The 144,179-nt window shown below is 36.8% G+C and overlaps 3 protein-coding genes and 1 pseudogene across 4 annotated transcripts; 1 reads left to right on the forward strand and 3 right to left on the reverse strand.

Moving 5' to 3' along the window:
* Positions 1-24,935: 24,935 nt before the first annotated feature.
* GCSAML (germinal center associated signaling and motility like) lies at positions 24,936-69,396 on the reverse strand. 2 transcript variants are annotated; one of them, XM_049648414.1, is made up of 5 exons: positions 69,215-69,396; positions 61,516-61,575; positions 55,534-55,583; positions 26,655-26,683; positions 24,936-25,780 (listed from the first exon to the last, which is right to left on the reverse strand). In XM_049648414.1, the coding sequence occupies exons 1-5, from the start codon at positions 69,241-69,243 to the stop codon at positions 25,538-25,540; spliced, it is 411 nt and encodes a 136-aa protein (XP_049504371.1). In that variant the 5' UTR covers positions 69,244-69,396; the 3' UTR covers positions 24,936-25,537. The 2 variants fall into 2 exon arrangements, with proteins under 2 accessions (XP_049504371.1, XP_049504372.1); XM_049648415.1 differs by lacking the exon at positions 61,516-61,575 and having other exon boundaries at positions 24,937-25,780.
* Positions 28,091-29,849, reverse strand: LOC125934761 (40S ribosomal protein SA-like; annotated as a pseudogene).
* A 17,980-nt stretch (positions 69,397-87,376) lies between the features above and the next one.
* On the forward strand, positions 87,377-88,734 carry LOC125935101 (olfactory receptor 2C3). Its single transcript, XM_049648807.1, has one exon. It carries the CDS (start codon positions 87,754-87,756, stop codon positions 88,732-88,734), a length of 981 nt encoding a protein of 326 aa, XP_049504764.1. The 5' UTR covers positions 87,377-87,753.
* A 29,372-nt stretch (positions 88,735-118,106) lies between these two features.
* Positions 118,107-119,054, reverse strand: LOC125935102 (putative olfactory receptor 2W6). Its single transcript, XM_049648808.1, has one exon. It carries the CDS (start codon positions 119,052-119,054, stop codon positions 118,107-118,109), a length of 948 nt encoding a protein of 315 aa, XP_049504765.1.
* Between the last annotated feature and the right edge of the window lie 25,125 nt (positions 119,055-144,179).

Genomic DNA, 144,179 nt, shown 5'->3' on the forward strand with positions numbered 1-144,179 from the left:
AATAACAGAAAACTTTATTCAATTATGTATTTGTTATTAAAAAAAATCCATGAACAGTTGCTTTACTTTCCATAGAGCTTCTTATCTAAGATCTATGGACACATACACATGAAGAGAAAAAAGAGCGATTAATACTGACATTTTTTTACCTGAGGTGAAAAGGCAGACATCAGGAAAGACAGAATAAATCTACTCCTGAAAGGATTATACTCTCCTTTGTCTCTAAAATGAGAGTATAAAGAAGTAACAAAGAGGAATATGGAGTATGTTTACTTGGCCAAGGTCACTGGGGCAAAGAACCCTAAGGAAGCAATTAAGACTTGTGCTCACTAGTGTATAGTTAGTCAGGAATCACTTAGGGAAAAGGATGGCTATAGGGCAGATATTTCTGTCAGTCAAATCTTGCTACTTAGCAAGGAATTACGTGCAGTTTTCAGAATCCAAATAAGAGGAATAAATGGTATGAGGCATTACCTACATTTGGAATCTCTAACATTTTCCAAACCTCTGTTCAAAATGCATCTTCTAAGGACACAGTTTTAACTGCTATAATAACCCCATCCCTCTAAATAAAATGAGAAATGTAAAATGTCTTACTGGAATGTCTGGTGTAGGTAACATCATTGAAATAGGCTTACAAAAGTATTTAAGTTCGGTATGAACTATTATGCAAGCTTAATCACAACACTCAGACTAACAAGCATAAATAATCCCAAACAACATGAGTATATAACTTTGGGGCAAAAACCAAGTTGGAAGATGATGAGAGTGTCACACATGATTCCCCTGTCTGTGAAAAAGACATCAATTTAGAAGAAAAACATATGAGCAATTCTAGGAATGCACATGTACATGCACATACATATGTATACATGAGGCTGGGCTCCATGTCACTTTCTGACAAGATCTTCACAGACATTTTCCACTTGTTCAAAGACATACCACCTTGAGAGTCCCTGTTTTCTAAAACTTTTCATGCTCAGACTCCTGGAAGTACTCACTGACTGCAGATTATTTTATCTATGTAGTCACAAACTCTCTCAGAGCCAAGGATCGGCATGTGTTTTTTCTTTCCCAAGTTTAGAACTTGTTTAGAATTATTTTCCTTTTCTTTTTAAATTTTGTTGCGTTGTGACCAGACAACTGTTGTGGGGTAAGTGCTTGTGTTTTAAAAGGTGTTATTATCAGGACGCCTGGGTAGTTCAGTCAGTTAAGCATCTGACTCTTGGTTTTGGCTCTGGTCATGACCTCATGATTTGTGATTTGAGCCTAGGATTGGACTCTGCTCTGACAGCACAGAGCCTACTTGGGAGTTTCTTTCTCTCTCTGCTCCTCCCCTGCTTGTGCTCTTTCTCTCTCTCAAAATAATCATTTTATAAAAGTTTTATTATCAATTATTATCATCATTATTATTTTAGTATTTATTTTTATCAACATTATTATATATAAGGCTAATGCCAGTTTATTTAAACCTAAAAACCAGATAATTGTGTCCCGTCCAAGAAGGTTATGTTGGAAGACACTGAATTGAATTCCTCCACACACACCAAACCTACACCTATATGGAAAGCAATTCCTCTTGAAGAAAAACTGAGGACTAACTGAACAGCTTCTGTACAACAAAAGAAAGAGAGACCACACAGAGAATAACAAGAAAGATCGAGACAATAATACAAGGAACCCTCACTCCTGATGCTGCAAACTTTAAATCTTTTTTTTTAATGTTTCTTTATTTTTGAGAGAGAGTGAGAGAGTGTGAGCAAGGGAGGGGCAGAGAGAGGGAGACACAGGATCTGAAGCAGGTTACAGGCTCCGGGCTGTCAGCACAGAGCCCAATTTGGGGCTCGAACTCACAAACCACGAGGTCATGACCTGAGGTCATACGTTTAACTGTCTGAGCCACCCAGGTGCCCCTGATGCTGCAAATTTTATAGGGAAGGATGGTACTGAGGGACTATGAGCCAATTCATCTTCTCTGGGGTACATAAAAAAGTACCACAGTTTAAAACAGCAACTAGTATATAAAAGATCTAGCCTTAGAACTCCACCAAATAGCAAAGGAGCTGCTGGAACTCTCCATATTGAAGGGCTAATGAGCATCATGGTTTGTTTTCCTCATTCACCTTGATACTGGAGAAAAGACAGGGTTCTAGGTGTTATGACTCATCTGTCACCTCAGCAAGGTCCATGCCCTTGCCCCATACTAGTCCCAGATGCCCTGAGGCACATTAAAAAAAAAAGCTGTAGTTTAAAGTGCAACTAGAATAAAAATAAATCAGCCCTAGAACTTTACTAAGTGGTGAAGTTGCTGCTGGAACTCTTCTGTTGGTCAGAGGACCTGAAAGCACCACGGTTTCCATTCCTCATCCACCTTGATAGTGCAGATGGATACTGGGTTCCAGGCACCATATCCAGCCGGCTGCCTCAACAAGCCCTGGGCACCTCACCCAAGATGAACCCCAGACACCATGGGGCACACAGAAAAAACTGTAAAAGAACAGTTGTACAAGAACAACTAGACTATAAAAGAGCCAGCCCTAGAATTCCTCCAAACAGTGGAGGAACTACTGGAACACCCTCTGTGTTGAAGTTTTGGTGAGTAATATGGTTTACCTTCCCTCTCCAACCTCAGAGCATGGATAAAGCAAGTTTGGATGCCAAAGCTGGCCCGCTGCCCACTAAGCTCCTACCCGTAGCCCACACCAACACTACCCATCCTACCAAGGTGTCCCTAGCACTGCGCACACTGGGTTGCCTCTGGTCAGCACTCACTACAGCTTCAGCCAAGGCGGTGATGTGGCCCTGGGGCAAAGCACCCTGGAACACTCCAGGCCCACACCATTTTGGTTCCAGACAGTTTGCTAGGGCATTTCCTGAAGCAGAGTGCTTCAGATCTCACTGGCCCAACAAGGCAACCCATAGATGGAGTGATCTATGAGCCCTCAGTTCATACTTGCCTTAGTTCCAGCCTCCCCACCAGGCCACCCCCTGCTCTAAGCACCCTAGACCATCTGCCCACACCCTGATTCAGCCCCAGCCACCCCAGGAGGACACCCTTCATATGGAGTGCTCTAGGACACTGAGGAGCCCATCCATCTTCAGCCCCAATAATCCCACCAGGACACACCCTGCACTGAGCACCTCGGGACACCCCAGCTTGCAACCACTTCAGCTATAGCTGTACTCCCATAGCACCCTCTGCACAGAGAGGGCCGGGACCACCCTAACCCATGCTCACTTCAGCTATAGCTGTCCTGCCAGTGTGCACCCTATGCAGAGTGATAGGGTGGAATCACTGGCCTGAGCTCTATCTCAGCTACAGCCCCACAACCAGGGGGCCATCTGCACAGAGAGCCCCAGGTCACCCTAGTTTACCCCTACATTGGCTTCAGCAGTCTTGCCAGGTGACTTCTGTGCAGAGAATACAGGGGCTGCCCCAGCCTGCACCCACTCAGACTACATCCTACCTGTGCATACTGTGCACAGAAAGCCTCAAGATGCCCTGGCTTATCCCCACACCAGTTTCAGCTGTCCTGCAAGGGTGTAATCTGCAAGGAGAGCCCCAGGATCTACCCCAGCCCATGCTCACTTCAGGTTTGGCTATTCCACCATGGCCACCCCAGCACAGAGTGCCCCAGGATCCCTGCCCATGCCAGACACAGATCCAGATAATCAGCTAGTCACTAGACTCGCACTGTATATACAGATAAAATCCTACAAAAGACTATTTTTTTCCACTGTAGGAGAAATAGCTGTTTCATATAATTCATAGAAACAAACCCAAAAGTTAAGCAAAATAAGGATATGGGAGTATAAGCTCCAAACAAAAGAATAAGACAAAACCCAGAAAAATAACTGAATGAAACAGAGAAAAGCAATATGCCTGATAGAGTTTAAAGTAATGATCCTAAAAATGCTCACTGGACTAGAGAGAAAAGTGGGACAACTCAGTGAGAACTTCAAAAAGATAGAAAAAAAAATTTAAATCAAAGTTGAAGAATATAATAACTGAAATAAAAAAAAATATACTAGAAGGAGTCAACAGTAGATTAGTGAATACATAAAAACAGATCAGTGATCTGGAAGATAGGATAATGGAAAACACCTAAGCAGAATGAAAAGCAGAACAAAGAATTTTTAAAAATGAGAATAGGTTAAGGAATATTTTGGACAACATCAAGCAAAGAAGCAGTCACATTGTAAGTGCTCCACAAAAATAAGAGAGAGAGAAAGAGGCGGAAAATTTATTTAAAGAAATAATAGCTGAAAACAACTAAATGGGGCAAGGGAACAGAAATCCAGGTCCAGGAATCACAGAATTCAAACTAAGATGAACCCAGAAGGTTCTCACCATAGCACATAATAATAGTGAAAAATTAAAGGTGAAGAGAGAATTTTAAAAGCAGGATGAGAGAAGCAACTGGTATCAAGGAAACACCATTATCAGTTCATTTTCATCAGAAAGTTTATAGACCAGAAGGGAGGGAATGGCCATAATATATTCAAAATTCTGTAAGGAAAAACCTACAACTAAGAATACTTTACCCTGTAGATTATTATTCTGATATTTATTTATCTTGAGAGAGAGAGAGAAAGATCGTGAGCTGGGGAGGGGCAGAGAAAGAGGGAAAGAAAGAACTGTGAGAAGGCTCTGTGCCATCAGAGCAGAGCCCAATGCAAGACTCAATCTCACAAACCATGAGATCATGACCTGAGCATGATTTTCTGCTTAGAAGATCTGTCCATTGATGTAAGGGGTGTGTTAATATCCCTACTAGTATTGTTTACCATTAATTTCTCTATTTACATTAATACTTGCTTTATATATTTAGGTACCTCAATGTTGGGTGCATAGATATTTACAATTTTTATACCCTCTTTTTGGATTGATCCCTTTATCATTATATAATGTCCTTCTTTGTGTCTTGTCACAGTCTTTGTTTTCAGGTCTATTTTGTCTAAGTATTCCCACCCCAGGTTTTTTTTTTCTTTTTTTCTTTTTTTCTTTTTCTTTTTCTTTTTTTTTTAATCACTTCTATTTATGAGGCATATGTATTTTTTCTCCTTTCACTTTCAGGCTATCTTAGTCTGGTTTGTTTATTATAGGTGGCATATAGTTGAGTTCCACCACCTTATATCTTTTTTTTTAACTTTTTTTTTAATGTTTATTTATTTTTGAGATACAGAGACAGAGTGTGAGTGGGGAAGGGTCAGAGAGAGAGAGAAAGACACAGAATCTGAAGAGGCTCCAGGCTCTGAGCTGTCAGCACAGGGCTCAACGCCAGGCTCGAACTCACAAGCCCTGAGATCATGACCTGAGCCGAAGTCGGACGCCTAACCAACTGAGCCACCCAGACACCTCACTATATATTTTGATTGGAGAATTTAGATCATTTACATTTAATAGTTCTGTATGTATTGCCATTTTATTAATTGTTTTCTGATTGTCTTTGTAGTTCTTTCCTGCTCCTTTCTTCCCTTGCTCTCTTTTTTTTTGGTGATTAGTGAGTTTTTCAGCTGTTGTGCTTGGGTTTATTTCTTCTTATTTTTTGTATATCTATTATAGGGTTTGAGTCTGTGGTTACTATGAATTCCATATGCAGGATCCTAAGTATATAACAGTTTACATTATTCATGGTCATTTAAATTTGAACACATTCTAAAATAACTTCTTTTTTACTCCCCTTTTCATGTTTATAAATATGTTGTTAAATTCTACATTTTTATTTATAAAAACCCGGCCGGGCTGCCCTGCCCCCCATCCATGTTAACCCAAGTCCGCGTGCAGACCCCAGCTCCGTGGCTGCCCCTGGGAGCCTCCTGATAGCACAGCCTCATCTGCACCCTTCACTGAGGCCCTGGAGACAGCAGCTCCTGGAGCGCGGCCCTGCACAGGATCCCTGGGGGCGCCCGCGGATCTGGCGGTGGGGTACTGGGGTTCTCCCCCGAGACTTGCCCTAGGCACCCTAGGGACGGTGAGCAGGAGGAGCAGACGTGTCCCCTCTGCAGCTCGGGGCCCCCGCCTGAGCTGTAACTGACCAGTGTCTAGAACGAGTTGGAGGCGAGAGAAACGACTTAAGAGACCAGAGGCTCCGCGTCTGGATATTCACACTGTTTACTTACTGCGATCTCTGCCTGGACTCGGCCATCCTTCTCAGAAAGGCGGTTGGAGAGCGCATAACCACAGGACATTGACAGGGCAGCCGCGCCCCCTAGAGGGCACTGTGCGGGCTTCCAACATGTTGAGAAAACCTCACAAGTTGGTGCACGCTGTTAAGGGGTTAATCACAGAAACAGCGAAGCATAGGAGTAGCCGGGGAACAAATTAGAGCAATGGAACATGGTTTCTCCTACCACACTGGGAAACCCTATAAAAATAGGTAACACCTGTCATAAACTACGGGACGGGAACTTAAAAATGAGATGCTCTCCCTGGGAGCCTTTTGGAACAAGGAATCAAAAGGCTTTCTTGAAAGTGCCTCCACTTTGATCTAGCTATTCCTTTTTTGTGTGTTAATCCTTAAGTTTCTGACAATCAAGAAGAGGAGTAGTAAATTAAAGGATTACACAGAAGCATTGGTTATCATAGCAAAATTAAGAAAAATATTCAATTGTTTAAACACACTAATAACATCCATATAATGGACTACTATGCAATTATTAAAAATGATACTGTGAAAGAATACAACCAATGGATCAATAGACAAATCACAAAGGGTACAAAAAAATACATGGAGGGGTGCCTGGGTGGGTACCTCAGTGGGTTGAGCATCCGTCTGAATCTTGATTGCAGCTCAGATCACGATCTCATGATTTGTGGGATGGAGCCCATCCAGCTGGCTGGCTCTGTGCTGACAGTGTGGAGCCTGCTTGGGATTCTCTCTCTCTCCCTCTCTCTCTGTCCCTCCCCGGCTTGTGTGTACATGTGCTTGTGTTCTATCTTAAAATAAATAAATAAACTTTAAAATATACATAAAGACAAATGAAAATGAAAACACAAAATCCAAAATTTTGGAGAGGCAATAAAAGCAATTCTAAGATAAAAATACATAGCTACACAGGCACACCTTAACAAACAAAACACTCTCAAGCATTTAACTTCACACCTAAAGGAACTAGAAAAAGAATAATACACAAAGCCCAAGGTTATATTAGTTCCAGGAGTACAATACAATGATTCAACAATTCTACACATTACTGAGGGATCCTCAAGGTAAGTGCACTCTCAATCCCCGTCACCTATTTCACACATTTCCCGCCCCCTCTTCCCCACTGGCAACTGCCAGTTTGTTCTCTATATGTAAGAGTCTGGTTTATTTGTTTGTTTGTTTCATTTTTATCTGTTCATTTGTTTGTTTAAGTTCCAAATATGTTTGAAATCATATGGAAAATTCTAATGTTTTACAAATCATGAAGAATCAACAGTCACTGTCTTCCTGCAACTGAAGTCAAGCTTATTCTGTACACCATAGGACAGGCCAATAAGTCAAGAGGCACAATGTTGGGGTGAGAAAATGACTTTATTAGGAAGTCCAGCAAACTAGGAAGATGGCATACTATTTTCCTAAAGAACCATTTTCCTGTGGCATGAAATTTGAGCTTTTGTGTTAGCAAAAGGGGTATGCAGGAGGGGGCTCGAATCAAAAGATGACTGACATTTGCAAACATCCAAGGAAAGATATGTAACTTCTCGAATCAAAAGATGACTGACATTTGCAAACATCCAAGGAAAGATATGTAACTTCTCAGTCCATGGTCAGTTGATCTTTGCATACAGAAATCTTGTCATGTCATTTCTGCAAATCTTAAACATAATATACTCATTTCTGTACATACTTTCTTTTTTCCTCAGGTGAAGAAGTAGTTTTCAGGTAAAAGCAGTTTTTGCAAATCTTAGCTGTAAGCAAAATTTCTTTAATTATTAACATGCCAACATGCAGGGCTAAGCAGAAGTTTCTAAGCTATAGCTCACAGCTGTAAGGGAAATAGAAGCAACATGGTGTCAGACATGCTGTTTTTTGGTTTTTTTTTTCTGTTACAATCCCATTATATAAGCTGCTTTGTAACAATATATTACTGACCTTCATTCTGTGTTTTAATTTGAGTGATCCTGGCTTGCCGACCTCAAAGGGCCATGGACCTGGGGCGGCGAAGGAACTGAGAAAAAGAGAGGACAGTATAGCGAGGCACAGGGGACCCCGAGCTAACAGCCCGAGGTACCGAAGTTTATTGTACATCTTCTTACATACGTTTTCAGGAAAAACAGATCAGCAATGATTAACAGCAGAAGCTTAGGAAAGCATGTCAACAATGTACATCTGATTCAGCTATCCTACTTATCTTGAGTACCAGAGCAGTCTTGCAGATACATATGATCTGATAAGAATCTTTATGATAGAAGCAAAGACAAAGAAGGGAGTGAATGTTCTGTACTATATACAGTTGGCTTCCTTTGAGCAGAACATCCCTATCTGTCTACTAAAGAACAAACTGCATTTTCCAAGGGCAATTCACTCAAGTCCTTTCAGGTTATTTTTAACCTTTTAACCTTATCTCGAGTTTTCTCAGAGATCTCAGAGGCTGAATGAATATGCGCCTATGGTCATTGTGATGTTCTGTTTCCCACACTGGCATGTGAAATTTTTGATGTGTTCACAATAAAATTTTACTAATTACAATTTTTTTATTCATTGGTTTTACCTCAGCTATTCCTGAACTTTTGACAATTTCATTGAAATACATTTCACATCAAAAGAAAAATTATAAGAAAATATTTAACTATAGTCATGGTATGCATTGAGAAGTAATTAATATTGGAATATCCTAATGTCTGTGACTTAATTTTAAATGCTTCAAAAAACTAAAGTTAATTGATGAATAACTTTTCAGTCTCCAAAGAACCAGAACCAATAAGATCAACAGATCTTTATCTATCATCTATCATATTTATCTATCATCGATAATCTATTCTCCATTTATCTATCTACAGAGAGAGATAAAGGAATTGGCTCACACAATTGTAGCAACTGGTGTGTCTGAAATCCCTAAGATAGGTCTGCAGGCTGGAGATTCAGGTAAAAGCTAAAGGTGAAGTCTTGACCCTAAATTCTACAAGATAGCAGTCTGAGGGTTTGGTGGGGTTTCCATGTTGCAGTTTTAGAGAAAATTCCTTCTTTCTTGGGTGATATCACTTTTTATTCTATTAAGACTTTTAACTGAATGGTGAGCCCCACCTTCATTATAAACCATTATCTGCTTTACTCAAAGTCTACTTATTTAAATGTTAATCAGATATAAAATTATTTAGTAGCAAGATCCATACTGCTGTTTTGCCAAACATCTAGGCACCATAGCCTAGAGAAATAAACACATAAAATCAACCATCACAACCCACCTCCTGTCTATGTGGAATTCATACACATCTCTCTAACCAATACTAAATATCTAAATAAAGAAACTAATAGGCAGGGGCGCCTGGGTGGCGCAGTCGGTTAAGCGTCCGACTTCAGCCAGGTCACGATCTCGCGGTCCGTGAGTTCGAGCCCCGCGTCAGGCTCTGGGCTGATGGCTCGGAGCCTGGAGCCTGTTTCCGATTCTGTGTCTCCCTCTCTCTCTGCCCCTCCCCCGTTCATGCTCTGTCTCTCTCTGTCCCAAAAATAAATAAAAAACGTTAAAAAAAAAAATTAAAAAAAAAAAAAAAAGAAACTAATAGGCAAAATGGGTGAGGGTGGTCAAAAGCTAAAAATTTCCACTTGTATAGTAGGAATTTACCCAAATGATGCAAAAATATAATTCAAAGAGATACATACACTCCAATGTTTATAGCAGCATTATCAAAAATAGCCAAATTATGGAAAGAGTCCACATGTCCATCCACTGATGCATGGATAAAGAAGATGTGGTTATATACCTACAATGGAATATTACTCAGTCATAAGTGCCATTTGCAATGACATGGATGGAGCTAGAGAGTATTATGTTAAGCGAAATAAGTCAGAGAAAGACAAATACCAGATGGTTTCACTCATGTGTGGAATTTAAGAAACAAACAAACAACAACAACAACAAAAAAGGAACACGGGAGGGGAAGGGGAAGAGAGGAAAACCAAGAAACAGACTCAACTATAGAAAACAAACTGATGGTTACCAGAAGAGAGGTGAATGGGAGAATGAGTTAATTTGATGATGGGGATTAAGGAGGGAAATCTTTGTGACAACCACACAGTGTTGTATGCAAGTGTTGACTCAGTAAATTGTACACCTGAAATTGATGTTATGCTGCGTATTCACTAACTGGAATTTAAATAAAAACTTGAAAAGAAAAAAAATCCAGTTATGAGATTTAAAAAATATCTTAGGGATGTAATATTAAGCATGACTTTGGTTAGTGAGACTTTATTGCATATTTGAAAGTTACTAAGAGAGTAAATCTTTGTTTTTAATGTTTGTTTAAAAAATAGAGTGTGGAGGGCTGGGATCAGAGAGAGAGGGAGACAGAGAATCCCAATAAGGCTCCTCCACTCTGTCAGTGCAGGGCCTGATGTGGGGCCTGAATTCATGAACAATGAGATCTTGACCCGAGCCAAAATCAAAAGTTGCATGTTTAACCGACTCACTCATCCAGGTGCCTTTAACAAAGTAAATCTTAAAAGTTTTCATCACAAGACAAAAAAAAAAAAAAATTAACTATCCTTGGGAATTTAACTATCTATGATGGATGTTAACTATATTTACTGTGATAATTGTTTTTCAGTATATACATATATCTAATTATGTTGTACATCTAAAGCTAATACAATGCAATATGTAAACTATATCTCAAATTAAAAAAAAAAAACTTAAAAACTAAAGAGTAAAAAACTCTCAGAGATTATCAGACTGGATTAGAAAAAAAAAGAATCTAGGGGTGCCTGGGTGGCTCAGTGGGTTAAGCATCTGACTTCAACTCTAGTCATGATCTCACAGTGCATGAGTTCGTGCCCCGGGTTAGGCTGTGTGCTGACAGCTCAGATCCTGGAGCCTGCTTTGGATTCTGTGTGTGTGTGTGTGTCTCTCTCTTCCCCTCCCCTATTCTCATTCTGTCTCTCTCTCCCCCTCTCAAAACTAAATATTTTTTAAAAATTAAGAAAAATGAAAAATGAAAACAATAATCTAACTATATGCTTTTTGAAAGAGATGTCTAAAACATAAGGACACATAAAAATTGAGAGGAAGGGGCACCCAGGTGGCTCAGTCAGGTAAACATCTGACTTCAGCTCAGGTCATGATATCATGGTCCGTGAGTTCGAGCCCCATGTTGGGATATGTGCTGACAGTTCAGCCTGGAGACTGCTTCAGATTCTGTGTCTCCCTCTCTCTCTCTGCCCCTCCCCTGCTCTCTGTCTCTCTCTGTCTCTCACTTTCTCTTTGAAAAATAAACATTTTTTTTTAATTGAGAGGAAAATATTAGAAAGAGATAGGGGCACCTGCGTGGCTCAGTTGGTTAAGCGTCAGACATTGGCTCAGGTCCTGATCCCACAGTTTGTGGGTTCGAGCCCCACATCCGGCTCTGTGCTGACAGCTCAGAGCCTGGGGCCTGCTTCGGGTTCTATCTCCTTCTCTCTCTGACCCTCCCCTGCTTGCACTCTCTCTCTGTCTCTCTCTCTCTTTCTCTGTCTCTCTCAAAAATAAACATTAAATTTTTTTAAAGAAAAAGACAAATATGGCAAATATTAACCAAAATCAAACTGATGTGACTTTATTAATGGTATAAAAATAGACTTTAAGGGATTCCTCAATTAAAGAGGGTTACAATGACATACAATAACTCTAAAATTTTCATCCAGCTAAATAACATCTTTCAAAATATATAACTAAATTTGGTATAGTACAAGTGGAAATTGACAAGCTTATTGTCATAATGAGAGATTATGAACACATTTCTCAGTAATTGGCAAATATAAAGAAAAAACAATAAATGTATAGAAGATTTGAACAACATAGCTAACCATATTTACTTAATGGAAGTATAGAGAACAAAACTAAAGCACTTTATTTTTTAGTTCAATATGGAATAATTTTTAAAATTGTCCACTATTACACCATAAAACAAATCCCAACAAATTTCAAAGAATTAGACATCTTTATCCAACAATGATTAATTAGAAATTAATAATAAAAAATTAAAATAGTAAAAAAGATAAAAGAAAAGTTTTTGTTAGAAATTGAAAATGTGCTATTAGAGAACTCAGTCAAAAAGAGATTGTAATGAAAAATAGAAAATATTGAAAACTGAACAATAATAGACATTCTGTATCTTAAAATGCATGGAAAACAGTTAAACCTCACTTTAAAATTTTTAACTTTAAATATTAGAATTATAAAAGAAGAAAAAAATAATTTATGAATAACGAATATTAGGAAATTAGTAAAAGAACAATTAAACAAAATTATACTTTTGCTTATTTTTTTTCCTGAAATTCACTCTCAGTTCACATGGCTGCAGCTGATATTTAGAATTACCTTATTTTACTACACATTACATATTCCCTTTGCCTTCAGCAAGTACCTCAGCTGGTTGAGGTTCTTTACTTTCATTCCTGAAATTTGTGGGCCATTTGTAGTTCTACCTAAATTGGGTTGTTGTAGTTTTCCATTGACTTTAATCATATGGCATGTTAGTATTAAGGAGACACCTAAGGAATCTCCTGGATTCTAGACATATTTTTCCTTACCTCCACTCTGGAGTAGCAGACCAATTTCCCATTGGTAGTCAGGATAACTACCCCAGCCAGCACCAGTAATTCCCTTCTCTGCCTGTTGATCCAGACATATGAGACTAAAGTGGTTAAATGGTAATCTTACCTACCAGTTCATTGAAAATATTGTTGTTTCTCCTGGTCAAAGCATTCCTTATTTTGGAATCTCTAACCCAGAAGAGCATAAGTTTTTGAAGATAGGAAGCAAAAATGTTGCCAGTGGGTCACTGGAGGTAATAGTGAGTGGTGTCACCTCCATTTACACTTTTGTGTATGGAACTGTGGGATCTGGGACTGTGAATCCTGGTTATGCAAGAAACAATACCATATACTAGACACTGATTTAAAGCATGTACAATCTCCTGGAGAACCTTTCCTCAAAACTGAAAGGTACTGCCACCTAACTGGCACTGTAATCGAATCTTCAAAAGACATTCTCAATTTTTTATCAATCCAACTACTTCAGGAAAGTAGGGAACATGGCTAGTGAATTCCATTATCATGGGCCCACCGCTACACTTCTTTCTCTATGCAGTAAGTTTCTTGATTAGAGGCAATGCTGTGTAGAATATCATGATGGTGGATAAGGCATACTATAAGTCCACAGATGTATATTGGGCAGAAGAATCGCATGCAAGAAAAATTGATATCCAAAGTGTGAATTCCAGTAATGACAAAACACTTTCCCTTCCATGATGGAAATGGTCCAATGTAATCAACCTGCCACCAGATAGCTGGATGATTACCTTTGAAATTATACCATATTAGACTCTCACCGTTGGTCTGTTGCTGGCAGACTGCACTCAGCAGTGACCATAAAGCGGTAGACCTTCATAACTGGAAGTCTGTGTTGCTGAGTACATGCATAACCTCCATCCTTTCCATCACGGCCACTTTGCATGAGCCCCTAGGACAATGGCAGGGTGGTCGGGAAAATAGGCTGAATGGTGTCCACAGAACAGGTTATCCTATCCACTTGGTAATTAAAATCCTCCTCTGCTGAGGTCACACTTTGCTGAGCACTCATTTGGAACATAAATATCTTCACATTTTTAGGCTTTTCACATAGGTCTATCCATATACCTTTTCCCTGACCTCTTTGTCACCAATTTTCCAATCATGTCCTTTCAAAGTCCCTAACAATGCAGGCAAACCATTGGCCACAGTCCATAAATTGTAATACAATAGCACATCTGAACATTTGTCTTTCCAAGCAAAGTGCACTACTCAAAGTTCTGCCCACAGGAAGGATTTCTCTTCACCGTTGCCCTTCAGGGATATTCCAGACAGGGGCTATAGTCCTGGAGCTGTCCACTTTGGGGTAATACCCACATATTATGCATAACTATCTGTAAACTAGTCTAAGTTCTTTCCTTCTCTGTCACCTGGTTATAATGAAGTCCCCATGCTGCAATAGGTACAGGTTGAGAGAGAGAAGAGCCTATGGCATGAGTGGGGACCATGGGCATGTGAGCTACTTCATGTAATCTACTTTGGCCTTCAGGGCATGCTTGGCTCAAACTCATATATACCACTTCCATTTGATGATTGAGTGCTGTTATGTATGAGCAAATTAATGGCTTGGTGGGTCAGATTACACCCAGTTCATAGTGCACAGCTCAGTTTGCAAGGGAATTTGGTGACCCATGGTTAAGTCTTCAGTCTCTACCAAGGCTCATAACAGTCAAAGAGGGCTGTTTCTGAAAAAAAGAATAGCTCTCCACAAAGAATGGGATTTGTTCCAAAATTCTACAGGTTTGCACTATGATTCACCACTGGGTCTGCTGAATCATATTGTCCAAGTGGCAAAGAAGCTTGTGCAGTAGCCTGGACCTATTTCACATATTTCTTTTATTCTGGGTCCCACTCAAAATCAGCAGGTTTTTAGGTTACTCTTTACTTTTTTAAGTTTTTATTTAAATTCCAGTTAGGTAGCATACAATGTAATATTAGTTTCAGGTGTACAATATAGTGATTCAACACTTACATACATCACCCTGTGCATATCACAAGTGCACTCCTTAATCCCCATCATCCATTTAGCCCATTCCCCCACCCACCTCCCCTCTGGGAACCATCAGTTTGTCCTCTATAGTTAAGAGTCTGTTTCTTGGTTTCCCTCTCTCTTGATGATTGAGTGCTGTTATGTATGAAGTGTGTAGCCACTCTTCTTTATCCATTCATCAGTTGTCAGGTTACTCTTTATATGGGTCAGAGCATCACACGCAAATAAATAATATGTTGTCTGAAAAATCCCAAAAGGCCCCCAAGTGTTGTGAATCATTTTTTTGCTTAAAAGAGGGTCACATGCAGTTATTTATCCTTTACCTTACAAGGGATATCTCAACATGCCCCACACTACTGGACCCCTAGAAATTTCACTGGGCTAAATGATCTCTGAATTTTAGTTGGATTTATTCTCACCCTACTGCTCAGCACATAAATGACTTAACAATAAGTCTAAAAATAACAATAAGTCTGTAAAATCATCAGAACCCAGAGGAGAGGCATGAAACAGACTTCCCCTTATCAGCCCAAGAAAAATCCAACCCTCTGACACTTTGATCTCACACTTTAATCTCAGACTTTCCAGTCTTTAGAATTGTGAGAAAATTAATTTCTGTTGTTTAGGTCATCTAGTCTGTGGAACTAGCAAACAAATACACCTGATTATCCAAGTATATTTATAATAGCTTTATTCATACTGTCAAATATCCATCAGCAAATGATTATATTAATAAATCATGGTATAATCATCGAGTAATATACTACTGAAAAAATATATTGACTACTAATGTAAGATTTAAAAAATGGATGAATCTCAAAAGCATGATGAATGCAAGATGCCTTACGCATTAAAAAAATACTGAAAGGGAAAATTTCTATGAATCTCCAGCACAAACAAACATAATGTATAGTTATACTATGCAGATCATAGGTTGCCAGGACTGGAAATATTGACTGAAAAAAGAGCACGATAGAGTACAAATGCTCTATCTCCTGATAGGAAAGTGATTACTGGGTGAATACCTTTGGAAAAATTCTTATAACTCTGTCCTTAAGGTGGTTACATTTTGTTGTATACAATTATAGTTCAGGAAATTTTACTTAAAATATAAATTATAAAGTTCCAAATATTTAGATGTATAAAAAATTAACGATGAGAAAACAGCTTATGGATTAAGAAACACTTTTACAACAATAGTTCTTTGCTTTTGCAGCTGCATAAAATAGGAATTTTTTTTTTAATTCTGCTTTGATGAGAAACTGAATCTCAGAAAGATCAATTGGTTTATCCATGACTTATGGTTAAAGAACAGGTCATATTTAAGCATTTCAATTTTAATGTTCTTTCTACTAAACAAGACTATTCATTAATCGATTACCTGACCCTTCTGTAATACCACACCTTTTTGTTTTATTGATGGCTTCCTTTTCTGTGCATAACATATTTATTTGGATACAGTCTCAAAGAGTAAAAATTTGTATAAAACATCTAAGTTAGTTATGTCTATCAATTGATGTTTGTCAATGACCAAAAGTGATGTCTATCAACTGATGTTTGTCAATGACCAAAAGGTCAATATGTCATAATTGTATAGAAAAACGAATCCTAAATGTTTTGTCAGTTTTAAAAAGTTGACATTTTATTTGTTTATATTTATTTATTTATTTATTTATTTTTAATAATTTATTGTCACATTACCTAACATTCAGTGTATACAGTGTAATCTTGGCATTGGGAGTAAATTCCCATGATTCATTACTTACATACAAAAGTAGCCATAGTAATAAAGGTAAAAATAGAGGTATTATTTACCAATTTGCATGAATTTTATTTTTATTACTGAAGTAAATTAATATACAGTGTTTTATTAGTTTCAGGTGCACAGTAAAATGATTCAACAATTCTATATATTTCTCAGTATTCATCAAGGTAAGTGTACTCATAACTCCCTTTATCTTTTTCACCCATCCACCCCACCCACCTCTTCTCTAGTAACCACCAGTTTGTTCTCTGCATTTAAGAGTCCATTTTCCTTTGCTTCTTTTTTCTTGGTTTGCTCATTTGATCTATTTCTTAAATTCTGAATGAGTGAGACTACATGGTACTTGTCTTTCCCTCTCTAACTTATTTCACTTAGCATTATATCCTCTTTTCTGTTGTTGAAAATGGCAAGATCTCATTCATTATTATGGCTGAGTAATCTCCCATTGTTTATATTTAACATGACTTTTCTATCCATTATCTACTCTCCAGTATCTATGCGTGGACAGTTAGGTTGCTTCCATATCTTGATCATATATCATATATATTCTACAGTAAATATACAGATGTATATATCTCTGTGAATTAGTCTTTTTTTATCCTTTGGATAAATACCCAGTCATGGAATCACTGGATCATATCATAATCTTATTTTGAATGTTTTCAGGAAACTCCATAGTGTTTTTCCAAGGTGGCTGCAGCAGTTTGCACTTAAATCAACAGTCCATGAAAGTTCTTCTTTCTCCATATTCTTGCCAGCACTACTTATTGTCTTTTTGATTTAGTCATTTTTACAAGTGTGAGGTAGTATCTCATTGTGATTTTGATTTTCATTCCCTGGATGATTAGGGATGTCAGGCATCTTTTTATGTATCTGTTGACCATATTTATGTCTTCTTTGGAAAAATATCTTTTCAGGTCATCTGCCTATTTTAATTGGATTATTTGGGGTTTTTAGGTGTTAAGTTGTATAAGTTCTTTATATATTTGTGATATTAACCCCTTATTGAAAATATCATTTGCAAAAATGTTTCTCTTATTCTGTATGCTGCCTTTTTGTTTTGTTGATGGTTTCCTTTACTGTACATAAGATATTTATTTTGATAGAGTCCCAAAGTTTAACTCGGCTTTTATTTCCCTTGTCTAAAGAGGCATATCTAGATAAATAGTTCTACAGCTTATGTCAAAGAAATTACTGCCAACAATTTCTTCTAGGATTCTTATGGTTTTCAGGTCTCTGAATATATGTATGTAGGTCTTTAATCCATCTGAGGTTTATTTTTTATGTATGGTATAAGAATGTAGCTTTTAAGTTTTCCCACACCACTTATTGAAGAGACTATATTATCTGCATTACAAATTGTTGCCTCCTTTGCCCTAGATTAATTGACCATATATATGTGGGTTTATGTCTGGACTCTGTATTCTGCACCATGGATCCATGTGTCTATTTTTGTGCCAGTACTCTACTGTTTTTATTACTACTGCTTTGAAGTATATTTTGAAATCTGGGATTGCAGTACCTCCAGCTCTATTCTTCTTTCTCAAGAATGCTTTGGCTATTCAGGTTCTTTTGTGGTCCCATACAAATTTTAGATATTTGTCCTAGCTCTGTGAAAAATGCTATTGGTATTTGGATAGAGATTCCCTTACATCTGTAGACTGCTTTGGGTAGTATACACATTCTAACAATATTGGTTCTTCCAATCCATAAGCATGGTGTATCTTTCCATTTGCTTGTGTTGTCTTCAATTTCTTTCAGCAGTGTTTTATAGTTTTGAGAGTTGAAGTCTTTCACCTGCTGGGTAAGTTTATTCCTAGGTGTTTTATTCTTTTTGGTGCAATTGTAAATGAGAGTGTTTTCTTAATTTCTCTGCTATTTCACTATTAGTATATAGAAATGCAACCTATTTCTTTATGTTAATTTTTATCTTGTGGATTTGCTGAATTCATTTATCAGTTCTAATATTTTTTGGTGGAGTCTTTAGGATTTTCTATGTATAATAGCATGTCATCTACAAAAAAGTGACAGTTTTACTTATTCCTTATCAATTTAGATGGGTTTTATTTTTTTGTCTTGTCTGATAACTGGGGCTAGGACTTCCAATAATATGTTGAATAAAAATGGGGAGAGTGGACATTCTTTTCTTGTCTCTGATCCTAAAGTATCTTAGCTATCAGTTTTCCACCACTGAATATAATGTTAGCTATGGGTTTTTCACATATGGCCTTTATCACATTGAGTTATGTTCCCTCTAAACCTACCCTTTTGAGAGTTTTTTAAATCATGAATGGAGGCTCAATTTTGTCAAATGCTTTTTTGTGTCTATTGAAATGATCATATTGGTTTTATCTTTTCTCTTGTCAATGTTACGTGTCACATTGATTGATTTGCAAATATTGAACCACCAAATATTGAACCAGTTTCATCCCTAAAAAAATCCCGCTTGATCATGGTGAATGATTTTTTAATGCATTGTTGGATTCTTTTTGGTAATATTTTGGGCAGTTTTGCATCTATGTTCATCAGGGATTTTGGCCTGAAATTTGGCCTGATGTTTTCTTTGTTTGCAGTGTCTTCATCTGGTTTTGATATCAGGGTGATGCTAGCTTCATAGAATGAATTTGGAATCTCTCCTATTTTTTTAAATAGTTTGAGAAGCATATTTATTCATTCTTCTTTAAATGTTTGGTAGAATTAACTTGTGAAGTCAACTATTCTTGAACTTCTCTTTGTTGGGAGTTTTTTTTTTTTTAATGTTTGTTTGTTTTTGAGTGAGAGAGACAGAGACAGAGACAGAATGTGAGGGGGGGAGGGCAGAGAGAGAAGGAGACACAGAATCTGAAACAGGCTCCAGGCTCTGTGCTTCTGTCAGCACAGAACCCGACACTGGGCTTGAACTCATGAACCACAAGATCATGACCTAAGCCGAAGTCAGACACTTAACCGACTGAGCCACCCAGGGATCCCTGTTTTTGGGGAGTTTTTATTATTATTATTACTGACTCAACTTTATTTCTAGTAACCAGTCTGTTCGAATATTCTATTTATTCCCGAATCAGTTTTGAAAGGTGACATATTTATTGGAATTTATCTATTTCTTTAGGTTGTCCAACTTGTTGGCAAACACTTTTTCATAATATTCTCTTATAATCCTTTGTATTTCTGTTGTTTTTTTTTTGTTTTTATAATGTTTATTCAAATTTCAGTTAGTTAACATACAGTGTGATATTAGTTTCAGTTTGTGTTGGTTTTTATTTCTGCTCTTTTATTTCTGATTTTATTTATTTGACTCACTTCTCTTTTTTTGTTGATGAATGTGATTAAAAGTTTATCAATTTTGGTTTTTTGTTGTTGATCTTTTCAAAGAACCAGCTCCTGGTTTCATTCTTGTGTTCTATTTTTTTTCTCGATTTTATACATTTCTGATTTAATTTTTATTATTTAATTTTTGTTTCTGCTGGCTTTGGATTTTGTTCTTCTTTTTCTAGGTCCCTTATGTGTCAGATTAAGTTGTTTACTTCATGTTTTTCTTGCTTCTTGAGGTAGGTCTATATTGCTAAAAAATATCCCTTTTAGAACAGCTGTTGTTACATCCTAAAGATTTTGAACCATTGTATTTTCAATTTCATTTGTCTCCATGGCATTTTTTTTCATTCCCTTTTGATTTCTTGGTTGACTCATTTATTGTTTAGTAGCATGTAATTTAGCCTAAAGGTATTTTATAATTTTCCCAGATATATATCTGGGATTGATTTCTAGTTCCATACCATTCTAGTCAGAAAAGGTGTATGATATGATTTCTATCTTTTTTAATGTATTAAGACTTGTCTTGTGGCCTAAAATGTGATCTATTCTGAAGAATGTTCTATGTGTACTTGAAAGTAATGTGTAACCCACTGTTCTAAATGCAGTGTTTTGAATATATGTTAGATCCATCTGGTCCAATGTGTCATTCAAAGCCAGTTTCATTGTTTTTCTGTCTGGATAATCTATCCATTGATGTAAGTGTGTTTTTAAAAAGTCCTTTGCTATTATTGTATTTCTGTCATTTTGCCCTTTATTTCTGTTTTATATATTTAGGTGTTTTCCATGTTTGGTGCATATATATTTATAATTTTTATATCCTTAGGTTACTTCCTTTATCATTATATAGAGTTATTCTTAGTCTCTTATTCCATTCTGTTTTAAAGTATATTTTGTCCAATATAAGTATTGCTACCCCAGGTTTCCTTTTGCTTCCATTTACATTAGTAAATATTTCTCTATCCCCTCACTTTCAATCTGCAGGTATCTTTAGGTCTGAAGTGAGTCTCTCTTGTAGGCAGTCTTGCTTTTTTAACCATTCAGCCTCTCTCTCTGCCATACAGTGTTATATTAGTTTCAGGTGTATAATATAGAGATTCAGTAATTCTATACATTATTCAGTGCTCATCATGATAAGTATACTCTTAATCCCCTTCACTTATTTCACCCATCCCCCATCCACTTCCCCTCTAGTAGCCATCAGTTTGTTCTCTCTACGTAGGAGACTGTTTTTGGTTTGTCTCTTTTTTTCTTTATTTTGTTTCTTAAATTTCACATATGAATGAAATCATATGGTATTTGTCTTTCTCTGATTGACCTATTCACTAAGCATTACACTTTCTAGATCTATCAATGTTGTTGCAAATTGCAAGATTTCATTCTTTTCTTGTATTAGTTTTATATATATATATATATATATATATTATATATAACATATATATACATAATACACCATATATCTAGTCTCACTATATATGTTACTATATATATAGTATTACCATATATATTATACATATATAATACACTATATATATAGTATTTCTATATATATTACTATATCTATAGTATTACTATTTCTATATCTATATCTATATCTATATCTATCTATATCTATATCTATGTCTATATCTATATCTATTCAAATTAGAGTCTTTGTATTCTTTAGGTAAATATCCAGTAGTGGAGTTACTGGATTATATGGTATTTCTATTTTTAATTATCTGAAGAATGTCTATACTGTTTTTCAGTGGCTGCACCAATTTGCATTCCCACCAACAATGCACAAGAGTTCCTTTTTCTCCACATCCTTGCCAATATGTGTTTCTTGTGCATGTGTGTGTGCGTGTGTGTGTGTGTGTATGTTTCTTTTAGCCATTTCGACAGGTGTGAGGAAATATCTTATCATGGTTTCAATTTCAATTTCCCAGAGATGAATGATTTTGAGCATCTTTTTATATGTCTGTTGGAAATCTGGATGTCTTCTCAGGAGAAATATTTGTTCATGTCTCTGCCAAATACCCTATGTCTTTTGATTGGAGCATTTAGTTTCTTTAGATTTAAAGTAATTATTGATTGGTATGTACTTATTGTAATTTTATTTCTCACTTTGTGGTTGTTTTTGTAATTCTTGTGTGTTCCTTTCATTTTGTCTTACTATTTTCACTATTTCTTTAGTGGAATGCTTTAAAATCCTTTAAAATTTTTGTCTATCTGTTATAGGTTTTTTAATTGTGTTTACCATTAGCTTCACATATAACATCTTATTAATATAGTAGTCTACATTATCACTAAAGTTTGAACCCATTTTAAAAGCACTAGATTTTTACTCCACTCTGCACATTTTATGTATATTATGTCATAGTTTACATTCTTTATTTTGTGCATCCCTTGGCTGATTTTTGAATTTATAATTTATTTTACTGCTTTTGTGTTTTAACCACCATGCTGATTTTATAATGATTAATCTACTACCTTTTTATATGTTTGCATTACCTTTTAAAGGTTTTCCTTTTACAATGTTCTTTCTCCTGATTATGGTCTTTTCTTTCCACTCAAATAATTCCCTATCATATTTTTTGTAAGGCTGGTTAAATGATAATAAACTCCTTTAACTCTTGTTTATCTGGGAAATTTTATAACCCCTTCTATTCTGAATAGTGATTTTGCTGGATTATCTTGGCTTCAGGATTTTTTTTAATCTTTTGAGGGCTTTGAATATATCATGCTTCCTTCTTTTGGCTTGTAAAGTTTTTGTTAAAAGATCAGTTGATATAGGTCACCTGGTGGCTGAGTCGGTTAACTGTCCAAGTCTTGGTTTTGACTCAGGTCATGATGTCATGATTTGTGAGGTCAAGCCCCTGCATTGGACTCTGTGCTGACAGTGTGGAGCCTGTTTTACATTCTCTCTCTCCTTCTCTCTCTGCCCCTCCCTTGCTTACTTTCTGTCTCTCTCTATCTCAGAATAAATAAATAAATTAATTAATTAATTAAACTAAAAGAAAATTTTTTAAAAGATCAGCTGATAGCTTTATGGGATTTCCCTTGTATATAACTTTTCTCTTCTCTACTGCTTTTAAAGTTCTTTTATCACTACTTTTTACCATTTTATTTGTTATGTGTCTTGGTGTACATTTCCTGGGGTTGATTTTTCGGGGGTTCTCTGTGCCTCCTGGATGTGGCTGTTTTCTTCCCCAGATTAGGGAAATTTTCAGCTATTATTTCTTTAAACAAATGTTTTGCCCCCATCTCTCTGTCTTCTCTTTCTGATATCTTTATAATGCAAATGATATTAGGTTTGATAATGTCACCTAATTCCCTTAACCTATTCTTATATTTTTTATATTTTTTTCTCTTTGCTGTTTAGCTTCATTACTTTCCATTACCCTGTCTTCCAGATCATTGATGTGCTCTTCTGCTCCCTCTAATATGCTATTGATTCCCTTTACTGTATGTTTTATTTCAGTTATTGAGATCTTCATCTCTGGTTCTTTTTTATATTTTCTCTCTCTTTGTTGAAGGTCTCACTGAGATTTTCTTCTTTCCTCAAGTCCAGTGAGTATCTTTATGACCATTACTTTGAATTTTCTAACAGGCATATTGCCTATTTGTTTTATTTTGCTCTTTTGCTGTGGCATTGTGCTATTCTTTTATTTGAAACATATCCCTCTGTCTCCTCATTGTGTCTGACTGTCTGTATTTGTTTCTATGTATTAAGAAAGTCATCTATGTTCCTGATCTTGAAAGTAGTGCTTTATGAAGAAGAGTCCTATGGTGCCTTGTAGCACAATATCTCTTATTCACCAGAACCAAGCACTTCAGGTGCATCTTCCACGTCAGTTGTATGTTCCCAACTCTTGCAGCTGAGCCATGTTTGTTTTCAGTCCAGTTGTCTGCAGTGACCCATTTTGCCTGTTATATGCACACTAAGCTGGGTTTGGTTCTAGTTCTGTTAATGGGCTTGTCTCCAGTTGCCATGGGCTTGTAGTTGGCAGTGTCAGTAGTCAGAGCTGATGCCTCCCTCAGCCTATTTGCTGGGACTGCTGTCACAGTGAATGCAGGGCACTTTCACTATGCTGCCTCCTGAGAGACTTTTGTTGTTGGGATGATCTGACCATCAGACCAGATGATTACTCTAAATCCATCTATTGAGACTTCAGTCACACCAACTTGAAAGGTGCTCTCCCTGTTTTGCCCCCTGAAAAGCTTTCATTGGTGGGCGAGATCAGTTAGACTAGATGCCTGCCCCCAGTTCATCCACTTGGGTTGAAATTGCACTGATCAGTCAAGCACTTCTCTGTGCTGCCAGCTATAGGATTCAGTTGCTGGGACTGCTGGTACACTGGTCTGATTATCTTCTCTTCTCCCCAGGGCAGGAGTCACTTCCAAGTGGTACTAGTCCCTGTTGGGATTGCTTCCAGGGTGTGTTGGGGCTTGAGGCACTTTGGAGGGAGGCCTACAGAGTGGGGTGGGTTAGAGGGTGTAGATCTGCAGGGAAATGTGTGGGTGAAGTGCATGGAATTAGCAATGTGGAAGACATTCCTGCAAATATTGTCTGGTTATTTAGAAAATGGTGACCACCAGTATTTTTATTCTTGGTGAAGCCTTTTAATGATACCTGCCCCTCCAATACATGTTCTGAGATTAGTAAATAAATCTCTTGTACACTCTAGGCACTTTTCAAACTGCTGCTTCTATGCTGCATCTCAGCAGGGTTCGCTCTTATGTTGTCTCCTTAAGGGTGGGCACTCAGTTTCCTATTGCCCTCCAGCTGTCCTAGAGCTAAACCCACTGATTTTTAAAGTACCTGGAGTTAAGGCCCACTGACTATATAAACCCACTTGTTTCCAAAGGCAACAAGTATTTGTTTCCCAACTATGTATCTTCCTTTTCTACCTTTTTCAATATGGCCTCCTCTTTATGATTAACTATGGAATATCTGTTCTCCCAGTCTTCAGGACCTTTTCAGAGTTGGTTGCATTGATGTGTCTGTTATCTCAATGTCTCTGTGGGGCGAAGTGATCTCAGGATCTTCCTAGGCCTGCCATCTTCCCAGAATCCAATATACTGAATTTTAAGACAAAACTCTTCACCTTCCTTCAGCAGAAGTAGCTAGTCATAGATTAAATTAATTAGTATGTTGTGAGCAAAGCTATATGCACAAACCTTATATTTGTTTTTTACTAATCTTTGAATCTTGATTTACCATTGGAGGAAAATACAATAAGCAACTAAATTTGATACATTTATTCTTTTATAATGACTCCCAGCTTCTCCTCTCAGAAAGGTCAATATCAAAACCTATGGATTTTTGAACTGTGACCTCAGTCACAGTTGGAAGCAAAAACTTCCAATATGTGAAAAAAGTCAAAATTTAAGTAAAAATCAGGTTAACAAATGGTCTGGTCTTATATTGTAAAAGTTTATTGAGTAGATTATACCTCAAAAATGAAATAGATTATGAGTGGAAATTTTGTCATTTGAAATTTGTAGAGCAGTGTTGGAATTGGATGTTAGGTCATATATTGAGGGATGTTCAATGCCCTAGGAAGATTCCACCATTTCCATGTCTTCAAACCTTACAAAGAAATGTAGAATACTCTATAACCTTATGTCAATTTATATGGCTTAACCAAAACCACAAAGATGTCATGTTTCAGAGATGCAGAAACACTCCTTTGGAGGCTACTAGTTTGTATCATCTTTTTTAGTGGAAGCATGAGATTTCTAGTGGGGAAGCACAAGTTCATAATCATGGTCAGCGGTACAGGAAGAAGGCCTAGTAGCACAAGTCATCCTGAGAAGAGCATATTCTGTTTCGGGCCCATTTCTAAATGGCTTCACTGTCTTTGTGGTGGAGTCGATATTCTCATAACCATCATCGTTGGAGCTCAGGGAGGGCCTCCGATAGGAACCGTGACTAATGACAGTGTAGCACACTTCCTCAGAACCACTGCCATTCTCATGTTCCTGCCAAGCACAGAAAAATAAAAATAATAATAAATAAAGGATCCAGGATCATCTATCAAATTTGCGCTCAACATCTGCCCTTTGTTTCTTCTTGTCTGATGGTGATCTTACATTAGGTATCCAAACTACTACTCATTATGCTTTCATTTCACTTCAAATATTAAAAGGGAAAAGAAGGATACTATTATCCTTCTGAATATTTTTTTAAAAAAGTAATGATATACATTAAGTCACAAATATTCAGACATAATATATGCAATAATTATATGTCAATAAGTAGTCAAACTACATAAAAAATAAAGTGTCATAAGATAAAATACGATTAAAATTTTGACCTTAAATACATTTTTGTTGCATAGACCATGAAAAAAAATGGAAAACATTAAAATACTGCATTATAATTAAATCAATAAAATGCTTGTGATATAGTATTAAAAGGAATAAACATTCTTTATGTGTCTATTAACCACCATGTGGTCCACCATGTTTGTAAATATAAATGCTAATTCCTGGGTTTAAACATTAGAAGGCAATATGAAAAGCTGAAAAGAATTAATGTTTTTAGTGGTCAAATTATAAGTGTAAATTGACTTAATTTTATTTTTGTTACAGTAGTTTTGAAAATTAAAATGATAAGCTTCAGTAGAATTAGGACAACAATAAGGACAACAACAAACTTGCCAATCATTTAAATCAGTTAAAATATATATATTTTTTAATTTTACAATTTTTGCATTAAAAATATAAGGAAAATTATTTAAAACATAAACTGCTTTACAAGCTCATTCAGAAATTATCAGAAGGACCTATAGCTACCCTTAAATGAAGTCATCTGTATTTTGACATTTATCACACAAGTTAATATTTTTATTACCTGATTAGAGGCAGATAAAACTTCTTTGCCTAAAGGATAAAAACAAAAATTGACATTTTTGGACTATCACAAGTTAGGGGGAAAAGGTTTTCAATACAGTGATCTAACTGCAAAGAAGCCCATCATCTAATCATGTGACATTATCTCATGTTGTTATGGAGGTTCTCAGACCTGAATGACAAGATCAAGAAAGAATATATGTTCAGGAAGCATTAATACTATGTTTTTGTGTAAGTGACATGCACCATATTTGCTGAATAAATGTGGATTTTGGAATTGGGTAATAAAATTTTCTCCACAAACATGCCATAAAAATAAAGTATGGGAAGTTCAAAGAAAAAAAAATTATATATGAAATTTAGGATATAAATTTGATTAAAGTATCACAGGGAAATCATATGTATTTTTTTAATTTTGTAAAGTTTACTAACTTTTGAGAAAGGGAGAGACAGAGTGCAAGCAGGGGAGGAGCAAAGAGAGAGCAGGAGACAAAGAATCTGAAGCAGACTCCAGACTCTGAGCTGTCAGCACAGAGTCTGATGTAGGGCTTGAACTTGCAAACTGCGAGATAATTACCTGAGCCACAGTCGGATGCTTAACCGACTGAGCCACCCAGACACCCCATATAATTTTTAAAGATAAGCAATCATAGAGACAGATACTCAAATAACAAGATTAACTATTTCAAATTAAATACAAATATATTCAAGCTAATTATATCTGTCAATGATGAAGTAGTTTGTATTTTTGTTGTTAAGATTAGATTCACAAGTACCATTTTTTAGATACTTATATATTCACTTGTTCATGTCAATTTTTAAGAGTTTATTTTGGTTTTTCATTTCCTTGCCTCAGGAGACATATCTAGAAAGAACTTGCTACAGACAATGCCAGAGAGGTTACAAAACTAAAAAGGTAACCTACAAAATGATAGAAGATATTTACAAATGACATATTTGATAAGGTTTTATACCTAAAACATATTAAGAACTTATAAAACTCAATACCCAAAAAACATAATCCAATTACAAAATGGGCAGAAGACTTGAATAGACATTTTTCCAAAGAAGACATCCAGATGACCAACAGACACATGAAAATATGCTTAACATCACTCATTATCAGGTTAATACAAATTAAAACCATGTTGATACCACCTCATACCTGTCAGAATGGCTAAAATTAACAACACACAAAACAACAGGTGTTGGTGAGGATGTGGAAAAAGGGGAACCTTCTTGCACTGTTGGTGGGGATGCAAACTGGTGCAACTGTAGAAAACAGTACGGAGGTTCTCCAAAAAGTTATAGTGTTTGTTTTAAAGTATAAATTGTCCAATATAAGTATTGCTACTCTGGCTTTCTTTTGACATACATTTGCATGATAAATGTTTCTCTAGCCCTTCACTTTCAGTCTTTTGGAAGAGCAACTTAAAATCACTCAATGGCTGTTCCTACCCATTCAGCAGCCTGAACAGTGGGATCTGCAGACTAGTTTTCAGTGGCAAGCTGAGTACTCCAATCTTCAGTAGGGAACTGCTGAATAGGCCCAGAGGGCACCTGCATGCCTTCAGGGCAGTCTGTGACTTCAGGATGAGTGAACTCAGGAGGTGAAAAAGTACATTCACCTGGAAATTGCTCCTTGATCACAGTCTTTTCAGCAGAGGTGTGCTCTTTCTTTTCAGGATCTCTGTAGAAGTAGAGATCAGGTATGATATCCCATAAGTGTTCACAGGCTATGATATCATTCATTCAAACAACTTCCTGGGCAAGCATCCACCAGATCAGACCCATTTAGTGAGCTCCCTATTGTTGCACAAGATGGCAATGTCCACATAGTGCAGAGGAGAGTCTGTGTTACACAGAGCGATGGTAGGCAGGTTAACATAAGATGCCTCTGTGAGATCTGGTTGTCAGCCCTGGGATCAGTAGCCATCAGAGGTCTTGGTTCCCAGAAGACCTCCTGGATCTAGTTAGTGAAATTTCCAAAAATGAAATAGCCAGCAATAAGTGTGGCTCCAGTAGCATCAACACACTGCAGCCCAGCTCACTGGCCAGTACTCCTGGATGGGATAACACTGACATCAGCCAGGTTTTCAATGGCAACACAGGCACAAGCTGCCAGCAGAAGCTTCTCTCAGGTTCTCTTCAGATCTTTGACGTAGATGCCATTAATTTTTCTTTTGTAGATGTACTGTTCCATTTGGAAGTCAAGGTTGGTGCTACCTATATGGGTTCCTGCCACAAGGAATTTGAGGACATCCTCCTCATTCATTTGCAGGACATCAAGTCTCTGGATTTTTCCCTTTAAGTTATGACTAGAATGCAATATCATATGAATCCCTCCCTGGGTAGCATGGAAAGGGATGGGTCTTTATTTTTTTAATCCATTCTGACACTTTATGTGTTTTGAGTGAAATATGTAGTCCATTTACATTTAAAATAATTATTGATCGATATGTATTTATTGCCATTTTATTACTTATTTTGTCCTTGTTTCTGGAGATTTTCTCTGATCCTTGCTTGTCTTTCTATGCTTTCCTGATTTTCTTTAATGGTATATTTGGATTTTTTCTCTTTATTGTTTGCATGTTTACTACTGGTTCTTATTATATGGTTACTATTACATTTGTATACAAACTCTTCTTCAAATTGAAATCTATATTAAGTTGATAGTCATTCAAGTTTCAACCCATTTTTCCCCTTCCTTCCCCTGTTTTATGTTATCATATTTTATAACCTTTTTTTTTAGTGTGAGTTCCTTGACCAAATTTTATAGAAATATTCATTTTTACTACTTTTCTGTTTCATGTGTTTACACTGTCACTTGAGATCTCTCCTTTCCACTTAAAGAGTCCTCTTTAGACTCAGCGGGACAAAATTTCAGAGGCAGCTGGGAAGATGGCAGCGTAGGAGGGCGCTGGGCCCACCGCGCGTCCCGCTGATCACTTAGATTCCACTTACACCTGCCTAAATAACCCAGAAAACCGCCAGAAGACTAGCAGAACAGAGTCCACAGAGCCAAGCGCAGATGAGAGGCCCACAGAAGAAGGCCCCTCCCGAAGCGGATCTCCGAAGGAAAAGCGAGCTGAGCCTGCCCCTCCCGCTTGTGCACCTAGCTGATCCACCCCAGGTAATAAGCCAGATCCCCAGCACCACAAGCCTGGCAGTGTGCAAGTAGCCCAGATGGGTCACACAACCCCACAGTGAATCCCGCCTCTAGGAGAGGGGAAGAGAAAGCACACACCAATCTGACTGTGGCCCCAGCCGTGGGCTGGGGGCAGACATCAGGCCTGACTGTGGCCCCACCCACCATCGCAAGTTATTCAAGACAGCACAGGGGAAGTGCCCGTCAGTTCCACACCACTCCAGGGACAATCCAAAATGACCAAACTGAAGAATTCCCCTCAAAAAACGTCCAGGAAACAACAACAGGTAACGAACTGATCAAAAATGATTTAAACAATATAACAGAAAGTGAATTTAGAATAATAGTCATAAAATTAATCGCTGGGCTTGAAAACAGTATAAAGGACAGCAGAGAATCTATTGCTACAGAGATCCAGGGAATAAGGAACAGCCAGGAGGAGCTAAAAAATGCTATTTATGAGCTGCAAAATAAAATGGAGACAACCAAGGCTCGGATTGAAGAGGCAGAGGAGAGAATAGGTGAACTAGAAGATAAAATTATGGAAAAAGAAGAAGCTGAGAAAAAGAGAGATAAAATCCAGGAGTATGAGGGTAAAATTAGATAACTAAGTGATGCACTAAAGAGAAATAATCTGCGCATAATTGGTATTCCAGAGGAGGAAGAGAGAGGGAAAGGTGCTGAAGGTGTACTTGAAGAAATCATAGCTGAGAACTTCCCTGATCTGGGGAAGGAAAAAGGCATTGAAATCCAAGAGGCACAGAGAACTGCCTTCAGACATAACTTGAATCGATCTTCTGCACAACATATCATAGTGAAACTGGCAAAATACAAGGATAAAGAGACAATTCTGAAAGCAGCTAGAGATAAACGTGCTCTAACATATAAAGGGAGACCTATAAGACTCGTGACTGATCTCTCTACTGAAACTTGGCAGGCCAGAAAGGAATGGCAGGAGATCTTCAATGTAATGAACAGAAAAAGTATGCAGCCGAGAATCCTTTATCCAGCAAGTCTGTCATTTAGAATAGAAGGAGAGATAAAGGTCTTCCCACACAAACAAAAACTGAAGGAATTTGTCACCACGAAACCAGCCCTACAAGAGATCCTAAGGGGGATCCTGTGAGACAAAGTACCAGAGACATCGCTACAAGCATGAAAACTATGGACATCACAATGACCCTAAACCCATATCTTTCTATAATAACACTGAATGTAAATGGATAAATGTGCCAACCAAAAGACATAGGGTATCAGAATGGATAAAAAACCAAAACCCATCTATTTGCTGTCTACAAGAGACTCATTTTAGACCTGAGGACACCTTCAGATCGAGAGTGAGGGGATGGAGAACTATTTGTCATGCTACTGGAAGTCAAAAGAAAGCTGGAGTAGCCATACTTATATCAGACAAACTAGACTTTAAATTAAAGGCTGTAACAAGAGATGAAGAAGGACATTATAGAATAATCACAGGGTCTATCCATCAGGAAGAGCTAACAATTATAAACGTCTATGCACCAAATACAGGAGCCCCCAAATATATAAAACATTACTCGTGAACATAACCAACCTTACTGATAAGAATGTAGTAATTGCAGGGGACTTGAACACCCCATTTACAGAAATGGATAGATCATCAAGACACATGGTCAATAAAGAAACAAGGGCCCTGAATGATACATTGGATCAGATGGACTTGACAGATATATTTAGAACTCTGCATCCCAAAGCAACAGAATATACTTTCTTCTTGAGTGCACATGGAATATTCTCCAAGATAGATCATATACTGGGTCACAAAACAGCCCTTCATAAGTTTACAAGAATTGAAATCATACCATGCATACTTTCAGACCACAATGCTATGAAGCTTGAAATCAACCACAGGAAAAAGTCTGGAAAACCTCCAAAAGCATGGAGGTTAAAGAACACCCTACTAAAGAATGAGTGGGTCAACCAGGCAATTAGACAAGAAATTAAAAAATGTATGCAAACAAACGAAAAAGAAAATACAACAATCCAAAAGCTTTGGGATGCAGCGAAGGCAGTCCTGAGAGGAAAATACATTGCAATCCAGGCCTATCTCCAGAAACAAGAAAAATCCAAAATACAAAATCTAACAGCACACCCAAAGGAAATAGAAGCAGAAGAGCAAAGACAGCCTAAACCCAGCAGAAGAAGAGAAATAAGAAAGATCAGAGCAGAAATAAACAATATCGAATCTAAAAAAAACTGTAGAGCAGATCAACGAAACCAAGAGTTATTTTTTTTTTAAACATAAACAAAATTTTTAACCCTCTAGCCAGGCTTCTCAAAAAGAAAAGGGAGGGGCGCCTGGGTGGCGCAGTCGGTTAAGCGTCCGACTTCAGCCAGGTCACGATCTCGCGGTCCGTGAGTTCGAGCCCCGCGTCAGGCTCTGGGCTGATGGCTCGGAGCCTGGAGCCTGTTTCCGATTCTGTGTCTCCCTCTCTCTCTGCCCCTCCCCCGTTCATGCTATGTCTCTCTCTGTCCCAAAAATAAATAAAAAGTTGAAAAAAAAAAATTAAAAAAAAAAAAAAAAAAAAAGAAAAGGGAGATGACCCAAATAGATAAAATCATGAATGAAAATAGAATTATTACAACCAATCCCTCAGAGATACAAGCAATTATCAGGAATACTATGAAAAATTATATGCCAACAAACTGGACAACCTGGAAGATATGGACAAATTCCTAAACACCCACACTCTTCCAAAACTCAATCAGGAGGAAATAGAAAGCTTGAACAGACCCATAACCAGCAAAGAAATTGAATCAATCATCAAACATCTCCCAACAAATAAGAGTCCACGGCCAGATGGCTTCCCAGGGGAGTTCTACCAGACGTTTAAAGCAGAGATAATACCTATCCTTCTCAAGCTATTCCAAGAAATAGAAAGGGAAGGAAAACTTCCAGACTCATTCTATGAAGCCAGTATTACTTTGATTCCTAAACCAGACAGAGACCCAGTAACAAAAGAGAAGTACAGGCCAATATCCCTGATGAAGATGGATGCAAAAAATCTCCATAAGATACTAGCAAATCAAATTCAACAGCTTATACAAAGAATTATTCACCATGATCAAGTGGGATTCATTCCTGGGATGCAGGGCTGGTTCAACATTCGCAAATCAATCAACGTGATACATCACATTAATAAAAGAAAAGAGAAGAACCATATGATCCTGTCAATCGATGCAGAAAAGGCATTTGACAAAATTCAGCACCCTTTCTTTTTTTTAAAAAAAATTTTGTAACGTTTATTTTTGAGACAGAGAGAGACCGAGCATGAATGGGGGAGGGTCAGAGAGAGAGGGAGACACAGAATGTGAAACAGGCTCCAGGCTCTGAGCAGTCAGCACAGAACCTGACGCAGGGCTCGAACTCATGGACCGCGAGATCGTGACCTGAGCCGAAGTCGGACGTTCAACCGACTGAGCCACCCAGGCGCCCCATAGCACCCTTTCTTAATAAAAACCCTCGAGAAACTCAGGATAGAAGGAACATACTTAGAGATCATAAAAGGCATTTATGAAAACCCCACAGCTAACATCATCCTCAATGGGGAAAAACTGAGAGCTTTTTCCCTGAGATCAGGAACACGACAGGAATGCTCACTCTCACCACTGTTGTTTAACATAGTGTTGGAAGTTCTAGCATCAGCAATCAGACAACAAAAGGAAATCAAAGGCATCAAAATTGGCAAGCATGAAGTCAAGCTTTCACTTTTTGCAGATGACATGATATTATACATGGAAAATCCAATAGACTCCACCAAAAGTCTGCTAGAACTGATACGTGAATTCAGCAAAGTCGCAGGATACAAAATCAATGTACAGAAATCAGTTGCATTCTTATACACTAATAATGAAGCAACAGAAAGACAAATAAAGAAACTGATCCCATTCACAATTGCACCAAGAAGCATAAAATACTTAGGAATAAATCTAACCAAAGATGTAAAAGATCTGTATGCTGAAAACTATAGAAAGCTTATGAAAGAAGTTGAAGAAGATATAAAGAAATGGAAAAACATTCCATGCTCATGGATTGGAAGAATAAATATTGTGAAAATATCAATACTACCAAAAGCTATCTACACATTCAATGCAATCTCAATGAAAATTGCACCAGCATTCTTCTCGAAACTAGAAGAAGAAATCCTAAAATTCATATGGAACCACAAAAGGCCCCGAATAGCCAAAGTAATTTTGAAGAAGAAGACCAAAGCAGGAGGCATCACAATCCCAGACTTTAGCCTCTACTACAAAGCTGTCATCATCAAGACAGCATGGTATTGGCACAAAAACAGACACATAGACCAATGGAATAGAATAGAAACCCCAGAACTAGACCCACAAACGTATGGCCAACTAATCTTTGACAAAGCAGGAGAGAGCATCCAGTTGAAAAAAGACAGTCTCTTTAACAAATGGTGCTGGGAGAACTGGACAGCAACATGCAGAAGATTGAAACTAGACCACTTTCTCACACCATTCACAAAAATAAACTCAAAATGGATAAAGATCCTGAATGTGAGACAGGAAACCATCAAAACCCTACAGGGGAAAGCAGGAAAAGACCTCTCTGACCTCAGCCATAGCAATTTCTTACTTGACACATCCCCAAAGGCAAGGGAATTAAAAGCAAAAATGAACTACTTGGACCTTATGAAGATAAAAAGCTTATGCACAGCAAAGGAAACAACCAACAAAACTAAAAGGCAACCAGCAGAATGGGAAAAGATATTTGCAAATGACATATCAGACAAAGGGCTAGTATCCAAAATCTATAAAGAGCTCACCAAACTCCACACCTGAAAAACAAATAACCCAGTGAAGAAATGGGCAGAAAACATGAATAGACACTTCTCTAAAGAAGACATCCGGATGGCCAACAGGCACATGAAAAGATGCTCAACGTCACTCCTCATCAGGGAAATATAAATCAAAACCACACTCAGATATCACCTCACGCCAGTCAGAGTGGCCAAAATGAACAAATCAGGAGACTATAGATGCTGGAGAGGATGTGGAGAAACGGGAACCCTCTTGCACTGTTGCTGGGAATGCAAACTGGTGCAGCCACTCTGGAAAACAGTGTGGAGGTTCCTCAGAAAATTAAAAATAGACCTACCCTATGACCCAGCAGTAGCACTGCTAGGAATTTACCCAAGGGATACAGGAGTACTGATGCATAGGGGCACTTGTACCCAATGTTTATAGCAGCACTCTCAACAATAGCCAAATTATGGAAAGAGCCTAAATGTCCATCAACTGATGAATGGATAAAGAAATTGTGATTTATATACACAATGGAGTACTATGTGGCAATGAGAAAGAATGAAATATGGCCCTTTGTAGCAACGTGGATGGAACTGGAAAGTGTAATGCTAAGTGAAATAAGCCATACAGAGAAAGACAGATACCATATATTTTCACTCTTATGTGGATTCTGAGAAACTTAACAGAAACCCATGGGGGAGGGAAAGGGAAAAAAAGGAGGTTAGAGTGGGAGACAGCCAAAGCATAAGAGACTCTTAAAAACTGAGAACAAACTGAGGGTTGATGGGGGGTGGGAGGGAGGGGAGGGTGGGTGATCGGTATTGAGGAGGGCACCTTTTGGGATGAGCACTGGGTGTTGTATGGAAACCAATTTGACAATAAACTGCATGTATTGAAAAAAAACAAAATTTCAGTTTAAAAACAAAAAAAAGAGTCCTCTTTAATATTTCTTGCAAGGCTGGTTCAATGGTCACAAACTCCTCTCATGTTTTTGTGTCCTGTAAACGCATTATCACTCCTTCTATTCTGAAAGACAGTCCTGGTGGACAAAGTATTCTTGGATGCAGATTTTTCCATTTATCATGTTTTATATAGCATGCCACTCCCTCTGGCCTACCAAGTTTCTGTTAAGAAATCTCCACCTAGCGTTATGGCCCTCCATGTAAGTTAAGAACTTCTTTTGTCTTGCTGCTTTTATGATTTTCTCTTTATTGCTCTATTTTGCAAATGTATTTACAATGTCTTGGTGTTGGTTGGCATTTATTGATTTTGAAGGGAGTTCTCTGTGTCTCCTGGCTCTGGATGTCTGTTTCCTTCCCCAGATGAGGGAAGGTTTCAGCCATTATTTCTTCAAGTAAATTTTTTATGCCCCTTTCTCTCTTTTCTTCTTTTAGAACTACTATGATATGAATGTTATTATATTTGATGGAGTCACTGGGTTCCCTAAATGTATTCTCCTTTTGCATAATTCTTCCTTCTGTCTTTGTTCAGCTTCATCGCATTCCATTACTTTGTCTCACAGACCATTAATTCATTCCTCTGACTCTTCTACCCTTCTGCTCCTTGCATCAACTGCGTTTTTAATCTTGTTTATTTCATCCTTCATATCTGATTATTGTTTTTTGTTTTGTCCCTGTGGTAAGGGTCTCACTGTTGTCTTCTATTCTTTTCTCAAGCCCAGTGAGTATCTATATGATCATTGCCTTGAATTCTATATCAGGCATGTTACTTATATACGTTTCACTTAGATCTCTGGCCAAGGCCTTATGTCGTTCTTTCATTTGGGATAAATTCCTCTGTCTTCACATTTTGTCTAAGACTCTGACTTCTTTTGTGTGTTAGAAAAGCCACTTATGTCTCTTATTCCTGAAAGTAATGGCCTTGTGAAAAAGAAGTTAGGTAGTGGCTAGCACCTCAGGGAGTGTGTTGTGTGTGCTGTGTGTGCTCTGCTCTTGTCTTCTGGCTGCTCCATCCTTCATGACAGTCATCTGTAGAGGCTCTCCTTGCCTGCAGTCATCAGTATTTTGTCCCTAGTCAGAATGTGGTGAGTTTTAACTAGGTGTGCTTTGATCTGCTTGTGTAATGAAACTTGACACCAGTACCACTGGAAGTGAGGCCCTGCAGAACTCTCTTGTTTTCTTGGGAAACATGGTGTGGGAAGGGGTTTTAGCTGGTTTTCTGGGGAAGTCCCATGCTGGGAGTGAGGCAAATGTGACTGAAAAGAGCAGGTCACCAGATCACAGTTCCGTTGGTCTTGGTGTAAGCAAATTATCCATTGTCTACACTATGCTGTTTTTTGCAGGTGATCTGTGCTTATGCTGAGGTGTGCAGGTGATGGAAATGGCACTGGCCAGATCCTTTGTTCCCAGAGAAGTGTCTCCATGAAAGCTGCCTCTCAGGGATGCATTCTGAGAAGACCAAATAATCTCCCACCCGTGTGCCCCAACTCCTTCAGATCATTGTTTCCATGCTGCCTACTCCCAGGTTGTCAGCCCAGCCTGCTGCCATTTAAAATTCCAACTTTTAGGCCCTACTGGTTGCAAGAACTCACAAAATTCAGGTGCTCTCATTTTCTAAGCCAATGGTTTTGGGGAAATGTTCTCCTTGTGCATTCCTCTGTTTGCTAATCTCTCTCCCATCCTTCTCTGCAACCATGGCTACCTCCCTTAAACAGCACCCGTGATCTTTTTCTCCCCTAAACTACATTTCTGCACTTCCTCCCTTCTTCATTGTGGTTTCTTCTCTCCCTTTCATTGTTGAGTTTGTTCTGTCACTCTTGCCCTCCATTTGTGGGGTATTTAGGATAATTTGCTTATCTAGTCATGTTTGTGGAATGAGGGAAGACTAGATTCCTCCTACTAGATTCCCCCACTGCCATTTTCCTGCTCCCCACAACTAGTATTTTTTAAATTAGCAATATAGAATGAGGGAAGTCACAGAGTACTAAATATGGAAAAAATCCCAATTTATAAGAGGAATATTGAGTAATTCTTAAATTTACAACTTAATTGACTTGATGGTGACCCATAAAATCTTTGTATATATTAAATAAATTTAACAGTTTCTGCAAAACAACAATATGTTAATAATTTCTCATAGCTCACTATTTTTCATAAATAAAAAGTCATGTTCAATGCACTGATTTCATGTATGGAATAACATATATGTATGTATATACGTACATATACATATATATGTGTGTATATATATATATATATATATAAAACTTTATAAATGTATTCATATACAGTTATTTAATTAAACAAAATATCAACCTTAATACTGTTTTATTATCATGAACTGAAGGAATTACATGGCCTTAATACAATTCAATTATACCATTAACAAAAATTTGAAGAACCAACTATCCATATAAAGGGGATGAGAAAATCAGACTACTGGGTGAAGTAGTTGTCATTATTGGTGCTGAAGATGTTAAAATTTCCAGGAACAAGCATATTTAGTCTCAGGTTAAAAACATGGAACATGCCATGACTGCCCTAAAGGCCAGTTGAATTAAGATTCAGAGTAGATTTCTTATTTAAAGTTAGGGTATTGATTAGAAAAGAATATGACTCTTAAAGTCAGAATGATAATATCTGGGAGAATTTGAGAATTTCTGATGACTACAATTACCCTGAATCCCAACCTCCAAGGCTTTTGTCAGATGAGGCACTCCTTCTGTTACTGGATAATGAGGTTCTTCATACTGAAAACCTTGAAGACATCATCTTGTGAGAAAAAGTCAAAAATTATTCCTTACCAAAAGCACTTCAATGTATTTATCCTCAAAATGAAAATCAGACCCAACATGTCTTTGAAATGGGGTAGATTGTAATAGCAAGGTATTATGCTAAGAAAACACCAAATCAAGAAAACAAAAGTGTCAATTCAGCATCATGGTTTTGTTATTGAATGAATTCCTAGATTTTGAGGAAAGCATATGTATTTTATATGACTAAATGAATGTCTTCATATCAGTGCACTTACCAGAGGGTCTGGACTTAATACTGCAACTCAGAGATTTAAAAGCACTTCTAATCATTAATTAGAATGGATGCCTAGAAATTGATCTCAGCAATGGCAAAATTAACAAAATTAGCTCCAGTGTTTCATGTTGTATTAGTCTCCTTTTGCTGCTATAACCAATTACCACAAACCTGATGGTTAAAACAATACATGTTAATTATCTTAAAATACTGGAGATCAGAATTACAAAATGAGTCTCACATCAAGGAATTGATATGGCTGAACTCATTTGTGCAGACTCTAGGGGAGTTACATTCTTTGTCTTTTCTAACTTCTAGAAGGTGGCCTCAGTCCTTGGATAATAGGTCCCCTTTTTTCAATGCCTGTGATATAAAACCAGCATTGGCTGTTTGAATTTTACTCCTACTGCATTATTCTGACACTGTTTCTGCTGTTCCTCTCTTACACCATTTAAAGACCTTTGTGTTTACACTGGCCTCACCTGGATAAACCAGGATAGTCTCAGATGAAAATATGACACCACATACCCAAAATGTGGAGAGGAGAGGAGTGAAGAATGGATCCAAAGTTAAATAACCATCAACTTAATAAGACTGCTACATGCAGAAGTTGTTATATACAAACCTAATATTAACCACAAATCAAAAACTAGTAAAAAATACAAAGAATAAGGAAAAAGAAATTTAAATGTAACACTAAAGAAAATCAGCAAACTATAGGAGAACAAGAATGTAACAAAGAAAATATTCAGAAACAACCACAAAACAAGTAATAAAATGGCAATAAATATGTATCTACCAATAACCACATTGAATGTAAATGAACTAAATGGTCCAATCAAAAGGCCAAAAGGATTTTAAAAAAAGACAATACTCATCTATATACTGCCTACAAGAGACTCATTTGAGAACTAAAGATATTCGGGGCACCTGGGTGGCTCAGTCAGTTAAGCAGCTGACTTTAGCTCAGGTCATGATCTCACGGTTCATGGGTTTGAGCCCCACATAGGGCTCTGTGCTGATAGCTCAGAGCCTGGAGCCTGCTTCAGATTCTGTGTCTCCTTCTCTTTCTACCCCTCCCCTACTGGTGCTCTGTCTCTCTTTGTCTCTCAAAAATAAATAAAACTCTTTAAAAATTAAAAAAAAGAAATAAAGATACTTGCTAATTGAAAGGGAGTGGGAGAAACATCTATTATGCAAATGGATGTCAAAAGAAAGTTAGAGTACTATACTTATATTGTACAAAATAAGCTTTAAAATAAGTAATAAGAGAAAAAAGGACACTATATAATAATAACAGGGACAATCTAGCATGAAGAACTAACAATTGTAAATATTTATGCACATAGCATAGGTGCTCCCAAATCCATAAAACAGTTAATAAGAAACATAAAACAATAAATTGATAATAATACAATAGCAACAGGGGACTTTCACACCCCACTGCATCAATGAACATGTTGTCTAAATGAAAATCAACAAAGAAACAATGGTTTTGAACAGCACGCTGGACAGATGGACTTGACAGTTATATTCAGAACATTCCATCCTAAAACAACAGAATACACATTTTTTTCAAGTGCAGATGACATTCTCCAGAATATATCACATATTAGGCCAAAAAACAAACCTCAACAAATTGAAAAAGATTGAAATCATACGATGCAACTTTTCTGACCACAACACTATGAAACTAGAAGTCAACCAAAAGAAAAAATCTGGACAGAACACATATATATGGAGGTTAAATGATATGCTACTAAATAATGAATGGATTAACCAAGAAATCAAAGAAGAAATTTTAAAAAAGTACATGGAAAAGGGTGAAAATGAAAGCACAACTGTCAAAAACCTTTTGGATACAGCAAAAGTGGTCATAAGAGAGAATTTAGAGCAATGCAGATCTACCTCAAGAAGCAAGAAAATTTTCAAATCAACAGCCTAATCTTACACCCAAAGGAGCTAGAAAAAGAACAACAAGTGAAACCTAAAGCCAGAAGAGGAGGAAATAATAAAGATTAGAGCAGAAATAAATGATACAGAAACAATGAAAAAAGCAGGTCAATGAAACTAGAAGCTGTTCTTAGAAAAAAATAGTAAATTTGATAAGCCTGTGGTCAGACTACTCAGAAGAAAAGATAAAGGACTCAAATAAATAAAATCACAAATGAGAGAGCAAAAATAAGAAAAATCACAGAATAACAATTATAAGAGAATATTATAAAAAACTATCAGCCAGCAAACGGGACAACCTAGTAGAAATGGAAAAAATTCCTAGAAACATATAAATTACCAAAATTGAAACAGAAAGAAAGAGTAAACCTGAAAAGATGAATTACCAGCAAAGTAATTCAAACAGTAATCAAAAACCTCCCAACAAACAAAAGTCCAGGGCCAGGTGATTTCATAGGCAATTTCTACCAAACATTTAAAGAGAGTTAGTATCTATTCTTCTCAAACTAAAATAGAAAAGGAATGAAAACTTCTAAATTTCTATGAACCTAGAATTACACTACTTGCAAAACCAGATAGACTCCACTAAAAAAAGAAAACTACAGGCCAATATCTCTGATGATGAACACAGATGCAAAAATCTTTGACAACATAGTATCAAACAATTTCAACAAAACATGAAAAAGGTAAGAGAAAGGATAACAGCCATATGATAATTTCAATACATCCAGAGAAAGCATTTGACAAACTACAACATCCATTCATGAAAAAAAAAAATTAACAAAGTAGCTTTAGAAAGAACACACTTCAACACAATAAAAGCCTTATTTAAAAAACCAACAGCTATCATCATTTGTAATGAATGAAAACCGAGAGCTTTTCCCTTAAGGCCAAGAATAAGACAAGGATATCCACTCTCACCTCTTTTATTCAATATAGTAATGGAGGCCCTAGCCACCACAATCAGACATACATACATACATACATACATGGCATGTGATCAGTAAGGAAGAAGTAAAAACTTTCACTGTCTTCAGATGACATGATGCCCTATATAGAAAACTTGAAAGGCTCATCCAAAAAACTGCTAGGACTGATGAACAAATTCAGTAATATCACAGGATGCAAAACCCCTGTACAGAAATCTGTTGCATTTCTATAATCAATAATGAAGCTGCAGAAAAAGAAATTAAGGAATCAATCCCATTTAGAATTGCACTGAAAATAATAAGATACTTAGGAATAGACCTAACCAAAGAGGTAAAAGACCTGTACTCTTAAACTATAAAACACTAGTGAAAGAAATTGAAAAGAACACAAAGAAATGGAAAGACATTCTATGCTAGTGGATTGGAAGAACAAATATTGTTCAAATGTCTATACTACCCAAAGCAATCTATCAAGGTAATCCTTATCAAAATACTAACATTTTTCACAGAACTGTAATGAACAATTTTAAAATTTGTATGAAGCCATAAAAGAACCTGAATATCCACAGCAATTTTGAAAAAGAAAAGCAAAGCTGGAGGCAACACAATCTGGACTTCAAGTTATATCACAGAGCTATAGTAATGCAAACAATATGGTACTGGCACAAAAATAGACACATAGATCAATGGAACAAAATAGAAAACCCAGAAATAAGTCCACAATTATGTGGTCAATTATTTTCACAAAATCAGGAAATAATATCCAATGAGAAAAAGACAGTATCTTCAACAAATGGTGTTGGGAAACTGGACAGTAACATTAAAAAAAAAAAAAGAAACTGTACTGCTTTCTTATACCGTACACAAAAATAAATTCAAAATGGGGATGAAAGACCTAAATGTGAGACCCAAAGCCATAAAAATCCTAGGGAATAGGAGAAAATATTTGCAAATGACTTAACCAGTGAAGGATTAGTATCCAAAATATATAATGAACTTATAAAATTCAGCACCCAAAAAACAAATAATCCAATTAAAAATGAGCAGAAGGCATGAACAGACATTTCTCCAAAGAAGACATCCAGATGGCCAAAAAGACACATGAAAAGATGCTCATCATGACTTATCATTAGGGAAATGTAAATCAAAACTCCAATTAGATACCACCTTGCCATTGTCAGAATAGCTAAAATTAACAACACAAGAAACAACAGGTGTTGGGGAGGTTGTGGAGAAAGGGGAACCCTCTTACAGTGTTGGTGGGAATGCAAACTGGCACAGCCACTCTGGAAAACTGTATGGTGGTTTCTGAAAAAGTTAAAAGTAGAACTACCCTATGATCCAGCAATCCCACTACTGGGTATTTACCCAAAGATTGCAAAAACACCAGTTCAAATGAATACATGCATCCCAATGTTTATAGCAATATTACCTACAATAGCCAAAACATGGAAGCAGTCAAGTGTCCATCAACTGATGAATGGATAAAGAACATGTGGTATATATATGATTTCACTCATACGTGAAATTAAAAAAATATGATGAACGTAGGGGTTTTGGAAAAAAGATTCAAATCAGCAAACAGACTCTTAACTATAGAGGACAAATTGAGAGTCGCTGGAGGGGAAGTGGGTAGCAGGATGGGTTCTATGGGTGATGGTTATTAAGGAGGGCACTTGAAATGAGAACTGGGTGTTATACGTAAGTGATGAATCACTAAATTTTACACCTGAAACTAATATTACATTGTATGTTAACTAAATGGAATTAAAATAAAAAACTAAAAAGAAAAAAAATCCAGGATACTCTCCCCATTTTAAGATTCTTAATTATATCCTCAAAAATCCCTTTTTTTCATATTAAAGAAAAAATAATTCAGATTTAAATTGGATATCTTTGGGGCCTTAATTCTGCCTACCATACATGTATTCCTTAGTATTGAAAAAAACAAAAATATCTCAAGATTTGGGACTATATAAACATTAAAGTAAATATATACATATATATTTAATGTTTATTTATTTTTTAGAGAGAGAGACAGACAGACAGAACACGAGCAGGGGAGGGGCAGAGAGAGGGGGAGACACAGAATCCAAAGCAGGCTCCAGTTTCTGAGCTGTCAACACAGAGCCCAACATGGGGCTCCAACTCACAAGCTGTGAGATCATGACCTGTGCCGAAGTCGGATGTTTAACTGACTGAGCCACCCGGGAGCCCCTTAAAGAAAATATATTAATGTAACCTGCTCATCCATCCCCCACATTTCATAAAATAGCACAAAAAAAATCTTTTTCCCAAGTCCCTTATACCATGAGCATTATATTGCTTTCTGAAACACAAAATTAACTCGCTGTTTGTTTCTTTTTTAGGAAGTCTGGTAGTCCTATTATTTGTGAGATGTTAGTGAACTGCAATGTCTTTTCTGCAGTTCAACCCAATATTTATGACCGAACCGCAAAAGTTGGTTCCATGAATGATTGAAGGTAACAAACTCTCCAAAATATGAAAACCTGGTTTTAGTTTTATCACCTGGTTTTGTTTGGAAGTAGAGAGGATAACAATGGTATTGAAATATGAGACACAAGTGGTCCACAGCACGCACAGCAAAGAGTTTCTTAAAGTTAACTTGCAGTTCCCCAAGTGGAAAAGGCCAGCATAAACACTTCAACAGGCCATTATGGAAAGAATGAGGAGTATAAAGATTGAGCTATAAACTTATTGCTTCTGAAGCACATAAACAGAGATCATGAGACAATCATTTGTAATTCAAGACCAAATAAATTTGGCCAAAAGGCCAAATGAAATTGCTTTGAAAGGATCTCCTTCGTACCTTAGCCCACTAGTCAGAGTAAAGGAGAAAATATTTTCTTCCCTGTACTTGTTTCAGAATGAGTGGAAAGGATTCATAAACACATCCTGTGAATTTCGCCACACCATGAAAACATAGGTAAAATAGTTATGTTAACAATGGGCAGCAGCATCACATTGTTTCTCCTGTTCTCCGGTGACCTGGTCCAAATGGAATGTAAACAAACTAATCAACAGCAGTGTATCTTCCCTAAGGAAATCAGGAAAAGATATAAAGGTGGTGATTTTTTTTAAGTTTTTATTTAATTTCCAGGTAGTTAACATACAGTGTAATATTAGTTGCAGGTGTACAATACAGTGAATCAACAATTCCATGCAAGAGGTGCTCATCAAAAGTACACTCATAAATCCCCAACTTCCCCATTTAATTTCCCTTTTTGGACATTTTCACAAATTCAATGAAATGGCAAGTTCAATCACATTTACTACTTCAATTGAGGTCTGTTTACTTGAGTAAAGTAATACAATGACAGACATCTAACATGCATTTTATTTTACGTGGAGGGACATCAGCACAGCTACATTAGTGTACTTCCGGGCTCTATCAATTTCTGTCTTTTGGTGAAAATATGCTTTGCAGAAATATTGATCATTTCATATATCCACAGGACATAATATTGGTCTACTACATGGAGAACATAAAGCTAAGTGTAGGTGAACAGGAAGGGTCAGGTACCCTAGGTTACTTTAAATGCATGTCTAAGGAAAATGAAAGAGCCAGCATCTCAGTGAATTTTCTGAATTATTTCAGGGTAAACCCATCCAAATCATTTTGCATCTGTTTGCTGTCAAAACAGCACAGTATTTTGTGAGTCTCTTTGATTTTGAGTAAGCCATATACCACTTTAAATTGGACCCAGAAAGAGATTCTCCTGTGGTAGAGGACTAATACAAAATTTGATTTCATAAAACTATTAATGAAATGAATGAGCACTAGCAAAACTGATTAATTAAAAAACAGATGGAAAGCACACACACATGCATCCACACACGGAAACATTAGAAATGAGCAAGAAGCACCACTATAGACCCTGTAAACATTAAATACATACAGAGATATAATAACAATTGTAAGATTTAAGACTTTAAAATTTTAATTGAAAGAGACCAATTTAATGAGAAATGGAACTTGTAAGGCTGACAAGATGTAACAAAAAATAAGAATAGTCTGTAATCACAGAAGCATTTTTATCTGTATGCAAAGAAGTTTTTAAATAAATGTCATCACCCTAGATAGCTTCACCAGAAAATTCTACCAAAGACTGCAAGAAGAAAGATTAATCAGACACAAATCTTCATGAAAGTAGAAAAAAATCCAAGGCTGGATTACTGAAGGACACCAGAATTTTAGGTGTCCCCAAGAAAGGGCGGTGTCAGGTAGCATAAAGGTTACTGTGACCTAAGAGAGTGTAGAGGTCAGAGAAATGGAGGAAGGAATGATGTTAAGAGGGAGATGTTGAGCAATGTTTGTAAGTGCTCGAGATAAGATAATTGAAACTAACATTGACAATTGTCCTTTAGACTCTGTAGTTACATTTTGGCAGAGGCATTCATATTTTTTTAAACAAAACACACAGTTAGACATATATTTTATACCATACTTTAATACAATCATTTACATAGACATACAATCAATATAATTGTCATATAAGACAATTTTATGTGTAATGCACTATGATGCTTTTCAAAATATGTTATTCTATTTATGGCTGTGATGAGGTTTAGTGAAATACATTTATTTCATAGCCCATAAAATGTGCTCAATGAAACAGTAGTACCACAAGCATGTCACCATGAGCTGAGAGGTGATTAAGAAATGCAAAGTTTCAAATGATGAGGCTACACAATTTTTTTAACACACTTGGTTGTAAAATGAGAAGACAGTTGAAGAATAGCTATAAGAAGTGAGTTTGTTTCAGCTATGCCTGTCCCACAAACATATTGTTGTTCATAACTGTTTATTCTGAGAAGTTAACATGATTACTGCACCTGGATACTATATCAAAAAAGTGAAGACTAGCCCAAAACAAAAAAGAAAAGGAAAATAAAAAAGAAACACATAACACAAGCTCATATTCAAAATGGTCCTATTTAAAACACCTATACATAAATTAAAATCAGCAGGATTTAGGTTAATTACTTCCCATAGAAGTTTATAAAGTATATAACTATATTTATAAATAAATATATATACATATATATTTATTTATAAAGTATAAATAAATCATATAAAATAGTTTAATTTTGCTTTTGTTTCCCTTGTCAGATAAAACATCTCTTTAAAAAAAAAATGTGTATATGACCAATGTCAAAGGAGTGACTGCCTGTGTTTTCTTGTTTCTGTGTTTTATGGTTCCAGGTCTCACATTTCGGTCTTTCATTCATTTGAGCTGTGTGTGTGTGTGTGTGTGTGTGTGTATGGTGTAAAGAAGTGGTCCAATTTCATTCTCTCACATGTTGCTGTCCAGTTTTCCCAACGTCATTTGTTAAAAAGACTTTTTCCAATTACATATTCTTGCTGCTTTATCATAGATTAATTGACTGTGTAAGTGTGGATTTATTACTGGGGTCTTTATTCTGTTCCATTGATCTATGTGTCTATTTTTATGCCAGTACTATACTGTTTTGATTACTACAGCTTTGTAGTATAACTTAGAATCTGACATTGTAATATTTCTGGTTTTGTTCTTTTTCAAAATTGCTTTGGCTATTCAGGGTCTTTCTTGGTTCCATACAAATTTTGTTATTTGTTCTAGTTTTGTGGAAACTTTGGCATTTTGATGAGGATTTCCTTAAATCTGTAGATTGTTTTGGGTAATGTGTACCTTTTAACAATACTGGTTCTCACAATCCATAAACATGGAATATCCTTTCCATTTATTTGTTATTTTCAATTTATTCCCTCAATGTTTTATGGTTTTCAGAGTCCAGGTTTTTAACCTCCTTGGTTCAGTTTATTCTAAGATATATTATTCTCTTTAGTGCAAATGTAAATGGTATTGTTCTTTTTCTTTAATTTCTCTTTCTTCTACTTCATTATTAGTGCATAGAAATGCAGCAGATTTCTGTATACTAATTTTGAATTTTGCAAATTTACAGAATTCATTTATCAGTTCTACTAGTTTTTGATGGAGTCTTCAGGGTTTTCTATATATAGTGTCACATTATCTGCAAACGAAAGTTTTACGTATTCCTCGTCAATTTGGATGTCTTTTATTTCTTTCTCTTGTTTGATTATTGTGGCTAGTACTTCCAGTACTATGTTGAATCAAAGAGTTAGGAGTAACTACACCAAAACTTTTTGCAAAAAAAAACAAAAGTTTTTGCAAAGGTAGCCATCAGCAAAACAAAAAGGAAACCAATTCAATAGGACAAGACATTTGCAAATGATGTACCTATATATAAAAATTTAATATCCAAAATGTGTAAAGAACTTACACAAATCAACACCAAAAACAATCAATTACAAAAATGGACAAAGGAACTGAATAGATATTTGTGCAGAAAGCACATACAGATAACCAATAGACACATGAGAAGATGCTCAACATCACTCATCATAGGAGAATACAAACCAAAACTAAATGAGGTATCACTTCACACCAGTCAGAATGGTTAAAATTAAAAGCACGGGAAACAACAGGTGTTGATGACAATGTGGGGAAAAAGGAACACTTTTACACTATTGGTGGGAATGCAAACTGGCACAGTGACTCTGGAAAATAGTATGGATGTTCCTCAAAAAGTTAAAAATAGAACTACCTTATAACCCAGTAATCACACTACTGGTCATTTACCCAAAAATACAAAAACAATTTCAAAGGGATACATGTATTCCTATGTTTATAGCAGCATTATTTACTATAGCTAAGTTATGGAAGCACCCAAGCAACATATATACATATAATATGTATATATGTGCAATAGAATATTATTCTATTTTATTTTATTCTATAGAATATTATTCATATATATGTATATATATGCAATAGAATATTATTCAGTAGTAAAACAAGAATGAAATTTTGCCATTTGCAATGACATGAATGAAACTAGAGAGTATTATGCTAAGAAAATAAGTCAGTCAGAGAAAGGCAAATGTCATATGACTTCACTCATACGTGGAATTTAACAAAACTAGTGAACTAAGGAACAAAAAAGGAGAGAGAGGAGAGAGAGAGGCAAACCAAGAAACATTGTTAACTATAAAGAATAAACTGATGGTTACCAGAGGGGTGGTGGATGAAAGGATGAATGAAGCAGGTGATGGTTATTAAGAAATATACTTGTGAGGGGATATGCTTGCCCCAAATGGCAGAGACAGGGGGATCCATCTGTCCCATGTCCCTCAAACAAAGAAGTGTAGAAGCCAAAGGACTTTGAACACCAGAGCCTGGGAGGAAAAGAGACTGAATCTACTAGGAAGAAAAGGGGAAAACTAGAGAAAAGATAGGTGGGTGATTGTGAACTGCAGGAGATAAAAAAGGTTGCATGGGCGTAGAGGGGAGGGAACCCTTTCTGCAGAGAAACAAAGGGAAGAGAAAGAGCGGATAGGGAATCGTCGAACCATATCTAGACAGGAGAAAGACCTTGGACTGAGACTGAGAGGGATCTGATCTCTAACTGCGGGGATTTTCTTCGGACTGGGGCCAGCTCTGTGCTCACGCACCTGGGGAAGTGGGGAGCCAGGCCTGGATGAGGTTGTAGGTCAGAAACTCAGTCCACAGCTGAAGAAAGTGGTTCGCTCCCTGAGGGCTGCATGATAGCACAGAACCTGCCTGCATCTGCCACCTCTAGGTGCAGTGGTTGGGCAGAGGGCTCAGTCTGCAGGAGGATAAGGCCGCCATTTCTCTGCAGTGTTGTGGGAAAAGACAAAGCCTACCTGTGTCTGCCACCCTGGGGGCTGGTGGCGGTGAGGGCTGTGGCTCAGTCCACAGGGATGCAGTCCTCCCTGACATGCGGCTGCACAGACAAAGCCAGCTGAGACCACATATCGCCACACAGAGAGGCACTTCCCCAGTGCCAGAGCACAGAGTGGGATGTTGAATCCTAGCCAAGCACAGGGTCAGGGGAATTGGTGGAGTGAGAAGGCCTCCCCCGTCTGCACCCACTGGCACAGTGAGAATGATTCAGTGTCTACTGGGTCTGGCTCCATGGAAAAGAGACTGGGAAATCACCATTCCCCCCACCCCACCACCACCACCATCAAGGAAGGGCCTCAGGGGTCACTCCCTGGGCCCATAGTGGAGGTGGGTCCAGAAAACATCAAACCATGCCCCCTTGTACTGAGTAACTGCATATCCACCAGAGTGGCACAGACCCTACAGACAGTTACTACCTACAAGTGATGCAGCATTACCTGGATTAACACTAGGGCTATTCCAAGGAACAAATCAAAGCACACCTGGGGGGGTACAAAATATTACTAAGAATAGGGTAATAAAATAACCAAAGTCACAAAAACAGAGAGCAAGTAACAATCCCCAAAAAACACCTCTTGAAGGGCCAGGCCATGGACAGTCTATGGCCCTCTTTTAATATGAAAGTGCTTGCAGGTGTAGAGGACACAAGCTTTTAAAATGCATAAGGGAAAGAAAAATAGCCAAAATGATGAAATGGAAGAATCCTCCTCAAAAGAAACTCCTGGAAGTAGTGGCAGCTAACGAATACATAAAAAACGATTTAAGCAATATAATGGAATAAGAATTTGGAATAACAGTCATAAAATTAATTGCTGGGCTTGAAAAAAGCATAGAAGACAGCAGAGAATCTATTGCTACAGAGATCAAGGACTAAAAAATAGTCATGATGAATTAAAAAATGCTATAAATTAGGTGCAAAATAAAATGGAGGCGGCCACAGCGGGATTGAAGATGCAGAGGACAGAATAGGTTAATTAGAAGATAAAACTATGGAAAAAGAAGAAGCTGAGAAAAAGAGATTAAAAAATCCAGGAGTATGAGGGGAGCATTAGAGAACTAAGTGATGCAATAAAAGGGAACAATATTCATGTCATAGGAATTCCAGGAGAAGAGAGAGACAAAGGGGCTGAAGGCATATTTTAAAAAAATCATAGCTGTGAACTTCCCTGATCTGGGGAAGTAAAAAGGCAGTGAAATCCAAGAGGAACAGAGAACTCCCTTCAGACTTGAATTGATCTTCTGCACGACATATCATAGTGAAACTGGCAAAATACAAGGATAAAGAGAGAATTCTGAAGGCACCTAGGGATAAACATGATCTAACTTATAAAGGGAGACCCATAAGAGTAGTGGCAGACCTATCTAATGAAACTTGGCAGGCCAGAAAGGAATGGCAGGAAATCTTCAATGTGATGAACAGAAAAAATATGCAGCCAAGAATCCTTTATCCAGCAAGTCTGTCATTTAGAATAGAAGGACAGATAAAGGTCTTCCCAAACAAACAATAACTGAAGGAATTCATCACCACTAAACCAGCCCTACAAGAGATCCTAAGGGGGATTCTGTGAGTGAAATGTTGCAAGGACCACAAAGTACCAGAGACATCACTACAAGCATGAAACCTACAGACATCACAATGACTCTATCCATATCTTTCAATAATAACACCAAATGTAAATGCACTAAATGCTCCAACCAAAAGACATAGAGTATCAGAATGGATAAAAAAACAAGACTCATTTAATTGCTGTCTACAAGAGACTCATTTTAGACCTGAGGACACCTTCAGATTGAAAGTGAGGGGATGGAGAACTATCTACCATGCCTCTGGAAGTTCAAAGAAAGCTGCAGTAGCCATACTTATATCAGACAAACTAGACTTTAAATTAAAGGCTGTAACAAGAGATGAAGAAGGGCACTATGTAATAATTACAGGGTCTATCCATCAGGAATAGCGAACAATTATAAATGTCTATGCGCTGAATACAGGAGCCTGCAAATATATAAACAAATAATCACAAACAAACCAACCTTATTGATAAGAATGTGGCAATTGCAGGGGACTTTAATACTCCACTTACAGTAATGGATACATCATCTTGACATGGGATCAATAAAGAAACAAGGCCCATAAATGATACATTGGATCATATGGACATGACAGATATATGTAGAACTCTGCACTCCAAAGCAACAGAATACACTTTCTTCTCCAGTACACATGAAACATTCTGCAAGATATATTCATACTGGGTCACAAAACAGCCCTTCATAAGTATATAAGAATTGAGATCGTACCATGCACACTTTCAGACAACAATGCTATGAAACTTGAAATCAACCACAGGAAAAAGTCTGGAAAACCTCCAAAAGCATGGAGGTTAAAGAACACCCTACTAAAGAATAAATGGGTCAACCAGGCAATAAGGGAAGAAATTAAACAATATATGGAAACAAATGAAAATCAAAATATAGCAATTTAAATGCTTTCGGATGCAGCGAAGGCAGTCCTGAGAGGAGAATACACTGCAATCCAGGCCTATCTCCAGAAACAAGAAAAATCCCAAATACAAAATCTAACAGCACACCTAAAGGAAATACAAGCAGAACAGCAAAGATACACCAAACCCAGCAGAAGAAGAGAAATAATGAAGATCAGAGCAGAAGTAAACAATATAGAATCTAAAAAAAAAACTTGTAGAACAGATCAATGAAACCAAAAGGTGTTTTTTTGAAAAAAGATAAATAAATAAAAGATAAACCTCTAGCCAGGTTTCTCAAAAAGAAAAGGGAGATGACACAAATAGATAAAATCATGAATGAAAATGAAATTATTACAACCAATCCCTCAGAAATAAAAGCAATTATCAGGGAATACTATGAAAAATTACATGGCAACAAACTGGACAACCTGGAAGAAATGAACAAATTCCTAAGCACCCACACACTTCCAAAACTCAAACAGGAGGAAATAAAAAACTTGACTAGAGCCATAACCAGCGAACAAATTGAATCAGTTATCAAAAATCTCCCAATAAGACTCCAGGACCAGACGGCTTCCCTGGGGAATTGTACCAGACATTTAAAGTAGATATATTGCCTATCTTTCTCAAGCTGTTCCAAAACATACAAAGGGAAGGAAACCTTCCAGACGTATTCTATGAAGCTAGAATTACTTTGATTCCCAAACTAGCGACCCAGCCAAAAAAGGGAACTACAGGCCAATATCCCTGATGAATATGGATGCAAAAATTCTCAATAAGATGCTAGCAAATCGAATTGAACAGCATATAAAAAGAATTATTCACCATGATCAAGTGGGATTCATTCCTGGGATGCAGGGATGGTTCAACATTCACAAATCAATCAACGAGATACATCACATTAATAAAAGAAAAGATAAGAACCATATGATCCTGTCAATCGATGCAGAAAAGGCCTTTAACAAAATTCACCACCCTTTCCTAATAAAAGCCTTTCAGAAAGTCGGGATAGAAGGAACATACTTAAAGATCATAAAAGCCATTTATGAAAAGCCCACAGCTAATATCATCCTCAATGGGGAGAAACTGAGAGTTTTTTCCCTGAGATCAGGAACACAACAGAGATGCCCACTCTCACCGCCGTTGTTTAACATAGTGTTGGAAGTTCTAGCATCAGCAATCAGACAACAAAAGGAAATCAAAGGCATCAAAATTGGCAAGGATGAAGTCAAGCTTTCACTTTTTGCAGATGAGATATTATACATGGAAAATCCAATAGACTCCACCAAAAGTCTGCTAGAACTGATACATGAATTCAGCAAAGTTGCAGGATACAAAATCAATGTACAGAAATCAGTTTCATCCTTATACAGTAACAATGAAGCAACAGAAAGACAAATAAAGAAACTGATCCCATTCACAATTGCACCAAGAAGCATAAAATACTTAGGAATAAATCTAACCAAAGATGTAAAAGATCTGTATGCTGAAAACTATAGAAAGCTTATGAAAGAAGTTGAAGAAGATATAAAGAAATGGAAAGACATTCCATGCTCATGGATTGGAAGAATAAATATTGTCAAAATGTCAATACTACCCAAAGCTATCTACACATTCAATGCAATCCCAATCAAAATTGCACCAGCATTCTTCTCGAAACTTGAACAAGCAATCCTAAAAATCATATGGAACCACAAAAGGCCCCGAATAGCCAAAGTAATTTTGAAGAAGAAGACCAAAGCAGGAGGCATCACAATCCCAGATTTTAGCCTCGACTACAAAGCTGTCATCATCAAGACAGCATGGTATTGGCACAAAAACAGACACATAGACCAATGGAATAGAATAGAAACCCCAGAACTAGACCCACAAACGTATGGCCAACTAATCTTTGACAAAGCAGGAGAGAGCATCCAGTTGAAAAAAGACAGTCTCTTTAACAAATGGTGCTGGGAGAACTGGACAGCAACATGCAGAAGATTGAAACTAGACCACTTTCTCACACCATTCACAAAAACAAACTCAAAATGGATGAAGGACCTGAATGTGAGACAGGAAACCATCAAAACTCTAGAGGAGAAAGCAGGAAAAGACCTCTCTGACCTCAGCCGTAGCAATCTCTTACTAGACACATCCCCAAAGACAAGGGAATTAAAAGGAAAAATTAACTACTGGGACCTTATGAAGATAAAAAGCTTATGCACAGCAAAGGAAACAACCAACAAAACTAAAAGGCAACCAACGGAATGGGAAAAGATATTTGCAAATGACATATCAGACAAAGGGCTAGTATCCAAAATCTATAAAGAGCTCACCAAACTCCACACCCAAAAAACAAATAACGCAGTGAAGAAATGGGCAGAAAACATGAATAGACACTTCTCTAAAGAAGACATCCAGATGGCCAACAGGCACACGAAAAGATGCTCAACGTCGCTCCTCATCAGGGAAATACAAATCAAAACCACACTCAGATATCACCTCATGCCAGTCAGAGTGGCCAAAATGAACAAATCAGGAGACTATAGATGCTGGAGAGGATGTGGAGAAACGGGAACCCTCTTGCACTGTTGCTGGGAATGCAAATTGGTGCAGCCACTCTGGAAAACAGTGTGGAGGTTCCTCAGAAAATTAAAAATAGACCTACCCTATGACCCAGCAGTAGCACTGCTAGGAATTTACCCAAGGGATACAGGAGTACTGATGCATAGGGGCACTTGTACCCAATGTTTATAGCAGCACTCTCAACAATAGCCAAATTATGGAAAGAGCCTAAATGTCCATCAACTGATGAATGGATAAAGAAATTGTGGTTTATATAACAATGGAGTACTACGTGGCAATGAGAAAGAATGAAATATGGCCCTTTGTAGCAACGTGGATGGAACTGGAGATTGTGATGCTAAGTGAAATAAGCCATACAGAGAAAGACAGATACCATATGTTTTCACTCTTATGTGGATCCTGAGAAACTTAACAGAAGACCATTGGGGAAGGGTAGTGGAAAAAAAAATTTACAGACAGGGAAGGAGGCAAACAATAAGAGACTCTTAAAAACTGAGAATAAACTGAAGGTTGGCGGGGCGGTGGGAGGGAGGGGTAAGTGGGTGATGGACATTGAAGAAGGCACCTGTTGGGATGAGCACTGGGTTTTGTATGGAAGCCAATTTGGCAATAAGTTTCATATTTTGTTTTAAAAAAGTAACTTGTCATGATGAGCACTGGGTAATGTATAGAATTGTTGAATCACTATATTGTACACCTGAAACTAATATACCACTGTATGTTAAATATACTAGAATTTTCAAAAAAACCTAATAAATTAAAAAAAATGTACAATTCACAAGAAAAAAAAAGAAATTCAGGCTACCCGAGAAAAACTTAAATATTTCTAATAGGGCAGATAGCTAAGAATCTGGTTTTTTTTTTTTTCCTGTATGTTACATATCATTTGGTCAACAGTCTTTGGATTATTAGATTTTTAACAAGGTAAATAAATTATATCTTTAATAAAAAAATGACTACAAAAGTGTAAAAAAAGTAAAAATCTAAGGAAAACAATATAAATAAAACAAAATAAATCATAAATAAAGCATTACTGTCATACAAAAAGTAGTAAGATCAGTTTTATTAGGCAAAATAATAATAATAATAATAATAATAATAATAGTGACACCAAGCAGCGCTTCCTTCAATCCTGTCTAACATAGTATCAGAACCACTTTAGGTGTTTAAACTTACAACTTCCCTTGTATGAAAAATATCATGAAGCAATGACTTACTTTTCTTATCTTGAACTGGATTTTCTCTCTCAAATGTAGCCATTTCCTGCCTACAAAGGAAAGAGATAATAACATGATACACTCCAGTTATCTGAAGCTGAAAACACACTTGAAGGAAATGTTTCACTGCTCTTAACATAAAGTCATTGGTAGATTTAGAATTCAAGTGTTAATTGAAATTAAATCCTGCTTACTTTGTTTCTGAAAAACCATGAAATAGAGCTGATAGCACTGTGAGAGTTGATGGTTATGTTAATTAAGTTGATGAGGGGGGTTCTTTTCACAAGGTATACATAAATCACATTTGCTTTAAGTATTTTAAAATTTTGTCAATTTTAACTCAATGAAGCAGGAAAGAAAAACCCAAAGTCTAGCAAAAAAAATAAGAAGCAGAGAATAAAACTCCATATTTTATGAAACTTAAAGAATTACTAGACCATCATACTAGGTATAATATCATATGTATGTGGAACATATGTGCAATATAGTGAAAGTTGGAACAATTTGAGGGAGAATATTGAAAGGCAATTTATTTCTCTGTTGTTCTTAATGAGGGAGGTAAATAAGGTAAAAAAAAAAAAAAAAGGGAAGGTAAATAAGCAGGTCCAAAAAATTCAGAACACAAATTTACAATGACCTAAATTAATAAGTGCAGACTGGTGATGAGAGAAATAGAGATTATCTCTACAGTGACACGATTCCACACCAGAACAGGGAGTGAGTGGCTAAAAGGAGATTGAGTACCAACACATGGTCTACTATTTCTCTGTTTCCCAGTCTCATAAACTTGAGGGAAAATGTAGACAAAGAATTTGTAATGACCTGCCCACCTCAAAGAGGGCAATATACACAGAACAGAGATGTGCCCATTGCAGAGGAAGAATTTTTGGTGAGGAGGCAGTCGGAGACAACATACCAAAAGCAAAGCCGGAATCTTAGCTTATTTCTCCTTTGTATCTTCCCTAAAGAAATACACAAAGGTACACACACACCATGTTATCTCATCTACTTCCATTCAAAACACTAAGCACAAAGTTGCAAACATGAATTAGATAAAATAATAATAATAATAATAATAATAAAAAGAAAGCAGAAAATATATTAAAGGCAGATAGATGTAATATGTTAATTATTATTAAAAATAATAAATGGATAAAGTAAGTGGCTAGCATAAAGCAGGAAAACAATTGAAAGAAACGATAAAATATTTAGAGAGATTAAAACAGCACTAAAAGCATCAATATGTAAAATCAATTATTTCTAAAACAAGCCAGCAGCATATGCTTGAAATAAACATTAACTTGTAGAAAATGAGAATGTAGTATGGTTAGAGAAAGGAAAATAAAACATAAAGAGATGATGTCATACATACAGAATAGTTAATCTTGGAGATGAGAACCACATAAATGAAACAAAACCATTCAAAGATACAAGATACCTGAAATAAAGACTTCAGCCTGAAAATTGATTTTATGGAGAACAAACACAAATCACATGGAATATTGAGATATGCAATAGATTCTGCACTTCAAGAATAATGATAAATTCTAAAACATCCATGAGGAAAACATTGTGAAACTACTTCATCAGTGAGGTGAGTTTAAGGTAGCCCAAACTTCCATCTGAAGGCAAGCCCACAAAATGGTGAGGAAAATAGGATTACAAGAATCCTATGACTCTCCAATAAATGAAAATGGGTATTGTCAAATATATTAGTATTGAGGGGATATAAAACCTATGAATTCTTTAGGAAAAAAGAACAAGTCAGAAGATAACTGTAAAACCACATTTCAATTTTATAAAATGCAAAGTCGTGTTATAAAGAAGTTGTTGAATGATGAATCTAACCTGTGCAGCCAGCTCTGTGGTTGAAGGTCTGGCCATAATTCATCTAACTTGAGTTTTGTCCTTATAAGAAGAGGCAATTTGGACACAGATAGTCATAGAGCAAAGATGATGATATGAAGACACAGGGAAAAGATAGGGATATAAGCCAAAGTGAGAGGCCTGAGAAGAGACTCACTCCCTAGCACTTTGATCTTGGATTTGAGGCATCAAGAATTGTGACAAAATGTATTTCTGTTGAATTTCCCAGTTTGTGGAACTTCATCATGGTAGCCCAAGCAAAACGAATGCAGCCTAATATGTGGAAATTAGTTCAGACAATATTAAGTGTTAATACATACTCACTTTTATCCTCTTTGTTTCCTGCAAGGGAGTTGCCTGTTATTCCCCAACCTACCTTGACCCTTCCACCACATGGGTCTACACACACATTACAAGATAAAGACAATAAACTGCTCTCATTTCAGAACAAAGATGGACAGGATATGACATAGATAAAGACAAAACCACAAATACCTACAAATGTGATGAACTATTACTTACCAAAATAGAATCAATATGAAGCAAAGAAAAAAAAATGAACACGAACTGAAACAAAGTAGTAGTAGATTAATTTCTCTCAGACAGCAAGAAAAAATCAAGAAAAATAAAAACAGAGAATATCTGAAATACATAATTAATCAAGTTTCCTGGGGCACCTGGGTGGCTCAGTTGGTTAAGCGCTACCTTCAGCTTAGGTCAAGATCTCGTAGTCTGTGAGTTCAAGCCCCGCATCGGGTTCTGGGGCTGACAGCTCAGAGCCTAGAGCCTTCTTCAGGTTCTGTGTCCCTTTCTCTCTCTGTCCCTCTCCTGCTTGCTCTCTCTCTCTCTCTCAAATGAATAAACATTAAAAAAAAATTAAACATCAAGTTTTCCTAATAGATAAATTTCAAAAAGTATGACCCTTAAAAAACCCGTCATTGTAATTTTCAAAGTCTATGGGGCATAATAAACAAAATGCTAACTAATACTTATCAAATGCTGGTTCCACTCAGGCATTGTACTAATGTATGAATGTTAATTTTTAAAATGTTACCTTTACAATATAAAGTTACAGTATTTTTAATTTTAAAATTATTTTCCATATGAAGAAACCACAATTTAAAGAATATAAGTAACTTGTTTCAATGTTGAGGCACAATAGATAGTAAAGAACTTTGATAAAATCCACAAGCAGAAATAACATTACAATGCAATAAAATCAGAACTTATTATCAAAAATAGAAAACAAATTTGGAATTAAAAACAACTCATATTCAAGAAAACATAAAAAGCAAAGTAACAAAATGTTGGAAAATAATATTTCCTTTAGCAACACATGGGATACATATAGATAAAATATTATTTAGAGAAAAATTTATATTCATGCATGTCCAATTTTTAAATAAGAAAAAAAAATAGAAAACACAAAATTTAAGTTTTGAATTCTAAGCAATTAGAAGAGCAACAGTGAAAAAATAAGGAAAGCAAAAATAAAAACCTCATAATGATAAAAGCAATGATACTGTGACATCTTGAGAAAAAAAGCAAAACAGAAATCAGATCAGTGGTTGCCAGGGGTTGCTGGTGAGGGGAAAAGTGATAAAAATATTCCATATCTTAATTGAGATGACATGAATGTATGTTTTTCTAAACTTATCACACAATTTACCTAACAGTGTGAACTTTATGGTACTATAGCTCTATAAAACTATATTTTAAAAAACTAAGTGACTTGAAAGAGCTCATACTATCCTTAAACATATGTTTAAAATAATGAATTAAATGATAATATTCTAGTGAAAATAAGATAACCAAAACTGACTCAGGAAGATGCACAGAACATAACATCATTCAAAGAACATCATCTTATCAAACTAGCCAAAAATGAAACTGAATTTAATTCTAGCCCACTTAAGTCTTATGTTATATATATGATTACAATTGACTTGGGTAGTCAAAACAATTGAAATCTTCCTCACCAAGCTGACTGGTTAAAATTCTGAATCCTATTCATAAAATTTGCAGTCACTCTGGAAAATGGTTTGGAGGTTCCTCTAAAAGTTCAAAATAGAACTACACTGATGATCCAGCAATCACACTACTAGGTATTTACCCAAAGGATACAAAAACACAAATTCAAATGGATATATGCACCCTGATGTTTATAGCAGCATTATCTACAATAGCCAAGATATGGAAGCCCAAATATCCATGGAATATTACTCAGGCATAAAAAAAGAATGAAATCTTTTCATCTGCAATGACATGGATGGAGCTAGAGAGTATTATGCTAAGTGAAATAAGTTGATCAGACAAATGTCACATGATCTCACTCATATGTGGAATTTAAGAAACAAAATAGATGAGTAAAGGGTAAAGAGAGAGAGAAAGAAAGGCAAACCAAGAAGCAGACTATTAACTATAGACAGCAAACTGATGGCTACCAGAGGGGAGGTGGGTGGGGGATGAATGAAATAGATGAAGGGGATTAAGTCCCCCCTTAGCATGATAAACACTGAGTAATCTATAGAATATTGAATCAATATATTGTATGCCTGAAACTAATATAACACTCTATGTTAACTAACTGGAATTAAAATAAAACTTCAAAAAAATCGTTTGGATGGGAACACCGTAGAACATTTCATTTTTCTTCATTTAGTTATTGTCTGTTTATAATAAAAACTTGCATGTATTTGAAAATGTCAACACTTCAATTCCTTTAAAAGGGAAAATTAGAAAAGAACAGTAGCATAGATCTCATTTCAGACATGATAAAGCAAAAGCCGAATTTAAATGACTTTGCGTTGTATAGAATGTATTTGTGGCAGCCTGAGAAAAGGATCTTGGTTCAATAACATCACCTCTTCAGCCACACACTATAAAGGGGAGTTCATTACAATGGCGGCATAGCCACCCTACTGTCTCTACCTTTTCCTCTGTGAAAAGAAAGCGTAAATTAAATACTTAGGGAATGGCTAATTACTCCGAACATCATTTCATATCACCAACAAATATGGGCCTTCCCCTCAATCCCTCATTCTTTCACACTTAGAGAAAAAGAAACCATCTCATAGATAAAAACCCAGATGATGAGACGCAATGATTAGGAAAGAGGTTGAATACAAAGATATGAAAATCCCATGGTCAGCAAAGAAGGGAGGGTGTTTCTTTCTATATAAGCTGGGGCAAGTTATCAGTGTGAGATAGCTGTTGTTTTTCCACTTTTTTTTTTTTTTTTTTTTTTTTACTTTGAGTATCTTGTAAAGGTTGGGCAACAGAGAGACAATGGCAAGTCAAGCAGTGGTCAGAGATTCAAAGAGCACATGGACTATAAAAAGCTAAACTAACAAATATAAGATTACCAGTTGATAGAAAGGTTTAATGCAGTACAGGAAATCCATGGGGTGTGGACGCAATGTTCTCACATCATGTACTTAAGGACATTTTTGGGAGAACAGTGTGAGAGTCAAAATTTCCAGGAAGAGATACTTTCAGGCATAAGGACAGAAAATAAAAACCATGAGTGCTAAAAGAGCAGTACTAGTGCACAGTAGGGCATTGACTTCAGGCTGAGCTTGGTGGCTTAAAGAACATTAAATGACAGCAGAATTCCTGGAAGATAATGGCTGAGGATGGGGAGTGGGGAATGAGAGTAGAGAGGCATGCAGGGGTCAATCCTTATAGGATTGTAGTCCCTGGTGAAGAGTTTGTATTTTATTCTGAATACAGTGTAGAACAATTGAAGGGTCTCGAGGAAAAAGCATGATGAGACTTATATTTCCCAAAAATTATTCTAAGTGTGAAGAATAAGTTGGAAGTGTGTCCATTGTAAATAGCCAACCTGAAATAACCATCCTTTATTTCAGTTTTGTTTGTGCATGTACTTTGTATAACCATGAAGAAATGAAACATGTGCACCAATAGCCCATTATTTTTAGGGTCTCCAAATAAACTTCTGCCAAGTCTTAGAGGCAAAGACCAAAGAATTCTATCATTCTGTCCAGCTCTAAGAGGTCTCAAATAAGATGTTAACTTTTGTGAGACAGAGATTCTCAGTCTCTTGTGAGAGAGATAAATCTCAGAGAAAAATACTCTGATATGCTGTGTTCTTACCATTTTCTTTCCACATGTTGGTTTACTTTCTTGTGCTTCTTTTGATTGTTTCTCAGGCAACTAGATGGAAACACATAGAAAAGAAGAGATTCTTATCTCCCTTCAAATGTCTTCACACCCTTTTCTTGCTTTCCTTACCGTTAAAACAAAGTCTGCCTTTTCTTTTTGACAAACTTCTTTGTCCTTTAGAAAGGGCAGGCAGTCACAGATATAGAATGCAGTTCAGAAATTAACCACAAGAGGCCAAGCCTATAATAGGATGAAATGGCTACAGTCTGACCTGTCAGAAGGTGGTGGGAGGGGCCAAGAATAGAGAAAGATCCTAACCACAGAAAGGCTTGACTTCTCTAGGATGACCAGAGGAGACCAGCTTCTCAGGTGCATCCACCCCTGTGGAATACTAGCACTATCAACCTTGGCCATGTGATCCAGAGCAAGATTCTTCAAGCCTTGCTGTTTGGCCATACATATACATACAGAACATTATGATCCTCACCCACCTTCAGAGAAGTTTGTTGTGCGTATTACTCTTGATGTTTTCCCACCAACTATCATCATCCTTATAAGAATCAAGCAAGCACTCAGTGATGGAATTGAGGTGAGAGAAATCAGTGGCTTTCTTGCTTATATAAAAGTGAGATACAGACCCAAGCTTGTGATTCAGTGAATCAAATTTTCTTCTACACCAGTTGTCCAAATCGTATTTCTTTGAATGTTTTCTTTTCCTATATTATCACATCCCAAACATGTGTCTGTTCTCCTGCTTCTATATAGAAGATTGTATGCAAAATATCCCAGACTATAATAGCAAGATCCCCACTCTTGCTTGCCATCAATATTTACAGAAGACTTTTCCTCAGTGTTCATGTTTAAAAGCTCAATATCATCATCATATATGGGCATATTTGACCAGTAAGCAAAGAATAGAATACATATGTATTTGTTAAATACAAAGTAAATCAGATTTTTGGAAGAAGAGTCCTTTGTGGAGATAAGTTCTGACATACAGATTTCTGGATAATATTCACTAACAGTTAAATTTGGATGTAATGATTACCAAATAGCATAGACTGCAAATCAGACAACATTTAATTTTAGTGTCCTATGTGCTCTCTTCTTTTTCCCTAGAGCCTGGTTTTCTCATAATTCCATTTTTCTAAATGGGCCAATGAAGAATCTTATAAAACAATTCTCCTTGAGATTATTAATAGTTCACTGACTTGTCCTTCTAAGACATGTTTGCATTTTAAAGTTAAAAAAAAAAAAACATAAAATCCTTAACATTAGCAGGAACCTAATTGAAATTCCATGTCATTATTACTGAACATAAATGAACACTAAATTCTGCTGTACACTAAGTATTTCTTTAATCAAGCAAAATTTAGATAATGTCAGGCCATAAACATTTGTTGGCTGAATTAAGGAATCATTAAAACTAAAAATTAAAACAATAGACATTAAATTAACCTTAAAATGTATCTTGGTCAAAGTGTTGAGATCAAACGTGATTTTTCCATACTTTCTGTGTTTTTTGACAATTAATTTTTTTTTTACTTCCCAAATATTTGGCATAAGTTTCAAACATTATAACTTCATAAAGGAAATCTAAATACCAAAAAATCAACAATTTTCACTTGATTTCTTTTTTTTTAATTTTTTTAACGTTTATTTATTTTTGAGACAGAGAGAGACAGAGCATGAACAGGGGAGGGGCAGAGAGAGAGGGAGACACAGAATCCGAAGCAGGATCCAGGCTCTGAGCCATCAGCCCAGAGCCCGACGCAGGGCTCGAACTCACAGACTGCAAGATCGTGACCTGAGTTGAAGTCGGACACTTAACCGACTGAGCCACCCAGGTGCCCCTTCACTTGATTTCTTTATGAAGTAAATCGAAAATCAAAAATTAAATATCTAAAAATGTACATATGTCAGGCACTGTAATGTAATAACTAATCCTTATTTTAAAGAAGGAAACAATAAAGAAAATTTCCTGAAATACTCTTAAAATGATATGAAAGCCATAGAAGACAATTTTCAGGATATAAATAAAGGGAAATGTGAAGAAAATGAGCTGTTATCTTGAGCAGATATCTTGAGCAGATATCTCAAGAAGTTGGAAAAAAGAAAGAAGAAATAAGGAAAGTTATGGAAAGAAATGTGGTAGAGAACTAAATATTAGAAAAGGATAAAATTGGCAGGATGAGCAAAAATCTGGCAAAGTCGATTAAGTAAAAAGAAAAGGGGAATTAAACGAACATGAAAACACATTTCAGAGAGTTGCCTGAGTGGCTCAGTCAGTTAAGTATCCGACTCGCTTTCAGTTCAGGTCATGATCACAGGGTCGTGAGATTGGGCCCCACATTCTGTGCTGACAACATGGAACCTGCTTGGGATTCTCTCTCTTCCCCTCTCTCTCTGCCCCTCCTCTGCTTGCTCTCTCGCACTTTAAATAAATAAACAAATAAATAAATAAATAAATAAGTAAATAGAATAAGTGCTACAGAGATAAAAACAAATAGTATGAACTATCACATAATAAACATGATGACTTAAAATAGATATCTCAGAAAAACAAAGTGCAAGGGACACCTGGGTGGCTCAGTTGGTTGAGCGTCCAACTCTTGATTTTGGCTCAGGTCATGATCTCAGAACTTGTGAGTTCAAGCCCTGAGTCAGGCTCTGCTCTGACAGCACAGAGCCTGCTTGGGATGCTCTGTCTCCCTCTCTGTCTGCCCCTCCCTGGTTCATAGTGTCTCTCTCTCTCTCTCTCTCTCTCTCTCTCTCTCTCTCAAAAATAAACATTTTTTTAAAGTCTTTAAGAATTTCACAAGATTATCTCATTATTTTCTATAATTACTGTATGATGTGGTTGTTATTATTACCCTTATATACTATGATCATGAAATAAATAAACAGGCAAATAAATGTGGGTTGCACGGTTGGACATGGAAGATATTTTATTCCAGTAAGCAAAATAAGGTAATTTCTGTCTAGAGCACCCCTTTCACTGGTGATTTTTTTTATTTATCCAGAATATTTTTTTTTTACATTACAAAACAATTTTGTCAATTATATCTTAGTAAAGTTAGGGAAAAAATATGTACCTCCTAAGGAAAGTCTACAAACTGCCTATGGAGTATCCCTCTCCGCCAACTTCAACCTTGGATTTGATCAAGAAGCTAGATATAAACATCAGTTTATAATTACAACTTATAAGAGACATATTTGAAACAACAGCATACAAATGTAACCAATAAAATCCAGATCATTTCTTCAACAGATAAATTCCAAGAGGGATAAACAAGAGTGGAAAAAACCCTAACAGTTCAAAGGAACTTTAGACAGCTATTACTTAAGTGGAATATATGAGTAGTATTTGGATTTTTTTAAGTTTTTATTTTAATTTCAGTTACCTAATATACAGTATTATATTAATTTCAAATTTTCAATATACTAATTCAATGCTTCCATATATTACCTGGTGCTCATCAAAACAAGTGTACTCCTTAATCCCCAACAATGATGTAACCCATCCCCCCACCTGCCTCCCCTCTGGTAGCCATTAGTTTTTCTCTCTATAATTAAGAGGTCATTTCTTGATTTGTCTCTCTCTTATTTTTTTCCATTGGCTCATTTGTTTTGTTTCTTAAATTCCATATATGAGTGAAATCATATAGTATTTGTCTTTCTCTGACTTATTTTGCTTAACATAATACTCTCTAGCTCCATCCATGTCATTGTAAATGGCAAGATTTCATTCTCTTTTGTGGCTAAATAATATTCCATTGTATATACATACCACATCTTTATCCATTCATCAATCCATGGATACTGGGGTTGCCTCTATATCTTGGCTATTGTAAACAATGTTGCTATAAACAAAGGGGTGCATGTATCCCTTTGAATTAGTGTTCCTGTATTATTTGAGTAAATTATTGGTGAGCTTTGGAAAGCACATTAGCATCATTGCTTGGAGGTCATACAATTAGATAAAAAGGGAATAGATAGTTCCCAATAAATTTCACCTTGGAAATCCCTTCTTGCTTTTCCTATAGTACTGGATACATTCCTTGGTTTCTTTGATTCCATATCCCCGTATTCAAAGTAGGGGTATGAATATTGCCAGATCCTAGATTTAGTAGTGAAGATAAAATGAAACAATTCATATAAGCTAGAAAGAACATGGTAGGTGATTAATCAGTGATAGCTGTTTTTTAACTACTTGTTTTCAGGTTCTTGTGCTATATAGTGTATATTTTGTCTCAGTGAATCACTCACAGGAATTATGTAGTTCACAAGGAACATCATTCAATGAACATTTATCCTCTGACTCCTGGAAGTAATCACTGACTGCAGATTATTTTATCTATGCAGTCACAAACTCTCTAAGAGCCAAATATCTGCATGTGTGTTTTCTTCCCCAAGTTTAGAACTTCTTTAGAATTATTTTCCCTTTAGTTTCAAATTTAGTTGCATTATGACCAGACAGCTGGTGTGGAGTTAAGTGCCCGTGTTTCAAACGGTGTTATTATCAGAGTGCCTGCATGGCTCAGTCAATTAAGTGTCCAACTCTTGATTTTGGTTCAGGTCATGATCTCATGGTTTGTGACACTGAGCCCCACACTGGGCTCTGTTCTGACAGCATGGAGCCTGCTTGGAATACTCTCTCCCTTTTTCTCTGCTCCCCACTGCTCTTTATCTCCCTCCCCCACTCTTTCTCTCAAAATAAATAAACATTAAAAAATAAAATTTAAAAATCAATGCAAAAAGGGACACGACTAAAAATGGAAAACTCCTTTTAATCTCAGTATTCTGAAGCAGATCATCTTTCTGGAATGAGAATTATACATGCTTCTTCATAACAGCCAAAAGAAAAAAAAATATAGAAAGCCTACTTTCCATAGAGCATAAGCACAAGTTTCAGGGATTTTTCAGGTTTTAAAGGCACTGTCATTGTAATCAGAGGATCCATAATCTAAAAGACTTGTATATGTATAATCATGACACTAGGTAGAATGTGGTTAGCGTCATAAATGCACATAAACCATTTACAAGTCACAAAAAAGTGAAAGGATAATTTCTGGCAGAGATAAGTAAGATGTAGCATTTGGCCAGGGCATTGAAGAATGAATATTTTGATAAGGAAAGATGGTTGAAAATGTGCTTTTGACTAAGAGTTCTGATAGCCAGTGCACACAAGCTTAAAATTAAAAGAGTAACCAGTGGTCAGATTGATAAGGATATAAGGTCCATAAAACATATTTATGGTAGAAAGGGCAGAAAAGTATATTTAACAAAATTAATTATACTTTCTTTAAATCCTTGCTTTGTGCTAAGTTCTAGAGACACACAGAGACAAGGCAACAATTACCCTTGAGAGATTCCCTAGTAAATAGAAAAAAGTTGATTAGAGTTTGGTTGCTAAGTCAAGTGATGGAGGCAATGCCCAAAGTGATAAGAGAACAAGAAGGAGGGACTTAGTAAAACAGAATATATAAGACCTCAAATTGCAAAACAAGTGGTATATAATTTACATGTTAGGTAGTGGGAAATGGATGTGCCCACTGAAACACAGGAGTAAGGTGATTAGAGTTTTGCCATGGGCAGATTAACGCAGTTGTGTCAAAGAACACAACCAAGTGGCCAAGTTACGTTAAATAGTGCTCAACATTACTAATCACTAGGGAAACACATATCAAAACCACTTTCTCAAAACCAATATTTCTCCCTCAAAATAAATAAAAAAAAGTGGGCAGAGGATCTAAATAGACATTGTTCCAAATAAGACATACAAATGGCCAATAGGTCCAAGAAAATATGTCCCATGTCACTAATTAGTGGGGGAATGCAAATCAAAACCACAATGAGATATCACCTCACACCTGTTAGAATAGCTACCATCAAGAAGAAGAAATCAAGTGTTGGCAAGGATGTAGAGAAAACGGAACCCTTTTACACTGTTGGTAGAAATGTAAGTTGACCTAGCCACTATGGAAAGCAATTTTTGAATTAAAAATTGAACTACCATATAATTCAACAATCCCGCTTCTGTATATACAGCCAAAGGAAATGAAAACAGGGTATCAAAGAGATATCTGCACTGCAATGTTTATTGCAAAATGACTTACACTACTCAGGATGTGGAAACAATCTAAGTGACTATCAATAGACAAGTATATAGAGAAGATGTGACAGATGATGGATGGATGGATAGATAGATAGATAGATAGATAATATATGTTATGTATTATATAATATAAGGCATGACCTTGAGGGCATTATGCTAAGTGAAATAAGCCAGACAGAGAAAGACAAATATCCCGTATATGTGCAATTTTAAAAAGCTAAATTAGTAGAAACCAAGAGTAGAAGGGTGGTTACCAGAGCCGGGGGTGGGGAATTAGGGAGATATTATTTAAGGGCCCAAACTTGCAATGAATACATAAATATGTCCTGGAGATGTAACTAATAGTATAGTGATTATAATCAATAAGATTATATCGTAAATTTCAAACTTGCTAAGGGACTAGATCTTAATTGTTCCAATCACAAAAAAAAAAGAAATGATAATTTATGTGTTGTGATAGAGGTGTTTGTTAACACTATGGCAGTAACACAGTACAACATATATATGTATCAAAGTAGCAAGTGGTGCACTTTAAATGTGTACAATGTTACATGTAAATTATATCTTAATTTTATTTTTACTTTTTTAAATTTTTTTTAAGGTTTCTTTATTTCTGAGACAGAGAGAGACAGAGCATGAGTGGGGGAGGGGCAGAGAGAGAGAAGGAGACACAGAATCGGAAGCAGGCTCCAGGCTCTGAGCTGTCAGCACAGAGCCCAACGCGGGGCTTGAACTCACAAACTGTGAGATCATGACCTGAGCCAAAGTCGGTCGCTCAACCGACTGAGCCACCTAGGCGTCCCTATATCTTAATTTTAAAGATCTACTCATGCTATATAACACAAGATAATAAGATTGTGTGGGAGGAGTTAGGCTAAGTGGATGGGAGAGTGAGGTGCTGAAAAACAATCCTCTAAGATTAAGCAGAGTGATGCCTATTATCCATATATATTCTACAACTTCAAAAGCACTCAAAGAAGATAAGGAAGGATAAAGTCACCACAAAAAGGCACTACTTAGATCAAAAGGATTGGTGTACATTATTTTGTATCCATGACTTTCAAGAACCTGACTGTTTATTCTCATACAGAGAGACCCCATGAAGTTGAAGAGTGGGAAGATAAATCCCATACCCAGATGAGAATAGAAAGATGCAGAAAGATTCAAGTGACTACAGACCAAGTTTCCTGAATAAAATGCAAAATGCACAATTAAATTTGAATTTCAGATAAAGAACAAATAATTTGTTTAGTATAAGTATGACCAAGCAATAATGCTCCAAATATTACATAAGGCATATATACACTAAAAAAAATGTTTATCTGAATTCAAACTTGAATTGGCATCCTGTGTTTTTATTTTCTAAATATGGTAACCTTACAACCTTTCCAAAGTAAGGCAAAAGAAGGAGTGAGTAAACTGAGGCAGCAAGAGGTCACTGTGAGTTCTAAAAGAATGCTGTCTTCAGGTACACACCTCTTAAAGCAAACTGTCTCATCATTCAAAATGCATACACCCAGTCTCATTTTCCCTCTTCTTCCAAGAAACAGCCTTGCCCAGAGCCAGACTTACTTGAGTTCTCTCAGTAGAGAATTCCCCATTCTCTCACTGTGACCCTGTTTTTCAGCTCCTGAGTTTCACTCCACTTTCGGCAACAATGGGCACAGTTATGAGCAGGACGTTGCATCTGACCACTGGCTTGTGTGGTCACAACCATGAGCTGCTAAGGGCTGGGCATGGTAGAGAAGGCAGGAACTGCTCTGAAGGGGAGGGGGAAAGGAAGACATGCGTGTGTGCTTGTGTGTAAAGAAATATCAAGCTGAAACATCAGAGATTAAACCTAACGTTCTGTGTTCACTTTGCTTTCAAGGAAATTCCAGATTGGAGACTCAGAAGGGGTAGGGGCTTAACTATTCTTCAGAAATCTGAGATCTCCAAAATACCAATATTTTGTCCTCTTCCAAACACACAAAAAGAAAGCTTCTTGTAGGGAATGTGTAAAAAAAAGTGAAATTTGCTTGTCCCTGGGGTTGTAAAAATTAAATCAAACATAAATGTTTTTCCTAAGAGGTCTAATACTTCAAAAAAATAAGATGTAAAAAAGAGAGAAAAAGTATGAAAATAGAAGAGTACTGATGTTATTCAAGCTAGGTAAAGAAGCAAATGTGCTTCTTCCTGTTGTTCCAAGGCTAGTGTTGCAATGGGGAAAGAGAAGAGCCTGGCAGACCCATCTCTACCATCTGGTCTCCCACTTCCTCCCCTACACCACCCAGCAGAGCCACAGAGTACAAGCTGGCCTCAGTGATAATTTCCAGACAGGCGATTAGCTGACTGCTGACCCTGAGTTGTTGCTGTTGGGGGAATGAAGTAGCTTATTCACAATGTCTCTCACCCAACAGAGTGTAGAACAGATAAAAACTTCAGTTTTTATCCAACAACGAATTGATTTGCTAACTTCAGAATTACATGCTCATCTATCCCAAAGTGTTTTTTTCAACTGTACGATGACACCAAGACTGAGGAAGTTTGTTACTGCTCCCCATCAGCAGAGCTCAAGGGTTTCAAATGCTTTGCAATCACTTCTAAATATTGTATTACTCTTTTTTGTTTCAATCAGAGCATGGGAAAACTGTATTTGAAGCAGGACTGTCACACACCGCATGCTGGGGTTATGCTTTACCAAATTCATATTTGAGAACTTATGCACCAAACCCTGTTTCCCGGACTTTCACATCTTACCAATCATCAGAGGACTCTGTTAAATGCAAATTGTGATTCTGTCAGACTCAGCTCAACATTCTGCCATTCTAACAAGCTGCTGGTCATGCCACTCCAGCAGTTCCTTTGAGTAGCTAGATACTAGGCCACCAATCCTCCGAGTGTTGTTATTGAATATAGTTACACTCTGGTGCATTTGGCTGTATATACACAGTCATGATAATACCATCATCACAATCAAAGTTATAAGGGTATATATCACCTCCAAAAGTAGTTTCCTTATGTCCTTTTGGGCTGTGTGTGTGTGTGTTAAAAATACTTAACATGAGTTATATTCTTCTAACAAATTTTTATGTTTTTAAGTGTGCTTTTGTCCCTTTACTTTACCTTGATAAGGTGGTATATAAGCTCTCATGTTTTATTGCTCCATTAGAAATTCACTTCCTTGCTGTGAAACTCCATGAATGTAAAACTAAAAATTAATAAATTTGTAAGCTTTATCTCAGTTAATCTGTCTGTTGTTAGTTTAATTCACAAGACCCCAGGAACCATGTTTTTACTGAAGCTTTTACTAAGTTTTATCTAAAGTTTTCTTCCCTTATAATTTCTTGGCTGATGATCTCTATCATGATCATGATTGCTTTGTGCTTAAGAATTATATAATCAGCCTAATTGGTACTCATCAGGAATTTGTTGGGAATGTACCTACCTTGGTGGTCACAAAATATTTGCAAATGTAGAAGAAAAATTTCCTATTATGATGCCACTTGCCTGAATATGTCACAATGAAGTGTTGTGTTTCCTCCAGTGTTGTTGCCCAAAAATGACCAGAAATTTGAAGGCTACAAAAGTCAAAGTGTTGGAGGATTTGAGGAGGTCCTATCCACCATCCTTTTTAGGATCAGAACCTAGTTGAAAACATTTGCCTGAATGATGAATGTTTCAGTTTGGTTTGACAAATTGCACAGATTTGTGGCCTTACTGCATGTGTCCGGAATGCAAGTATTTAACCTTTCATTAGCACACCTATTATGAACATTCTTCCTGTAACTTCCTGGGAACTTTCCTCTCAGCAGATTTCATGGTGCACTTTTCCCCAGGCATATTGTCTCTTGTCTGGACTACCTCAGCTGCCTTTAGTGCTCTGATACTCTGTTGTTTTCTTTGACACTAGGAATTAGCAAATTTTAAGGTTTCTAGTGCTTATGTTCTAACAATATTAGAGGTAAAGCTGTAGAAATTGATGTTATTATACACTTATCACTGATAGAAAAGCAGGTGGTTTTAGATTTGTTGTAAGTATAAAGTTAAAATTATATATAATTTAGTAATCTTAATTTTGTATAAAAATCTCTATTATTCAAAATGTTCTTAGAACAAGCTCTTTTGTCATTCTGCTATGTCCTCAATAATTAATAGGAGAAGAAGAAGAACAAGAAGAAGAGGAGGAGGAGGAGGAGGAGAAGGAGGAAGTCAATAAAAATATTTTCACATATTCCTCAAAATAAAATTTGAACATTCCGTTTTCTTTTCCGGTAGAAAGACACATCATACTGAGGACAATTAATCAGGTTTTATGGTTAAATTACATATGCATGGGCATTTCCTTCTCCTATTTTCTTTCTTTTTTAAACTATGTCCATTTCTTTCTTTTTTTAAAGTATGAGCCTGGGTGGCTCAGTTGGTTAAGCCTCCGACTTCGGCTCAGGTCATGATCTCGTGGTTTGTGAGTTACAGCCCCACGTAGGGCTCTGTGATGACAGCTCAGAGCCTGGAGCCTCCTTTGGATTCTGTGTTACTCCTCTCTCTTCCCCTCCCATGCTTATGCTGTGTCTCTCTCTGTCTTTCAATATTAAATATACGTTAAAAAATTTAAGTATTCCAACACCTTTAATTTTTTACTAAGATATACTTGACATATAATATTGTAGAAGTATAAGATGTATAAGATAATGTGTTGATTTGATACATTCATATGGCACAAAATGATTACCACCTGCATTGTCAATTAGCTACCAGCTCTATCCTATCACTATGATTTTTTTCACTTCAAAACCATTTTTAATTGATATAGTTGACATGAAAAGTTAAATTACATTCAGGTGTACAACATAGTGATTCAACAATTTTGTACATTACACTATACTCACCACAACTGTAGCTACCATCTTCCCCATTACAAACTATTATAGTATAATTTACTACATTCCTTATGCTGTCCCTTTTATACCCATGACTTCTTCATTACATAACTGGAAGCCTGTACCTTCCACTCCCCTTAGCCCATTTTACCCAACACCCCCCACTCTATTCCCCCTGGGAACAATCAGTTTTTTCTTTGTACTTGTAGGTCTGATTCTAATTTTATATTTTGTTCATTGGGTTTTTTAAGATGCCACATATGAGTGAAATCATATGGTATTTGTCTTTATCAGTTTGATTTTTTTCACTTAGCAGAATACCCACTAGGTCTATCCATGTTGTCTTAAATGGCACAATATCTTCCTCTGTGTGACTAATATTCCACTTAAACTAGACACAAAAATCAATGTGAAAGAATAGAGGGCCCAGAAATAAACCTACAATTATATGGTCAATTAATTTATGACAAAGGAGGAAAGAATATACGATGAATAAAAGATGGTCAATTAATTTATGACAAAGGAGGAAAGAATATACGATGAATAAAAGACAGTCTTTTCAACAAATGGTGGTAGGAAAACAACAGCTACATGCAAAAAGAATAAAACTGGATCACTTTTTGACAGCATACACAAAAACAAACTTAGAATGGATTAAAGATCTAAATGTGATACCTGAAACTATAAAAATCCTAGGAGAAGGCACAGGCAGTAATTTCTTTGAAATAGGCAAATGCAACATTTTTCTAGATATGTCTCCTGAGGCAAGGGAAACAAAAGCAAAATTAAACCATTGGGACTACATTAAAATAAAAAGCTTTTGCACAGTGAAGAAAATCATTAAATAAAATGAAAAGGCAACCTATTGGATGGGAGAAGCTATTTGCAAATCATACACTTGATAAGGGGCTAAATCCAAAACATATTAAGAACTTACATAATTTAATGTCAAAAAACAAAAAACCCAATTTTTAAAAATGAGCAGACTTGAATAGACATTCTTCTAAGTAGATATACCAATGGCCAGCAGGCTCATGAGACTATACTCAACATCACTAGTATCAGGAAAACCAAATCAAAACCACAATGAGATATCACCTCACATCTGTCAGTTTGACTATTATTATAAGACAAAAATAAAAAGAATTGGTGAGGATGTGGAGAAAAGGGAACATTCATACACTGTTGGTAAAAGTATAAATTGGTGTAGTATAGAGGTTTCTCAAAAAATTAAAAACAGAACTACCATATGATCCAACAATTCCAGTTCTAGGTTTTTACCCAAAGAAAGTGAAAACACCTATTTGAACTCATATGTTCATTGCATTATTATTTATAATATCCAATATATGGAAGCAACTAAGTGCCCATTGACAGATGAATGGGTAAAGATGTGATACACACGCGCGCACACACACACACACACACACATATATATATATATATATATATATATATATATATATATATATAACTTGGATGGACCTTGAGGGTATTATGCTAAATGGAATAAGTCAGAAAAAGACAAATATGATTTAAGTTATATGTGTAATCTGAAAAAGAAATAAGCAAACAAAACAGAAACAGACTCCTAGAAACAGGGAAAAATATCTGTTGGTTATCAGAGATGGGAGGTGTTGGGAATGGGTAAAATAGGTGAAGGGGTTAAGAAGTATAAATTTTCAGCTATAAAACTAATAAATCTTAAGGATGTAAAGTACATCATAGGGAATAAAGTCAATAATAATTTAATAACTTTGTATGGTGACAGATGGTACCTGGACTCGTGGGGATTGTTTCATAACATAAAAATATCTAATAACTATGATGTATAGCTAAAATTGATTGGATATTGTATGTCAATTATACTTCAATTAAAAAAAGAAAAAGAAAAGAAACAATATGAAAATACCTAATTGAATAGATTATTATCAAAATTGCCCTCTCTATGGGTCCCTAGATACATTATAATAAGCCACAGAAAATGGAGCTCATCCAGATGGGGAGCTGAGCCCTGCCTTATCCTGGAAATGAAACAAGCCCATAAAGAGTTATTAAAGCTACTGATTCAAACTTTTACTCTGGATAGTGGATCCAGAATCCCTGACAGTAAAGGGTCTGCATTCTTGAAGCATATCATGTCTGTGGTGCTCATGGTGCACAGCTCATGGGCTGCGCTTTGTTAGAATATATGTTGGTGAAAAGGTTCTCAGTAAGAATGACACAGAGCTGGCTTTAGGATGTGGAATACCCCATACCCCAACTTCCTGGACCAGAGATCAGCATTCTTACTTTCTAAAAAAATTTAGTTAGTTAGAATTGCTTTTTTAAAAAAACTGTATTTATTTAAAGTATACAACATGATGGGGGAGATCTCAGGAAGATGGAAGAGTAGGAGGACCCTGACCTCAGCATATCCTATATTTTCAACTAGATATCATCCACATTGAAGTTAATAAGCCAGAGAGGGATCCCAAGACTGACAGAACAAACTCCACAACTAAATACAGAGACATTGAATCTGAAAGATTAAGAAAGGGGGGCTCCTGGGTGAGTTAGTTGGTAAGTATTCTCATGGTCCCTGAGATCAAGTCCCATGTAGGGCTCTGCATAGTGCAGAGCCTGCTTGGGAATCTCTTTTCTTCTCTCTCTCTCTCTCTGCCCTTCCCACCTTGTGCTCTCTCTCTCCCTCAAAATAAATAAACTTTAAAAAAATAAAATCTTAAAAAAATAATTATTGAAAGGTTAGGAAAGTCAGATAGCCAAAGGGAGGTTGCTTGTAGGAGAGAGAGCAGGAGCTCTGCCTTCAGAGAGGGCACAGAAATAGGCCTTCACCAGGGAGCCCAATCAGGAAGACTAATCTTCACAATATTTGTCTTTAGCATCCAAAGGGGCTGAATTTCATGAGTTTTTTTTTTTTTTAACCAGTGGGACATGGAGCCTGGAACATTAAAAGTCAACTGACTCAGCACTAGACAAGTCAGGAAAGCAAGTGATACCTGAGTCACAAATCTAAGATACAGCAACCTGTGCAGAGAGGCAGTATAAAAACTGGCAGGTTACTCAATGCTGGGCACTAATGAGAGACAGATCTGTTCATACTGTTTCCAGAGCATGTTGGGGGACTTCTTTAAAAAGTAGGGAGATGGCAGATGCATTTTCCTCCCCTGCCCACCAGCATAAACACAGAGCCACCTGAGGGAAGTCAGGTTGCACAGACATTTGTAGCCTAAATCCAGGTCTCATGTCACATTTTGTTAAATCTCCGAATGGGCCTACCCACCATCACAAACCAGGCCCAGCCATGCCCAGCCATGCCATGGCGCACTGTGCTCAGCCTCACACACACCCACTGCCCCCCGTGAAATCCCCCAGCTGCTACAGTGCTTCAGGGGATCCAACATAAGACTAGTGGCTAAACACAAATTCTGCTAATACCACACGCTACTCCCAAGTTCCCTGGCAGACATGGTTCCTTAGAACTCATCTGGCAGGGTTTTATAATGCAACAAAGAGCTAGCAAGACCCACAGCAGGCAGAGAGTCGGTGCAGAAAACCACACTCAAAAGAAAGGTGACTCAGACACAACATCAGAGTGTAAGCAGCAGATAGGACACTCTCCTGAAGAGCCAGGTTCTGATGAACAGGTGATAATGCACTGCAGGGCATGACAGGACCTCTTCTTCATAAAGTCACTACTGTCAAGAGCACAAGACACAGTTGAATTTCTCAACACAAAGAAACACACACACAACCAAAAACCGTAAGATACCTAGGAATAAACCTTAACCAGAGAAGTAAAAGATCTGTATTCTAAAATCTATAAAACACTTATAAAATAAATTTGAGTTAAAAGAAATAAAGAAATGGAAAACATTTCATGCTCATGGACTGGAAGTACAAACATTTTTTATATACTTTTATTTTTTTAATTATAAGTAATTACATTATGATTTACATATTCATAGTAAATAAGGGTGTTTTTTGTAATTTACATACAAGTTCATTAGCATATAGTGCAACAATGATTTCAGTAGATTCCTTAATGCCCCTTACCCATTTAGACCATCCCCCCTCCCACAATCCTTCCATCAATCCTCTGTTCTCCATATGTAAGTATTTTATGTTTTACCCTCTCCCTGTTTTTAAATTATTTTTGCTTCCCTTCCTTTATGTTCATCTGTTTTGTATCTTAAAGTCCTCACATGAGTGAAGTCATATGATATTTGTCTTTCTCTGACTAATTTTGCTTAACATATGTCCTCTAGTTCCATCCACGTAGTTGCAAATGGCATGATTTCATCCTTTTTTATTGCTGAGTAATACTCCATTGTATATATACACCACATCTTCTTTATCCATTCATCCATCAGTGGACATTTGGGCTCTTTCCATACTTTGGCTATGGTCGATAGCGCTGCTATAAACATTGGGGTACATGTGCCCCTTCGAAACAGCACACCTGTATCCCTTGGATAAATACCTAGTAGTGCAATTGCTGGGTCATAGGGTAGTTTTGTATTGTTGTTGGTGTTGTTTTTTTTTTTTTTTTTGGAAACTCCATACTGTTTTTCCAGAGTGGCTGCCCCCAGTTTGCATTCCCACCAGCAGTGCAAAGGAAATCCTCTTTCTCCACATCCTTGCCAACATCTGTCATTGCCTGAGTTGTTAACTTTAGCCATTCTGACTGGAGTAAGTGTTATCTCATTGTGGTTTTAATTTGTATTTCCCTGATGATGAGTGATGTTGAGCATTTTTTCATGTTGGCCATCTGGATATCTTCTTTGGAAGTGCCTATTCATGTCTTTTGCCCATTTCTTCACTGGATTATTTGTTTCTTGGGTGTTGAGTTTGATAAGTTCTTTATAGATTTTGGATACTAACACTTTATCTGACATGTCGTTTGCAAATATCTTCTCCCATTCCATAGGTTGCCTTTTAGTTTTGTTGATTGTTTCCTTCACTGTGCAAAATCTTTTTTTTTTTTTTTTTTTTTTTTTTTTTGATGAGGTCCCAATAGCTCAGTTTTGCTTTTGTTTTCCTTGCCTCCAGAGACGTGTTGAGTAAGAATGCTGGGCTGAGGTCAAAGAGGTTTTTGCCTGCTTTCTCTTCTAGGATTTTGATGGCTTCCTGTCTTACATTTAGGTCTTTCATCCATTTTTGAGTTTATTTTTGTGTATGGTATAAGAAAATGGTCTAGGTTCATTTTTCTGCATGTTGCTGTTCAGTTCTCCCATCACCATTTGCTGAAGAGACTGTCTTCATTCCATTAGATATTCTTTCCTGATTTGTCAAAGATTAGTTGGCCATACATTTGTGGGTGCATTTCTGGGCTCTCTATTCTGTTCCACGGATCTGAGTGTCTGTTTTTGTGCCTCTACCATATTTTTTTTCATGATTATAGCTTTGTAATATATCTTGAATGGATGTACAAATATATTTTTTTTAAGTTCATACTACCCAAAGCAATCTACACATTTAATGCAATCCCTACAAAATACCAATAGCATTTTTCACAGAGCTAGGACAGACCTATGGTACCACAAAAGACCCTGAATAGTCAAAGCAAACTTGAAAAAGAAAAGCAAAGATGGAGGCATCAAGATTCTGGACTTCAAGCTGTATATACACACAGATATATTATATATATACATACACGCACAAATAGGAATATTACTCAGCCATTAGGAAGAACGAAATCTTGCCATTTGCAATGAATGACTTGTATGGTGCTAGACTTATTATGCTAAGAAAAATAAGTCAGTCAGAGAAAGACAAATACTATATGATTTCAATTATATGTGGAATTTAAGAAAGAAAACAGATGAATATGGCAGAAAGAAGAAAAAGGAGAGAGCAAGATAAATCATAAAAGAGACTTTTAACTATAAAGAACAAACCGAGGGTTGCTGGAGGACAAGCAGATGGGAGATGAGCTAAATGCGTGATGGTCATTAAAGAGGGCACTTGTTGTGATGACCACTGGGTGTTATATGTAAATGATGAATCACTGAATTCTACTCCTGAAACCAAAAACAACAACAGCAACAACAAAAACAATAAAACAATATTCACCACGCTGTTCATTAGATCCTCAGAACTTAATAATCTAATAACTAAAAGTTTGTACCCTTTGAGTAGTATCTCCCCATTTTTCCCACTCCTTAGCCCCTAACAACCTTCATTTTATTATCTGCTTCTATGAGTTTGAATTCCTTCCTTCCTTCCTTTACCTCTCATTTTCTTTCTTTCTTTCTTTCTTTCTTTCTTTCTTTCTTTCTTTTTCTTTTTTTCTTTCTTTCCTCTTCCCTTTTTCATTTCCACATGTAGATGACATTATACAGTATTTTTTCTCTCTGTATGACTTATTTCACTTAGCATAACACCCTCCGGTTTCACCAATGTTGTTTCAAATGGCAGGATTTCATTTTTATGGCTGAATAATATTCCATTATATATTTCTATATCCACATTTTCTTTATCTATTCACCCTCCAATAGACACAGGTTATTTCCATATTTTGGCTACTGTGAATAATGTTACAATGAACATGGAAAACCAGGTACATAAAAAGGGGGCTTAACACCATTCGTCATTAGGAATTGCAAATAAAAACCATAATAAGATAGCACTTCACACCTGCTGGAATCTTTATTTTCAAAAAGATAAGAGATAACAAAAATAAGTGAGAATGTGGAAAAAAGGAACTTATGTGCATTGTTAGTAGGACTCTAAATTGATACAGATACTGTGGAAAACAGTATGGATGTTCCTCAGCATCCACAGTTTAAATCTCAATTAATTCCATAGATCATGATCAGTTAAGCAAAGCAACAGTAAAAAAAATAATAATAACCAAGTCAAATAGCATCCTGCTTTTGTTTTTCCCAAACCAGCAAGCTGCTCTAATGTATCTGTGGTATTAGAAAAGTTTCTTTTCTATTTCTGTAAGTAGACTGAATGATACTCAGATGCTAACCTGTGTTTCAGCAAAGATGGTGGACAATAATAGGATGTGTATTTGTGGGTGTATGTGTATGTGAATGTGTGCAGCCATGCACACAGGTATCATGAGTCTTTGCCTAAGTAAAATTTGTCTTCTCAAATTGTCTGGAAGGGATGTAAGAACTCACATGCTAGCCTGAGAGGTGCCCTTTGTGACATTGTTTCTGTATTGCTTGCTTAAATGAGAGTTTTAGAATTTGTCAGAGCTAACTAACATGAGGGTATAAGCTTTCAGCTATAGGATTCATAAGTTCTGGTGGTGTAATATACAACACAGTGATTGTAGCTAAAAATCCTGTTATATACTTGCAATGTGCTAAAATGGGCACCTGGGTAGCTCAGTCAGTTGAGCATCTGACTCTTGATTTCAGCTCAGGTCATGATCTCATAGTCATGAGAACAAGCCCCATGTTGGGCACTGTCCTGAGTGTGGAACCTGCTTAATATTCTCTCTCTCTTCCTCTGTTCCTCTCTCCCACTCCCACTCTCACTCTCTCTCTCTTTCTGGAAAAGAAAAAAAAAAGGAATGTGCTAAAAGAATAAGTCTATGTTCTCACCACACACAGGGGGGAAAAAAGGCAAAAATGTGTGGTGATGGATAGGTTAATTATCTTAATTAAGGGAATCATTTTGCAATGCATACATATGTAAAAATATTGCTATGCACACCTTAAATATATACATTTTTCAATCATGTCTCAATAAAACAGAAAAAAAGTGAACTTTTTCCTCTTAAGGCATTGACCATTGTTCTGAACTTTCAGAATTGAAAAATCACAGTGCTATGGACTGAATTATGTCCCCCTCCCATTCATATTTTGAAGGCTTGATTCCAGTACCTTAGAATGCATATTGGAATATAGAATCCTGAAAGCAGTAATTAACTTGAAATAAGGCCAATAGGGTGGGTAGTAATCCAAAATGACTGGTGTTATAAAGAGATTTGGACACGCAGACACCAGAAATGCACACATAGAGGGGGAAAAAAAAAGCATGTCAAGACACAAAAAGGTGTTACCATCTACAAGCCAAGGAGAGATGTCTCAGGAGAAACCAACCCTGATGGAACCTTGATCTTTATAGAACCGTATCCTCCAGAACAGTGAGAAATAAATTCCTGTTGCTTTAAATACTAATTTTTTTCATATTTTGTTCTATCAACATTAGCAAATTAATGCATATGTTCCCATCACAGTTTGCCACACACATATTAACTCACTAACACAAACACAAGGAAAGAAAAATTAAAAGTGCATTTCTTTCACTGTAGATGGGAGTTACACTGGAGATCGGGGGCGGGGGGACACAATTCAGTCCATAACACCACCCAAACAAAGATTCAGTAGAGGCAGTTAGCTACATAAATCTGAAGTTTGGCGTAGAAGTGCTGGTCACAGATATAATTTGGAAAGTCTTCAGGATTTAGTTAGTATTTGAAGGGATTACACTAGGTCCCTAAGGAAGTGCATGAAATATAAAAGAAACATCACTTAGAAGTGCAAGCTTATGTGCAGTCCTTGCTCTACCCTTTAATAGCCATTTGACCTTTAGCAAGCCCATTCAAAGCCCCAGGGGCCCCATTTCTAAGGTGGCATTCATAATAGCCCTTTACAGAGTTAAATTAGGAGTAATCTGGATAATTCAGGGATAATTCAAAAATCAGATAAATTTATTTTGGATGTAAAATGACTCATATTGGAGTAAATCATGTCAATTGCATATTCCAATGACTATATTCCTGTGTTATATCAAAAGCATTATATACTCCTAAACAGAATAGACCCAGAATCATTCATTCATTTATTAATAATAATAATAATAATGTATATGTATTAGATGCTGTCATATCAAGGCATATATTAGGATAAGGCACAATGTAATAGTAACTAGGGTAAATATAGCCCTTACCTTCACAGAATTTAAAAATTTAGAATTATATTCTGCAAATCTTTTAATATACATATCAAAAAATGGAAGGCAAGTAATTTAAGAGGCTAGACTAATAGCCAGAACTGGTTAGTTGAAGTGCAATGTGCAAATCCAGTCTTGACAAATTTCAAAGGCCAAATTCTTAGTAATTATGCTTACCCAAATGTTTACACAAACTGAAGAGTAAATTAATCATGGTTCAGTTGGGGACCAGTGCTAGAGAAATAAGAAATACTATCCAGTGAAATTATTCCATAATATATGTAAAAGTGTATTGCTATCAGCTAAAGACATTGAAGACAGGAGAATTGCAGAACAATGTACTTTATGAATATAGATACAAAAATCTTCAAAGAAAATAGCAAATTAAATCTTGCAGAGCAACTGAAAACACTATATGCCAAGTCAGATTTATTACAGGAATGCAAAGATGATTCAACATACAAAAATCAATTCATGTAATTTAAGAAGGAAACTGCTTCAACATAATAAGGTAATATGTTTTTAAAGACTCACAGCTATGGGGCACCTGGGTGGCTTGGTTGAGCATAGAACGTCAGCTCAGGTCATGATCTCACAGTTCATGAGTTCAAGCCCCACATCAGGCTTGCTACTGTCAGCACAGAGCCTGCTTCAGATCCTGTGTCCCCCCATCTGCCCCTCTCCTGCTCACCCTCTCTCTCTCTCAAAAATAAATAAATATTTAAATAAAGTAAAGTAAAGTAAAAATAAAAACCCACAGCTAACATCATACTCAATTGTGAAAACCCAAGATTACTCCTAAATTCAGGAACAAGTCAATGGTGTCCACTTTATCATCTCTATTCAACATTGTGTTGAAGTTCTAGCCTCAGTATTTAGGCAAACAAGAGAGATAAAAGACTTCCAAAATGAAAATTGAGAAGTAAAATGATCTCTACTCACAAATGGCATGATTTTTAATGTGTACAATGCTGAAGAATCCACAAAATTATTAAAGTTAATAAAGGAATTCATTAAAGTTGCAAGATACTTGATCAAACACAAAATGCAGTTGTATTTTTGTACACTATCAATAAACAATTCCAAAAGGAACTTAACAGAATAATTCTATCTACAACATCATGGGAGAAAAAAGATACTTAGGAATAAATTTAAGGATATTTAAGACTGAAAACAACAAACTATTAATGAAAAGAATTGAAGACCTAAACAAATAGAAAGGCATCCATGTCTATGAATGGAAAGACCTAATATCACTAAGATGGCAATATCTCCCAAAGTGATCTATGGGTTTAATGCAATGCCTATCAAAATACCAATGTTTTCTCTTGTCATTGCTGCAAAAATAGAAAAGCCAATCATCAAATTCATATTGAATTACAAAGGACCCAGAATAGCCAAAACAACATTGGAAAAAAAATAACAAATTTGGAGACCTCACATTTTCCAATTTCAAAACTCACTACAGAGCTATAGTAATCAAAAGTGTGGTATTTACATAACTATATACATGTAGACCAATGGTACAGAAATAAACTCATAGATCTATGGCAACTGATTTTAGATAATGGTGCCAAGACCACTCAATGGGAAAAGAACGGTTCCTTCAACAAATAGTGCTGGAACTACTGGATAAATATCTGTTTAAATAATGAAGTTGAATCCCTATCGTATGCCATATTTAAACATGAATAATAAATAAGTAAGTAAGTAAATAAATAAGGATAAATGACCTAATTATAAGAGCTAAAATTATAAAATTCTTGGAAGAAAATACAGAAGAACCACTTCATGACTTGATTTGGCAATGGTTTCCTAAATATGACACCCTAAACATAAGAAGCAAAAGCAAAAATAGACAATTGGACTTCATAAGGAAAAAAAATTATCAAAACACACTACAAAACGAGTGGGGAAAAAAGCGGCAACACAGAAGAAAATATGTGCATATCATGTATCTGACATAAGCAGAATATATAAATAACTCTTAACAACAAAAAGACACAAGTAATGCAGTTAAAAGTGGACAAAGGATCTGAATAAAACTGTTCTAAAAAAGATAAAGTCACCAAAAGTACATAAATAGATGCACAATATCATCAATCTTTAGGGTATGGAAATAAAAAACACAATGGAATCTGATTTCACACCCACAGGATTATTACAAAAAAAATGTTTAAGTGGAAAATAAAAAGTATTTGCAAAAATGTGGAGAAATTGGAACATACAGTGCAGTGCTTGTAGGAATGTAAATGGTGCAGTCACTGTAAAAAGTTTGGCAGTTCTCCAATAAGTTAAACACAGAATGATCATATGACCCAGGGGTTCCACTCCTAGCTGCACACCTGAAATAACTGAAAAAAGACATTCAAACAAAATTTGCAGAGAAATGTTCACAAAAGCTCTATTCACAATAGCCAAAAGCAGAAACAGCCAAAATATCCATCAACAAATATATCCAATGTTCATCAGTAGATGAATAGGTAAATATAATATGGTGAAGTCACACAATGATCATATTCATTCAGCTATCAGAACAAATGAAATACTGATATATGCTACAATGTGGATAAACCTTGAAAACATTATGCTAAGTGAAAGAATCCAAACACAAAAAGCCATAAAATACCTGATTTCATTTATGTGGAATATTCAATATAGGCAGATTCTTAAAGACAGAAATCAGTTTAGTGGTTGCCAGAGCCTAGAGAGAGAAAGCAAATGAACAGTAACATCTGGGGTGACAAAAAAGTTCTGGAACTAGATGTTGGTGATAGTTGCACTATTTTGTGAATGCACTCAATTTCACTGATTTGTATATTTCAAAAATTGTTACGACAGTAAATTTATATGTTGTATGCATTTTAATACAATAAAAAATAATCTCATTTTTAAAGAAAAGATGTTAGCTCATTGCTGTGGTATACACAAATGATTATACAATTAAATTTAAAAAAAAAATCTATAGCAGCATGTACTAAAATTACTGTAATAAGAAAATATTCAGACTCTCTCCTCCACTGCATGATAAATCTTTGTGTAGAGAGAGTTCATTCTTATGTTCTTATAAACAATGTTTGGCAGTATAAAAACAAAATAATGTTTTATTCATAAAAGTAATCAATTATTTTGATTACAATGAAATTGTAATTATTCAGTAGGGAAAAAAAAATCCCCAAAGTTTCTTTCCTTCCAGTTTCACTCCCCTGACATATACATCACCCTCTGTCTCCCTCCTCAATGCTCCAGAGGATAAAATGAATGTCTCATGATTATACAGGTTTTATGACACACTTGGTCCTTTGAGGGTCGGCATGTATATCCCATTCTGGAAACACTGTGAGCCATCCTCATTTCTTTGCTAACAGTTTTCGTAGGGAAAAAAAAAGTGCTTCTAATTTCAACCTATGCTGATTTTAAAACTCAAGAATGTGTTTTTAGACATGCATTTAAATAGAATCTAACATGTCTGCCATCAATGAGTTGGAGATTTACAATATTTTAGGGCTTCTCAAATCCCATGGCTATTTTCCTACTTTTTAATGCCACATCCACTGAATTTATGGACTTTATCCATCTTTGAAGTAAAATACTCCCCATTATACAACATTTCCAATCTCCATACAGGGAGATGCTGCTGTTAGATCACCATCAGTAAGTGACATTCTTGGCTTTGTTTATTTGTTTGTTTGCTTGTTTGTTTATGGTATTTAAGGTGAACCGGTGTCACAGAGTTTCTGTCAATTCCAGTTAAGATTGATGAACACTGATCTATTTCAATAATCTGACTTGCTCTTCTTGAGGTCTTTGGTATTTTAGCAGGTTATCTACATCCAGGAGTAGAGTTTGTGACTGCATAATTGACTCAAAACTTGAACTCAAAACATTTTCATAACTGTCTCTATGCTACCTTTCTTTGTCATAATGTCAAAGACTTTGGGCAGGGATCACATTTTCAAGAATTATTATTTATTGTGACAGTTTTGGTGAATCTCTGTGAATGAACAAACCTTCTCCTCTACTTGGAATGCTATTTTTGTACTAAGAATCTGAAAGTCTCTGGTGTAGCTGCAGTACTAGCACTGAGCAGCTATGGAACTTTGGGTAAATCATTGAAAAGTTCTAGAAATAGATCAGGTCACCATAAAGGTCTCTACTTCCTCAAAAATTCTACTGAACTGTTATGTCGTGACTGACCTTATGGCCACCATCTCTGGTGATGTTCATACATTTTCTTCATATGTGAGTCCATGTGCTTTCCCCATCCCCACAGAGGGTAAGCTAATATCCACAGGCAACAATGTAGTTTTCTGTTTTGCCCCTTACTTTTGCATGTCCCCATGCTCACCCAAGATGACTTCTGTAGGGGATAATCACTCTATTGTATCATGGTTCAGTTGCACACATCTGTCCTCATTCACTTCTCTTTCATATCCATATTATGAAGCCATCTATGTTCTCACAACTCTCAATGTTTCCCCAGTTTGAAGGGGGTCCAAATCCATCTTCCAGATGCTTTTACAGAGCATCAGTTCTATACTGATCTACTATATAACAATCAGATAATTGTCTCCTAATGTTGGCTGAGTGTCCTCCACATTGGTACAGCTTCTGCTCATACATTTTTGCAAATGGCTGAAGCTCTCTGAGCCCCATTTTTATATATTCATGATGGAAACTGTGTATGTATTTTTTTAAATATGTGAATGAACATATGTGTTTAAGTTTATTTTCCTTGGTTAACCTCCAGTTTTAGAGATGAGTTTAGAGTTTTAAAACCCCTTGGGATTTTAAAAGAGATGACAATTGAGTTTATAGCTGTTCTGTTCTTCACACCTGGATGGATTGTAGTTATAATGAATTTATTCTTCCTTGTAAAAGACAAGGAAGAAAAATATTAATGCTTTTTTTTAAAGAAGGACCTCAGAACTTTTCATGGACATCTGAAGCAGACTGGAATTGTCCATTTTTCTCTATGTGGATTTCTGACTTCCCACATTCTCCCTGCTAAGTCATGGTTTATTCTCTTCCACCTGTGTAAGAAGAGGGACTAATCTGGGTCAATAGTTCTTTCCTGAAAACACTGCTGTGAGATTACACTGAAGATTCCTTAATTATGCCTTTATATCATTCTGGTACTTCCTCCATCATGACCATAAACATATTCTAATGACCTGTTTCACAATTTTTCATTCAATTACTATTGATTAAGGGATTTTCATAAGCCACACACTGAGCTAGGCACTGGGGACCCAGAAGCAAAATAAACAGAGTCATGAGTCCATGGAATTTATACTCTAGCTGAGTTAGACAGGCACAAATATAATAAATTAGAATAGCATATTTGTTCTATGGTGATAAGTAATACAAATAAAAATAAAGCAATAAAGGAAGAGAAGGGAGCTGGGAGGGTTTTCAGTATTAAATTACACCTTTGCTTCATTGTATGGAAGGGCTGAATCACTATCTTGTACACTTGAAACTAATATTACACTATAGGTTAACTGATTGGAATTTAAATAAAAACTTAAAAAAATATAAGACATTTACCTCAATGGAAGATGACTTTTGAAAAACAACCTGAAGAGGGTGATAAAGCAAGTCTGTGGATGGATGTCTTGGGAGAAAGACACTGCAAGCCTTACTCAAAGAAAATGAGGGTGTTAAGCAGTGGAGACATATGATCACATTGTATCTTAACATAATCTTCTGGCCTCTGTGTTCAGAATGCCCTGAAGGGAACTAATGAGAAAAGCAGGGAGGCAAGTTTAGATACTAGATCAATAATTCAGGTGATAAATGATGGCAGCATAGTCCAGGGGTGTAGCAGTAAGGCTACAAGAAATGATGAGAACCTGAATTTTATGATAAAGCAAAAATTTGTTAATTGTGGGATTTAGGAAAAAGAGAAATGTCACGATGGATTTTATTTGGCCATTAACTGAGAGAGGGAATGGCAAGGGAACAATTTTAATGCCTCTGCAGTGTTTCATCACATGAAATACCATCTGGTACTCAAGAAAAACCTGATCACTAAACACAGTTGACTCCAGATGTTGTTACTGTAAGCAATGTTTCAATAAAATAACCAGGGTAAAGATTTTTGTATCAATGTCCATTTTCCCCTAGGTTATGCATATTTTCATGTCTTTCCAAACTAGCCTTCAGGAAGATGATGTAACATCATCCACAGAGCAGTTGAGTAGATGGTTTCAAGAACAATGGATATAAAATTGTGCCTAAAGTTTGCTAGCTGACAGAATCATTTTATACCTCATATCCTGTGCCCCCCACTCACTGCAGGTGGTCTTTTAGTCTTACTTCTGGCTGCATGTGATGATGGGAATAGCCAATGCAAGTTCTCCAGAAGTCTTTGTCCTCCTGGGCTTCTCTGCACAACCCTCACTGGAATCTATCCTCTTCATCATTGCCTTAGGGTTTTATGTGGTGTCTATCTTGGACAATGGCATCATCATTCTGGTTTCCTGCATAGATGTGCACCTCCACACTCCTATGTATTTCTTCCTTGCCAATCTCTCCTTCCTGGACATTAGCTTTACCACAAGCATTGTCCCACAACTCCTGGTCAACCTCTGGGGACCACAGAAAACCATAAGCTCTGTAGGGTGTGTGGTCCAGTTCTACATCTCTCACTGGCTGGGGGCCACTGAATGTGTCCTCCTGGCAGTCATGTCCTATGATCGCTATGTCGCCATTTGTAGGCCACTACATTATACTGTCATCATGCATCCACAGCTTTGTCTCAGCTTGGCCTTTGCTTCCTGGCTTGGGGGTCTGACTACAAGCATAGTGGGCTCCACACTCACTATGCTTCTGCCATTGTGTGGAAACAATCGCATTGACCACTTCTTCTGTGAGATGCCCCTCATTATGCAACTTGCTTGTGTGGATACCAGCCTCAATGAGGTGGAGATGTATGTGGCCAGCTTTATCTTTGTTGTCTTGCCTCTGGGTCTCATCCTGGTTTCATATGGCCACATTGCCTGGGCTGTAATGAAGATCAGGTCAGCAGAAGGATGGAGAAAGGCCTTCAACACCTGCTCTTCCCATGTGGCAGTTGTGACTCTATTTTATGGGAGCATCATCTTTATGTATCTCCAGCCAGCCAAGAGTAACTCTCATGAACAGGGTAAGTTCATAGCCCTCTTCTATACTGTTGTCACCCCGATGCTGAACCCCCTGATTTACACACTCAGAAACAAAGATGTGAAGAAGGCTCTCAGGCACATTGCATCAGAGAATTGCTGTGGCTTTGCAGGATCATTGGGGCATATTAGACATGTGAGTAACTTGTGAGAAGTAAGAAAAAAATTAAAGATAACAAAATTGATTGGGGACACAGGATATTTGGGATGTAGCTTCTATTCCAATATTTCTTGAGTTCAAGGTAGGTGACAATCTGATATGAATGTGTTCATACATCATTTTCAGGCTAAGAGAAAGTATTTTCTGTTTTAATTTTTTGTTAATAATCATATTGTTTTGTTAGTTGCTTATGTTGTTATATATATGTAATATATATGCTAATTGTCATATTGTTAATTGCTTGTATAGTTATATATATTCATTGTTATTTTTTTAATTGCTTTTAGTAATTGCCTTTGGAGATGACTAATCTGTGTGAACTGTTTTACATTTTTTCCTAATATTTGTAACAAATCCACAAGTTAAATATTATGAATTTCATAAAGGTTAGGCAATTACAACACTACTAAGATTTTATGCTGAGATTTAACTCTAGATCTATCTATCCATGGACATGCTTACCATTTTGTCTATAACCCGTAACCACACAATAAGAAATATATAGGAATTTGGTCTTTGTGCCTGGTGGTACAAAGCTTCTGGGACCATTGGAATTTCTTGAGTGATTTGGATGAGAGGTACGTCTTTTGTTATTCATAATGAGTCCATTTCACACATTTTCTCTATCCATTTAGTCGAACTACCTTTAGTCTGACCATTGGGAAAACTTCCTTTTACTATCATATTTTAGGACATTCACAGGGACTGTCCTTTTCACTCTGCTGCTGGTATAAGATGTTGTTACAGCTGTAAAAATGGTACATGCTTTTCCTTTCTTTGTGAATGGCTAAATATTGTACAACTTTTATGGGCTTTTAGGTAGGGGAAGAGAAGCAAGAAAGGGCAGAGACACATGATAATGTTAGTCCATGAGTCGCGAAGGGAGCAATGGAGTGCATTAACATTTTTAAATTTTATTTAGTACCAAAAAATGAAAAAGAAAAAATGAAGGAAAATAATTTTTAAAGTATTATATAAAAATTTTCAATATCTGAAGAAAAAAAACTTTAATCTGAATATTAACTTTCCCTGACTACTCGGAAAGATGAATGAAAATCCTCCAAAGTTTAAAGGCAGTTATTTTCCTTTGCCTGCTTGTGGTTGTGATCAAGCTCAGTAGATAACGTTTTACAGATTCATAATATAACAGCAAGGAAGGGGCAGGAGGACTCTCTGGTCTCCCCATTTCCCCAAACATGCAGTATCTTCCTGACCTCAAGTATCTGTCTAACTTAGGACAGCAGTGCATATTCTCATCAATTTATTCAGAGAAAGCCGAGCACAGAGGTCGTCCCAAAACCATGAAGCACAGCACTGGGCTCTGTTCTGCTCTTCTCTCAAGCCCTGTCTTGTACAGAGGATAATAATAAACATTACTCATATTTTCCTCTACTTTCCTTAAGTGCCTGGGCTGATGGGTCATTTACTATCCCAAATGTTACCTAAATGCTTAACATGAAATTAAGACATCCTGTCTGGAATTCAAGAAGATATACTCAAAGTGTGATTGCGCCTCAGATTGATGTCCAAAATAACTGAAATTAGCACCAAATATTTCACACACTTTCTGGCCCCATGTCCGTAGAACTTGGGGAAGCCTCCAACAGAGCTATTCTGAGGCAGTGCAGCCTGCCTGAGGAGAAGTGAGGAAAGGTCTCCCTATTTAGGAAGAGTGAATGCCTATCCTATTTGAGTATATGTCCTATAGTCACAGTAACAGTAGAAAAGATGTTTACATGCTATATTGGAAAGCCAACCACCTACTTTTGCGTATTGAACCCCTTTTCTGCCCAATACATCAGACCTTCTAGATTCCATCGTAACTCTTGTCGCTCCTGCTGCTCTTGCTGCAACCATTTGCACAATCTTTGATAGCTTCTCAAAGAAGCAGAGAGGTCCAGGATCACCCCACTTCCTGTCTGGGTCTCCTTCCATACTGTTTGCTGTGAATATCATGCTGAAGTTAAGCTTGCACAGCCTTGAAATGAAGACACACTGACCACAAGAACAAGAGGTGATTGAGATGTGATTCCCCTTCATCCCTCAGGGAATTGATCGGAGATATATTTTGTGTGGGTGTTTTTCTCACACCAGCCAATTCTCTAACACCAGCTGGGTGTTACAATTTAATTCAATTTGTATAATATCTACCTAGAGATAGCATCAGACCCCCAGGTGAAGGACTCAGTCCCACAAGACTACCCTCACTTTAGAGGCCAAATGCAAATTCAATTGGTCACCTGTGCTTCTGAGCAACCGGCTATAAATCAGAGGCTCCCACATCTCCCTTCTAAGGTTTGATTACTTTACTAGAGTGGCTGAGAGAACTCAGAACAGTTTCTTAATAGATTACTGATATATTTCAAAGGATATTAAGGGATACAAATAAAGAGCCAGATTAAGTGATACATGGGGGGAGGTCTGGAAGTGTCCCAAGCACAGTTTTTGTACACATGGAAGTTGGAGTGCATCACCCTAACAGCACACGGATGGTTCTTGTTCACCAACCCAAAAGCTCCCCAAGCCCCTTACTTTTGAGTTCTTATGGAGTCTTCTTTACCTAGGCTTTACTGATGAAACTATTGGCCATTAGTGATTGATTCAACTTCTACCCACTCTCTCCACCCCAGATGTTGGGGAAGTTGTGAGGGCTGAAAGTTCCAATTTTCTAATCACATAAGTGAATCCCCTGGAAACAACCTTGATCTGGTGTTTATCAAGAGATTTTCCAAAATCTCTTCATTGAGCTTCATTATCATGAGCTCAATGAGCTTCATTGAGCTTCATTATCATGAGCTCAAGTGTGGTTGAAAGGATTTTTTTTTAATAAATAACAAATGACAGCCATTTAACCTTTATTTCTGTAAAGCTACTTCAGGAATCGAAGGGGAAAAAAACAATATTATAATGAAAGATTATTGCTCTAATCACTGAGGAAATTACAGGGGTTTGGGGAATTACATGCCAGGAAACGTGGACCATAGACCAAGACTAATATATATATTTCAACATCACAATACCACAATTTCATGCAGCTCTCTGGCCCCCACAGGACTGAGCACCAGTCATGCTTGGTCATAGCCAAATCCATCTTTGCCCTTGCCCTGCATCTCTGTTCTTAGAGATCATAGCCCAATTGCACTGGGCATGGCCTCTGCCTTGGGGGCATCCAGACTAAGGCTATTTCCTAAATTTCAGTACACTCCAATTTTTCTTCCAGCTTGGGACAGAGCAATGGATGAAGTGTCAGAAGCCATATGGTATCAAAAATTTGAAGGTTAAAAACTATGAGAACACTCAATATGGCAAGCTCCTCGTTCCAAGAGAAGAAACCAAAAGTTGAGAAACCTAACCAGAGAAGAGCAGGCTCAGGGCTTCCTGGCAATTTTGGTCACTGACAATATCACAGATATATTTTCATATCAATATATGTTGTGCACGTGCATACTGAAAACATCATTACCAAGGGCATTTTTCCATCTCCACCATTACAAATGAGACTACATTCAATCCATATGTATCAAAATCCCTGAAAATTTGACTACTAGTTCTAGATGATGGATCTTAGAATACTGAAGCAAATGATGTTCATATGTTTATATTTTATGGACATCTTTAAATTATCCTTCAGAAACGATAAATTTATACTTTTACCAATTTAAGAAAGGCATGTAATCTCACAATTTTACTAATACTGGATTCTGTAGACCATTTCAGTCTTTGCTTGTCAGTCTTACTATTATCATTTGATAAAGAGTGAGGTTTTTAATGTCTATTTATTTTTGATAGAGAGGAAGAGAGACAGGGTGGGGGGAGAGGTAGAGAGAGACAGAAAGAGAGACAGAAAATCAGAAGCAGGCTCTGCACTACCACCACAGAACCCAATGCAGGGCTCAAACCACAAACCATGAAATCATGACCTGAGCTGAAGTTGGACGCCTATGCGGCTGAGCCACCCAGGCACCCTAATCAAGAGTGAGTTTTAACACCTTCTAAAATGTTTTAGGACTATTTGTATTTCTTCATTAACTTCTTTTCTCTTCTGTTCTCTCCTTTCTTTCTTTCTTTCTTTCTTTCTTTCTTCTTCCTTTCCTTTCTTTCTTTTTCTTTCTTTCTTTCTCTCTTTCTTTCTTTCTTTTTCTTCTTCTTCTTCTTCTTCTTCTTCTTCTTCTTTTTACTTTTGTTGTATGAATTTATTCCCCTATGTCACCACATAAGCAGTGAATATTTTTTCCCAGTGAAGTATTTATCCTTTTGCTATTTTTGTTTTGTTTTGTAGTACAAAACTTTTAATTTTTATGTATTAAACTCTGTCAATTATGCGTGGGTGCTATCTTGTGTTCATTATTTCATTAAATTAAATGAATTATTATTATTTGAACATATTTTATGTATGTGGCCTGTCTGGAGCTGCAAGACCAAAGAAATGATGTCACTGCTTATAAGAGATCTACACAGTCACCAAATAAGAAAGCCAATAGCAAATGTAGGTGAAGAAAAGGACCAATGATCCAGTGGGATGAACTCAGAGGAGGTAACAGGAGATCTGGGAGCTGCCATATGAGCTCTCCCTGATGAAATAAGGGAGTGAGACACACAACATGGGTGTAGAATAAATCACAAGAGGAAGGAGAGCAAAGGGTTTAGCAGAGGAAAAGCTTTATGTGGAAAGGTCTGGTGTGGAAAGAGTGGTGGGAAGGTATTTTTGACAAATCCTAGAGTTCCAGGTAACTAAGGGCCCTAGAGACTCAAGATAAATGTCGTCTTGTGTTTTCAGACTTTGGGAAAGGACATGATTTTTATAGCTTTGTTCTTGAAATTATACTTAGAGATTTTGTTTACCTTGTTGTTTTATGATTTTCTATTCTATGTTTAGCTTGTAAATCCATTCCATCTGCAATGACTGGGTATGTGAGACAGAAAGAAAGAAAGGATGAAATTTAATATTTCCAAATGTTTAGTCAATAGTCCCCAAACAATTCATTTCATTAGTTACATTTTTTTTTAATTTTTTTTTCAACGTTTTTTATTTATTTTTGGGACAGAGAGAAACAGAGCATGAACGGGGGAGGGGCAGAGAGAGAGGGAGACACAGAATCGGAAACAGGCTCCAGGCTCCGAGCCATCAGCCCAGAGCCCCACGCGGGGCTCAAACTCACGGACCGCGAGATCGTGACCTGGCTGAAGTCGGACGCTTAACCGACTGTGCCACCCAGGCGCCCCTCATTAGTTACATTTTAACCATTGTCCTGAAATTATACCTTATCCATATACTAAATGTCCTATGTATATACATTTATTTGGAGAATAAAAATTCTGTGCGTGTAATATTTAATAATTTCTGTATGAGTAACCCACTTTTAGTAACTGCGGCTTTATAGGACATTTTATCATCTAGTTGATAAAGGCATGGATAATATTTGTTTCTTCCAGTTTAGAATTTTCACGGCTGTAATAATGTTTGCTTTAGCAGATTAAATGCCACAAGTTCCCTTCCTACTGATCCCAAGAATATCTTATTGCCACTTTGATTGGTATTGTGGTACATTATAAATTAATTTCAGGAGAATTCACTTTTTTTTGAGAACTAAGACCACTGTGTGCATAATGAAAACAGTCATGGAGTACAGAATTTGGGAAAATGGCATGAGGTCAGGTCATACTTGCTGTGGAACCTAGCTTTTTAGTGACTGTGTGTTCTCAGTTAAAAACCCACATTTTGAGCACTGTTCTCTTCACCATATACATACATACCACATCTTCTTTACCCATTCATCAGTCAAGGGACATTTCGGCTCTCTCCGTACTTTGAATATTGTTCATAATGCTGCTATAAACATTGGTGTGCATGAACCCCATTGAATCTGTATTTTGTATCATTTGGGTAAATACTTTATGGTGCAATTGCTGGATTGTAGGGTATTTCTATATTTAGTTTCTTGAGGAACCTCTATACTATTCTCCAGATTGACTGCACCAGTTTGCATTTCCACCAATAGTGCAAAGTGTCCCTGTTTCTCCATATCCTTCTCAACATCTGTTGTTTCTGGTGTTGTTTATTTTAGCAATTCCAAAATGTGTTAGGTGGTATCTCATCGTGGTTTTTATTTGTATTAACTTGGTGATGAGTAATGTTGAGCAAATTTTTCATGTGTCTGTTTGCCATCTGGGTGTCTTCTTTGGAAAAGTGTTCATGTCTTCTGCCCATTTCTTAACTGAATTATTTGGATTTGGGGTTTGAGTTTGATAAGTTCTTTATAGATTTTTGATATGATCCCTTTATCTGATGTGTCATTTGCAAACGTCTTCTCCCATTCTGTAGGCTGATTTTTAATTTAGTAGACGGTTTTCTTCAATATGTATATGCTTTTTATTTTGATGAAGTCCAAATAGTTCATGTTTGCCTTTGTTTCCCTTGCTTTCAGCAACATGTCTAGGAAGAAGTTAAACCAACTGACATTAATTAGGTTGCTGCCTTTGTTCTCCTCTAGGATTTTGATAGTTTCCTGTCTTACATTTAGATCTTCCATTATTTTTTTAATTTATTTTTATATATGGTGTAAGAAAGTGGTCCAGTTTCATTCTTCAGCATAATGCCATCCAGTTTTCCCAACACTATTTGTTGAAGAGACTGTCTTGTCTCATTGAATATTCTTGCCTGTTTTGTCAAAGCTGAGTTTATCATATAGTTGTGGGTCAAGTTTTGGGTTTTCAATTCTGTTTCATTGATCTATGTATCTGTTTTGTGCCAGTACCACACTATCTTGATGACTACAGTTTTGTAATATAGCTTGAAATCCGGAATCATGATGCCTCTAGTTTTTTGTTTTTGTTTTTGTTTTTCAGGACTGCTTTGGTTATTCAGGGACTTTTCTAGTTTTATACAAATTTTAGGATTGTTTGTTCTAGCTCTGTGAGAAATGCTGGTGTTATTTTGATAGGGATTACATTAAATGTGTGTATTATTTGGGTAGTATAGATATTTTAGCAACATTCAATCTTCCAATCCAAGACCATGTAATGCTTTTCTATTTCTTTGTGTTCTCTTCAATTTCTTTCATAAGTGTTCTACAGTTTTCAGAGTACAGATCTTTTACCTCTTAGTTAGATTTATTCCTAGTTATCTTACTGTTTCTGGTGCAATTACAAAAAGGATTGAGTCCTTGAATTCTTTTTTTTTTAATATATGAAATTTATTGTCAAATTGGTTTCCATACAACACCCAGTGCTCATCCCAAAAGGTGCCCTCCTCAATACCCATCACCCACCCTCCACCCTCCCACCCCCCCTCAACCCTCAGTTTGTTCTCAGCTTTTAAGAGTCTCTTATGCTTTGGCTCTCTCCCACTCTACCTCTTTTTTTTTCCTTCCCCTCCCCCATGGGTTTCTCTTAAGTTTCTCAGAATCCACATAAGAGTGAAAACATATGGTATCTGTCTTTCTCTGTATGGCTTATTTCACTTAGCATCACACTCTTCAGTTCCATCCATATAGCCTTTGCTACAAAGGGCCATATTTCGTTCTTTCTCATTGACATGTAATACTCCATTGTGTATATAAACCACAATTTTTTTATCCATTCATCAGTTGATGGACATGAAGTCTCTCCATAATTGGCTATTGTTGAGAGTGCTGCTATAAATATTGGGGTACAAGTGCCCCTATACATCAGTACTCCTATAATCCTTGGGTAAATTCCTAGCAGTGCTAATGCTGGGTCATAGGGTAGATATATTTTTAATTTTCTGAGGAACCTCCACACTGTTTTCCAGAGTGGCTGCACTAATTTGCATTCCCACCAACAGTGCAAGAGGGTTCCCGTTTCTCCACATCCTCTTCAGCATCTACAGTCTCCTGATTTGTTCATTTTGGCCACTCTGACTAGCGTGAGGTGATATCTGAGTGTGGTTTTGATTTGTATTTCCCTGATGAGGAGCGACGTTAAGCATCTTTCCATGTGCCTGTTGGCCATCCGGATGTCTTCTTTAGAGAAGTGTCTATTCATGTTTTCTGCCCATTTCTTCACTGGATTGTTTGTTTTTCGGGTGTGGAGTTTGGTGAGCTCTTTATAGATTTTGGATACTAGCCCTTTGTCCGATATGTCATTTGCAAATATCTTTTCCCATTCCTTTGGTTGCCTTTTAGTTTTGCTGGTTGTTTCCTTTGCTGTGCATAAGCTTTTTATCTTCATAAGGTCCCAGTAGTTCATTTTTGTTTTTAATTCCCTTGCCTTTGGGGATGTGTCAAGTAAGAAATTGCTACGGCTGATGTCAGAGGTCTTTTCCTGCTTTCTCCTCTAGGGTTTTGATGGTTTCCTGTCTCCCATTCAGGCCCTTTATCCATTTTGAGTTTATTGTTGTGAATGGTGTGAGAAAGTGGTCTAGTTTCAACCTTCTGCATGTTGCTGTCCAGTTCTCCCAGCACCATTTGTTAAAGAGACTATCTTTTTGCCATTGGATATTCTTTCCTGCTTTGTCAAAGATAAGTTGGCCATACGTTTGTGGGTCTAGTTCTGGGGTTTCTATTCTATTCCATTGGTCTATGTGTCTGTTTTGTGCCAATACCATGCTTTCTTGATGATGACAGCTTTGTAGTAGAGGCTGAAGTCTGGGATTGTGATGCCTCCCGCTTTGGTCTTCTTCTTCAAATTACTTTGGCTATTCGGGTCCTTTTGTGGTTCCATATGAATTTTAGGATTTCTTGTTCTAGTTTCGAGAAGAATGCTGGTGCAATTTTCATTGGGATTGCATTGAATGTGTAGATATTTGGGTAGTATTGACATTTTGACAACATTTATTCTTCCAATCCATGAGCATGGAATATTTTTCCATTTCTTTAATATGTTCTTCAATTTTTTCATAAGCTTTCTATAGTTTTCAGCATACAGATCTTTTACATCTTTGGTTAGATTTATTCCTAGGTATTTTATGCTTCTTGGTGCAATTGTGAATGGGATCAGTTTCTTTATTTGTCTTTCTGTTGCTTCATCATTAGTGTATAAGAATGCAACTGATTTCTGTACATTGATTTTGTATCCTGCAACTTTGCTATATTCATATATTACTTCTAGCAGACTTTTGGTGGAGTCTGTCGGGTTTTCCGTGTATAATATTATGTCATCTGCAAAAAGTGAAAGCTTGACTTCATCTTTGCCAATTTTGATGCCTTTTATTTCCTTTTGTTGTCTGATTGCTGATGCTAGAACTTCCAACACTATGTTAAACAAGAGCGGTGAGAGTGGACATCCCTGTCGTGTTCCTGATCTCAGGGAAAAATCTCTCAGTTTTTCACCATTGAGGATGATGTTAGCTGTGGGCTTTTCATAAATGGCTTTGATGATCTTTAAGTATGTTCCTTCTATCCAGACTTTCTTGGTGGTTTTTATTAGGAAAGGGTGCTGAATTTTGTCAAATGCCTTTTCTGCATCGATTGACAGGATCATATGGTTCTTATCTTTTCTTTTCTTAATGTGATGTATCACGTTGATTGATTTGCGAATGTTGAACCAGTCCTGCATCTCAGGAATGAATCCCACTTGATCATGGTGAATAATTTTTTTATATACTGTTGAATTCGATTTGCTAGTATCTTATTGAGAACTTCTGCATCCATATTCATCAGGGAAATTGGCCTGTAGTTCTCTTTTGTTACTGGGTCTCTGTCTGGTTTAGGAATCCAAGTAATACTGGCTTCACAGAATGAATCTGGAAGTTTTCCTTCCCTTTCTATTTTTTGGAATAGCTTGAGAAGGATAGGTATTATCTCTGCTTTAGACGTCTAGTGGAACTCCCCTGGGAAGACATCTGGTCCTGGACCCTTATTTGTTGGGAGATTTTTGATAACTGATTCAATTTCTTCAATGGTTATGGGTCTGTTCAAGCTTTCTATTTCCTCCTGATTGAGTTTTGGAAGGGTGTGGGTGTTTAGGTATTGGTCCATTTCTTCCAGGTTGTCCAGTTTGTTGGCATATAATTTTTCATAGTATTCCCTGATAATTGCTTGTATCTCTCAGGGATTGGTTGTAATCATTCCATTTTCATTCATGATTTGATCTATTTGGGTCATCTCCCTTTTCTTTTTGAGAAGCCTGGCTAGAGGGTTATCCATTTTGTTTATTTTTTTCAAAAAACCAACTCTTGGTTTCGTTGATCTGCTCTACAGTTTTTTTTTTTATATTCTATATTGTTTATTTCTGCTCTGATCTTTATTATTTCTCCTCTTCTGCTGGGTTTAGGCTGTCTTTGCCGTTCTGCTTCTATTTCCTTTAGGTGTGCTGTTAGATTTTGTATTTGGGATTTTTCTTGTTTATGGAGATAGGCCTGGATTGCAATGTATTTTCCTCTCAGGACTGCCTTCGTTGCATCCCAAAGCGTTTGGATTGTTGTAGTTTCATTTTCGTTTGTTTCCATATATTTTTTAATTTCTTCTCTAATTGCCTGGTTGACCAACTCATTCTTTAGTAGGGTGTTCTTTAACCTCCATGCTTTTGGAGGTTTTCCAGACTTTTTCCTGTGGTTGATTTCAAGCTTCATAGCATTGTGGTCTGAAAGTGTGCATGGTATGATCTCAATTCTTGTATACTTATGAAGGGCTTTTTTTGTGACCCAGTATGTGATCTATCTTAGAGAATGTTCCATGTGCACTTGAGAAGAAAGTATATTCTGTTGTTTTGGGATGCAGAATTCTAAATATATCTGTCAAGTCCATCTGATCCAATGTATCATTCAGGACCCTTGTTTCTTTATTGACCATGTGTCTAGATGATCTATCCATTTCTGTAAGTGGAGTGTTAAAGTCTCCTGCAATTACCACATTCTTATCAATAAGGTTGCTTATGTTTATGAGTATTGTTTTATATATTTGGGGGCTTCTGTATTCGGTGCATAGACATTTATAATTGTTTGCTTTTCCTGATGGACAGACCTGTAATTATTCTATAACGCCCTTCTTCATCTCTTGTTACAGCCTTTAAATTAAAGTCTAGTTTGATATAAGTATGGCTACTCCAGCTTTCTTTTGACTTCCAGTGGCATAATACATAGTTCTCCATCCCCTCACTCTCAATCTGAAGGTGTCCTCAGGTCTAAAATGAGTCTCATGTAGACAGCAAATAGATGGGTCTTGTTTTTTAATCCATTCTGATACCCTATGTCTCTTGGTTGGTGCATTGAGTCCATTTACATTCAGTGTTATCATAGAAAGATAAGGGTTTAGAGTCATTGTGATGTCCGTAGGTTTCATGCTTGTAGAGAGGTCTCTGGTACTTTGTCTCACAGGATCCCCCTTAGGATCCTTTGTAGGGCTGGTTTAGTGGTGACGAATTCCTTCAGTTTTTGTTTGTGTGGGAAGACCTTTATCTCTCCTTCTATTCTAAATGACAGACTTGCTGGATAAAGGATTCTTGGCTGCATATTTTTTCTGTTCATCACATTGAAGATCTCATGCCATTCCTTTCTGGCCTGCCAAGTTTCAGTAGAGAGAGCCGTCACGAGTCTTATCGGTCTCCCTTTATATGTTAAGGCACGTTTATCTCTAGCTGCTTTCAGAATTTTCTCTTTATCCTTGTATTTTGCCAGTGTCACTATGATATGTCGTGCAGAAGATCGATTCAAGTTACATCTGAAGGGAGTCCTCTGTGCCTCTTGGATTTCAATGCCTTTTTCCATCCCCAGATCAGGGAAGTTCTCAGCTATGATTTCTTCAAGCACACCTTCAGCACCTTTCCCTCTCTCTTTCTCCTCTGGAATACCAATTATGCATGGATTATTTCTCTTTAGTGCATCACTTAGTTCTCTGATTTTCCCCTCATACTCCTGGATTTTTTTATCTCTCTTTTTCTCAGCTTCCTCTTTTTCCATAATTTTATCTTCTAGTTCACCTATTCTCTCCTCTGCCTCTTCAATCTGAGCCATGGTCGTTTCCATGTTATTTTGCAGCTCATTGATAGCATTTTTTAGCTCCTCCTGACTGTTCCTTAGTCCCTCGATCTCTGTAGCAATAGATTCTCTGCTGTCCTCTATACTGTTTTCAAGCCCAGTGGTTAATTTTATGACTATTATTCTAAATTCACTTTCTGTTATATTGTTTAAATCATTTTTGATCAGTTCATTAGCTGTTGTTATTTCCTGGACATTATTTTGAGGGGATTTCTTCCATTTGGTTATTTTGAATAGTCCCTGGAGTGGTGCGGACTTGCACAGCACTTTCCCTGTGCTGTCTTGAATAAATTGCGTTGGTGGGCGGGACTGCAGTCAGACCTGATGTTTGCCCCCAACCCACCGCTGGGGCCACAGTCAGACTGGTGTTTACTTTCTCTTCCCCTCTCCTAGGGGCAGGATTCACTGTGGGGTGGTGTGGCCCATCTGGGCTACTTGCACACTGCCAGGCTTGTGGTGCTGGGGATCTGGTGTATTAGCTGGGGTGGATAGGCAAGGTGCAAGGGGGTGGAAGGAGCAGGCTTAAATTACTTCTCCTTCGGTGATCTGCTTCAGGAGGGCCTTGTGGCAGCTGGAGGTAGTCAGACCCGCCAGAGGGATGGATCCACAGAAGCACAGCATTGGGTGTTTGTGTGGTGCAAGCAAGTTCCCTGGCAGGAACTGGTTCCCTTTGGGATTTTGGCTGGGGGATAGGCGAGGGAGATGGCGCTGGTGAGTGCCTTTGTTCCCCGCCAAACTGAGCTCTGTCATCCCAGGGCTCAGCAACTCTCCCTCCCATTGTCCTCCAGCCTTCCTGCTCTCCCAGCAGAGCTGTTAACTTATAACCTTCCAGATGTTAAGTCCCGCTCACTGTCTGAGCATACTCCGTCCAGCCCCTCTGCTTTTGCCAGCCAGACTCAGGGTCTCTGCTTGGCCGGCGGGCCGCCCCTCCACCCGGGCTCCCTCGCGCCAGTCCCTGTAGCGCACACCGCCTCGCCGCCCTTCCTACCCTCTTCTGTGTGCCTCTCATCTGTGCTTGGCTCTGGAGACTCCGTTCTGCTAGTCTTCTGGCCATTTTTGGGTTATTTAGGAAGGTGTAGGTGGAATGTAAGTGACCAGCAGGACGCGGTGAGCCCAGCATGCTCCTACAATGCCATATTTTCTCCCTTGCTTTCTTTTATTGCTGCTTTTTTATTGGTGTATGGAAATGCAACAGATTTCAGCACGTTGATTTTATATCCTGCAACTTTGTTGAATACGTGTATTGGTTCTAGCGATTTTTGGTGTAGTATTTAAGGTTTTCTACATAGATTATCATGTCATTTGCAAATAGTAAAAGTCTGAATTCTTTCTTGCAGATTTGTATGCCCTTTATTTCTTTTGGTTCTCTGATTACTGAGACTACGAGTTCTAGCACTATGTTAAATAGTAATGATAAAAGTGGACATCCTTGTCTTTCTCCTTACTATAGGGAATGATCTCTCAGTTTCTCCCCACTGAAGATGATATTATCTGTGGGTCTATCATATATGGTCTTTATGATATTGACATGCATTCCTTACACCACTACTTTGAGGGTTTTATCAAGAATGGATGCTGTATTTTGTCAAATGCTTTCTGCATCTATTCACAGAATCATACAGTTTTTATCCTTTCTTTTATTAACGTGGTGTCTCATGTTGACTGATTTGTGAATATTGAACCAACCCTACAGCCCAGGAGTAAATCTCACTTACTCATGGTGAATAATTTTTTGATGTATTGCTGAATTCGCTCTGCTAGTATCTTGCTGAGAATTTTGCATCCATGTTCATTAGGATTACTGGCCTGTAATTCTCTTTTTTAGTGGGGTCTCTGGTTTTGAAATCAAGGTAATGATGGCTTCATAGAAGGGCTTTGAAACTTTTTCTTCTATTCTTATTTTTTGGAAGAGTTTGAGAAGAACAGGTATTAACTCTTCTTTAAATGTCTGGTAGAATTCCCCTGGGAAGCCATCTGACAACAACTCTTGTTTGTTGGGAGATTTTTGATGACTGATTCAATGTCCTTGCTGGTTATGAGTCTGTGCAAATTTTCTACTTCTTCCTGTTGCAGTTTTGGTAGTTTGTGAGTTTCTCAAAATTTGTCCATTTCTCTCAGATTGCCCAGTTTTTTCCAGAAAGTATAATTTTTTTTTTATAGTATTCTCTTACACTTCTTTGCTTTTCTACTTTTGGCTGTGATCTCTCCTCTTTCATTCATGATTTAATCTATCATGGTCTTTTCCCTTTTCTTTTTGATAATACTAGGACTTTATCAATTTTGTTTATTCTTTCAAAGAAGCAACGCCTAGTTTTGTTGGTCTGTTCTACCAGAATTTTTGTTTGCTGGTTTATTTATCATTTATTTCTATTCTAATCTTTATTATTTCCCTTCTTCAGCTGGGTTGTGGTTTTATTTGCTGCTACTTTTCTAGCTCCTTTTGATGTAAGGTTGGGTTGTGTATTTGTGAATTTTCTTGCTTCTCTAGATAGTCCTAAATTGCAATATAATTTCCTCATAGGACTGCCTTTGTTGCCTCCCAAAGGTTCTGGACTGTGGTGATTTCAGTTTTCATTTGCTTCCATGCTGGTAGCCCCTCATTATTTAGTAGGATGCTCTTTAACTTCCATGTATGTTATTGAGGGCTTTGCAGATTTTTTTCTTGGGGTTAACTTCAAGTTTCATAGTGTTGTGATCCAACAACATGCATGGTATGATTTTTATCTTTTTGTAATTGTTGAGGGCTGATTTGTGACCCACTATTTGATCTATTCTGGAGAACATTCCATGTGCATTTGAGAAGAATGTGTATTCTGATGCTTTAGGCATAAATGTTCTGAATATATCTGTTAAGTCCATGTGTCTGATGTGTCATTCAAAATTATTGTTTCCTTGTTGATTTTCTGTTTAGGTAATCTGTCTATTGCTATAAGTGGGGTGTTACAGTGCCCTACTATTTTGGTACTATTATAAATGAGTTTATGTTTGTGATTAATTGATTTATATATTTGGGTTATTTCAAGTTGAGGGATATAAATATTTACAATTGTTAGATCTTCTTGATGGGTAGACCCCTTAATTATGATATAATACTTTTCTCCATCTCTTGTTATACTCTTTGTTTTAAAATCTAGTTTGTCTGGTATAAGCATGGATACCCCAGCTTTCTTTTGATGACAATTAGCAAGATAGATGATTAGCATCTGGAGATGTCTTTAGGTCTAAAATGAGTCTCTTGCAGGTATCACATGATGGGGTCTTTTTTCTTATCCATTCTGATACCCTTCATCTTTTGTTTGGAGCATTTAGTCCATTTACATTCACAGTGACTACTGAAAGATATGACTTTAGTGCCTAAATTTACCTGTAGAGTTGGTGTTTCTGGTGATGTTCTCTGCTCCTTTCTAGTCTTTGTTACTTTGGTCTTTTATTCCCCCTCCACTACAAGAGTAGTGGGGATGGTTTTTTGGTCACAACCTTAAAATTTCTTGTGGGGATGGTGTGTTGGTCATGAACTCTTTTATTTTTTATTTCTCTGGGAAACATTTTATCTGTCCTTCTATTATGAATGACATGGCTGCATATTTTTCACATCCAGTATGTTGAATATGTCCTGCCATTACCTTATGGTTTCCCAAGTTTCAGTGGACAGGTCTGCTGCTAACCTTATGTGTTAACCCTTGTAGGTTAAGGATCTTTTATTCCTAACAGATTTCAGAATTCTCTCTTTATCTTTGTATTTTGCAAGTTTCACTATAATATGTGTGATGTTGACATGATTTGATTGATTTTGTTGGGAGTTATTTGTGCCTCTTGGACTTGAATGGTTGTTTCCTTCCCCAGATTAGGAAACTCTTGGCTGCAATTTGCTCAAATTGCCTACCTTCTTTTTCCACTTTTCTTCTGGAACTCTTAAGACATTTATATTATTTCACTTTATGAATTGCTGAGTTCTATAAGTCTGCCTTTGTGATCTAAGTTTTCTTTCCCTCTTCTTTTCAGATTCATTGTTTCTATACTTTTATCTTCTATATCACCTATTTTCTCTTCTCCCTCAACCTATTATGACTAAATCCAGTCAGTTTTCCATCTCAATTATAGTCGTTTTTATTTAAACCTGAATAGCTTTTAGATCTTTGATCTCTGCAGCAATGGTTTCTCTGGTGCCTTCTATGCTTTTATCTAACCTACTTAGTAGATTTATGACTACTGTTCAAAATGTCTGTTTAGAAATATTGTTTATTTTTGTCTTGAGCAAGTCCTTGGCTATGATTTCTTTTTGATATTTCTTTTGGGAAGAATTTTTCCATCTTGTCATTTTGGCCAAGTTTCTGTCTTTTGCATATTTGAAAGCTATTTCTGTATCCTGAACCTGAGAGCAATACTATCTTTAAAAAGGTCATTCCCTGTACAGGACCTGGCACTTCATGAAGTGCTTCTAGTGTATGCTGTGTGCACTGTGCTGTTGTTTTTTAGTTGCTCTTTCCCACTGCTCAGTCCTTGCTAAGCTCCTTCTGGCTTGCAGTGAGGAGAAATTGGACCTGGAAGTAGATATGCTTTTATTTCTTTGTTAAAATAAGCCTCAAAAAAAAAAAAAAAAAGAAAAGAAAAGAAGAAAAGGGGGGGTATACCTGCTTTAAAAAAGAGGAAAGGAAATGAATGAGAAAAAACAAACAGACAATCAAACACTAAAAGCTTTATTCCAAACAGAGAGAAAGAAAAAGAAGAGAAGAGAAAGGGAAAAAAAAGGAGAGAAAAAGAAGCCTGATTCAAAAACAAGAAGAGAGAAAAGAAAATGAAAAAAAAATGAACAAACAGAAAACTACAAACCTGATAGCAAAGGAAAAAAAAAAGAAGATTAAAAAGGAAAAAAAAATTCTGGTCTTATTTCCACTAGATCTTCAAGTGAAGCTTTAAAGCAATCTATTTTCAATACACTTGGTGCATGCAGGGTGCTGCCTGTTCTTGCCTTCTGGAATAAAGGCTCACTGCACTGGCTCAGAGTCAGTTTTGACCTGGTATATAAGCAATTGCCAGTCACTGGGGATGGGGTTTGATGTAAGTGGGTTCTGTCTCCCATGGGGCTCAAGGTGTTGCTCTCTGAAGTCCAACCCTATTGTTGTTGAGGGGAAAAATGGAGCCATCCCACACTCTGATCACAAGACAGGGGATCTCACATCCCTGTTTTTCAGGAAGCCCTCACAGAATAGTGAGAGGTGTCAATGTTCCCTGCACCACAGCTCTCCTGCCTTTTATCTTTAGGATGAATCTGGGATACAAAACACAAAACCTTAAAGGACTCAGCACTACACAGACTCTCCCCCTTCCTCTGGATTAGAGCCTCTCCATGCTATCTCTGGGGACAAACAGTCCCAAGCCTATGCAGTGTGTGGAATCTATGGTGTAGCACCATGAAAATCAGCAACCAAGTTATCTGCCCTCTGTATATGCCTCTGTCCCTTGCTGATGAAAGGCCTATTGGTGGTGTCTGTAGGGATTTTTGTCCTTGGAGAGATAATATACCTTCTTCTAAATGTACTCCAAGAGGAAAGTTCTCTCTTAGTGTGACCCAGAAAAAGCCTACATCATCCTATGCATTCCAGGTCCAGTGTCCTCCTTCTTCCCAGGAGCGCCTGTCACAGCTCCACTCCAGAGAAAGTTGTACATTTCTAAAACCTTAGTTTGAGCTCCACATTCTGTTAGAAAAAAACCTTGATCTCAGTACCTCTAGCTCCCCAATCCATGCTCTGAACTGTTTTTTTTTTCTTTTCTTGTGCATGCCCAACACTGCATTCTCTCCTAAACAAAATAGACTTTAATAAAGGACTAAATATTCAGAGGGGAAGATGGCTGTGTACAAGGATGCTGGGCTCACCTCTTCCTGCTGATTGCTTAGATTCCACCCACATCTGACTAAATAACCCAGAAAAACACCCAGCGGAATGGACTCTCTGGAGCCAAGCATAGACAAGAGGCCCACAGAAGAGGGTAGGAAGGGGTGAGAGGCAGTGCCTGCTACACGGACTGGTGGGAGGGAGCCAGAGGGGAGGAGGGGCAGTCCACGAAGTCTGGCTAACAAAGGCGGAAGGACCAGACTCCCTAAGTTCTTACAGCCAGGGGGACTTAACATCTGGAATGTTATAAGTCAACAGGTCTGCTCTTGGAGAGCAGGGAAGGTGAAAGGACACCAGGAAAGAGAGTTGTTGAGACCCAGAAGACAGAACTTAGCTCGGCGGGGGAACAAAGCAAGGACCATCTCCCTCTCTCATCCCACAGCCAAAATTCCAAAGTTCCCATCAACGAACTTGCTTACACCTGTGGATCCATCCCTCCGATGGGTCTGCCTCCCTCCTGATAATGCAGGGACCCTCCTGCAAGGGACCACCCACAGCAAAGCAAGCTGAGCTTGCCCCTCATGCACCTGTGCACCTTGCAAATCCACCCCAGCTAAAATGCCACATCCCATCAAAGCAGCACCACAAGCCTGGCAGTGTGCAAGTAGCCTGGACAGGGGCCACACCACTCCACAGTGAATCCTGCCCCTGGGAGAGGGGACGATAAGGTAAACACCAGTCTGACTGTGGCCCCAGTGGTGGGCTGGGGACAGACATCAGATCTGACTGTAGCCCAGCCCACCAAGACAAGTTACTCCAGAAAGTGGAGTAGTTTGCAGTTTGGCGCCACTGCAATTTGGGAAAGTTCCCTGCAGTTTGGTGCCACTGCAGGCACTATGCAAAATGATGAAACGGAAGAATTATCTTCAAAAGAAACTCCAGGAAGTAGCGACAGCTAACGAATTTATCAAAAATGATTTAAGCAATATAATGTAACAAGAATTTAGAAAAATAGTCATAAAATTAATCGCTGGGCTTGAAAAAAGCATAGAGGACAGCAGAGAATCTAATGCTACAGAGATCAAGAGACAAAGAAATAGTCATGAGGAGTTAAAAATGCTATAAATGAGGTGTAAAATAAAATGGAGGCCATCACAGCTCGGATTGAAGAGGTAGAGGAGAGAATAGGTGAATTAGAAGGTAAAATTATGGAAAAGGAGGAAGCTGAGAAAAAGAGAGATAAAAAAATCCAGTAGTATGAGGGAAGAATTAGAGAACTAAGTGACACAATCAAATGGAATGATATTCTTATCATAGTAATTCCAGAAGAAGAAGAAGAGAGAGAAAGGGGCTGAAGGTGTACTTGAACAAATCATAGCTGAGAACTTCCCTGATCTGGGGAAGTAAAAAGGCAGTGAAATCCAAGAGGAACAGAGAACTCCCTTCAGACTTAACTTGAATTGATCTTCTGCATGACATATCATAATGAAACTGGCAAAATACAAGGATAAAGAGAAAATTCTGAAGCAGCTAGGAATAAACATGATCTAACTTATAAAAGGAGACCCATAAGACTTGTGGCAGACCTATCTACTAAAACGTGGCAGGCCAGAAAGGAATGGCAGGAAATCTTCAATGTGATGAACAGAAAAAAAAATATGCAGCCAAGAATCCTTCATCTACCAAGTCTGTCATCCAGAATAGAAGAGAAAAAAGGACTTCTCAAACAAACAAAAACTGAAGGAATTCATCACCACTAAACCGGCCCTACAAGAGATCCTAAGGGGATTCCATGAGTGAAATGTTGCAAGGACCACAAAGTACCAGAGAAAACACTACAAGCATGAAACCTACAGAAATCACAAGGACTCTAAACCCATATCTTTCTATAATAACACCAAATATAAATGCACTAAATGCTCCAACCACAAGACATAGTTATCAGAACGGATAAAACAACAACAATAACAACAACAACAACAACAACAAGACCCATCTATTTGCTGTCTATAAGAGACTCATTTTAGACCTGAGGACACCTTCAGATTCAAAGTGAGGGGATAGAGAACTACCTATCATGTTACTGGAAGTCAAAAGAAAGCTGGAGTAGCCATACTTATATCAGAAAAACTAGACTTTAAATTAAAAGCTGTAACAAGAGGTGAAGAAGGGGATTATATAGTAATTACAGGCTCTATCCATCAGGAAGAGTGAACAATTATAAATGTCTATGCGCTGAATACAGGAGCCCCCAAATACATAAAACAATTAATCACAAACAAACCAACCTTATTTATAAGAATGTGGTAATTGCATGGGGACTTTAATACTCCACTTACAACAATGGATAGATCATCTAGACACAGGATCAATAAAGAAACGAGGCCCATGAATGATAAATTGGATTAGATGGACTTGACAGATATATTTAGAACTCTGCATGCCAAAGCAACAGAATGCACTTTCTTCTCCAGTGCACATGAAAAATTCTGCAAGATAGATCACATACTGGGTCACAAAAAAAGCCCTTCATAAGTATACAAGAATTGAGATCATACCATGCACACTTTCAGACCACAATGCTATGAAGCTTGAAATCAACCACAGAAAAAAGTCTGGAAAACCTCCAAAAGCATGGGGGTTAAAGGACACCCTATGAAAGAATGAAAGGGACAACCAGACAATTAGAGAAGGAATTAAATATTTATGTAAACAAATTAAAATGAAAATACAACAATTTAAATGCTTTGGGATGCAGCGAAGGCAGTCCTGAGAGGAAAATACATTGCAATCCAGGCCTATCTCCATAAACAAGAAAAATCCCAGATACAAAATCTAACAGCACACCTAAAGGAAATACAAGCAGAAAAGCAAAGATACCTCAAACCCAGCAGAAGAGAAATAATAAAGATCAGAGCAGAAATAAACAATATAGAATTTTTTAAAAAACTGTAAAGCAGATCAATGAAACCAAGAGTTGCCTTTTGAAAAAATAAACAAAATTGATAAACCTCTAGCCAGGCTTCTCAAAAAGAAAAGGGGGAGGACCCAAATAGATAAAAACATGAATGAAAATGGAATGATCACAACCAATCCCTCAGAAATACAAGCAATTATCATGGAATACTATGAAAACTTATACGACAACAAACTGGACAACCTGGAAGAAATAGACAAATTCCTAAGCATGCACACATTTCCTAAAGTCAAACAGGAAGAAATAGAAAACATGAACAGACCCATAACCAGCGAAGAAATTGAATCAGTTATCAAGAATATCCCAGTAAATAAGATTCCAGGACCAGATGGCTTCCCTGGGGAATTCTACCAAACATTTAAATCAGAAATAATACCTATCCTTCTCAAGCTGTTCTAAAACATAGAAATGGAAGGAAAACTTGCAGACTCATTCTATGAGGCCAGCATTACTTTGATTCCTAAACCAAATAGAAACCCAACAATAAAAGAGAACTACAGGCCAATATCCCTGATGAATATGGATGCAAAAAATTCTCCATAAGATACTAGCAAATTGAATTCAACAGCATATAAAAAGAATTATTCACCAAGATCAAGTGGGATTCATTCCTGGGATGCAGAGCTGGTTCAACATTCACAAATCAATCAATATGATATATCACATTAATAAAAGAAAAGATGAGAACCATATGATCTTGTCATCGATGCAGAAAAGGCCTTTGACAAAATTCAGCATCCTGTCTTAATAAAAACCCTCAAGCAAATGGAATGATTTTCCATTTTCCAATGGAATAGAAGTAACTTCCAATGGGATAGAAGTAACATACTTAAACATCATAAAGCCATTTATGAAAAGCCCACATCTAATATCATCCTCCATGGGGAAAAACTGAGACGTTTCTCCCTGAGATCAGAAACATGACAGGTATGTCCACTCTCACCAGTGTTGTTTAACATAGTGTTGGAAGTTCTAGCATCAGCAATCAGGCACCAAAATTGGCAAAGATGAAGTTAAGCTTTCACTTTTTGCAGATGACATGATATTATACATGGAAAATCCGATAGACTCCACCAAAAGTCTGCTAGAACTGATACATGAATTCAGCAAAGTTGCAGGATATGAAATCAATGTACAGAAATCAGTGGCATTCTTATACACTAATAATGAAGCAACAGAAAGACAAATGAAGAAACTGATCCCATTCACAATTGCACCAAGAAGCATAAAATACCTAGGAATAAACCTAACCAAAGATGTAAAAGATCTGTATGCTGAAAACTATACAAAGCTTATGAAGGAAATTGAAGAAGATATAAAGAAATGGAAAAACATTCCGTGTTCATGCATTGGAAGAATAAATATTGTGAAAATGTCAATAACACCCAAAGCTATCTACACATTCAATGCAATCTCAATCAAAATTGCACCAGCATTCTTCTCGAAACTAGAACAAGCAATCCTAAAATTCATATGGAACCACAAAAGGCCCCGAATAGCCAAAGTAATTTTGAAGAAGAAGACCAAAGCAGGAGGCATCACAATCCCAGACTTTAGCTTCTACTACCAAGCTGTCATCATCAAGACAACATGGTATTGGCACAAAAACAGACACATAGACCAATGGTATAGAATAGAAACCCCAGAACTAGACCCACACAAGTATGGCCAACTAATCTTTGACAAAGAAGGAAAAATATACAATGGAAAAAAGACAGTCTCTTTAACAAATGGTGCTGGGAGAACTGGACAGCAACATGCAGAAGAATGACACTAGACCACTTTCTTACATCATTCACAAAAACAAACTCAAAATGGATAAAGGACCTGAATGTGAGACAGAAAAGTATCAAAACCCTAGAGGAGAAAGCAGGAAAAAACCTCTCTGATCTCAGCCGCAGCAATTTCTTACTTGACACATCCCCAAAGGGAATTAAAAGCAAAAAGGAACTATTGGGACCTCATGAAGATAAAAAGCTTCTGCATTGCAGAGGAAACAATCAACAAAACTAAAAGGCAACCAAAGGGATGGGAAGAGATATTTGCAAATGACATATCGGACAAAGGGCTAGTATCCAAAATCTATAAAGAGCTCACCAAACTCCACACCCCAAAACCAAATAATCCAGTGAAGAAATTGGCAGAAAACATGGATACTTCTCTAAAGAAGACATCCGGATGGCCAACAGGCACATAAAAAGATGCTCAACATCACTCCTCATCATGGAAATACAAATCAAAACCACACTGAGATACTACCTCAAGCCAGTCAGAGTGGCTAAAATGAACAAATCAGGAGACTATAGATGCTGGAGAGGATGTGGAGAAACGGGAACCCTCTTGCACTGTTGGGAATGCAAATTGGTGCAGCCACTCTGGAAAACAGTGTGGAAGTTCCTCAAAAAATATATTAAAAATATATCTACCCTATGACCCAGCAATAGCACTGCTAGGAATTTACCCAAGGGATACAGGAGTGCTGATGCAGAGGGGCACTCGTACCCCAATGTTTATAGCAGCACTTTCAAAGGTAGCCAAATTATGGAAAGAGCCTCAATGTCCATCAACTGACTAATGGATAAAGAAATTATGGTTAATATACACAATGGAATACTACGTGGCAATGAGAAAGAATGAAATATGGCCTTTTGTAGCAAGGTGGATGGAACTGGAGAGTGTTATGCTAAGTGAAATAACTCATACAGGTAAAGACAGATACCATGTGTTTTCACTCATGTGGATCCTGAGATACTTAACAGAAGTCCATGGAGGAGGGGAAGAAAAAAAAAGAGGTTAGAGAGGGAGAGAGCCAAAGCATAATAGATTCTTAAAAACTGAGAACAAACTGATGGTTGATTGGGGGCTGAGAGAGAGGGGAGGGTGAGTGGTGGGTATTGAGGAGGGCACTTTTGGGATGAGCACTGGGTGTTGTATGGAAACCAATTTGACAATAAATTTCATCTTTAAAAAAAAAAAGTATATTGAAGTCAGTGAAAATGATAACACCACAACCCAAAACCTCTGGGACACAGCAAAGGCGCTCATAAGAGGGACGTATATAGCAATCCAGGGCTTCCTAAAGAAGGAAGAAAGATCTCAGATACAGAACCTAACCTTACGCCTTAAGGAGCTGGAAAAAGAATGGCAAATAAAACCCAAAAGCAGCAGAAGACAGGAAATAATAAAGATTAGGGCAGAAATTAATGCTTTTGAAACCAAAACCAAAACCAAAAACAAAATGGTAGAACAGATCAATGAAGCCAAAAGCTGGTTCTTTGAAAGAATTAACAAAACTGATAAACCACTAGCCAGTTTGATCAAAAAGAAAAAGGAAAGGACCCAAGTAAATAAAATCAAGAATGAAAGAGGATCGATCACAACCAACACTTCAAAGATAAAAACAATAATAAGAGAATAATATGAGCAATTATATGCCAATAAAATGAGCAATCTGGAAGTAACAAACAAATTCCTAGAAACATATACACTACCAAAACTGAAACAGAAAGAAATAGAAAATTTGAACAGACCCATAAGCAATAAGGAAATCGAATTAGTAACACGTCGAGCAGCACGTCTCTGGAGGCAAGGGAAACAAAACACGACGTGCTACTAACACGTCGAATTAGTAATCAACACGTCTCTGGAAGCAAGGGAAACAAAAGCAAAAATGAACTACTGGGACCTCATCAAAACAAAAACCTTTTGCACAGCGAAGGAAGCAATCAGCAAAACTAAAACACAACTGATAGAATGGGAGAAGAGATTTTCAAACGACATATCAGATAAAGGGTTAGTATCCAAAATCTATAAGGAACCTATCAAACTGAACACCCCCATAAAACAAATAATCCAGTGAAGAAATGGGCAAAAGACATGAATAGATACTTCTCCAAAGAAGACATCCAGATGACCAACCGACACATGAAAAAATGCTCAACTTCACTCATCATCAGGGAAATACAAATCAAAATCACAATGAGATACCACCTCACACCTGTCAGAATTGCTAATATTAACAACTCAGGCAACAACAGATGTTGGTGAGGATGCAGAGAAAGAAGATCTCTTTTGCACTGCTAGTGGGAATGCAAACTAGTGCTGCCACTGTAGAAAACAGTATGGACATTCCTCAAAATTTATATGTATGTATGTATGTATGTATGTATGCGTGTGTGTGTGTGTGTGTGTGTATACATATATATATATATTTATTTATTTATTTATTTATATTTATATTTATATATATTTGAGTATTTTCAATGCTTTGTGTTTGCCCAAAGAAAATAAAAACACTTATTCAAAAAAATATGTGCACCCCTGTGTTTTTGCAATGTTAATAGCCAAGACATGGAAACAACCCAAGTGCACATCAACTGAAAAAAATAAAGAATAAGTGGTATATATACACAATGCAATATTAACCACAAGAAAGAATAAAATCTTGCCATTTTCAACTACATGGATGGAGTTAGAAGGTATAAAGCTAAATAAAATAAGTCAGTCCGAGAAAAAATACCATGAAATTTCACTTGTATGTGGAATAATAAAAGTAATGAACAAGGTTAAAAGAGACAAACAAATAAATAAAAATCATAGAACAAAGTGGTGGTTGCCAGAGGAAAGGTGGGAGGAGGGATGAGGAAATAGATAAAGGGGATTAAAAGCATACTTATGATGAGCACTGGGTATTGTATGGAAATGTTGTATCACTATATTGTACGTATGAAACTAATATAACACTAATGCTAATTATACATGAATGTGTATATTAAATAAATAAATTTTAAAAATAAAAAGGAACAAGATACAGTGATGAAGTTGCATGGACTAACAATATGATATTCCTCAACAAAAATCCTACTGGGAACCATGTATACCAACTGGAATCATATCCAATGTTAAACCTTGAAAAAACCTTGACACAACAGCATTTGTGATGCAAAAAGATTTCCTTTTGTTTGGAAAAGGGTACATTTAGAGACTAAGTACATAAAACTATCCAACAATTCAATTATTCAAATCTGCATTTTGTCAAAATGAAGAAAAATCTGTGTCTACATATATTTACTAAAAACCTTCCAGGTACTTTTTGGTAAGACTTTTTAATATTTATCTCTTCTATATGTTAGCAGTGTGAAATTGTGTATGTTAAAGTATTTATTAGAAAAAAATGTTTATGGGGGCACCTGTGTGGCTCAGTCACTTAAGCATCTGACTTAGGCTCAGGTCATGATCTTGCAGTGCATAAGTTTCAGTCCTATGTCAGGCTCTATGCTGACAGCTCAGAGCCTGGAGCCTGCTTCAGATTCTGTGTCTCCTTCCTTCTCTGCCCCTCCCGTGCTCATGCTCTGTCTCTGTGTCTCTCAGCAATAAATAAATGTTAAAAAAAATTTTAACTAAAGAAAAGAAAAAGAAAAGCATGTTTACATTTACTGGTAGTTATGAATTGTGTTTTTCATAAACAGTTGAAACATGCTAACAATCTTATCTTAATTGACCTTTACCAATCATGTTAGAATTAATACGGTACGTATATAAAATTGGGTGGATTCTCTAAATAGAAAGAAGCTATAGGATTATTTCCTGGAAAAAAGAAAAAAAAGAAAAGAAAAGAAAAAAGTAAATTGGTAATTCTAAATGACTTATTTCAACATAGGCTAAAACATTGTTTTAACACTGTTGTTTATACAGGCCCACACTAAATGCATGTGACATTGCACCAGAAGCTACCCAGAGAGTACACGTGACCTATACTTACAACTTGCAATGCCTAGTACATTCAAGTATAAATGTATCAAAACCACCAAAAGGCAAAAACGTTAAAAAGGATTCAGAGATTTCCTAAAGACACAAAAGAAGAAAAATTACAACAAACTTTCTTCTATTTAGAGAAATCGGAAAATAAAGTAGTACACACCTAAACTAACTTGCCCTCCTAATTCTCTGCAATATTCACATGTTTTTCTAATTTCTATTAATCCAGTAAAGAAATGTTGGCTGAAAATAAAAAATAACGGGGCATCTTGTGGTTCAGTCGGTTGAGGGTGCAAATTTGGCTCAGGTTGTGATCTCATAGTTCATGAGTTTGGGCCCCATGTCTTGCTTACTGCAGTTAGTGCAGTGTCTGCTTTGGATCCTCTGTCCCCCTTTTTTCTGCCTCTTTCCTGTTCATGCTCTCCCTCTCACTCTCTCAAAAATAAATAAACATTTAAAAATTAATAAATAAAAACAAAGCTTCTCTTGTTCAAGGAAATGGTTGTTGAACATAAGAAAAGAAGTATTAAAACTGGGCATGAACATAAAGAAGCTGGGATTTTAAAAAAATAAGTAAAACTTATGCAAAGTTAAATCTAGACATACTTATTTTTAAAGTATTTCTAAAATATCAGAGTTCTCCAGAGAAACAGAATCAATAGAATGCACAGATACAGATAATAGATAGATGAGAGATAGAAAGATGATAGATAGATAGATAGATAGATAGACAATAGATAGATGATAGATAAATAGATAATGATACAGACACACATTGGTAGACAGGTATATAGATAGAGAGGTAGACAGTTAGACAGAGGGAGTCACAAGTTGAAAATCTTCAGGACAAGCTGAAGACCCAAGAAAGAGTTGATGTTGCAGCCAAAGCCCAACCATGGTCTGAAGGCAGAATTCAGTCTTTCTAGGGGGAACTCAGATTGTTTTATCCTAAGACCTTCCACTAATTGCAGAGTTCTCCACATAATGGAGAGCAATTGATTATTCAAAGTCTACTGATTTAAGTTTTAATCTCATCTAAAAATACCTTCACAGAAAATCCTGACTGGGGTTTGAAATACCCAGATATTATGGCCTCGTCAAGTACACACATAAAGTTCAGAATTACAGAGACTAATTAGTTCCCAGAAATAGTTGAAAGTTTATTAATTTCATTAATTTTTACAACTTAAAGATTCTCATTTTCACCTTTTACAACAAAGTCTAAGAAAAAAATATTGCAAAGTAAACCGTGGCTTGCCATTAAATCTTGAATCGTTTCTACTTCAGAACAGTCAGAAGGTGAAAATACATAGGTTAATGAATGAACTATACTTCCATATTCATCATAATTTAATATCATCACTATCATTATAATCATCATCATCATTAGCATCATTTATCCTGGCAAATGTTCTCATACTAAGCAGCTGTGGCCTGGTTACTTTCCACACTGTTCCCATCCACATGTTAACATGACACTATTTCCTTCTATGACCCTCTGCTCTTGAATTGTTAAGAATTGTATCCCTAAAATAAAAGAGAGAGAGGCAATCCAAGAAACAGACTTTTGACAATAGAGAACAACGTGATGGTCACCAGAGGACAGGTGGGTGGGGGGATGGGCTAAATGTGTAATGGGGATTAAGGACTGGACTTGTTGAGATGAGCACTGGGTATTGTATGAAAGTATTGAATCACTACATTGTACATCTTAAATTAATATTACACTGTATGTTCACTAACTGGAATGTAAATAAAATCTTTAAAAAAGAAAATAAAATAATTGTATCCCTAATTTTTTCCCACTGCAGGTGTACTGCCTTCTTTGAAACTTGTTTCAATAAAGACTTTTCAAGTCAGTGACTTTCAAACTTTTGTGTCAATGATTCATATAGGTAAAATATTTGATACACATACACACATAGACACTCACACGACTGACTTACCCTACCTTGTGCAATCCTCTCTGAAATTTTCTATTCCATTTTATGCTAACTTAACTCACTGTTAAACGCCTGTTGCCTTAAATGCTTGTCAAATTGATTCAATGACCAATAAGTGGCATATGACCTGGAATTTTAAAGAAATACTGTTCCTAGAGAAGCAGTTATAAATTATTTGCACGGGGAAGGAGGAGGCAGACAACAGCCTGAATTAGTAATGGTATACTTTCCACAGGGATCTAGAATTTTTGGAACAAAAGAGTATATGGAATGGAACAAATGAACCTCAAAATACCATTCACTCCCTCACACATACATGCACACATTTTTCTGCCTGAAGTCTCCTTCTCCTTAGATCTGAATCAATAGTAGAGCACTTGGGGGGATCGTAGGTTAAATGTCTGACTTCAGCTCAGGTCAAGATCTTGTGGTTCAAATCAGGCTCTGTGCTGACAGCTCAGAGCCTGGAGCTTGCTTCAAATTCTGTGTCTCCCTCTCTCTATGCCCCTCCCCTGCTCTCTCTCTCTCAAAAATTAATAAACATTCAAAATTTAAAATAAATAAATAAATAAATAGATCTGACTTAATAGTCACATTATAGTTTTCTGGAATCATAGTCTAAAGTTAGCTGCAAAGAAATAATTATCACCCTATAAACCCCACTAAGCAAAGAGGAAGTAGCATTTTTTTTTCCACCAGCACATTATCTTTTGAGTCTGTCACTTGGAAGGACACAGGGTTCTCTCCATCTACCGGCAAGCAAAGATACAAGTTATTTAGTTTAGGATCCCTGAAAGAGAGAAGACCTTGCTCTGTTCACATTCTAGCATCTGATATGACATCGTGCATTGTTATTGCCCTGGAACAAAGAGTTTTCATGGACAATAAGTATCTCAGGATGAGTGATACCTGCCACATCAGTGCCCTATTGCATCCAACAGGCTGTGGTCTTTCCCAAGAACCTTCCACATGGCTCCCTTCACATCTTTGTTTCTCAGTGTGTAGATGAAAGGATTCAGAGTGGGGGTCACCAGACAGTAGAAGAGGGTTAGGAACTTGCCCTGGTCCTGGCTTGCCACATTCCCAGGCTGCATGTACATGTAGATTATAGTGCTGTAGAAGAGAGACACTACAATCATGTGGGAAGAGCAGGTGTTGAAGGCCTTGTGCCTCCCAGCTGCAGACCGGATCCGCAAAACTGTGGCTATAATATAGCCATAGGAAACCAGTATCATGGCGAGGGGCACCAGGACAATGGGGATGGCCAAGAAGAAAACCAGGCCTTCAACATGCCTAGTGTCCACACAGGAGATGCGGATGATGGCTGGCATCTCACACACAAAGTGGTTGATGTGATGGTGACCACACCGCTTCAAGGACATTGTCAGTGGGGACATGAGGATGGAATTGGCAATCCCAGTGAGCCAGGCACAGGCTGCCAGTCGCAGGCACAGCTGTGGGTGCATGATGGTCATGTAGTGAAGAGGCTTGCAAACAGCCACAAAGCGGTCATAGGCCATGACAGAAAGAAGAATGCATTCAATGCCACCCACAGACAGGAACGCAAAGAGTTGTATGACACAGCCCATATAGGTAATGGTCTTTTGTGGGCCCCAGAGGTTGACCAGCATCTGAGGAATGCTGCTAGAGGTGTAACAGAGATCCAGGAGGGACAGGTTACAGAGGAAGAAGTACATTGGCCTGTGCAGTCGAGGGTCCACCAGGGACAGGAAGATGATAGTCGAGTTGCCCATGACAGCCAGAAAGTAAAACACCATATTAGTGAAAAACAAGACCATCCCCAGCTTTGGCCGGTCAGAGAATCCAAGCAGAATGAAGTTTCTAGAGCTTTCATTTCTTTCCATCACACTTGGCTTGATAAACCTGTTTAGGGAGGCTAACATGTGTTATTACTCATACAGAAAATGAGGCACCACATTTTTTCCCAAGAAAATAGTTTTGTTCCACCTATTTAACTGGGACACTTGCTTGTGCATTGCCTGGAATTATAGGGTGAGGGGCTAAAAATATTTGTCTGTAAAGTGATGGAAGCTGTAACTTTTGCCTCTATATCTTCTAATCTGGTTAAGTGAGATAAGTGGATACATCTTTAAAAAAAAGTCTTCTTTGGAAAGAAGAGTTAAAATTGTGGATCAGCATGGAGACCCTGAGTTGCCTGGTCTGTGAAACATAGGTATATCACTACCAAACCATTTTGAACATCTAGTAAATCGATCTGAGGTTTAATGCAATAATCTGCATAATTTGAGTCACAGAATTTGACAGTTATGTGTGTGAGGAGGTGAACTAAAGGAGGGAAAAGTCACAGAGGGTAAGGTATTGTTTTTGCAGAGACAGGCAGAGAAGGAGAAAAGGGGAGAGTGTGGTGCATTGGGATTGAGTAAGAAAAGCAATCCGCCCTGAAAGTTGCTGAAGAGAAAAAGAAAGAGTGAAAACACTCACTGGGGAGGGAACAAGAAATCAGTTCCCCAAAACAATTGATGGTGAGAAAGGAGACGGTTTCAAAACCACCAGGATTCTATAAACAATGAGGTACAGAATCTGAAGTTCCCAGAGCTCAGTGCCTCGTGGTGCTCTGGCAAGGAAGCAGGGTGAATCTTCAGGAACGGCAGGGACTGAGGGGTCTGTGTGCCACACAGAATTGGTTCACGTGTTTGAAGCATTTTTGATAGAGGCGAAACAGCCTCCCCACCAGCAAAGGTCCCAGCAGACCACAGAAAGCACACGTTTGTTGGTATTAGGACAAAGACACCAAGAGTGCAGGGAAACCTGGTGCCAGCTGTGTATTCTGATTTGCCATAATCTCTGAACTTCTGCCACTGTGCAATTGCATGAATGTTTTCTGTGGCAAGCCAACACTCCGGCCATTGCTCAGTGAGATCCTCCCCGCAGAGAGTCTGTGCAGGTACAAGCTTCAGTGTACCTCTGAAGTGTGAGGTTTTGAAACATACCCATATCTGAGATAAAACTCTGGAGGAAGTTGCCACCTGGCTGGCAGATGACTTGGACACAGACAAGGTAGAGGCAGGGAGTGGAAGGAGGCCTGAGACAAAGGAGGGGTGCTTGATTGTGGACTGTTGAAAGCACAAAGTTCCTACCCCAGAGACTAGGAAGGTAGATGAAGCCATTTCCACATCTCCTGCACACGCATAAGCACAGGGCACATTGCACCACACTAAAACACCCCAGTAAACTACGCAACACCACCTAGTGGACAATGGAGCTATTACACCAAGCCATGCCCAACTGTACCCTCCAAGCACATCCCCCTGGAGAACAGCCAGCACAAGTCACTCCACCTGCTTAGTGTAGGGACTCTAGAGTGCTTCATAGTTTCAGTTCTACATGGAAACTGGATGTAACTTCATTCGTGTTTCATTCTGTTTGCTGGTTCATTTATTTGTTTTGTTTGCTTCTGTTTTTGCTTACATTTTCTTTATTCTTTCTTTCCTTTCTCTTTCTTGGATACAGAAAGAGAAAATTTTAATTTTATTATTTTCTACTTTACTTTTTATTATTTTTAAAATTCTTATTCTATTTTATTCTTTGTTTAATTTTATTCTATTTTGTTATATAAATTGTTTCAATTTAAATTTTTTCTTACCTTATTTTGTCATTCCTCTCCTTTTTTCTCTATTCTATCAAGCTTACTTCAACAAACAAACTGAAACACACCTAGGATCTAGCTTCCTTTATTTGATTTTTTGTTTTGTTTTTAATTTTTTAATTTTACCATTTTTTTTCCTTCTCCAAAATGACAAAACAGAAATTCACCTCAAAAGAAAAAAAAAAAATGAAGAAATGACAGCCATGGAATTAATCAATACAGATATGAATAAGATGTCTGAACTAGAATTTAGAACCATGATAATAACAATCTTACATGGGATTGGGACACCTGGGTGGCTTAGTTAGGCTTCTGACTTTGGCTTAGGTCATGGTCTCACAGTCTGTGAGTTTGAGCCTCATGTCAGGCTCTGTGCTGACATCTGAGAGTCTGGAACCTCCTTTGGATTCTGTGTCTCCCTCTCTCTACCCCCCCCCCACATGTGCTCACTTGCTCTTAAAAATAAATACAAATTTTTAAAAATGTAAAAGAACATTAGCTGGGGTTGAAAAAAGATGAATGGATTAACCAAGAAAATAAAGAGAAAATTAAAAATTAAAATTACATTAAACCCAATGAAAAGGAAAACACGACAGTCCAAAATTTCCAGGATGCAGCAAAGGTGGCCATAAGAGGAAATTATATAGCAATCCAGGCTTTCCTAAAGAAGGAAGAAAGGTCTCAAATACGCAACTTAAATTTACACCTAAAAGAGCTGGAAAAATAACTGCAAATAAGTCCCCAAAACAGCAGTAGAAGGCAAATCATAAAGATTAGAGCAGAAATCAATGTTATCAGGAAAAAAAAAAAAGAAAACACCAACAACCGTAGAACAGATCAATGAAACCAGGATCTTGTTCTTGGAATGAATTAACAAAATACATAAACCCGTAGCCAGATTGATCAAAAAGAAAAAGGAAAGGACCTGAATAAATGAAATCATGAAGGAAAGAGAAGATATCACAACCAAACTGTGGAAATACAAACAATAATGAGAGAATGTTATGAGCAATTATATGCCAACAAATTGAGCAATCTGGAAGAAAGGATTAAATTCCACAAACTACAAAAACTGAAACTGGAATAGAAATTTTGAACAGATCCATAAACAGTAAAGAAATTGAATGAGTAATCAAAAATCTCCCAACAAACAAGAGTAGATAGAGTTCAAGGCCAGATGGCTTTCCAGGGGAATTCTACCAAACATTTAAAGAAGAGTTAACACCTATTCTTTTGAAGCTGTGCCAAAAAATAGAAGTGGGAAGAAAAATTCCAAACTCATTCTAAAAGGCCACCATTACCTTGATACCAAAACCAAAGACCCCACTAAAAAGAAGAAGTACAGACCAATTTCCTGATGAACATGAATGCAAAAATTCTCAACAAGATACTTGTAAACTGAATCCAACAATACCTTAAAAGAGTCATTAACCATGATCAAGTGGGATTATTCCTGGGATGCAGGGCTGGTTCAATATTTGCAAATCAATCAATATGATATATCACATTAATAAAAGAAAGGATAAGAACCACATGAGCTTCTCAATAGATGCAGGAAAAGCAGTTGACAAAATGCAGCATCCTTTCTTGATAAATCATCAAGAAAATAGGGATAGAAAGAAAGTACCTCACCATCATAATGGCCATATATGAAAGACATATATGTTCCCCCTAAGATCAGGAACATGACAAGGATGTGGACTCTCACCACTGTTATTCAACATAGTATTAGAAGTCCTAGCCTCACAATCCATGAGATCATGACCTGAGTTGAAGTCAGATGCTTAACAGACTGAGCCACCCAGGTGCTCCTAAATCATTTGCATTTCTATACACCAATAATGAAGCTGCAGAAAGGGAAATCAAGGAATTGATCCTATTTACAATTGCACCAAAACCCATAAAATACCTAGGAAAAAGCCTAACCAAAGAGGTGCAAGATCTATACACTGAAAACTATAGAAAGCTGATGAAAAAAAAATTGAGGAAAACACAAAGAAATGGAAGAACATTCCATGCTCATGGATTGAAAAACAAATATTGTTGAAATGTCGATACAACCCAAAGCAATCTACATATTCAATGAATTCTCTATCAAAATAATGCCAGCATTCTTCACAGACCTAGAACAAACAATTCTAAAAATGTATGGAATCACAAAAGACCCCTAATAGTCAAAGTAATGTTGAAAAAGAAAACCAAACCTGGAGGCATCACATTTCCTGACTTCAAGCTGTATTACAAAGCTGTAATCATCAATACAGTATGATATTGGAACAAAAACCGACATAGAAATCAATGGAACAGAATAGAGAATGCAGAAATGGAACCACAAATGTGTGGCCAACTGATCTTGGACAAAGTAGGAAAGAATATCCAATGGAAAAAAGGCAGTTTCTTCAGCAAGTGGTGTTAGGACAACTGGAGAGCAACATGCAGAAGAATGAACCAGAACCACTTTCTTACACCATACACAAAAAATGAACTCAAAATGGATGAAATACCTAAACATAAGACAGGAAGCCATCAAAATCCTAGAGGGGAAACCAGGCAACAACCTCTTTGACCTTGGCACAGCAACGTAATGCCTGATATGTCTCCAGAGGCAAAGGAAGTACAAGCAAAAATGAACTATTGGGACCTCAAGAGAAAAAGGTTCTGCACAGTGAAGGAAACAATCAGCAAAACTAAAAGGCAACCGACAGAATGGGAGAAGATATTTGCAAATGACATATTAGATAAAGGGTTAGTGTCCAAAATCTATACACACCTGATCAAAATCAACTCCCAAAAAACAAATACTCCAGTGAAGAAATGGGCAAAAGACACAAATACACACTTTTCCAAAGAAGACATCCAGATGACAGACACATGAAAAGATGCTCAACACCACTTATCACCAGGGAAATACAAATCAAAGCCACAATGAGACACCACCTCACACCTGTCAGAGTGTCTAAAATTAACAACTCAGGCAACAACAGATGTTGGCGAGGATGCAGAGAAAGAGGAATGGTTTTGCACTATTGGTGTGACTGCATACTGGTGGAGACACTCTGGAAAATAGTATGGAGGTTCCTCAAAAAATTGGAAATAGAACTGCCCATGACCCAGCGATTATACTACTAGGTATTTATCCAAAGGATACAGGAGTGATGATTTGAAGGGACACATGTTCCCCAATGTTTATAGCAGCACTATTGAAAATAGCCAAAGTATGGAAAGAGCCCAGATATCCATTGACTGATGAACGGATAAAAAAGATGTTGTATATATACACAATGGAATATTACTCGGTGATCAAAAAGAATGAAATTTTGCCATTTGCAACAACATGGATAGAACTAGAGTGCTTTATGCTAAGTGAAATAAGTCAGTCAGAGAAAGACAAATATATGATTTCAGTCACATGTGGAATTTAAGAAACAAAACAGATGAACATAAGGGAAGGAAAGCAAAAATAATATAAAAACAGAGAGGGAGACAAAACCATAAGAGACTCTTAAATACAGAGACCAAACTGAGGGTTGCTGGTGGGGTGTTGGGTGGGGGAAGGACTAAAGGAGTAAGGGTCATTAAGGTGGACATTTTTGGGTTGAGCACTGGGTGTTATATGTAAGTGATGAATCACTAAATCCTATTCCTGAAATTATTGTTACACTGTATGTTAACTCACTTGGATTTAGATTAAAATAAATAAAGCAGTACCTGGGTAGCTCAGTTGGTTGAGCGTCCAACTTTGGCTCATGTCATGATCTCATGGTTCACAAGTTTGGGCCCTGCATCAGGCTCTTTGCTGACAACTCAGAGCCTGGATCCTGCTTCAGACTCTGTTTCTATCTCTCTCTCTCTCTTTCTGCCCCTCCCCTGCTCATGCTCTCTCTCTTTGTCAAAAATAAATTTAAAAAAATAAAATAAAATAAAATAAATAAATTTTTTAAAATGATAAACATTTTAAAAAAACAAAAAAAAATACACACAAAAATAAAATCTTGCCATTTGCAACAACATGGATGGAGTTAGAGACTATTATACAAAGCAAAATAAGTCAAAGAAAGACAAATATCATATGATATTAATCATATGTGGAACTTAAGAAACAAAAGAGAGGAACATAGGGGAAGGGAAGAAAAAAATAAGATAAAAAAAGAGAGGGAGACAAACCAAAAGAGACTCTTAAATACAGAGAACAAACTGAGGGCTGTTGGCAGGGTGTTGGGTGGAGCAGATGGGCTAAATGTGTGATGGGCATTACAGAGGGCACTTATTGGGATAAGCACTGGATGTTATATCTAAGTAATGAATCACTGGGTTTTACTCCTGAAATCATTGTGACACTATATGTTAACTAACTTGGATTTAAATTTTAAAAAATAATAAAAAGAAGTCAAATATGCTTGAAAGAAGAAGAAAGAAAGAAAGAAAGAAAGAAAGAAAGAAGAAAGAAAGAGGAAAGACAAAGAGAAAGAAAGAAAGAGAAAGAGAAAAAAACTAAGCTTTTATTGACATAATCAGCAATAAAGTAACTTGGGGGAAAAAAAAAGAAAGTACTTTTGTCAGAATCCACTGACTTTGAGCCTATTTCTCTGGTAACTGACAAACTACCCCTTAAAATTTGTGGAACAATAGATTCAATTAATATGATCAACTCACATGTTTTCATGATGATAAATTCAACTGAAAAAAAGTTATTGGAAACTTACTTTATGCTAGACCCTGCACTATGAACTATAAGTATAGATAGGAATGAAACATAGTACCTATTTAAAAAATATTTAAATTACCTATATGTAGTCAGGAAAGTAACAGCGTGGGGACACTTGAAATAAGAGCCCTGAATTTACTTGATTCTGAATGGTTAATGATTTGGTCCAATCTCTTCACCCAGTGATTAAGGTAACATCAGGCAAGAAACCAAAAGTAGATTTGATTGTGCAATGGTGAGGGCATTCACAAAGTAAGCAGAAAATGAGGGATGCTCTTTTGCACTTCCAGCTCAACATAACACAAGGCCCAGGGGCCAATAAAAGGAAATAATAAGAATCATTGTGCAGGGTCATTTTTGCAGCAGGTTTGGGAGATTTGGGGGTAGTGGGTGTTGGATTTCTTTTTAACCTGCATTGCTTCAGTAAGAGTAGACTAAATATTTACATTATTTAATAGATGCCAATCAAATATTTGACTTGAATAAGATTCAGAAATTAACAGAAAAAGGTGTATGTCTTTCATATCAATAATTAAATGCTAGCTATATGGGCAGTTTCCTGCCATCAACTTGTTTGGGGTTAACAACTTGCTGAAGAAGTTAGAATACGGTGTAAGTGGAGAGTCTGTGAATGCAAGCCCATGGATCCCATAGTTCTGTTGTCTACCTGTGTGTGAGGCGTGTCCACTTGCTGTCCAATCAAAAGGGTTGTAGACCCTACACTCAGGACGAAGTTATGGTCTGAGGTGAGGCCATACAGAAAGACCAGTTAGAGCCAGAGTTTTCAAAAAAAATCAGCTTGAAAATTGTAGACAAACTAGTTTAAGGGATGGCCTAAGAAATATTATGGGAGTATATTATGAATATAGCATATCTGCAGATCTTCCAAGAACTAAAGTAGTTAGCATGAATTGCACGTTTGGAAATTACAACATGGACACACGGGATTTTTTTTTTGTAGAAGAATATTTATATGAAAAAAAAGTTTGAAATAAAGAGTTAAATTAAATTTAAAAACCACTTTGTAATGAGATGTAACTTTTGATTTGTAATCCCCACACATAAAGGGACAACACTTTTATTTTTTTCTTTCCTACTTTTGGCTGAAGACAAAGGCTTGTTACCTAGTTAGTTACTCTAAAACAACTCATCTTAAGACCAATACATGTTTGCTACCAAAAAATTAGAAAGCAGAAAAAAAAACTTTCATAATACAATTTAATCAGAAAATAATAATTAATGAACTTATGTACATGCTTGTTTGCTCTTCTTTTCCAGATTTTTAAAATTTATACATATATATTTTATATATTATTATTACTAATAATATATATTTGTTATATATAATTATTAATGTTATATGTTATGTATATTTATATTAATGACTATATCACAGAGTTTTCAGAGCATTCCTTAAAATACTTGAATTTAAAGGCACTCAAGTGTTTTCTTTCAATGAAAATCAGAATATTTGTTAGGAAAAAATAGCAAAATAATCCCAAAAATATAAGACTCATGCTAAACATACAAAAACATCTGTATTCTAGAACATTGTTTTGGGAGCCCATGATCTCACATGAAATACATCTGCCAGAAAGTCTTTTTAGGTAACATTTCCTCTCACTGCAGCACTGTTTTCCATGTTTACTAACCTGTATCAAGTTCTCAGAAGAAACGATGAATAGGTCTGGGATAAGAGGTTGTCCCTGGGTTGATGAAGCACCTTCCCAAAGTCACCCTCTCCTGTTAAAGGGGTAGGTGGCAGAAAAAGGGCAGCAAAAGCATTTCTCCAAGAGGAAAAAAATTCTCAAGGATGGGGCATGCTCAGGCCCATGGCCGACATCTTGCCCTTGTCCTCACCAAGATTTTGAAGAAGAGGTTCAGCTAAGTTCACAAGCTACAAAAATCCATCAACTGATCTCTTGCTCATCCTGCTATGACAGACCAACAACCTGCTCCGGACTCAGAGGTCTGCATGTCAACAATACCTATATTCGGGTTTTAGAAGGGGAAATCTGGTGGTATAATGAGTGGAAAATGGAGATGGTTGAAGACAGATGATGCTGGTCCAAAGATACAAAGAAAAACAGGTGAAAAGAAACACCCAAACCTTTACATTAAATTATTCTCTACTTGGAGATGGCCAACAGAAATAGAAGCCCTCTCTCTGATCAAGAAAATAGTATGATCTATAGTTCTCTTGGGAAAATCAAACTGCAAAACCACTTAAGACAGGATTTTAAAATACTTTGTATGTTGTACAAATTATAGTTCTTTGAATATTGCTGTATAAATAAAAGTAATGGATTCTCTTTATTGCTAGTAGCATAAGCACATATACAGATCATTTCTAGCACCATCTTGTGTAACCTGAGAGGATGTACCCATTAGTTCTTCTCTAAATAAATATGAGTGTTTGGGGAAGCATGGGTGGGTAATTTGGGGAGCAAAAAAGGTAAGAAGGTTTTCTGAAAAATTGATCACATGTTAAATGGGAAACTTCTTTTTAGTTAAAATAGCAAATATCTAGGGAACAAAGATGAACATGGTCAAACTCATTGCAAGATTCAATTATTTGACCAAACCAATGTTAGCATTAGATTTAATGTAACTTTTTACATACAACATGGAAATGAAGAGAGCAAGGAACATTAACTCCATCTGAAATATTGACCCAGAGGAGGAAGTAATAATTCAGGTTAAGACAGGCTCAGTTACAAGGGGGTAAGAGCACTCCATAGTCACTGAAATGGGGTGATGAAATTCTGCCACCCCAGAAAAAAATAATCCCTCCCCTTGCTGCCTACAAAGAGGAACCAACACTAATCCCCAAACCCATCCTAATTTTCCTTTCACACATTAAACTGGAGGGAATTTTAAAGCTTTTCAACTTGTTAGAAAATTAAACCCCTGTAGATTTCTTTGAATGAGCTCAAGTTGTTTATGCAATTGAAATGCTTGAGTTCTTATGTCTTCTTCCATCCTCTAGAGAGATAAGACCCTAAAGGGAGATAACTCAAGTGATTTTTGTGGAGGATGTAGAGGAAGGCAAATCATGTAAACAATTTTACTTCAGACCAATCACTAAGATGACTCAACTTTAGAGATGAGAGAAAAAAGAAATAAGTCCTCCTAAACATTAATTGGTAAATTGCAAAAGACAAATTGAGTACTTCTTTACCTGGAGTCACAAAAGTGACTAACATTTCTACTGTATTTAAAAATGTTACATTGCATGTAAGGTGAAAATATTAAAAACACAAACTATATGAACAAGTTTTACTTCTGACCCACTGCTCAACACCTTGCTTAAAGTTTGAGATGTTGGGGCGCCTGGGTGGCTCAGTCGGTTAAGTGTCCAACTTCAGCTCAGGTCATGATCTCACAGTCCGTGAGTTCGAGCCCTGCCTTGGGCTCTGTGCTGACAGCTCAGCCTGGAGCCTGTTTCAGATTCTGTGTCTCCCTCTGTCTCTGACCCTCCCCCGTTCATGCTTTGTCTCTCTCTGTCTCAAAAATAAATAAACATTAAAAAAATTAAAAAAAAATCTTGAGATGCAAAAATTCATGGGGCAGAATTGTTATCTTGTATATTCATGTGCATCACTACATTAGCATAAATTAAAAAGAAGATTGCCATAATTGACAAGTTAAGTTTTACAAACTTGGTTCATATTGCTGAAAAAAGAAAGAGAATGTAATCATTGATGAGGGCACTTAAGGCAAGCTGAGGGAAAAGTACAGGCTAACAGTACCATCACCCCCATCCCTAGGTGGGATATGTGTGAAATTCCTCTGACATTCCTGGCTGCCCAAGAAAAAAGGAAAGGAAAGAAAACAAATGGTTGACTGATATAGATCACAGTCCTGCAGGACAGGAGACTCCTTCAGTTTATGGATAACTTAGTAAAGTATAAGAAAAAGGCAATCTTATCCATAGCTTGATCTCCAGAGACCTATAGACTCCATTTCCTGGAGCCATAATATCACCTTATCAAGATGTAAGGGAATTTAAGTGATTGCCATGATGATGTGTGAAACAAAGGCAAATGAAAAATTAAATTGCCTTACTGCCTACAGCCCATTGGCAATCCTTGAAACAAGCAGAGTGACCTTCCTCTAGGAGCTCAGCTGCCCTATGATGTCACTTTTCTAGAGGTAACAGGGAATCATGGCTTAACGTTATCCCGAATACCCCCAGGATCAACGTAATCTCCCTAAACACATAAAAATTCCTTTTCAAACCTCCTTTATCTTTAACTCCCAAGTATATGTTGGTGATAACATTGCAAGCATATGCACCCTGATAAACTTCTGAAGGGTCCAATGACTGAGGTTTTACTAAGAAGTAATAAATGACAACAGCTTCCTAACAACAGCTGGACCCTCAAGGAAACCATGCTTCGAATATTCCTTAGAGATTTATGCTGTCCCTAACACCCTCCCAACCTGGAGGTATATAATCAGTCACTCTTCACAACCCCAGGTGCAGCTCTTTCTGCCCATGGGTCCTATCCCCATGCTTTAGTAAAATCACCTTTGTTGTACCAAATACATCCTCAAGAATTCTTTCTTGGCTGTCAGTTCTGAATGCCCATCATCACCCCAAAACCTCATCAATCATCATCTCAATAGAACAATGGAGAGAAGAGGTAATTTTTTAGTTGGATCTTGAAGAAGGTTATTGAAATTGATGAGAGGGTCACTAAATAGGAGAGACAGAGTTGTGTATCTAAATAAAATACTAATTAGCAAGCAGTGTAAACAAACTTAATTTTTTTACTTTCACAAGAAAACAATGCAGTATGTGTGGTAGATTTGGATTCATTTCTAGACTCTACCACTTACAATCTCTTTGACTGTGGACAGTTTAGGTTTTCTAAGAAAAGCTCCCATCCTTCAATATCTGTTCTCACATTCTTTTGGACTTCAAAATTTCAGCATGCCTCAGAATCAGATAGGGCCTCTCTTTCCAGCTCTCCTCATTTACAAATTCTTTTACAGAATATTAAATCCTTTATTTAGACCTTAATTTGTTCTTGCTTAAAGAGATTGAATTAATAAAGTTTTTAAGTTACCAAATAAGGGAAAATGTCCAAACAACACAAAAGAAAATTTTCTATCACAGAGTCTAGAATATGGTAAAAAAGGATCTGGATGCTAAATATCAAGGAGCTTAAACAAAAAAAAAGAGACAAATTCATATAGAAACATGCCAAGTTCCTGGATAAGATGATTCAACATGGTGAAAATGCCAATTCACTTCAATTTGATCTATTTATTTAATGCAATTTCGATCAAAATCTTAGTGCTATTTCTGGTGATACAGGCAGTTATTTCTGATTTATATGGAAAATAAAAGGAAAATTTAGATCACATTGTCAAAGTAAGATTGAAGTTGAAGAAATCATGGAACCTGCTCTTAAGACTTACTGTCAAGCTGAAATGATCAAGACAATATGAAATTAGTTAGGGGGTAAACACATAGATCAACAGAAGCCCAGAAATTAATGCACAGAAATGTAGCCAACTGATTTTTAGCAAATAAATGGAAGCAATTCATCAAACATTTTGAACAAATCATTGGAAGTCGACATCCATACACAAAAAAATATGGTTGTCTAACTAAACTCCACACCTTCTACAAAATTAATTCAAATGGATTATAGATCCAAATGTGAAATGAAAAATCATAAAACTTTCAGTAGAAAACAATAGAGAAAAATATTTTTGGCCTGGAGTTAGATAACAAAAAAATTTTAACTTGACACCAGAAGTCAAATATATTAGAAAAATTGACACATTGGATTTAATCCCAATGAAATTTTCTGCTTTCAGACACTGTTAGGAAGATAAAAGGCCAAGTTAGAGGCTGGGATCAAATATTTGCAAATTTTACATCCATCAAGTGACTTCCTCCCATAATTGTTAAATAACATTCAAAACTTTTCAGAAAGGCAAAAAACAATTAACCCAATTCTTAAAATGAGCAAAACAAGATATTAATTTAATGAAAGGATATATTGGTAAAAAGCACATGGGAGATGTTCAACCTCATTATGAGGGGGTTTTGGAGTGGTGGGGGTCCAGAACTGACAGTGAAGAATGAATTCTTTAGATGTTTTTGGAGCAAAATGGAGATTTTATTAAAGCATGGGTAAAGGACCCATGGGCAGGAAGAGCTGCAAAGGGTTGTGAGGAGTGACTGGTTATATACTGTGGAGTTATGGAAATTAAAGACAAAATGGAGGCCACCAGAAGGGCTTCCATATGCAAAAAAGGACTCATAAGATGCCAGGAGCCTTGCTGTTGTCAGGCTAAGGTTGTTTTTACTCTAGTAAGTCATTAACATTACTACATTAGGGGCATCCCAGAGAAATGTTATATATACTTTGTATTTGTCTCAAGTATTTGTCACTGGGCTGCAGATTATAAAGAAATTTAATTTTACCTGTCATTTCCTTCTTTCCTTTGTCCCCCACATCACTATGGAAGTGAGGTTGATGTTGGGGCTCCAAGAAACTGAGATTATAGGTTTCTGGTGATTAGACTATTGATAAGATGACCTTTTTCTTATAATTTACTAAGACATTTATAAACTGATGAAGACTCATGTCTTGCATGACTGTGATCTCTATCAGTTAACCATTTGTTTTTCCCTCTCCTTTGTTCTTGGCAGCCAGATGTGACTGAGGGATGTTACACATATCCCACCTGGGTAGTGGGGGTGGCAGATAGCTTGTGCTTTGCCCTCAGCTTGCCATGATCCCTCATCAATTAAACATGAGGAAAATTAAAGTGATAAAATGTCATTGCACAACTATAGTATAACTAAAATTAGATAGTGACACTAGCAAGTGCTGTTCAAATTGGCAACTGGAAATCTTATACATTGATTGTAAAAATGCAAAATGGTGCACCTTTCTGTAAAGTAGTTTTGCACTTTTTAAAATAAATATATACTTACCTTCTGAACTTGTACTCCCACTCTTATTTATTAATTTTTCAAGTTTTTATTTAAATTCTAGTTAGTTAACATACAGTATAATATTGGCTTCAGGAGTAGAATTCAGTGATTCATCCCTTACATATATCACCCAGTGCTCATCACAGTAATTGCCCTCCTAATTGCCCATTACCCATCTGGCCCATCCTCCCACTCACCTCTTTCCATCAACTTTCAGTTTATTGTCTATTGTTAAGAGTCTCTTAGGGTTTGTTCCCTTTCTTTTTTTTATCCCCTTCTATTTTGTTTCTTAAATTCCACACATGAGTGAAATCATATGGTATTTGGCTTTCCTTGAGTGACTTATTGTACTTGGCATAATACATTCTAGTTCCATCCACATTGTTACAAATGGCAAGATTTCATTCATTTTGATTGCTGAGTATTATTCCATATATATATATATATATATATATATATATATATAATATGTAGCATATATATATACACATATATATAATATGTAGCATATATGTATATATATACATATATATATGCTTATGTACACATATATATAATGTGTGTGTGTGTGTGCGTGTGTGTGTACCACATCTTCTTTACCCATTCAATCAGTCAATGGTCATTTGTGTTCTTTCTATAATTTTGTTATTGTTGATAGTGCTACTATAAACATCAGGGTGCATGTGCCCCTTCAAATCAGTATTATTGTATCTTTTGGGTAGATAGTAGTGCAATTGCTATCTTACCTTCCTGAGTATTTAACCCAGGGAAATAAAATACTATGTTCCTTTGGAAACTTGTATTCAAAACTTATGTTTCTAATTACCCAACACTGGAAACAACCCAAATATCCTTCAACCAGTGAATGGCTAAGCAAACAGATGCCACCCCAACAATGCGAGTCTACTCAGCAAAAACATAGAATGTACTACTGACACAACAATTTGTATGAATCTCAAAGGCATTCTGCTTATTAAAAAAGCAAATCTTAAAATAAACCAAAGTACTTTATTTTATTTGTACAGTTCTCAGAACTCAAAAAGACAAAAATATGGTGATGGAAACAGGTGAGTGGTTGCCAAAGTTTAGGTTTGGGGGAGACTGTGTTAGTGAAGGCATAAAAACAAGAGAGTTTGGGGATAGTGATAAAACTATTTTATATTCTTATCTTGATGGTAGTTACATAACTCTATATGTATATAAAATTCACAGAGCATGGAGAAGGGTAAGATGGCAGAGCAGTATGAGGACTCTGAGATTGCCTCATCCCTGAAATGCAGATAGATCACACCAAACCATTTGACCTAGGAAATTGATCTGAGGAGTAACACAATAATCTGCATAACTTGAGAACCTGGTAGGTACATGGTGTGGAGAAGTGAACTGGGGGAGAGTAAAGCCACGGTGGGTAGGAAGCCATTTTCATGGAGAGAGGACAGAGAGAAAAAGAAAGGGGGAGAGTGAAGCACGTAGGGTCATGCAAGGAAAACACTTACCCCGAACATAGCTGGAGAGAAAGAGAGAGAGAGAGAGAAAGAGTGAAAACACTTGAGGGGACTGAACAAGAAATCTGTTCCCCAAAACCATTGATGGGAAGAAAGGAGAAGGTTTCAATACCACCAGGATTCTATAAACAGTAGAGAACAGAGTCTCAAAGTTCACAGCTAAGTGCCTGGTGGTGATCTGGTGAAAAAGCAGGGCAAATCCCCACAGGAAGGAGTGGGTTCTGAGGGCTCCAGGTGCCGCATGGAGAGAAGAAGTTCCCCTCCTTGGAGTGCATTTGGTAGAGGCCATATGACGTTCCCACAGGCCAAGGTCCCAGTGGACCTTAGAGAGAAACTACATTTGCTGGTATTGGGACAAAGTGCCAAAATGCAGTGAAACCTGGCACCAGCTGTGTGTTGGGATTTTCCACAATCTCTGAACTCTGCTGCTGCAGGCTGGCATGAACGTTTTCTGAGGCAAGCCAGTATCTGGCCATTGCTCAGTGAGACCCTCTCCCAGAGAATCAGTGTGGGCCCAAGCCATGGGAGTCTCTGAAGTGTGGGGTTTTGAAACACAACCCCACCTGAGATAAAACTCTGGGAAGGAGGTGCCACCTGGTAGCCAGACAGGCTGGAAATGGACAAGGTAAATGCAGGGAGTGACAGAGGTCTGAGACAAAGGAGGGGTGTTCGATCACAGGTAAGTAAGTGTGCAAAGTTTCTGTGCCAGAGACTAGGGAGCTGGGTAAAGCCATTTACACCATTAGTGCACACACGCATTTGCACACACACACAGATGTCCCCCAGTAAGCTAAGCAGCACCACTTAGTGGAAAATGAATCCAGTACACCAAGCCCCGCCAACTGAACCATTCAAGAACATCCCCCAGCACAAATTTATCCACCTGCTTGGTGTACAGACTATAGTTTCATTTCTAGGAGAAAATGGATGTAACTTAATTTGGGTTGCATTCTGTTTGCTGGTTCATTTATTTGTTTTCTTTGCTTCTGGTTTCACTTAAATTCTTTTCTTTTTTCTTTCTTTCTTTTATTTCCCTTTCTTGGATACAAAAAGAGCAAATTCTTTTTGTCTTTATTTTTTTTAATTTTTAATTCTATTTTGTCTTTGTTTTACTTTATTTTATTATTTATTATTTATTTTATAAATTTTTCTTAATTATTTTTTTTATTTCATTCCTATTTTTTTTTTTTACTATTTAGTCAAGTTCTTTTAAAAGGCAGACCAAAACAAACCTAGGGTCTTTCTTCCTTTATTTTATTTTTTGAGATTTTTTTTCACTTTTTAATTTTTAATTTTTATTTTCTTAATTTTTTCTCTTCATCCAAAATGACAAGATGATGGACTCCATCCCAAAAGAAAGGACAGAAAAGAAATGACAGTCAGAGTTTAATCCACACAGATATAAGTAAGATGTCTGAACTAGAAGTTAAAACCATGATTATAAGAATACTAGCTGGGTTTGAAAAACTCTGGTATCTAGAAGATACCAGAGAATCCACTGATCCAGAGATAACTAAAATCTAATAATGCCAAAACTAAAAATGCTTTAACTGAGATACAATTTTGAATGGATGCCATAACAGCAAGGATAAGTGAAGCAGAGCACTGAATCAGTAATATTGAAGATAAAATTGTAAATAATGAGCAGAATAAAAGATGGAAACAAAGGCAAAAGATCACAGTGCAAGAGTTAGAAAACTCAGTGACTCACTAAAAAGGAATAACATCCAAATGATAGGAGAGTCAGAAGATGAAGGGAGACAAAAAGGATCAGGTTTCTGTGAGCAAATTATACTGGAAAACTTTCCTAATCTGGGGAACGATGCAGGCATCAAAATCCAATAAGCACAGAGAACTCCCATTGGATTCAAGAAAAACCTACCATCACCAAGGCATATCATAGTCAAACACACAAAATACACAGACAAGGAAAGTATTATGAAAGCAGCGGGGGAGTCCTTAAACTACAAGGGAAGACAGATCAGGTTCATAGCAAATCTATCCACAGAAACTTGGCTGGCCATAAAGAAGTGGCAGGATATATTCAATGTGCTGAATCAGAAAAAAAAAATGCAGCCAATAATTCTTTATCCAGAAAGGTTGTCATACAAAATAGTAGAGAAAAAGAGTTTCACAGACAAAACCTAAAGGAGTTTGTGACCAGTAAACCTGTGCTTCAAGAAATTTTGAAGGGGAGGGGCACCTGGGTGGCTCAGTAGGTTAGGCATCCAACTTTGGCTCATGTCATGGTCACAGTTTGTGGGTCTGAGCCCCACATTGGGCTCTGTGCTGACAGCTCAGAGCTTGAAGCCTGCTTCATCTTTTTTCTGTGTTTCCCTCTGTCTCTGTCCCACCCCAGCTTACACTCTGTCTCTCAAAAATGAATAAATTTAAAAAAAAATAACAAATTTTAAAGGGGACTCTTTCAGTGGAGAAAAGACAAAACAAAACAAAAAAGTACAAAAGCCACAAAGACCAGAAAAGATAAGAGAACATCATTAGAAACACTAACTACACAGGCAACACAATGGCACTAAATTCATATCTTTCAATAATCACTCTAAATGTAAACGGATTAAATGCTCCAATCAAAAGCCATAGATATCATAATGGATTAGCAATAAGACCCATATATATGCTGCCTACAAGAGACTCATTTTAGACCAAAAGACACCTGCAAATTGAAAGTAAGGGGATGAAGAATCATCTATCATGCCAATGGTAGTCAAAAGAAGGCCGAAGTAGCCATACTTATATCACACAAACTAGATTTTAAAATAAAGACTGTAACAAGAGATGAAGAAGGGCATGATATAATTATATCATAATTAAGGGGTCTATCCACAAAGAATATCTAACAATTATAAAAATTTATGCCTCTAATATGGAGCACCTGAATATATAATTTAATAAATCACAAACAGAAAGAAACTCATTGAAAATAATACCATAATAGTATGGGGACTTCAACGCCCCACTTACAACAATGGACAGATCACGTAAGCAGAATCAACGAGGAAACAATGACTTTCAATAACATACTGGACTGGATGGACTTAATAGATATATTCAGAACATATCACCCTAAAAAGCAGCAGAATACACATTCTCTCAAGTGCACATGGAAGATTCTCCAGAATAGATCCACACTGTGTCATAAATAAGCCCTTAACAAGTAAATAAAGATCGATATCATACTGTGCACATTTTCAGACCACAACACTATGAAACTTGAAATCAGCCAAAAGAAAAAAAAATATGGAAAGACCATGAATACTTGGAGATGAAAGAACATCCTAATAAAAGATGAATGGGATGGGGCATGTGGGCAACTTAGTCAGTTAAGCATCTGACTTTGGCTAAGATTATGATCCCACAGTCCATGGGTTCGAGCTCCACATTCAGAGCCTGGAACCTGCTTCAGCTTCTTTGTCTTCATCTCTCTCTGCCCCTCCCCCACTTGTTCTCTCTCCTCTCTCTCTCAAAATTAAATAAACATTAAAAAAATTTAATGAACGGGTTAACCAGCAAATTAAAGGGGAATATAAAAAGTACATGGAAGCCATGAAAATGAAATCACAACAGTCCTAACCCTCTGGGATTCAGCAAAGGTGGTCATAAGAGGGAAATATATAACAATACAGGCCATCCTAAAGAAGGAAGAAAGGTCTCAAAAACATAACCTGAACTTAAACCTAAAGCAGTTGGAAAAATAACAGCAAATAAAGCCCAAACCAAGCAGTATGGAAATTATAGAGATTAGAATAGAAATCAATGAAATCAAATATTAAAAAAAAACAGATCAATGAAACCAGGAGCTGGTTCTTTAGTTGAAATAACTAACAAAGATTCTTAACAACTGAGAACAAACTGAGGGTTGACAGGGGGTAGGAGAGAGGGGAGGGTGGGTGATAGGTATTGAGGAGGGCACCTGTTGGAATGAGCACTGGGTGTTGTATGGAAACCAATTTGACAATAAATTTCATATAAAAAAAAAAGAACTAACGAAACTGATGAATCCAAAACTAGATTGATCAAAAAGAAAAAGGAAAGGACTCAAATAAATAAAATCACAAATGAAAGAGGAGAAACTACTGGAACCTCATCAAAATAAAAAGCTTCTGCACAGTGAAGGAAACAATCAGCAAAACTAAAAGGCAACCGACAGAATGGGAGAAGATATTTGCAAATGACATATCAGATAAAGGTTTAGTATCCAAAATCTATAAAGAATTTATCAAACTCAACACCAAAAAACAAATAATCCAGTGAAGAAATGGGCAAAAGACATGAATAGACACTTCTCCAAAGAAGACATCCAGATGGCCAACTGAAACGTGAAAAAATACTCCACATCACTCATCATCAGGGACATGCAAATCAAAACCACAATGAGATACCACCTTACACCTGTCAGAATGGCTAACATTAACAACTCAGGCAACAATAGATGTTGGCGAGGATGCAGAGACAGAGGATCTTTTTTGCATCATTGGTGGGAATGAAGCTGGTGCATCCACTCTGGAAAACAGTATGGAGGTTTCTCAAAAAACTAAAAATAGAACTACCTTATGAGGCAGCAATTGCACTACTAGGCATTTATCCACGGGATACAAGTGTGCTGTCTCGAAGGGATACATGTACCCCCATGTTTATAGCAGCACTATCATCAATAGCCAAAGTATGGAAAAAGCCCACAAGCCCATCGATGGATGAATGGATAAAGAAGATGTAGTGTACATCTTCTTTATTCATATAAAATATGGATATATATATATATATACACACACAATGGAGTATTACTCGGCAATCAAAAAGAATGAAATCATTCCATTTGCAACTACATGGATGAAACTGGAGGGTATTATGCTAAGTGAAATTAGTCAGAGAAAGACAAAAATCATATGACTTCACTCATACGAGGACTTTAAGAGACAAAACAGATGAACATAAGGGAAGGGAAACAAAAATAATATAAAAACAGGGAGAGGGACAAAACAGAAGAGACTCATAAATATGGAGAACAAACTGAGGGTTACAGAAGGGGTTGTGGGTGGGGGGATGGGCTAAATGGGTAAGGGCATTAAGGAATCTACTCCTGAAATCATGTTTCACTATATGCTAACTAATTTGGATGTAAATTTTAAAAAAGAAAAAAGAAAATTTTAAAAAAAGTGAGAAAAAAAACAAATGAAAGAGGAGAGATCACAACCGACACCACAGAAATAAACAATAATAAGAGATTTTAGGAGAAATCATATGCCAACAAGTTAGGCAATCTGGAAGAAATGGACAAATTCCTAGAAACATATAAACTACCAAAACTGAAACAGGAAGAAATAGAAAATTTGAACAGATCCATAACCAGTAAAGAAATTGTATCCATAATCAAAAATCTCCCAACAAGAGTCCAAGGTGGATGTCTTTCCAGGGGAATTCTGTCAAACATTTAAAGTATAGTTAACACCTATTGTTTTAAAGTTTATCATATATATATATATATATATATATATATATATGAAGAAGTGTAAGGAAAACTTCCAACACATTCTACAAGGCCAATATTACCTTGATTCCAAAACCAGAGACCACACTAAAAGGAGAACTACAGACCAATTTCCCTGATGAACATGGATGCAAAATTCTCAACAAGATACTAGTCAGCCAAATCTAACAATACATTAAAAGAATTATTGACCATGACCCAGTGGGATGTATTTCTGGGATACAGGGCTGGTTCCATATCCACAAATCAATGAATGTGACACATCCAATTAATTTTTAAAAAACATATAAAAAATATGATCCTCTCAATAGATGCATAGAAAACATTTGACAATACAGCGTCATTTCTTGATAAAAAACCCTCAAGAATGTCCGGATAGAAGGAACATATCTCAAGATCATAAAGGCCATGTACAGAAGGCCCACAGCTAATATCATCCTCAATGGGGAAAAACTGAGAGCATTCCCCCTACGTTCATAAACACAACAGGGATGTCCACTCTCACCACTGTTGTTGAATATAATATTGTAAGTCCTAGTCTCATCAATCAGACAACAAAAAGAAATAAAGGCATCCAAATTGGCAAGGAAGAAGTCACACTTTCACTGTTCATAGATGACATGATACTCTACTTGGAAAACCCAAAAGGCTCCACAAAAAAAGTGCTAGAACTGATACATGAATTCAGCAAAGACGCAGGATATAAAATCAACTTAAAATAGATTGCATTTCTATACACCAATAATGAAGCAGCCGACAGAGAAATCAGGGAATTGATTTCATTTATAATTGCACCAAAAACCATATATAAGAATAAGCCTAACCAAAAAGGTAAAAATATATACATTGAAAACTATAGAAAGCTTGAAAGAAATTGAAGAAAACACAAACAAATGGAAAAACATTCCATGCTCATGGATCAGAAGAACAAATATTGTTAAAATGTCAATACTACCCAAAGCAATCTACATATTAAATGTAATCCCTATCAAAATAATGCCAGCATTATTCACAGAGCTAGAACAACCAATGCTAAAATTTGTATGGACCCTGAATAGACTAAGTAATGTTGAAAAAGACAACCAAACTGGAGGCATCACAATTCTGGACTTCAAGATGTATTACATAGCCATAGTCATCAAGACAGTATGGTACTGGCACAAAAACAGACACATACCTCAATAGAATAGAATAGAGAACTCAGAAATGGACCCACAAACACGGCCAACTAATCTTTGACAAAGCAAGGAAGAGTATCCTATGGAAAAAAAGACAGTCTCTTAGCAAATGGTGTTGGAAAAACTAGACAGCCACAGCAGAAAAATAAATCTGAACTACTTTCTTACACCACACATAAAAATAAACTCAAAATGGGTAAAAAAATATATAAATGTAAGACAGGAAACCATCAAAATCCTAGATGAGAATGCAGGCAGCAACCTATTTGCCCTGGCCACAGAAACTTCTTACTAGATATGTCTCTGGAGACATACTGGAGACAAAGGGAAACAAAAACAAAAATGGACTATTGGGACCTCATCAAGAAAAAAAAAAAAACTTCTGCCGTGAATAAACAATCAACAAAACTAACAGACACTAAAAGAATGGGAGAAGATATTTGCAAATGACACATCAGATTAGGGTTAGTATCCAAAATCTATAAAGAACTTATCAAACTCAACACCCAAAAAACAAGAAATCCTGTGAAGATAAAGGGTAAAAGATACGAACAGAAACTTTTTGACAGACGACATCCAGATGACTAATAGAAAAGATGCTTAACATTACTTATCATCAGGAAAGACAATTCCAAACCCCAATGAGATACCACCTCACACTATCATAATGGCTAAAATTTACATCTCATGAAACAACACATGTTGGTGAAGATGCTGATAAAGGGGAACGCTTTTGCACAGCTTGAGGGAATTCAAACTGATACAGCAACTCTGGAGAACAGTACAGAGGTTCTTCAAAAAATTAAAAATAGAGCTCCCCTATGACCCAACAATTGCACTACTAGGTATTTATCCAAAGGGTAAAAAATGTTAATTTGAAGGGGCACATGAACCCCAATATTTGTACCAGCACTATCAACAGTAGCCAAATTATTAAAAAGGACAAAATTTCCTTTGACAAATGGATAAAGAAGATGTGGCATATAAACACAATGGAATATTACTCAGTTAACAAAAAGAATTAAATATTGTCTTTTGCAACAAGATGGTTAGAACTAGAGTATATTAGGCTAAGTGAAATAAATCAGTCAGAGAAAAATAAATATCTTATGATTTCACTCATATGTTGAATTTAGGAAACAAAACAGATGAACATAGGGAAGGGGAAGCAAAAATAAGATAAAAACAGAAAGGAAGGCAACCATAAAGGGCTCTTAAATACAGAGAACAAATCGAGGGTTGCTGGAGGGGAGGTGGGTGTGGTGATGGTCTAAATGGATGATGGACATTAAGGAGGACACTTGTTGGAATAAGCACTTGGTGTTAGATGTAAGTGAAGAATCACTAAATTCTATTCCTGAAGCCATTATTCCCATATATGTTGGATTTAAATAAAATTAAAAAAAAGAAAACAATACTACAGCTTTTACTGTGTACATGACTAAGTTATATATGGATATTTGTGAAATTGATATTACCTGTGATATATTTTCTAGCGTTTTTAGGATATTTTTCTTCATAACATATTGTTATTACTCTTCATGACACATTTTTATTTTTTTGAAAACCTCCGTACTCTTCTCCAGAATTGCTGTATCAGTTTGAATTCCCTCAAGTTGTGCAAAAGTGTTCCCCTTTCTCAGCATCTTTGCCAATATCTGTTGTTTCCTGAGTTGTAATTTTAGCCATTATGATAGTGTGAGGTGGCATTTCATTGGCGTTTGGATTTGTCTTTCCTTGATGATGAGTCATGTTAAACATCTTTTCATGTGTCTATTAGTCATCTGGATATCTTCTCTCAAAAAATTTCCGATCATATCTTTTACACTTTTTCCCCCACAGGATTACAGATGCAGAAAAAAACATTTGACAAGATTCAACATCCATTCATGATAAAAACTCTCAGCAAAATGGGTTTGGAGGAAAAATACATCACATACTAAAGGACATATAGGAAAAACTCACAGCTAGCATCATACTTAATAGTGAAAATATGAAAGCTTTTCCCCTAAGGCCAGGAAAAAGACAAGGCAAAGATGGCCACTCTCATTACTTTTATTCAACATACTACTGAAAGTCCTAGCAACAGCAATCAAATAAGAAAAAGAAATTGAAGTCATCCTAAAAAGCAAGGAAGAAGTAAAACTTTCACTAGTTCCAGATCATACGATACTATAGATAGATAGATAGATAGATAGATAGACACTATATATAGAAACCCTAAAGACTCCACCAAAAAAAGTGCTAAATTTTCAATAAAGTCTCTGGATACAAAATCATTGTACAGAAATCTGTTGCATTTCTATACACCAACAATGAAGCATCAAAAATAGATGTTAATAAAGCAATATTATTTACAATTGCAGAAAAATAATAAAATGTCTAAGAATAAACTTAACCAAAGAATTGAAAGACCTATACTCTGAAAACTATAAACCACTGATGAAAGAAATTGAGGATACACAAATAAATGGATACATGTTCTATGCTCATGAATTGAAAGAACCAATATTGTTAAAATGCCCATATTACCCAAAGCAATGTTCAGAATCAAGGAAATTCCTCTCAAAATACCAAAGCATTTTCTCCATAATTAGAACAAATAAAGCAAAACTGTGTGGAACCACCAAAGACCTCAAATAGCCAAAACAATCTTCCAAAAAGAATAAAGCTGGAAAGATCACACCCCCAGATTTCAAGATATACTACAAATCTGTAGTGATCAAAACAAATGGGACAGGCACAAAAATAGACATATAGATCAATGGAATAGAATAGACAGTCCAGAAATAAGTCCACATTTTTATGGTCAATTGTTCTACAACAACAGAAGTAAGAAGATACAATGTAAAAAAGACAGTCTCTTCAACAAATAGTACTGGGAAAACTGGACAGTAACATGCAAAAGAATGAAACTGGATCACTTTCTTATACCATACACAAAATTGAATTCAAAATGGGTTAAAGACCTAAATATGAGACATGAAACCATAAAAAGTTTAGAAGGAAACATAGGCAAAAATTTCTCTGACACCAGCTATAGAAACATTTTTCTAGATATGTCTCCTCTGGCAAGAGAAACAAAGGCAAAATTAAACTATTAGGACTAGACAAAAATAAAAAGCTTCTGCACAGTAAAGGAAACCATCAAAAAAAAAAACAAAAGGGTAACCTACAGAAGAAGATATTTTCTAGTGACATATATGATAAGGGGCTAAAATCCAAAATATATAAAAAATTTACACATTTGGTGGTACCAGGGTGACTCAGTCAGTTAAGCATCAAACTCTTGATTTTGGCTCAGGTCATGATCTCACAGTTTTGTGAGTTAGAGACCCACAACAGGCTCTGTACTGACAGTGCAGAACCTGCTTGAGATTCTCCCTCTCTCTCTGCCCCTTCTCTCCATGCACTCTCTCTTTCTCAGAAAATAAATAATAAAAAAGTCTTAAGAATTTAAGTTAACACTAAAAATCTAGTCAAAAAATGGACAGAGGACATGAA

Source organism: Panthera uncia (assembly GCF_023721935.1).
Source record: "Panthera uncia isolate 11264 chromosome A1 unlocalized genomic scaffold, Puncia_PCG_1.0 HiC_scaffold_17, whole genome shotgun sequence".
NCBI lineage: Eukaryota > Metazoa > Chordata > Mammalia > Carnivora > Felidae > Panthera > Panthera uncia.

Excerpts from the sequence above, each read along its gene's own strand:
- LOC125935101 (XM_049648807.1), top strand. The coding sequence starts at position 87,754 with ATGATGGGAATAGCCAATGCAAGTTCTCCAGAAGTCTTTGTCCTCCTG.
- LOC125935102 (XM_049648808.1), bottom strand. The coding sequence starts at position 119,054 with ATGGAAAGAAATGAAAGCTCTAGAAACTTCATTCTGCTTGGATTCTCT.
- GCSAML (XM_049648414.1), bottom strand. The coding sequence starts at position 69,243 with ATGGGGAATTCTCTACTGAGAGAACTCAA. Across the intron at positions 55,584-61,515 it reads CAACATGTGGAAAGAAAATG|GCAGGAAATGGCTACATTTG; the intron begins GTAAGAACACAG and ends TTTCCTTTGTAG. Across the intron at positions 25,781-26,654 it reads TTTTATCTGCCTCTAATCAG|GAACATGAGAATGGCAGTGG; the intron begins GTAATAAAAATA and ends TGTGCTTGGCAG.